The sequence below is a fragment of the Fringilla coelebs genome (assembly GCF_963513975.1).
Source record: "Fringilla coelebs genome assembly, chromosome: Z".
NCBI lineage: Eukaryota > Metazoa > Chordata > Aves > Passeriformes > Fringillidae > Fringilla > Fringilla coelebs.
In genome coordinates this window covers 10574892-10718958 of record NC_140031.1, presented here as the reverse complement: position 1 = coordinate 10718958, position 144067 = coordinate 10574892, and the positions used below count along the sequence as shown (strand labels likewise).

The following is a 144067-nucleotide window of genomic DNA, read 5'->3' as shown; positions in this document are numbered from 1 at the left end:
TGGGCTATGTGCTGCTCCAAAAGGGGATGGGTTTCTCAGAGGTGAAGGCCCACAGCTGCCAGTCCTACATGGATACCTCAGCATGGCTTAGGATGTAGAGAATGTCACTGCTTAGGTAACTACTTCATATTTTCACACATGAGAGAAAAGCCAGGTACATCTAAGAACTGGAGCTAGAGTGATCTAGGATGTGGCCACCATAATCATGTGAAACTGCAGCTTCAGGAAAGTGGGATAATCATGGTGCTATCAGCAGCAGAGGGTGCTTGGCACAAGAAAAGTGACTGTATTAATTTAATGCCATCCCACTTTCTACCAATAACTTCAATAATTTCTTTTATTTCTAAGTGGAAAGGGAACAAAATACAATAGAACAGACTTTTCTGTATTGACAGGAAGGGACCTACAGTCATTGTCCAGTCACTTGCCTGTCCACTCAGGGCTGGCCAAGTTCCAGCACGTTGCTAAGGGCACTGTCAAGGGCCTTTGAACACTGACAGACTGGGGCATCAACCACTTCTCTAGGAAGCTGTTCCAGTGCCTGACCAGCCTCTCTTTATAGAAATGCCTCCTAATGGCCAGGAAAGCGCTCCCGGTGCAGCTGTGAACTGCTCCCTCATGTCCTGTCCCAGGATTACAGGGAGGAGAGCTCAGCAATTCCCCATGCCCTTCCCCTCTTCAGGAAGCTGCAGAGAGCGGTGGGGTTACCCTTCAGCCTCCCTTTCCCCAAACCAGACGAGCCCAAATTCCTCAGCTGCTCCTCAAGGAAGTTCCTTCCAGCCCTCCCACCAGCTTTGTTTTCCTCCTGGGGACACCTTCAAGGACCTTCCCATCCTCCTCCACCTGCAGGGCCCAGCAGGGCCCAGGTGAGGCTGCCCTGAGGCTGAGCCCAGCGGGACCATCCCCTCCCTGGGCCGGCTGGGCTTAGGGATGGGGTTTGTCCTGGGGGCTGCCCTGGCACTGCTGACCCACCCTGAGCCCAGCATCAGCCAGCCCCATACCCTCTCTGCAGGTCCAGCCACTCCTCTCCCACTTCATCCCTGTGCTTGGCATCACCCCATCCCTGGTGCAGAATCCAGCGTTTGAACTTCTTAAATTTCACTCCATTAGAAAAGGTGTGGGGGGAACAAAACCAAAAACCAAACAAGAAAAATGGTAGCAGAAAGAACAGAACTAATTCAATAGGTCCAACTCAAGAAATAAGATGGGTAAGGCCATTAGAGAGCTACAAATCAAAAGTAAAATTAAAAGGAAAAAAAATACATCAATACTCAACAACAATCAGCTCCAAAAATAGTGTAAGAAATCAAAGATAAAGGCTCTGTTTCAGCAGAGGGCATGATTGGCTACTCATGCAGCAACTGCAGCACTCCACAAAAACATAGAAGAAAAAAGAAGCTCCAGGTGATTAAGGAGTTTAAGGCTGAAATGGTTTAGGCCAGTGGAACTGAGATGTTAAATGTGTTACATTCCATGTATGGCAAGTGAGCTGTGGGAAAAGGTGAAGGAAAAGCTGAAGAGTTTTTACTGATTTTTCATGCATCTCTCCTGCTTCACAGACAGAACTACATCTGGACTCCATGCCTTGCTCTCTTGGTTGTGAATGGAGAGTGTTAAAGAGTGTGTGAGGACACTTCCCCACACACTTGGAAAGCTAAGTGAATGCTCCACAGCCAAAAAGAAAAGTGCAGTTTTATGTGCCAAATCCTCAGGGCTGTGTTTAAAGTGTCCCTGTGTGCTCCCAGCAGCAGAGAGCGCTGTGTCCTCAGCAGTAGCTCCCACTGGAAAGCCAGAGCTCGTTCTCACCTTTCTGTGCACAAAGGGAAAACTGTGATGTTTTAGCTATTACAGCATTCCTCTCTGTTGATAAAGTATGCATTTTAAAATAACTTTAAAATTATTCTTTAACGATGCACCAAAGTAATCATGGCAGCGAGACCTCAAATAAAATCTGCTAATGATTTAGAAGACAACAGTGGTTATAAACACAGCCAGGACTGTGTTTCCTATATTCTGAATAAATTAGAAGTAAATACTTTAGGGGCGTAAAGAAATTATACAAGTCAGAGGAGGCATAGCAGAAGGAAGAAGAGATTCGATTTTGAGTCACTGAGGGCTGCAGAGAAGAAATTCTGCAAAGTAAGGATTCCCACTGAGGACGGCAACCTGAGAAAGAGGTTATAAAGGGAGAGTTGATAAAATGTGTGTTAAAAGACTGGATCTGGCAAATCATTGAGAACAGGAGGAGAGGGACATCTCAGATACAACTCTTGTGTGAGGGGGTAGTGTGTGGTTTTCCTTTCTTGTATCCATTTCTTAAGAAATTTCTTGCAGCTGCTCTCAGGGGTGATTTCAGGGCAATAGATTCAGGATAAACATTCCTTACATGACAGTGGTAAATCATAAATCAGAATTCTGGATGCTTTAACTAATGTCCCCAGCAAGTTCTCCAGCATATCCAAAGGCATAAGATACAATTTACAAGCTATGGGACCAGTTCAGAGCTCCTGTTACAGGAGCAGCCAGGGCTGAAGTGTTTTCCAAGAAGCAGTGATGCATTCAGAGAACACAGATCTTAAACCCAACGGTTTGGGACAAAGTCCATGCAATAAAATTCCGCCAGTCCTCTGCTGGTTTATATATTCTCCCTGAGGAAAAGTCCCTCTACAAATTTCACCCAGACACCAGAAAAAAAATAAATTTAAAATAAATTCTTTCCATAGAAAATCTGGAGTTCTGGAAGTGCAGGTGATTTCTGAAATCCTCAAAAAAAAGTTTCCAAATACCCCTCTGACATTCAGGCATGACAGGTTGCCATATGGATATCAGTATGAATATTTTAATTCTAGCATGAATACATTTTAATTCTAGAAAGTTTGACCAAGGAACTTTCCAAGAGCCTGAAGATAAAAAAACGCAGCAATTGCAAAGAAAAATACTCTATTAAATCAGAAGCATTTGCTAACATGGATTTATGAGATTTCTTTTACAAGATTTGGTGCTTCTATGAAGTTTGCTGCTTCAAAGACTCGTTTGTCTTAGCCAAATAGAAGTGTGCCTTGTTTAGACAACGGCCTATTTGAAGTCAGGAACAGTAAAGGGAAGTCTCTAGACTCATGATTGTGTTTTGCCATGAGTCCAAAGAGCATGTAGCCTTCCTGCAGGGCTAGGTTTGTGCCTGTTTCTCAGATTATCTGGGCTGGATTTTTTAGTTGCGGCAATTGTATGGGAGGTGGGGATGACAGCGTGAGTTGGATGGCTTATTTCACTACCTGACATCCATGATTACTGACACACACATGCATTTTGTATTAGGAAATCAAAGCCAAGAATAAGTCAAGGGCCTGGTGGGCAAAGTAAAACCAGCACATTTTTTCACTGCAGTCTTGCACTAGATACCATTTTCACTGATAAAGGAAAGAACAGAAGAGCCAGGACACAGGCAGTAAAAACTTTCAAGTCTGTATGTGTCCTTCCCAAAGAGAAGAGGAAACTGTGTAGGCCTCATAACGAGCATTTCTCCCCATGGATATGCTGGAACTGACCCATCATGTACCCTGTAATTCGGACACTTGATGGTTCTCACTAGCTTTGCTTTGCTTCTCCTCATGCCCAGCAGGAAGAGTCCTGCACAAGTGCATCCATGTAACTAGATGGACCAGATTCCTAGCTAGTGACAGACTGCTGGACATCTTTCCCAAGGACTTTTCATCCGCATTTCATTTGGAGAAGTGACTTGGGAAGAACGAATCAGGGCTGCCTGAGGACACCTTGGCAGATTTTTTCCACCACCTAGCTTAGGGACTGCCATCAAACTGGGAGCTGGATGTTGCTTTTTTTCTTTTCTGGGATTCATTCCAAGACAGAAGGGTCAATTCAAACCTTTGATATCAGGAGGGCCATACTTAAATTTATCAGTCTTGTTATTTATGGGCTCATGATCCTTAGGACCTCCCTTTGCACTGCAGGTTTAGAAGAAACAAGGGTGAGAGAGAGAGAGAGCCCTGATGTAATTTTGCCTTGCATCCAGCCATGGTGTAGGCTTTTTTCCAATGCAGATGGGGTTTGGCTCACCCTTTGTGTACTATTAAGGATAAGAAATACCCAATCTGAAGTAATTTCTGTTCACAGCATTTTGGAGAATAAAATAAAGAAGTTCACCACATGACAAAGAAGTCTGTGTCTGCCCACAAACAAGTAATTGTGTTTGCCTCAAAATAGCTAAAAAAAGGTGGGGAACTTCCCTAGCCCTTGTATTCTTGTTTGTGACACCCATGCTTTCCTGGGTGAGTAGAGTTATTAAAAAGTTACTCACTTCCTCCTCTCCCACTTGCAGCTATTAGGAGAAGCTGATTTTGCTATTCAATGTGAGGTGCTTTGTTCCCTGAGTTTTCACGACTCTCACAGCAATATTTTGTTTTCCATCCTCAAATTTAAGACATGTAATTCCCAGCTGCATCTCTATGGCTAAAGTAAACACTCTGGTCCAGGGTGTGTTCTCAGCAGTTAATGCCTTTGTCCCACTCTCCATGGTGTAGTTGTTAATTTGGTTTTGCACTCTTCTGTGTGCATGTTTTGGAACTGTATGTCCCAAATGGCAGATGAACCTCGCTGGTTAGAATGGTTAGGAAAGTTAGCTCTGGAAGGCCCTGGTAGAACAAAAACATTCAGTAATTAAGGGATGGACACAAAATGGCGCTGGTCTGTAGTGCTACCCCTGAAGGAAGTGCTGTTTGCCATCTGAGTCATGATGTGTGCCATGTGGGACACCCCAGATGGCTTTACTTAAGAAAAAATTGCATCTCTTCAACCACCTTCAGGGGGAACTGGGCACATAGTGTCTCAGGACTGAGACGTGGGATGGAACAGGAATTAGAGCCAGATATTTCAGCTGAGGAAAGCTATAGTAGATCTACTTTCCCTTTACCCAGAGAGATTAGGTTCTCACAATGAGCAGTAGAAAACTGCTTAAGAAATTGAATCACACAACACAATCAGTACAGAAAAGCCACTGCAACAAAGATAAAACATAAAAGGTTTATAAAGGACAGCATTACACAATATCTGACCATATACTTCAAAAATGGGCTAATCTCAAAGGTGACAGGCTGCAATCTGAACCAAGTTCAGAAAGTATTTCCTGAAGGGCACTGAAAGAACTGGAAAATGAAAATGTCACTCTATTAGAAGTCAGTATTAGAAGTAGTATCTTAGAGCAGAGCCCTTTTATGGTTTTTGTTGTTGTTTTCTTTTTTTTAGAATTGTCTCAATTTGCCGAAAGCTAGCATTCATGACTTTTCTCAGAAAATTCTCTTAGCCTGTATAAAGCAGAGGTAACTGCTGGCTGTCTATAGACTGATTTGGTGACCTTTTCCCAGAGGAAACAGAACATTCCTCATTTCTGATTTTATCCCTGAGAGTTCCCAGTAATCTGGCTTCCAGCTTCATCTTAAATCTTCTGTATTTCTTGGATACTTATTTCAGCCACTTTAGTGTGTTTTCTTAAAATACTGAAGTCCTTAACCGAGTTACTTAATTGAACAGTATAAATAGGGAATATCGGACCCAGCATGCATGGCAGATCTCTGTATTTAGGGTAAATCCAACACTTTGGGGACAGCTCCTCCCTTCTCAGCTGCACACGAACATCAGCAAGGCTCTGTGAAATGTCAGAGTAACTGTATGGGTACAACAGAAATACCCAGATTTGCACAACTAAGTGCAGTTCTTCCGGTAAGGCCCCCACAAATGAAAATAAGAAAAATCAAATTGTACACACAGGTAAATTTTCTGAATAGAAAGATCACGAAACCTTGACAAATAGCAATTGTTTGAGATCTTCTTTTGAGATGCTACGTCAAATTCTTTACCTTTGTCACCACTGGAGATTCATGTACTGAAAGTAGTTTCGAGATCTGGATCCAGCCATGATCAGAGTTCAAAGGGGAGCACAGCTGCAGATTCCTGCCTCTGATTTACTACTCTGGAATGGGAGTTATGCACACCTGTGACTTTGCAGGTCTGCAGCACTGCAAAGACTCCCTCTGTTTTCTTCAAAAAGAGGAAATGAGGAGTAGAAATTAGACATAGTCATGCAAGTTTGCTCAACACTCATGAATGGCTTTAAAAAATTACTACATCTGTCCTACCTATACCAAAGCACCCACAACACGCAGTGGCCTGTACCCCTTGAGTATCCAAGCACCCTTTGCACTCTCCAAGGCGTGAGATTTACAATGGTCCAGGCTCAGAAAAGCTGAAATGTGATACAAAGAGCTGTGTTCAGTGATCTTCACCAACTGTGCTCCAGATGCCTTATCCAGGATACTTCCCTTAGCCAAGGAAATGCTGACAAGGAGGACTGCCACAAAGGAAAATATGACATAGCACTTACAGTTGAGAGGATCACTGAAAGAAAACTGCTAGAGAAGCTGCAAACAGCTCCTTGTGTCTCCCTTCCATCAGCTGTTGTACCACTGAGCCTGGGCACAGCTGAGAATTCAGCCCAAAGAATTATTCAAATTAAAAGCACATGAATTTTTTAAACAAAGCATTTTCTCTTTATAGAAAGAGGAGAGCTGGTCTGTGAATTTCCCTCCTGCAGGCAGCATTAAATTCTGTGATTATACTTCTAGAAAGAGAAAAGTATCAGGATGAAATGGCAACAGTTAAATGCCATATATTCTTCACCCACTACAGACAAACTAGAACTTGGCTTTTAAAGTTTTACTGTTCTACATTTGCATGATTGTCATTGATTTACATATAAAATTGAACAAAAGTAAATTACATTATTTGATATGCTCTTTTTCTTTTTAATGGATTGAAAGTCATTGGCAGCATGGAACAACACTTCCCATTTAGAAGAAACATGGGAAGACACATCCTTTTAATACACTATTCCAGGAACTTCAGTTTATTGTAGAAATTTTATTTTAGAAGTCTTTATTAGTGAAGAGAACAATCCCAAATGATTGAACATCATTTAACTGTCTTATTTCCTCATTGGTGTGGAGCAATTTGGAACCACAAAGAGTGACTATGCTGAAGAGAGGGACCGTGTGAAAATGACAAAAAAGTAAGTATGTAAATACCTAAGTGAGAGGCAGTAGGTGACTATGGGGGGAGTGTAAAGACAAGGGGGGAAGGGAGGCACTCTGAAAGGCAAACTTCAGCCTGGCCGAGCTGAATTCCCGAGGTGCTCTGAGCACTGGACTGTCTTTGAGGCTGATTCTTAGCAAGGAATTTATTTACTGCCCCCACTGACTTTAGAAGGAACCTGTTTCCCCCCAGTGTCTGCAGGAAGAATCTACATAGATGAGGTGGCTGGGCTGAAGTTGACTTTTGTGAGTACTCCCCACAGACGCTCCAGATTTTAGAAGAGAAAGTGAGACTACATCGTTCTTCCTGGGGAGAGGGAAGAACATGGAAGCCCTTGGTGCTTGGTAATCTGCTGAGCACAGAGTCAGGGTTGCAGTTGGCCCTTTCAGATGCTAATGTTCTTCTCTGAATAAAGTTAACTTGCTTGCGATAGCTTTATTTCTTCCATTCCAGAAAAGATGAACTAAGGGGGGATCCAAATCCGGCCCCCAAATTCTAGCAAAAAAGGCTTCAAATCCCTTCTGCAATGGCTTCAGTCCCACCCATTTTGCATCCTGGAGAGCAAACCCAAGGACAAAGCACTCCCTGTTCATCACCATGTGGGTATTTTGCTGATGGAGAATAGCAGTTACACTCAGATTTTTCTTTAATGTATGGCTTTTTTTCATGACAAGATGAAGAATGAATTCCCATATGCTGTGTGGGAATTAAGGCTCCTTTTGCACTTCCCATCAGAGTTAAGGCTCTGGCTTGGTGTCAAAACATCCCTTCCTCTTTGAAAAAAGCTATGTCAGTAAGCAGCTGATTTTTGCTTCAGCATGCTGTAAACCTCAAGATGTGCTGAGGTATTCATGCTATTCCCACTCTGAATTTGGGTATTCTAAAAGATTTTTTTAATACGTTATTCTCTTTCTTTAAGTACTAAATACACTGGAGAGCACGGAGTTGGTGTCCCATGTTTCCCCTCACCCTGGATTTGCACCAGTTTAATCCCATGGGGTGTACTTTTGACCTATGCTGCTGAGGTCAGATGCGACATAAGGAATGATGTGGAAGCAGCTGTGGAATGAAATATGAGAGCTCTTCAGTGTGGGATCCCATATGAGGATAGCCTTTGTTGTAAAACTACTAATGAAAGATAATCTCTGAGTTGTTTTGAGCTTTTTTTCCAGAGAGAAGGTGATTAAATCCAAAAGACTTCTCATTCCTTGACTTTGAAAACAGGCAAATTGCTTTATTTAACTTCATTGCTCCATTTAACTTTTATAAATACTGTCTTACAACTCCATGTAATTTTTTTTCTTCCTGCTGTAGTTTTCCTAGGCCTGGGTTTCGAGCAAGGTAAATAAAGTGAAGTATTAAAACAAAAAGAGGGGGGAAATTATGTGAAAAGTGCTTATCACTAATATTTGAAGGAGCTGTTGATATACACGTCCTATGGTCTAATGAAGTTTGTAAAGTATGTTTTATTTTTGTAAGAATGTTTCCATAAAGTCGACTCTGCACGAATTGTCGCCTGGGTTACCATTCGCCATTTGAATTGCTGGGTAGTCTTGCTGCATTGCCACAGGCCGCTTACAGTATTTGCATTGTTCTGTATCCATATAAAAATGAGGCTTTTAAAAGTAACCTACATACCAGTTAAACCTGGTGTATATTTGCAGCTCTGATTATACAGTGTTCAAAGACGACATTCCAGGGAGGCTGTGGCTGTAACACATTAAATAGGCATTGGGAAGAGGACTTCTTGAGATCTATCAGCAGTCACATTTGAGAGGGTTTTGAGGGTTATTTAGTGGAAAGCATGTTTTATGTCATTTTTCTTGCACTTCTCCTGCCATAAGTAAGACTGCATCTCGATGCCTTGTTCAGATTTTCCTTAATGCTGAGTTGCCTTCTGGGTGTGCAACAGATACAACACAGGCATTTGGCAGCTGAGTGAGAAACAGTGCAACAGATGAGTTAAACGAAGTTTAGATGCGATGTTAGGAATAAAGTCTTTACTGTGAGGGGGGTGACACAGTGCCACAGGTTGCCCAGAGAAGCTGTGCATGCCGCATCCCTGGCAGCGCTCAAGGCCGGGCTTGGACCAACCTGGTGGAAGCGTCCCTGCCACAGCAGGGGAGTGGATCCAGATGAGCTTCAAGGTCCTTTACAGCCCAAACCATTCTGCGATTTTATGACTTTATGGAAGTGACGGCTGGATCAAGGAACAGGCCAGGAGCGGGAGGTCCCGGCAGCTACACGAAAAGGTGCGTGGCTGTCCTTAAACTGAAAGGGTGGCGGGGGATCCCTGTTGGCCCCAGCCGCGCCCCGCAGGCCGAAGGCAGCGCAGAGCCGCGCGGGGCCCTCCCCGGGCAGAGCCGTGCCGTGCCGGGCCCTCGCCGGGCAGGACAGAGCCGTGCCGGGCCGGGCCGGGCCCTCCCCGGGCAGAGCCGAGCCGTGCCGGGCCGGGCCCTCCCCGGGCAGCCCGGAGCCCCGGGGCCGCTGAGGGCGCAGGCCGCGCCCCGTGAGGGCGGGCGGGGAGGCGGTGCCGCAGAAATGGCCGGCGCCGAGCGGGCCCGCGGCTGCGGCCGGGGCCGTGGCTGGGGGCGGGCATGGGCGGCGCTGGGTCTGTGATGCGGCTCGGCGTCGTCGCGCTGCCGCGGGATCGCTCCTTCCGCTGCCTCCCCGCTCGGGACGAGCGCCGGGAACCGCCGCCGCCGCCGCGGGCCGGGGCCATGTTGGGCGGCGGGGCCAGGGCGGCCAAGCCGTCCTTCGTGTCCTACATCAGCCCGGAGGTGCGGGGCCGGGCGGGCGGGGCCGGGCAGTCTCGGGCACCCCGGCCGGGAGCTCGGGGCTCGGGGAGCGCTGCGCGGGGCGGGGGGAGCGGGGCCGGGGCCAGGGCTGCTGCCGGGCACTGCGGGGCTCAGCCTGCCTGGGCTGGCCCGAGGGTGAGCGGCGTGGAGAAGAGCTTAAAAAATAGAGCTGGCTGGTCCGCAGAGTTGTTTCTGTAAGCCGTGGCCAGGTGTCGGGCTGCGGCTGTTCGGCCCGTAAGGTGGGACTTTCCGAACCTGTTGTTCTTATTGTCCCTGAACAGCATCACTTCGCGTTCTGTTCGGCGAGCTTCTTGCTCTCGGTTCCGCCAATGGAAAACCCTGGATATCCTTCCTTAACAGCTCGATGTTGAATTCTTGGCAGTGTGTGGATTTCTGTGTATATCTTTGGTATTGTTCTGCCTGTTGTCCTTTCACTTATTTGTCGGAACTTGTGTTGACAGTTTGATCAAAGTGACCTTAGGCTCAGTTTGCTGAGGTCATCTTGTTAGCGCATGGGATTAGGTCAGTATTGTTTTTCTGTATTCCATCCTTCTTATCCCTGGTAAACAGCTGTTTTCTGGGAAAAACATTTGATGAATATGAGCCATAAGTGTTGGGATTTTTCCCTTCCTAGTTGTTTGTAATCTGTGTCAAACTGAGTCTTCTTAATTTTTAATTCTCTTGAGAGCTTCTAAAGGAAGAGATTTTTGTCAATTTTGTTAGTTAGTGCAGAGTCCGCCACTGGTAGGACCTTGGTGAATGTGCTGGTTTTATTTTACCCTTGATCTGAAAGAACAATCAGAGTTGTTTTGGTCAAAATCAGCGGTGGTGTTTAAAACGTGTGTCCTTAGTTGGTGATTGCAAATCCAGTTTATGTTTTTCACTCCTGGTGGCTTGTAGTTTCATCAGTTTACCTTGAAAGTTTTATCTTGTTCTTGTATTTCCAAGTGAAAACAGATGGAAATGATAGGTACAAGTATTTCTGGAGTCAGCAAATACATCTCTGTCTGAGGTCACTTTTTCACCTTTGGGAAGTACCTCATACAAATAAACAAGGAATTGGATTTTGTGAAGTGATTTTCACTTGTTGGACTTACTGGAAGACATTTCACCATTTAAATAAGTGTAGTGTATGACTAAAGCTCGCTAGAAAAAATGGCTGGTTGAAAAGAGCACTAGTAAATATATACATAGTGCAGCAAGATACCAAATAGTAAAGAGTACTTTAATTTGGTTTTAAGTGCAGTGATGTAATGCTTCAAATATGATTCTGCAGGAAGAGTATGATGGCTGCAGGAAGAGTAACTAAGGTATGTAACACTGGAAGACGAGGCTCTTGATGAAATACCCTGATTCAGTCGACATTGCTGTCATTAACTTTTTACATGTTCTTGCTGCTTTTAAGCTTCTCCATATTTCACTCAAATTTAAGAATTTAATTTACTCTTGCAGCAGGAGCTTCGTGTTATAGATGTGACTTCTGCCATAGGACGGATGTCCCTTTTGTGCCTTCAAAGACACAGTGAAACTGAGGTCTGATGTGATTAGCAAGTAAAGCAAGTCTGACTCTGCTGTTGACAGCTGTTGACTGCCTTAATGGTTACACAGGAAACTGAAGACTTTAGCAGCTTTTATGAGGGTTAAAAATAAAATTTTAGGTATATGATGAAACCTGTGAGGCTATTTTGGTGTCTAGTAAAATCATGTTGATTAAATATCCTAAAGTAAGCAGAAGTGAGCATCTCTCACAGAGCTGTGTGAGAGAAAAACAACTTCCTGAACTCAGGTTTCCTGTGCAAGTTAGCTTCCATGTAGTTGAGTTTTAAAAGGAACTAGACTGGAAAAACAGTGGGAATTCTAATTCCTTTTATGTGGAACATGGTTGCGTCAACTGGGAGCTTTCATCAAGGCATTTTAACTTCCAGGTGCTCAGGGAAGAACTACTGGCAACAGGTGTTATGTTTCCTCTGGCAGGCCATGTCAGAAGGTGGAAAACAGCAGTTCCAGGACTTGATGAGCTTGAGATTTCAGCTGTGTAGGATTGGAGTTAGTGGTGGACTTCCCCATGAATTTGCAGTGCCTTGCCTTGAATCTCTCTGTACTTCCAGCCTGAGGCAAGATTTCCAGTCAACCCCTATGCAGTACAGAGCAGTAGAGTCCTGTTAGCTGTAGCTCTCCCTTGCTTGCAGCCTCCAGCTTCTTGTCCTGGTTTGCTTGGGAAGATGTTTTAAGGCCTTAAACTGCTGTTTCCAGGTTAGGGGAGCCCTGCAATAGGGAAATTAACAGGTAGAGCTGAGTTTTGGTTTAGCCCCACCTTGTTTGGTCCCATCTTCAGATACCTGAGGGACACAGTAGGCAATATTCTGAAAAATAAAATGAAGTCAGCTTTAAGCTGCTGTGTGTGCTAATTTGAATATGAAATGAATCAGGAACTCTATTCCTGTTAATATATTACCAGATGGAAGCAAGGAGTGAAAAGAAAATGTTGGTTTTTAAAGAAACAGAAGTAATTTTTGCTGTGAAACCCCCAAATGTCTGGAAAAACATAGTTTTTAACATCTGACTAAATATAACCTAGTTAGGCACTGCTGTATGGAACTGCAAATCAATCAGTGGTCTGTTGAGAGTGAGACCATAGGATGTTGATATTAATGACACACTTCCCCTCAGGACAGACTTGGCTACCCTGCAGGAAGTGGGGTGAATACTAGGGTACAAAGTCAATGTTTTGACATTTCAGATCACAGACTTAGAGTATGTATCTGTGGAGACAGTAAAACAAGGACAAGTGAATTACTTCATGATTTCTAACTCTTTCAGACTTTGAAAACTGAAGTTATTTGCAGGTCAAACAAGCTAGATCGTATTTTCAAAAAAATCTTAATTTGCATAAAAAATTAGATTTCAAATTTGAGTTCAAGCTCAAAGTATTTTTGCATTCATTCTTTAAAACTAAATCTTTCGTATTCATTCTTATGGGATGTTTTTTCCTGTGTTGCCCTTTAAACTATGGAAGAGGTTCTTCTGCTTCATGCTGCTTGTCTCTGAAATCTGGGTTACACCACACACTGCTAAGGGTAACTTTCATGCCTTGTGTGTTGTCTCTCAGATCCTGCACTCTTCTTAGATCATAAACACTGTGAATACTTCTTGCTTGTAAATCCTGGTACTTTTAAGACTGATATTGTGATCAGTCTTAAAAACGTATGTCTCTCCTTCAAAATTGGGATGGTGGAGTTGAAGGGGGAGATAAGGAATAGAGTTGGTGGACAGCTGGGCTGACATGGGGGAAACCAGGTGTTGATGTCAGAGGAGATGGACAGGACAATGTAAGGAAAGAGGAAAGGATAAGAGATGAAACAGTTGGGGAAAACACATGCTATGATCTAACAGACTACTGGATAAGGGAGCTGTGAAAGGAAGGAAAACAAGCAGAGGTTATTCTCAGCAATGTTATTCAAGTGTGGTAAGCATATGCTGTGGGTTGTATGGCATACAACATGGGATTAGGCTTGTTTGACCAACAAAGAGTCCTTCAGAAAGTACCAGTGGTTTGTTTCTGGATGCAAAGTAGATACTCAGCATTTGCACAGGTGTTTCCTCTTTTGCATATAATTCCAGTGGAACTGTTCCACAAAAGTTTCTTTTACTCAGGAGCACTGTATTCACTTGTTGGGGCACCACAACTGATTTGCAGGTTTTTCGGCACACAGTTTGACTTTCACAACTGACAACTTTCTTAAGTATATATTTGTCTTTATCTCACCCCTCTTTTTCGTGAAGTATATACAAAAAAAATAGAAGCTCATAGCAAACCTCACCAGGAGGTAGATCTTCCCTGTGCAGAACTTACTTGTGGAAAACTATATAAAAACATCAAAGTGTTCAGTGTTCTTGCAGCACTCTTTGCTCTCAGCTGTTTCAGACAGTACCCTTGATAGCCTGGAAGTGATCGCTTGTTTCTTCATTTTTTTAATCTTTCAAACATATTTTCACAGCATATTTAGTAAGTCTTGTTTTTCATTGCTGGAATTACTTGTAGCGCAAATGTCCAGCTATGGATCAGTGGAAGCATTAGTCTGGGGTAAGGTAAGTTCAGAGTTTACAGTCTGAAGCAGCAGAACTGTATACATGGCGTCTGTGCTGGGGGTGATGAGCAACATCCACTATCAGTAGGCACATATATGTATATCTGTATGTCAGTAATGATGAAAAAACCCCAAACAGATGCTCTTATCAACATCTGGATTCTGGCATGCAGGGGATGTTTTTCTCTCTTTACTTATTTTCAGTACACAGTTGTTTACCTCCCTGTGGAGAGAGAGGAATTGCTTTCAGTTGTGGTGACACTGTAGGACAAAAAGCAGAAGTCATTATGGAATTTCTTTCCTGCTCCAACCATTAGGACCCTGTTAATATAACATAACTCCTACTTGGCCTTGTTGCCCTTAACTTTGTTGCCTCACTCATGCCTTCAGCACTTGGGGAAGTCTCATCTCCCCAGACAGGCTTGAGGAAAATACTTTAACCTCTTTAAAAACATTTTTTTGGAGGAGAGCTGACTGTAGTCCCTGGGTATTGCAAACTGTGCCGTTGCTCCTTGTATTTGGGTAAAAGACAAGAAGAGAACTTTCCTTAAGGAAAGAAGTTTTTGGTTTTCTGTTAGCAAGAAGAGGGATGTGTTATGAATTAATTAAACATGTCAGCTTGAAGTTTTGGCATGATTTGGTACTCTCTACTGTTAAAATTGATAATTAAAGGGCATTTCCATATTACCACGGTTTGAGAGCCTGGAAGAAGAAATATAGCAGAAGGTAAGTGCACAGGTGAGAAGCATCTCTTAGAAATTTCTAAAGCTGTCAGCAGAGCTGAGGTTCTTGCATCGGAAATTACAGAAACAAAGTTAATTTTCTTCAGTTGCATGGTGTCCTGTGGGTGACTGCTTTTAAGTGTGGCTGGAAGTAGGGCTTCCTATGTTGTATCTTATGTAAGAAGATACAAAAGTATCTTAAGATCAAAAGTATCTTAAGTAAGAAGATACAAAAGTATCTTGAGTAAGAAGATGACAAAATGCTTCTTGGGGCGTTCTGAACGGGGAGCTGCAGATGAAAGGCTCTACCTAGAGGTTTGCATGGCTTTCAGTGGTCCCATATGGAAAGTACTTGCATGTTTAGCCTCAACAAATGGTCAGAGGGTGAAGATTTCTGGGGTTCAGATGTGTTCAGTAGCTTGCAGAAACGGACAGACTTACTTTTGCTACTTCCCTTTCTTTTGTTTAGATGCTCATCTGACCTGTTGATGAGCCAGTTCTGCTAACAATAGGCACTAACAATAAAACCAAATGTAGGACAAGTACATACTTCCCAGCTGATTTTACAAATGAAATTACCTCTCGGTGTTGTCAGACAAACCCAGGGACAAAGGAGTGGGTGGGTTACAGTGAACGTGTGACTGATTAAAGGGGCGTTGAGCATAATGAATTGAAACTGACTCTTCAGTTAGGGGTAAGATCTGTGTTGCTCCAAAACTTATATTCGTTATAAAAATAAAGTTGAAACAGAGTGGAGATGGCAGCTGAATTTACATGTGTGTTCCCACACAACTTGAACTGACTCATGGTGAATTAATTTTTCTTGCAGATCTTTACCTTCTCACTGAAAAGACCAACCACAAAATGTGACAGTAGTAAAATCTAATGTATTTTCATACCCTCCCTAGGAAAATGAGTGCAGCAGCATGGATTCTTCAGCAGCACTCATGGCTTGAGGTCTATCTGTCTCTGTTATATGTATCAAAACTACCTTTAATTTGTTTATTAATTTACTGTGGGAATGTAAATGCTGAATTTCAAATAGAACTCTTCTGGAGGCTTAACTCTTGGCGTCTGTTGAATGTTATAGGAATTTTGCATATCATAAGCACTTCAGTGTCTGTAGGCTTTTTTCGAGAAAGTGAAACTGCAATTTACAAGGTGATCTCAGTGTTTGTGGTCTCTAATCTGCAGTGATGCAATTTGATTAAACTTCTAACTCCATTCAGAAGATAACCAATTTTAACTTGTAGCCAAAAACTTGTAACCATTTGTTCAAGATTATTTGCTGTTGAAACCGTCATAAAAGCTTCACTGCATTTTAACAAGTGGGTGTAAGCTCAAAGAACTTCTTTGGGGTCAGATTTTTTTTCTTCCTTCGGTTCAGTTCTGCCAACACTAGCATAAACTGGTACTCATGGCAATAAGTATGAACAGTGTGTGTGCAGAACGGTAGTTACTACCTTCTTTCTGGCATCTCCTGAAGTCAGAGGTGCTGGAAAAGCACCTGGCTGGTATAACTCTTTTACTGTTCTGTGGGAGTGATTGTTGGCAAGCAGTTTTCTGAGCAGTGTTGCATGTAGTTGGACACAAAGAGTGATTGTATAAGGCAGAACTATTAAGGCACTTGTAAACCCAAAGTTTTGTTTAAAGCTACCATTGGTGAAGAGACAATGCTGGGAGGAAAAAAAGTGTAAATATTTCTCCTCTGAATGCAGAAGTATTCAGCTTAAGTCATAGTGGCATTTTAGCTAACTTTTTAGCTGATAAACCTGAACTTTGAATAATATTGCTTTACAGCATTCACACTTACACAGCAAAGGCAGCAAACTGGGATTTGTTTTCTCTGTGAGCTATCAGCTGTAGTTATGGTTTTCTTTCTTCACACCACTACTACTTTTTCTCTTTTTGGCCTATCTTGAACATCTCTGCTGTTCTCATGACGTAGTTTCCTGGTGGTTTTAGCTTTGCTGTGCAGCCTTCAAACTTAGTTCTAGGTCTTCTGAGTTTGCAGTGCAAGTGTTTATATGAATGGCAGAGGCTGTTTATTTTTGTACTCTCAGGGGCTTTTGTTTCTCTGTATTTTTCCAGCAAAATTATTATTGCTTGTATCTTCTTTTGATTCCTTGCCTTGAATTGCAGTAGCTGACTGGATGCTGGTGACAAACTAAAATTAGCTTGCTTACTGGTGTTCCCCCCAGGGATGGGGGGGGGTTTCCAGTTAACTAATGGTTTTCCAGAAAGACTCCAATGCATGCAAAGTGATTTGGGCTTGGAGGAGGAAGTTCTGAACAGGCTGAGCAGGAAGGGTGTAGCATCTCCTCTAGTTTAATAGTCTTTTGGCTGGAGATTTTTGCCCAACTGTCAGTGTGTAAAGGCTAGAATAAGTGACACAGAGAATTTAATATGTTTGCTTTGTGCAATTTGGGTCCAAACTGATGGATCTCCTGTCACCAGGTTTTACCTCTTAACTCCAAGATCCTGAAATATTTTTCCATATAGTTATGTTAGTGCTGTTTACTTTGGTTGAAATGTGTGTAAAAAAAATCAGAAACAGGGAGTGATGGATGAAGCTTGAAAAACTGAAGGGTACGTTAGAAACAACAGCAAGTCATACATGGAACAGCTTAAGAATGAGCTGGGAGATGGTGCTGTAATACTAAGTCATTTAGGTGTGCTGAGAGAACTTCAAAAGTGTTGGTAATGTTTTATTTCTGTCTGTGGCACAAATAGTGCTTTTTTTGTGTGTTCACAAACGCATGTAACTGACACTGTGGATGTCAAAACAATTACTTAGTAAATAGTCTTCTGACATTAAGTGAAAGGATCAAATTGCAGATGTAGACTCCTTTTGTTTAGGAGGCTTTTTTCCTTAATTTTTATTTGCCAAAATATGAGAAATTAAAGCAGGAAGGAGTACTTCTTTACAGCATGTGTTGAAGGTATGATCTTTGCAAAGTAATAATTACTCTTTCTCTCTTTAGGAAGTACACATAAAGGAACCCATAGAAAAGGAAGTAAATCCTCGCTTATTACCAGGTAACTGTTGTATATTACTAGATTTAAGAAATAAAAATTAATGATTAATGAATAATACTTAACTATTTCCATGTCTGCAGCAAACACTCATGTGACATCAGTGTCACAACTTGTAAAATACAGGGTTTGGTTTAACAACCCATGCAGGTTGAAATATTTTTAACACCTCTATCTGCATGCGATGTTGAAAACTTTATAAAAACAAATATTTTATAGAGTTCAGTATCCTCAGGTAAGCTGCATGTGGAGAACTGTCAATACTTGAGTTTGCCCCATTTCTTAGAATTTAAAGTTGGGTGGGTTTTGTTTGTTTAGAACTGAAGACAAGAACTAGAGGAAATTTACCTTCTAGCGGCTTTGTCTCTGCTGTGAGTTACTTGGGCCTTCCAATGTTTCTTTTACTGTTTACATTTTCTTTTGTAATTTACAATTACGTGTTGTTTAAAAATATTTTCTAAGATAAGTGAAGACCAAATAGATGTAAACATTTACAATGAACTAGTATTTTTCTGTTGGGTTTCCTACACTTTTTAGGAAAGACCAAGAGTCCGTCTGATCACATCTACTAAAACCTTACTTTTTTTAAATTTGAAGTTCAGTTTCTATGAATTCTAACAAGAAAACTTAATTGACTACTATTTATGCAAACTTGTATTTGAAACTTCAAAAATAGCCTTGGGACCTGTAAAATAGTTAAATCTATGGAAAAAATAACTACAATGAACCTGAAATAACAAATTCAAATGTTTCAGCATTCTTGAAGTTTAACAGTAAGGAAGATTGGAATAATTTTCTACTTGTTTATTGATTGTATAAACTGCTCTTGCTGGATTTTGGTTTTTTGTCAGCTACACACTTGAATGATTGCTGTTTTTCTGCTATTTGGAGTAGGCCATGACACAGTTACCTGTGGTTACAGAACTCCCAAACATCTGCAGTTCAGGCTCTCTGGAATAACATTAGTAGCCTGGAAGATTAAGATTACAGCTGCTTCCAGGAGTTGCCTCATGGCTTTGTGTAACAGTGATGAACTATCTTTAGGCATACAGTTCTGAGAAAGTGTCAGGATGTTATTGCTGCGATTGAGATAACAATTGAAATAATTTAATTGTAAATGTCAGTTAATGTTGCAAGTTAGTGTTTCTTCTCCACAGGTGAACTGCTGCTTTGTGAAGCCAGCACAGTGTACAAGTATATGCAAGAAGATGGGTCAAATCGTGGCACTTATGGGAAACTTGTGTGCACAAACTTTAAGATTTCTTTCCTTGATGATGATTCTACTTCAGATGATAATGTAAGAAAACAAGTCTTCTAATTATGACTAAACAGGCTCTGCATAAATAATAATATATTTCCCTTATATAAAGTTGCAGAATGAACATGAATGTATAAAATTTGCTAATGGGTGCAGAATAACTTGAATCAGTCTGCATCTGCTTGATCCTTCCTCAATCTCTAATGACTATTTTAAGCAAAAGCAGTGGAAGCATTTTTGTGGACACTTAGATTAGACATATTTTATAAGTCTTTATATTTTGTGAGTTGGTGAAGCTTAAGTTAAAAGAACTCATTGTTTTGAAAACTAATCAACAGTTTGTTTAAAGCTGATTTCTGACTCTTTGTCTGGTAGCATTTGTGAAATGTGATGTCTCTGATGGTGAATAACATCTGCCTGATTTGACTTTGAGCTACATCTGCAGAATCATTTTAGGCTGTACAAGACTGAGTAAGCTAATACTCAGTGGAAATGCTCTGAAAATGTATGTGGCTCAGTGAAACTCTGAATTATTTCATTCAAAGTCCAGTGTTTACTGAAAAGATTTTAAAACCTAGTGTTGTTGAGCTTGCAAACACTGAAAAAGCTAAAAACTCCCCAAATCTTAAAAATTATTTCAATCTTTTTTCCTTTGGTTTAGGTGCTCAAATTGAGCTGTCAGAGGAGAATGGTAATGCCATGGTGCTTTTGATAAACTTAAGCATTGAAATAGTTTAGTCTATTTAGGTGCTAGAAGTGAAAAGAGAGTCTACTGGCTCCCACATTCAAGGTGATCTTGACAGTTAAGGACAATGAGAATAATATGATTTGACACGTGTTGATTGTAGTCAGAAGTTTCTTGGGGTTACATTTCACAAAGTTGAAACATTAAACTAAGGCTTCTGCAGCCAAGTACAAATTATTAGACCTCCTGGAATTAATTAAGACCAAGCTGCAGAATTTTTTTATGTAAATCTCAAGTGGTCTGTGGAAAGTTGGTAATGACCATGCTAATTTCTGTTCCATTGCTGGCTTTGAACCTTGGGTTTATAACATGCCTAGTCAACAATATTTCTTTTAACAAAAGTTCAGGATTAGCTACCTGCTTCAGAGTACTGCAGACCTGGAAGTAACTCAGATAAAGTTAACTCTGTTCACAGTAAAATATAATTTGCTGATGTAGTATATGTCAGCTGTTTGGTAGTAATGTTGAAAATAATAGTGTTTAATTGTGGCATTGCTAAAAATGCCATTTTTAACTGTACTAATGGAAAGATATAAGTGAAGGGAACTCCAGATCACTTCAAGTTTGGTTACACAGTAGATGAGGTAATTGGGTTGTGTGTGTCTTCACTTTACCTAGTCATAAATCTGATTCTAATGTTAGTGTGTTCTTGGGATACTTGCTCTTTTAAGAGACTTCGTATTTCCTGCCAGGTTCCCATAGCAAGGAAACTTGTCATAAAAGGGCTTGGACTACATGAAGCTACTGTATTTCCTGTTTACTGCAGTGATTCTAGTTTGAAAAGTGACTCTCAGTAGAAATGTATGCTTTGAAGCTATTTGAAAAGCAAAAACTGTGCCTACATTTTAAGCATGGCTGAGACTTAAATAAAGCTATATTGTGTGTGTAATTTGCATCTGTCTGCATTTTAAAAACTGTTCTTCAGTGTCCTGCCTTACACAGCTTCTAAGAATAAGGCATGCTGATAGTAAAACAGTGCATGGAAAGCCTTTACTTGGCAGAAGGGGGTACTGTAGTGTGATATTTCTGTGATGTTTTTCATGTTTCTAGGAACCACAATTTAAGAATAAGATTGTTGGAGAAAATGATATAACTCTGCAATGTGTAGATCAAATATATGGAGGTAAGTCAGCTTTTTATTCCTTGGGGACTTAGAGTGCTGCTGCTCTTTGTACAAATACATCCTTTTTAGAAAACCAATACATTTTTAAAAAGCAGCTGCAGTTATCTTTAATAATGAAATGACAGATAAGAAATTTGTCAGAACCCAGTCTTATCCCTTAAGCTTGTCAAATTAATTTTAATTTATTTGATTAATTGTCCACTGGAACAATGATTCCTTCAAAATACAGTGGTTCGAAGCAGAGAGTGTACTGTGAAAAGTCCCTAAATTTGGTAGACAAGGATCTCCCTGTGTATCAACTATTTCTATAAATGTGAATATATTCACTTCATTTGAGCAATAGCTGTGCAGGTACCAAATTCTCAAACAATTCTTTTTGTTTGTCTAAGGGAACTTTGTTTTATGAGATACATGATATCTTCACCATATTAAAGGAGATAGAAAAGGAGGTTTTTATTGCTAACCAAAATCAAGTGCTTTAAATGGGGGCTTAGAGATGTGCCATTATTGCTAAAAAAGATAAATGAGAATGGGCCAGATCATTTTAAGTAGAGGAAGGCTTTATTGAGAATCCTGTTCTTGGACTAATTATGAGTATTCAGAGTGTTTATAAATGGTGATGTCGATTTGTGAAGGAGTGAACTGGGGCGGACCAGTGATGGTTATGAGACACTTTAGTTTTATGTACAGTGGCCAAGCTGGCAGCACTTGAAGTTGTGAAATGGTACATCCTCAAAGAGAAATAAGCAGAGGTTTGCCTTGGGGACTTCCTGGTGGTTAAAAAAAAAAATAAAATTAAGGAACTTAGAATGATCTCAGATGTGTGGGGACTTCCCCTTGGTCTTTATGTGTCTTGAAACTTTAAACTTGGTGAGCAGTCAGAATGTGAATTAGATACAACCACTGAGCAGCTGGTTTGCTGCAAATTTGCCTTTTACCTTGTACGAAGTAATTCAATGGGTTTTAAAAGAAAAGGTTGTGGCTTGCCAGCCTGTGTTGTAGGATGCTTGTTTTAAGAAAACTTGGGCTTGAATTAGTTTCTTGAGGATTCTGGAAAGTCAGTCAGGGACAACTTTATCAACATTACAAATACCTTTTGGATACTTACTTTTCTTTTTAATTTTGCAGTTTATGATGAGAAAAAGAAACTTCTAACAGGACAGCTAAGAAAATACCCAGAGAAGTTAATTATCTACTGTAAAGACCTTAGAGTATTTAACTTCTGCCTGAGGTACACAAAAGAAGAGGAAGTGAAAAGAGTACGTATAGTAACTTAATTTGCTTTTCTATTTTTAGCTTAGTGTTTGGTGCTGTGAGGATGAGGGAAGGATGAAATTCACCCTGAAACTTGGAAGTGTTTTATGATCATTTCCAGCTAAGACAAAAAGTAAAAGATTGATCTTATTAAACATTTCATTGCGCATAGCAGTTAAAAGACAGGTGCAGTGGCTCTTCAAAGAAAACTGGAACTTGGAAGTGCTACAGAAAATTAGCTCCAGCTCAGACAAGCTGTAAAGCTCTTCTATTTGCGACATGTAATTTCATTTTATTTTAGACTTCAATATAGTGTTACTTTCCTGATGATAACTTTAGTTTTTTTGAGAAGTTAGTCTCTACTCCAAACTAATGGTCAACTAACTTTATTTAAATAAGAGTAATTCTGGAGGCTGAACATGTATAATACTACTTAGACAAAGTAGGTACAGTGTCTTGAAGAAAACAGAGAAACCTTCTTAAAAATCAAGTTTCAGCTGTTGGGGATAGACCCACCAGTTTAGTTTAAAACCTGGATGGAGGTGTTGATTAAAAAAAAAAAAAAACAGTTTTTTACTCTGACAGTCTTGGTGTGTTGTTTGGGTGTTAATTTTTGGTCCTTTTTTAGATCGTCAGTGGTATAGTTCATCATAGCCAGACTCCTAAGCTGCTTAAACGTTTGTTTCTGTTCTCTTATGCATCAGCTGCTCCAAACAACGCAGGTAAATTTTTTTTTTTTTAATCTCTTTGTTGCATAGTTAGTTTGTTAAGCAGTCTGGGAGTTGAGTTTGTACTCAGCTTATGACTCTGTCCTACTGGCAGGTATCTTGAAAAGATTAATTCTTCTTTTGTTACATTGTTAACCATGTTGCTAAAAACTTCTAAATTGTCTCCTGTTGGTTTTGGTGTCCTTTAGGAAGTTGCACAGAAATTTTCCAAGCTGGAGTAGCATCCCTATATTGAAAACTTACTGTGATTAAAATGTGCAAATGCTTTTCACGTGGTTCATCTAGAAAATACTTTGTTTTATCAGTGTGGTTTTTCTGTATTATTGCTGTCAACCAGACTTCCTGCTCTTAATTCTGAAATTACTGCATTTGCAGTGGCATCCTATGAGAAAGTATTTCCCCTTTTCTCTTATTTGCAACCAATATGCTTCTTCCAGGCAATTGCAAAAAAAAAGCATAGGTTTGCAAGGCATCTGACTTCCTCTTATATCTGACTTATTACATAATCTTCCCACTTGATCAAACTTGGCTGAATAATAAATTAGGCTGCGAAATTCAGGACAAAAAATTGTCTGCGTACTTTCTAGCATTCTGTAATTCAGACTTTAGCTGAAATGATAGTGCTGTTTTGAATTAGGAACCTGAACCTCAGTGCACCAGCAACACCAATTGCCTTCACAGAGGGAGGTTTTGATGTATGCAAGATATTAATCAAACACTAACCAAAATACGTGTTTTGATGTATGAAACGTATTAGTCAAACACCAAAATATGTCAAGGAATTTCAGGATTATTGAGGTTAGAAGAAGCCTCTGGAGATTATCTAGTCATGTTCTTGTCCATATGCCCCTCTTCAGAGTAGGGTTAATAGCAGCAAGCTTAGTCATGTCCAGTTGGATTTTGAGTATCTCCAAGTATTGAGACTCCACAGCCTTTCTGGAGAGTCAGTTTCATTGTTTGACCCTTCCTCATTACTGCTATGTGTATGTGGGATTTGCTGTAGTTCAGCTTGTGCATAACTGCCTCTTGTCAAGTCACTGAGTCTGGATCCATCTCCTGTCCTCTCCTCCCCTGTTCCCCCCCGGTGTTTATATACACAGGGAGATCGGCCCCTGCTGAGCCCTCTTTTCTGGGTGATCCCACCTCTGTCTCTCCTCATATCAGGTGTTTTGAGCCCTTTAATGATCACAGAGGGCCTTCACTGGACTTGGTCCCGGAGCCTTCAGAGGGGAGGCCAGCACTGGGCACAGCTCTCCAGCTGAGAGCAGTGGTGGCTTCATTCAGCTGGTACGCAGTGGCTTTGCTAAATGCAGCCCAGGAACATACTGCCTGTTTGCTGCAAGGAAGGGCACATTGCTGGCTCAGGTAGTTCCTGCAGGCTTCACCTGAAACTGGTGTTCTGTTTCAGCTACAAACAATGGAAAAGACTAAAAGTTTTTCCAGGTAGAGGCAGAGCCTGGGAGAAGCTTACTCTTCAAAGCAACATCAAAGTGCTGTCCCACAATTCTTTCCTATTTTTATAGCTGTGTTCAGTAGTAAGTGGCTCAGCATGATTCTTCATGAAATTACTACAGGATAAGACGAATAGACTATAGAAATTGTTTTTTATGCTTCTTACAGTCTGATACCTCTAAAAATCCTGTCTCCTAGAGCTCATCAATAATGTTCTGTTCCAAGCTGTAAATTTTTTATCTACCTTATCATCTTACAGTGAAAAGTTTCAAGTTGCCATTGTATCTTCCATGGAAGTTATATCTCTCTTTGCTATTTCACAGTTAGCTGATATTGTAGAATGTTACTCACTTAGGATGTGTGCTTAAAACAATTGACATTACTCCATAAATTATATGGTTATTATACAAGATTTGAGGTTAAATCAAGCTGCTGTCTTAACTGTTTCTGAGATGGCTAAGTAGAATTACAGGGAAGAGTCCAAGTTGAAAGTATAGAGACTGAATTGCTGAAATTAATTTTCTGCTCTTACTGAGTGCCTTAGATGTTCTATTCAATGCAAAACTACTCATGAGGAAAAAAATGAACCTTAAATGAAATACTATAGCTGAAATTTTTGTAGAAAGGTTTTTGGTATGATTGTTAATTCTGTATTTAAACAACAGGATTAAATACCAGTCAGCTGCATTAGTATAAAATTATATTTGCTGCATTTTAGGCTGGATGTGAGGACAGTCCCAGCAGTATGGAAGTTCTGTAATAAATTATTCATTTCTGCAGGAGAACTGTTCCTGAGGCTATTAGTAACAGCTGTATCTGATAGAATATTGCTGTTGTTGAAGATCAGAGAGAGGCAGTGTGGTGTACAAAGGCTTTTTGTCTTTGACTCGAGATTTTTGGTACACAGGAGGTTCTGCTTGCTTACCTTAATGGTGACTAACATTAATCCTAAGGTTTACTTAGGATTGCTTTTATGTTAGAGTTCCTGACAGTCTGCAAAGTTAATTTTATTGATGTCTGACAGATGGGAGGAACCAAACTGTAATGTTTGAGACCCTCGAGGACTGGCGTGACGAGCTGGAGAGGACCAAAGGGAATGTGAAATACAAAGCAGTGACCACCAACGAAGGCTACAGAGTCTCTGAAAAGTAAGATTGCCCTGGTTAATAGTGAACTTTGGATGTGTGAAAATCAGAGCTACCTTTGATGCTGGGGATTATACAGGTTTTTAGAATACAGGATACAGGAGTTTTTTTAGGATATGGGTTCCATTTTTATTTATGGAATAGTTTGGTTTGTAATCTCAGGAGGTGATCCTACACACCCCCTGATTCAAGCAAGGTTAACTTCAACTACTCAGGACCTTGGTTAAATCAAGCTTTGAGTGTATCTAGGGGTGGAGAATAGAAAATACTTATGTCTGGGACCTACACTTCTGTCATACTCATTAGGATGACCCTTTCTCAGACCTGTACCTTTACTGTGGTAAAATTTCAAGTTACAGGCACTGGAGATTTTCCACTGTTGTTGCTGGGAGGGGGCTGGGTGGAGAAAAAGTAACTGGTTTAAAGTAATTCTGCAAAATGTGCTGGTGGAAGTTGTGTTGCCTTGAGGAGAAGGTTAGCTAAGTTTAACTGAGCTTGGCCACCAGTTTAGCTGAGTAGCATTTAGTGGTGAGCCCTTTAGGATATACACAAGGCATTGTATACTTCTACTGTTGTTTCATAGTCAAATCTTGAAAGATTTCACAAACCTTGGAAACTAGTATTTCAGAGTCTTAACTATTTATTCTAGAACTCTGTCTTGGGAGACCCAAATTGAGTTTAAGTACTTATAAGCCAACTTACATTGCTTCTCTGAACCTTGAACATAAATAGTGTTGGTCGATGCTGGAAATCCTTGATAAATTAAATTACATTCTTGAATTAGGATGTGAATTGCTTTTCAGACATGGAAACAGAAATAGTCATTTAATACTGTAAGGGTATCTTTTGAAAAAGCAAAGCATGAGAGAACCAAGGTAGCTTAGCAATCAGCCTCAGAGGTTACAATTAATTGCACCTTTGCAAAGGCAGGGGAGTGTTGCAATTAAAATAGTTAAGACCTCAAGGTTGGGAAAAAAGCCTTATTCAAGCTAAAAATAAAGGCACAGCTTTGAGGAAAATAGAATTATCTAGTAGGAAAGATTATTGTAGCAAGGTGAATATGTAGTTAGAATTTGAGTTAGAGCACTCACCATCATTAAAAGGAACTTTGAGATTGTTCTTTGTTCAGTTTTTGAGACCAAGAAACTCTTCTTTATTGTCTTAGGCTGCCTTTGTATTTTGTTGTTCCCATATGCATTCCTGAAGAGAGTATCTTGAAGTATGAAGGCAGAGGCATTCCTGTAAGTATATGTGCATGGCTGAGGGTAAGACTCTCACTGAGATGGCAGGATTTAAATTAACATTTCAGATGTTTCTGCATACTGTTTTCAGAACTTTTTATTTAACAGTTTACATGTATACCTGGTCATCTGCAGAAAGGAAACAGATGTTGGAAGGAGAAGTGCTTGATACATTCTGTATTTCACTGAACAGTGTAATATGTAGCAAAACATTTATAACCTATACATAACAACAAAATATGTATTTACTGTTCACAGTTCCCATTTACTAATGTCTTATAGCCTACATATATTACTAGCCTGTCTGTCCATCAGCCTGTTTTTCATGAGACTGTGCTGAGTGGCATCTGGCTGGGGCAAGATGTAGGCCTTGAAATGCTGTTTGGATATTGAGGTGAAGATGTTGCATGTAAGGTGTAGCTGAACACCTCCAGTTACCTGGCTTGGGTTCTGGTAAGTACTATGGCTGTGATGATGCAGCATTTTTACAAAGTCAGGTAACCCAACTGAAAAACTAGTTCTGCAAGTCCAACAGAAAATAAAGTTAAATACACTGGTTTGCAGGCTGTAGTAAGCTGGGTTTGGCTTCCTACCTTTTAGTTCAAGAGCCAGTAAGACAGAGAAGATGGAAACAAGGAGCAAAGTAATCTCACTTGTGATGTCTTACCTTAATGTAAGTGTCTATTAAATTTGCCAAGGAAAACCGTGTTCATTTTGTGCTCTTGAGTTAATTGGTCCATGGAGGAGGTAGTACTGTACTGTCCTGCCTAAAATTCAAAGTAGCGTGGTAGACTTTTTCTCAGAGAGTCAGAGACCTATTACACTGGCTTTTACACAGAAACAGAAGTGCTTGGGATTTGTTATTCCATCTTGCGTTCACAGAACTGTAGAATAGTCTGGACCTTTAAACAGCATCTAGTCTAATCCCTCTCTGGAATGACACAAAGTATCTTCTCCTAGATGAGGTTACACAGAGCCCGGTCCAACCTGGCCTTGAATGTTTCTGGGGCATCTACCACCTTTGTGGGCATCCTGTTCCATCCAGTGTTCTAGCATTCTCCTTGTAAATACTTTCTTCCATGAATGTTGTTCTAAATCTACCCTCTTTCAGTTTCAAACCATTACCCTTTGTCCTACCACAGCAAGACCTATTAAAAAGTCTTTCCCCATCTTTCTTATAAACCCCCTTTAAGTAATGAAATGCCACAAAAAGATCTCCCCAAAGCTTTCTCCAGGCTGAGCAACCCCACCTCTTCAGTGTATCCTCACAGGAGAGGTGTTCCAGCCCTGTGACCATCTTTGTATCTCTGCTCTGGGCTGACTCCAGCAGGTCCCTGTCCCTCCCGTGCTGGCAGCCCAGCTCTGGATGCAGTGCTCCAGGTGGGTCTCAGCAGAGCAGAGCAGAGGGGCAGAATCCCCTCCCTGCCCTGCTGCCCACGGGGCTCTGGATGCAGCCCAGGACACGTTTGGCTCTCTGGGCTGTGAGTGCCATGGCAGGGCATGTGCAGCCTCTCACCCACAGCACCCCCGAGTCCTTCTGGGCAGGGCTGCTCTGGGGCTGCTCATGCCCAGCCTGTGCTGATGCCAGGGGCTGTCCCAGCCCAGCTGCAGCACCAGCACTTGGCTTTCTTAAACCTCATGATGTTCCCGTGGACCTCTCTTCGAGCTTGTCTGGGTCCCTCTGGGTGGCATCCTGTCCTTCAGGTGTGTCAAACCACCTTAACTTGGTGTCATCTAGAAATTTGAGAGTGCACTTAATCTCACTGACTGTCATTGATAAAGGTATTAAATAGTCCTGGTCCTAGTACAGACCCCTGAGGGACACCACTCGTCACTGATCTCCACTGGACATTGGGTAGTTGACTACTCTCTGGATGGGACCTTTCAACTAATTCCTTACCCCTGAACAGTCCATGCATCGAATCTCTATCTCCCCAATTTAGAGAGAAGGATGTTGTGTGTAATCATGTAAAAGGCCTTACAGATGTCCAGATAGATGACATCTGTAGCTGTCCACTGTTCAGAGGCCTTGTAGAACTCTTCTAATTATTTCCAAACTGTATCTGTGAAGGTAGTGTCAAGATAGTTGGGCCATATTGAATTGGTCTTAGAAGGTAATGGAAGGACAGTGTAGTAATTTTTTCCACTCTTGATGATTGTGAGGTTTCTGTATCCTTCTGAGCTGCACCTCTTGGTTACTGTAAATTGGTAGCAGAACTTCTACTTCCTGATTTCATTTGTGTAATATTCCTGATTAAAATTATTCTTGCTCCTTGTTTCAATGCAAGTTTACAGATCATCTTGGGAACTTCGAGGATTAAGAAGTATGAATGAGGAAATTATGGGTAAAGGGACGTTTTGATCAATTTTCTTTTTACATGTGAGGGAAGTTGAGAAAGTAATGTTTTGTCATAATCTGTCATTTTATATTTCCCTGTGCCTGTGTAAAGTCTAACTTAAAACTTGCAAGTGGTAATATAGTGTACTGAGGCTTGTAATTTTGGTGCAGGTGTAGGAGTTTGCTTCTGTTAATGGTGTTATTAAACACATTAAAAATTCAACGGAGCAAAAGCACAGAGAAATTTTGAAATCACTCAATCACTTGAACAAATACCTTGTATAGAAGAATTTACTTATTTTTCTCATCTGATAAATGTCTTTCTGCAGATTTGGTGTTGGTCTTGCCATAATGGTGCTGCTCTTCTCAAAATGTCCGCGTTTCCCAAAGAACAGGATGACAGCACTTCACAAATGCAAAAAGCCTTCTTGGATGGGTCAGTAATAGCTATTCTGTCCACAACACTTTGCTTGGTATGGACCTTGCTTCTCTTTTTCCATATATGCTATGTCTTTTAAGCTTTCACACATCAGAAAACAAGTTCTCTATCTGAAAGTAGTTTGCTGTAGTAGAATGTGTTTAAGCCCTTGACCCAATGGCACTGGTCATTTTTGCAGGGTTGGAACTTCACCAGAGGGTTTTTCTGTGGAGCTGCATACACATATATTTCTGAGGAATCTGTACTAACTGTGGTGTATTTTTTGGGTAAAGCAGCAGCAAAGCCTGTAGGGTTTAATGGCTTAATTGTTTTGCACATAAGAGAAATGTAGACTCTGTCACTAAACGTGCATTTACAAACTGAGTTTTTAAGACTCTGCCACCTTCTGAGAGCTAGGTTCCTGTTCTTAAATAACTTGAGATAAGGTGTCCTAAAATGTCTGAGGCAGCCTGAGTAATTCACTACTGCAACTTTCAGGTGTGAAGGCAGACAGCACTTTTTTAGACGGGCTAGTGAACTGAATTAGTTCAGCAGTTTAAAAAATGACAAGTTTAACTTAAGGGAAGGAGCACAGCTGTCTGACTGTTATGGCAATGACTTTTTGCCCTTTAATTTTGGCGCTTTTTTTTAAACTGTTGTTTGTCCGAGACAGGACTTCTCTCTCAACAGCCACCTGTTAGATCCGACTCATAGGTACAATCTCTACACTGAGAATTGGCTCCTTGCTCCTCATAGATGGAGACCTGTTAATCACACAGAACAAACAGAAAACAGCTTGATTGGGCTCTTGATTGGGCTCTTGTTTATAAAATTAATTATACTTGCATAGGAAAGAGTTGTGGCCCTTCCTGCAGGTTCTCTAATATTTCTACCCTGAAATGGGAAAGATTATATGACTTAGAACTGTCTTTAATGCTATTTTGTGATGTGAAAGTAAATAAAACTAGCAGTAAGCTGTAACAAGGTATCCCCTGATATTTTGATCCCTTCTCTGTGGCTATTTCAATTTGGGGCAGTATTGCTGTTTTTCTTTGCTGTGCAGTACTGGTGTTTAATCACTGGAGTCTAAAATATATCTACAAATTGGCCATCAGGGTGTGTTCAAGTGCCATTACAGTAATAGTCTGAACTCAGGCACAGAGCAGATGTTTACAATTAGCAGTTTCTCTTTTTAAAAAAGCTGTTCAGAGCCTGATCTTGCAGGCCAAGTTCTTTGCTATGTCATTTAGAAGAAGTACTGTATTTGGCCAGCAATTTCTCTCCCTCACTTCTCTGATCTAATGCATCTTCCATTAGGTCTGGTAACCCATGTTTCTGGTGTGGACTCCTGTAGTTCTCACCTAAAGCAGGTTTCTGTGCTACAGCCTGCAGGAAGCAAAGCACTCTGTCCTGCCTGGAAAACTGCCCACAAGACCTCACTTCTGAAGTATGAGCTAGAGCAACTTTTCCCAGGTCTTGATAATAGAGAGGCCAATGTGACAGCAGATGTTACTACAATGATGTTCATCTGAGCTCTGGAACCTGAATGAGAGGGAATGCTCTGGGTCCAAGCCAAAGCATCATCTGGCCTGGTATTGTTTCCTCTCCTTCAAGGCAAAAAATCTGTAGATATATAGGGAAGTGCAAGATACATTGTCTTGTTTGAATCCAAATAATTTCCTTTACTTGTGTGTTTCATTAGAAGACCTAGCAGCTAGGTATCAGAATCTGGTTGGCAAAAGTCAAGAGAAATTGTAAGCTTCTGCTGGGAGTTTTGGGTGTTTCTGTCCATCTCTTCTTTCAGGATACAGCTCAAGCAACCTCCTAGCAAAGTGATTTTGGTGTGTCTAGTGAAGAAAATAGTAAAGAAACTGTAGTAAAAATCAAGTAGTGCTTGTAATATTCATAACTGCACAAATAGGCACAAGTATAATTTTATTGGTTAAAAGCATCAAATAGCATTATAAGCCTGTAGGCAAGTTTCCAGAGAGTACCTAGAAATGCATGGAGGTCACTAGCTTTCCAGAGTGTCTATCTTCTGGTATTACAACTCTGACAAATCATGCCTATTAACTTTGTCTTCAGATAATAGTTGATGCATTATTTGACTTGTGAAGCAGAAAGCTTTAATTTCTTGATGGTTTGATTTAGAATCTATAAGACAATTAGCAAACCTCCCTACGAGCTCCTGAAGATGGATGACTTGTCAAGCAGCCTTCCATCTCTGCAAGATATCCAGACTGCATACACAAGATTTAAACAGCTGTTTTTGATAGGTAAGTCAGACTTTAAAGCAAAGCATAACAATGATGTGCTGTGACTCTTGAGTGCAGTAATTTTCTTGACTGGTGGTTAAAAGCAGATTTTAAAATATGTAACTGAAGACTGTGCCTATGTCTGGGATGTGAATGAAGGCTTGTAGTTCTTTGACTTAACCGCCTCTTGCCAAGCTGTCACAGTATCTCAAAATTACTTTTGAAGTAGTAGTGGAGTCTTAAGTGTTAGTTGGATTACACTAACTGGAATGAAGTTTGTGGGGAAGATTTTCAGTCTTTTGTGGCCAAACTTTTAGCCTTTGGGCTCTGACAAGAGTAGAGACTGCTAATTAATTTTTGCCCCTGGCTTTGTTGCATACTAGCTGCATCTCAAAACATATGAAGCTGCTTAAATTCTGTCCTTTAGAAAGAACTCAGATGGGAGCCATGTGAAAGTATGGTCTAGGCTTTCAGACTTCTTTCTTCTGAGACTTTCCAACTATTTTGCTGTCATGAAACACTTTGACCTCACCTCTTGAGATGAAAAAAGCTCCACTCCACTTCTGAGGTATTTGAGTTTCACACTGAAGATTTTGCCTAGAATACACTGCCAAATCGACAGTGAATCTTAAGAGCTAAAAATAATTACCTTTTTATGTGATTTCTGGTAACTCACCCTCTGTAGGAAAAAAGCCTAAGCTTGAATTTAAGTCATTTAACCAGTGTCATGAAATACTATGTATTTCAATGATGTAATTGTATCATTGTCTTGTATTCATGCAAAAGGCAATGTGTTGAAACTGCCATCTACTAAGTGTTTGTTCTTGCAGTTTTCTAAATAAGGTTTGATAGTAGACTGTACTTCACTGAGTACAGCAATGTGCACTTGCAGTCTGAGAAAAATATTTAGGTAACCTTTTGCAGAAGTACTAAGATCTTACAGAAATTTATGACCTTATTACCATATTTTTAAGTCTGAACACATTAACCAAAACTTTTGTCCTGTACATGCCTAGTTAAATTGGTATAGGCAGCTTGTCCATGGCAGCTTGCCATGGCACTGACAGCACAGAGAGCCAAACGTGTCCTGGGCTGCATCCAGAGCCCCGTGGGCAGCAGGGCAGGGAGGGGATTCTGCCCCTCTGCTCTGCTCTGCTCTGCTGAGACCCACCTGGAGCACTGCATCCAGAGCTGGGCTGCCAGCACAGGAGGGACAGGGACCTGCTGGAGTCAGCCCAGAGGAGGGCACTGAGAGTGATCAGAGGGATGGAGGATCTCTCCTATGAGGAAAGGCTGGCAGAATTAAGATAGTTCAGGCTGGAGAAGAGAAGGCTCCAGGGAGACCTTATGGAACCTTCCAGTTCCTACAGAGGCTACAGGAGAACTGGAGAGGGATTTTAGATGAGAACATGAAATTAAAGGACAAAGGAAAATGGGCAGCTTTAGGTCAGGTATTGGGGAAAAAATTCTTTACTGTAAGGGTAGTGGGATTTGGTGAAAACTGTCTAATGGAACAGAGCTTGGAAAATGCATTCTAATAGTTCTGTGGAGAACTAGTTTCCATAGCCAGAGTGAAAGAAATTGGGAGAGGAGTTTAAATTGCATAATGAGCAGGATGAGGTGCAGAGGCATGGAGGCAGCACAGCTACAGGAATAAAACACTTGTATGCCTGTGCATTTGAGGCATAGTGCAAGATGCAGCAGAGACAGTGTGTGTAAATGTGCTGGAATTGAACATTGGAAGTGTTTGGAGAGACTCTGGGAGGTGGGCAGTTACATAGAAACTTGTGGAACTGAGGCTGTTCTGGACAGGGTGGGGGCGGAGGGAATTTTGTGTATCTGGTTTCTCACTAGTAGAACTTTTGTAGGCCTTGTGCTTCAAGGATTGTCTCGTGCAGCAAATGTAATCTATGTGGGTTTTAATTGACTGTATCAGCTTGTGAAAGCTTTCCAATATTTGTTGACTGGCTTTGGTAGAAATGAAAGCAATGAACACTGAGGTGGCATTTGAAAAAACCTACAAAAGTCCTAGTGAAATTCATAGGCATTTAATGACTTTGTGGTATTGAACTTGGCCTCCCTGTTTATGTATTTTAATGCCTTTTTTTAGTTGCAGCAAAAACTGTTTAAAACATTTTTCAGGTAGCCTTACATTCCATAAATTTTTATAACCTACTTCTAAAACCCATTGAGGTCTCTGACTCTGATGGTAATGATTTTGAAAATCCAGTGTCTTTAGGTTAAGCTTTATGTAGATCATCATATATTTAATCATCTCTGATTAAACTTTTTAATTCCTTTTCCATTTTGTCAGCAGATTTATTTACCTGGTTTGAGTGCCATGAACATTCAACTTACTTTTTCTAAAAGGCTGTGGTGCTATAAAACTCTGGTGTTTTTAGGACTATTTCACTTCCATATTTGGTTATAAGATGTCAACTTTAATAGTGATTAAGATTTGCTGACTCCTTAGTACTGGTTGCTTTATACTCTTCATGACTGAAAGGTTATTCAATGGATGGCTGTTAATTATCATTGCATGTGTGAACAAACCAGTTTTTGTTTTTCTCTTTTTTTTTGCAGATAACAGTACAGACTTCTGGGCAACTGATGTGAAATGGTTTTCATTACTGGAGAGCACAAACTGGCTAGAAATAATCAGGTTTGCTGTATCTTCAGCTTTCTATGTTTCAAATTGTTGGTAATTGCATTTGTAGTGGGTTTTCTAGCTAGTTTCTTGAAACTGAATTCTTTACTGCCAGCAGGAAAAAAAATTAAGACAGGCTTATGGTCCCATTTATATATCTTATTTCTCAAATTGAGACAGTGTTTTTAACAGTGCAGACTTGTGTTACGCCTTTTACTTTAAAGGATATGAGAAATAGCAGATCATTCCAATTACAATTCTTCCAGAAAGCCAGTTAAAAATACAGATCCAGTAATTTCCATCCTGCACCATCACCTTCTTCCCAAACTAAGAATCCCGTTTGTTTCCTGTGTGAAACCTTTCTATGTCTCTGGCTGGCCTTGCCTTTCTTCTCTGTACTCTCTAGTTCTGTATTGTCCTTTAGGATGAGATGAAGTGCAGTGTTCAAGATGTTAGTCCACTGAAGATTTATAAAAGGATATTTCTTCTCAGTTTTGTCCCCCTTCTGTGCTGATTGTTCCTTAAGTTCTCTTTCCTTCTTTCAGCAGTCCACAGTGAGTAAGTGTTGGAATGGTGTTGGCTAACTTAAGGCTTGTTGCGGTGGAATGTTGAGGAGTTTTGTTTTCAGTGTTACTTTGTGCTAACTCTTTTGTCTGTCAGTTTATTCTGTAACCGGCTAATTACCATGGAGTGCTTATGCAGTCAGCTCCAGTCCATAAATATTGATGGTTATTTACTTTAAATGTGTTTATTGAAAGGTTCTAGTGAAGACCATATATTTTGAGAAATTCTTTGACATAACAAAGATCACAGGTAGTTTAAGCAAAAGCCAGGCTGGGTTCCTATCCTTAGGTTGTTTTTGAGGCTGGTCACTTCCATCCTTGGAAGTGGTTCCTGGATCAGCCTGTTCTCAGCTTTTGTAGTTAGTAGGAATGCTTTGTCACATGTTCTAGATGATAGAACAAAGAAGAATCTGACAACTCCACACTTAAGAAATAAACTCTCAGCTTCTATTAGTGATCTAAGATATTTGCAAGAATCCTAATTTGTGTGCAGGCTTTTGCCAAGAATAACTAACTTTATGAAAATTTAGATCTACAAACCAACAGTGTTACATCTACTTTTATGTGATCTCTAATTCCACTCAGTCTTCCTTGTGTAATAATGTTCTCTATATTACTTTTGTCTGTGTGTTTACAAGAGCTGATTGCTCATCCTTCCCTCTCTCTCAAAAGCAGATTTTGGAAGAAATGTAGAGTGTAGTATGTGAGAACATAAATGTGGTGATGTTGGCTCTTTCCAGGAAAAAGATCTGGTTCTTAGCAATTGTAATACTTCAGTGTGTGATGGCTGATGTTGATCCAGAATTAAGTGGTGTATCATAGCAACTAAAAATGCATGGTTAATGGCCAGATAAAATGTTCTTGAAGCTGAGCAGTTCTTAGTTTACACAAACTGAGCATGGGTTTTGTGTTTTAAAGAACTAGTGAAGTTTCAAATATGGCATTCTAGCCCTGTCTAGGGGAAACTAATATAAGAAACTTCACTCAACTTTTCTTGTACCAAAACAGGAGAGTCTTGAAGAAAGCCATAGAAGTTGCTGAGTGTCTCGAAATACAACATACAAATGTTCTCCTCATAGGTAAGAATTTAATAAGATAGTCCTATATATTGATTTGTTTAAATTCATTTTGAAGTGAATTAAGCTGTAAGTTTATAATTATGGTAGAGACTTGCTAAAACTCTTACAGCACTCAAATAAGACACCTTTATCTCCCACATTTCTGGAATACTTCCTGTAGTTAAAGAAAATATGGTTAGCACAGTTCCAGGATATGAATGAAAAAGCTGCTGATAAATTGGCAGGAGAGTCTTGCATAAAGAAGAGGTAACATTCCTGTTTCCCAGTTTATTTTATTTAAAGTCTCCTAGGCCCTTTGCTGTACTTTAGGGGCATGGGAACCATATCCACACAAAGGACCAGTAATATGAAAAGTTCGAAAAATAACCTTTATATTTTCTAGATATATGTTGGATATTCTGCAGACTCTTTATTAAAAATACATGGAATAATATCCTTGCTGCAAACATGTTGAGCAGTTTATTTTCCTAGAGTGAGTAATCACATGTAAAACCAAATCTAAAGTTAACTATTAAGTGACTCCTGGATTGGTAATTTAGTGGAGTTTTTCACACACATTGCCATTTGAAAATGGCAAGACATGTTTTCTGGAGGCACCTTTTGGAAAGGTGAAGACTGTATATTGCATGAGGAGGCAGTCTCGCACCTTGTGAAAATAGGTGTGTAGGGTAGGAAGGGTGAGGACAAATGGCTGGGCTGAGGGGCAGTGTGTGCTTGTGGGAGACTGAAGGGCACAGGCAAGTTACAGTAGTAAGGGTTGGGGCTTGCAGGTTTTATTGTCAAAGTACTTTCCTAGGAAAAGTGTGTAAGTAACCTTAAATTTGGAATTATGGATTAGCTTCTCTCTGACTTGCAAAAATGTCTGTGCTGCTCTGATCCTGGAATACAATTTTGTTTATGTGAACATGCAATGCTTTGCTTTCTTACATAAAGTTTGAGGAATGGCTCAGTGTAGAATGTGGTTTCTGTTCTCCTTTACAGAAGAGAGTGCTACTGATCTGTGCTGTGTAATCTCGAGTCTGGTTCAAGTGATGATGGATTCATACAGCAGAACAAAGTCAGGGTTTCAGAGCCTTATTCAGAAGGAGTGGGTGATTGGAGGACATAGCTTTTTGGATCGCTGTAACCATTTACACAAAAGTGAGAAAGAGGAGGTAAAATTTTTAAATTGCTTTCCTTACTTACTATTTATAAGCTTACTCAGCATGAGGAGGGATTTACCTGTTAATCCAGAAGTTCCAGTTACTCTGAGGAACTTTTGTTTTGTTTTATGGGTTGGTGTTTCTACGGTGCCACTGTTTTTGCTGTTTAGAGGTCAGCAATGGTTTTATTATTAAAGAGAACAAATGAAAAATTTCCCAGTCTTGGAATCTTTCGAACGTCATGTATCCTGTGCCCTTGGAAACTTAAATGGTAGTAGCATCCATAGAAATAACTCAAGTTAATTGCCTATTCCTGTCACATCTGGAGATCAACTTTTTACTGTCTTGCTTTGGGACTAGATTAGATTGCTATTCGAAAGGAAGTAATAGGTGTAAACTGACTAATTTTGATTAAGAATTGATATTAAACTAGTTTTGCTTTGCCACTTTTGAAAGGCTTCATAGTGGCAACTTTTAAATTCAGAGTAGAAAGTGCTCATCTCTTCTGTCAATAATTGGCCAAGGATAACTCAGATAATACTTCTTCAAATTTCAGCCAAATGTACATGCAGCATTTCTGTAGTTAATCAGGTTTCTTGCCTTAAGATTTGTATTTGGAGACATTCGATACTATAAAATAAATAGTTTGCATGGTGGAACAATTTTAACTTTTTCTGAAACTGATGAAATATTTTGTTTACTTAGGCTCCTGTTTTTCTGCTCCTGCTAAATTGTGTTTGGCAGCTGGTACAACAGTATCCTCCAGCATTTGAGTTCACAGAAACTTACTTAACTGTCTTGTCAGACAGCCTCTATGTGCCTATTTTTAGCACTTTCTTCTTCAACTCTCAACATCAAAGAGACAGTAATAAGGTAAGGGTTTGGTATTTTGTGGATGCAGTGTGTTGGAGAATGAGTTTGACCAGCAAACAAGGAACACTCAAAAAAAGCTAATTCCCAACAGCACCTTTTTCCTTACTCATTGTACTGCCTTGAAGGGTGCAGTACAAGTGCAGTTTTGGCTATAGAGAGGCAAGTTCAGAACTTGGGAGTTTATGACGACAGAAGGAATACATTACCTGTAATATGTAGCTGCAGTTTCATGTTTAATAGCCTTCAGAGAAATTGGAGCTCCTTAACCTACAAGGAATATCCAGCTGCCTGGCAGAATAAGTTATCTATGAAATTCTTGTATAGTATATTCTGTTGTATTCCAAAATCAACATCTCCTGAATTTATATTTGGTTCCTGATCTTCTCTAGCCTAAGCGCTAAGAAGCTAGGAGCAATAGGACTATCCTCTGCCAGGCTGCACAAACACTAAAGGAAAAAGTGAAGATTACTGTCTTTCATACAAATAAATTGTTGATCACAAAATCTAGACCAGTAGCACTGCATGACTGGAGTTCCAGCTTTTGGTGTTTGGAATCCTAATGTGCCCCCTGTGTTTAAGGAATACAAATGTCTGTCTCTTGCCCAAGTTACAAAATGTCTTTTTTTCTGAGAATATTTCACCTTATTTTCATCTATGAAAGTCTGATTGCACTATTGTTGTTCAATTATTGAGCACATAGAAAGCAAGAGTGTTGTTGCAACTCTGTGGCCTTTTTTCTGAAAACCCAGTTTCTTTATTTCACCTTGACTTAGTTAGAATTCCCTTCTAGCGGTATTAAATGTGACCTGTTTGTTTTGGCAGAGTGGGGAAAGCCTCAAGACACAAAGTGGTCCTTTCAGATTCCTTACCGTGTGGGACTGGTCTGTGCAGTTTGACCCCAAAGCCCTGGCCTTCCTGAACAACCCTCTTTATGCAGAGAAACCAAAACCAGATAGAAGTCAACGGAAGACTGCACGGTTCAAAGTAAGATATGTGCTGCTAAACTGTTTTTTCAATTCTAGAAATATTTTGCACATCTTATTTCAAATGTTCTCACAGTGAAAGTATTAGCGCAGACTTTTTTTAATTGACAAAATACACATATACCTCAGACCCACCTGGATCTTAAGAACCCAGTTTGTATGCATCATAGTTGTAAATAACTCTTTTATAGTTCAGAGCCATGAAGTTAGGGATTCTTTTTCTTCATACTTCTATTCAAGTCTGTTGGTAAGTCATGGGATTTAATATTCAGGTGAGTTGCAATGATGTGTTTGAAGGGAGTTTATTTAGCTGTTCCATGGATTACCTGTCTGAAATACATAGGTTTGTGATTGCCTCCCTCATTTTGTCTGAGTGTAACTGGAGTGTGTGTGGGCACTTGGAGTGGGAGGGGGACCAATAACAGCAAAAATACTGTCTAGAGTATGGAGGATTATGGATGGACCACTTCATTACTGGCATGTAGCACAAGCTCATGGAAAAATTTTTGGAGTAGCCTCTTTCAATTGCAATTCATTGGTAAATTGTGTCCTGTATAAAGCATTCTCATGTGAGACACTGCTAGTATGATCTATAGCATTTATCTGAGATTCAGTGAGGGACCACTGGATAAAAACCTATAAATAAAGTACTCTCTGATTTCTAACTAGCCTAAACTAAACATGGATGCTGGCAATACTGAAAAGTAAGCAAAGGGTTTGGCTTTTTCAAAGACAATTGCTTTATTGGTGTTACTTTTGGTAAGCAGGGAAGGAAGCTGGCAACACTCAGTATGCTCTGTAAAGTACTTGATGTATTGCAAAATAGCAATTTAAACACAGCCACTGCTTTTCTATATAGGTCAAATGACTATTGCATGCAAGAGGTTCCTGAATACAACTTCATTTTTCTTCCTCTCAAAACTGCTTTCTGAAGTCCCATTCCATTAATATTTATCTGAATATTTTGCCTTTTTTTCCTCTTAAAGCATCAACGGCAACTTTCTTTGCCACTGACACAGGCAAAGCCTTCCACGAAGAGAGGATTTTTCAGGGAGGAAACAGATCATTTAATTAAAAACATTCTGGGTAAAAGAATTGGCAAGTTCATAAATTCTTCAGATGAGCCCCCTAATAGCTTAAGGGAGTTTTATGATAGCTGGCATAGCAAACCTGTCGACTACCATGGTCTTCTGCTGCCGCGTATCGACGGCCCTGAAATCAAAGTCTGGGCACAGCGTTATCTGCGATGGATTCCTGAGGCCCAGCTCCATGGTGGTGGAACAATAGCTACAGCTGCCAAGATTTTGGACTTGATGGAGGAAGTGCAAAGCCTGCAGGTGAAAATGGATGAAGAACACAGTCAGGCTGTTTCTGGAGATGCACATTCTGTTCCCATGCTGAGAAATTCTGCCCGTTTGTCATCCTTGTTTCCATTTGCTTTACTGCAGAGACAGTCTGTCAAACCAGCTTTACCCACTAGCACCTGGAAAGACTTGGAAGATGAAGATGACTTGGTAAAGAGGGATGATGAATTTGTTGATCTAAGTGGGGATATGTTATAACATGTATGTAGATTACAGTATGGATTGTATGTGGCTAAGCACTGAGTTTTAATGTTGTGCTGTATCTTCATATAAGGAACTTGAGTATCTGCAAACTGTTTAATGGGTTTGTGGGGTTAAAAATCCTTGATTGGAAAGAACTACTTGCTGTAATTAACTGAGCATGTTTTGAACTTCCATTTCACGAACAATATTTATTGCAGAACCATATTTTTAGCATAGGTGTAATAAAAATGGGAGTCTTGGCTGTAGTAACAACATGGCCACTCAGTTAAAAAAAAAAAAAGAAAAACAGCAAAAGAATACTTTCTGCTGTAAAGGTAGAATAGGTAGAAGGATAAACGCATATGGCAACAAACATGCTATCTTAACAGAACATCTCTTTCCCCTTACGCTAAGAGTACTGGGAGTGGAGTGCTGTGATTTGCAAATTTCCCCCACATGTAAACAGTGAAAGATGCAACTAACTGTGCACCCACAAGTCAACTTTTGACAGCTGAGGAATACTCTTGTGGTCACCAGGCAGGGGTTTTCTGTCTGCTGTTGGATCAACAGAAGTCATGTGCTTGCCCCTTCCCCTTTGTCAGTGTTGGTCTGTGTGGTGTCATGGTCACAGGTTGGCTGCTCTGAGCCTGTGCATGCATTTAGCTCATGGGTCAGATGCAAGAGCTTAATGACACATTTCAAGTCCTAATGTATGGCTGCTGTGCTACATGCCCTTGCTGCCTTGGAATTTTATGTTTGCTCTTAATTTTAACGAATGAGGTTTCAATTTGCCATGAGTATGTTTTCTGCTTTTAAGTAGAGAGAGACTTTCATTGGAACTTTTCCCCCATTGATGCCAGTTGCCTTTAAGGCTTTCTGTAGCTTGCACTGAGACTCTCCACATAGCAGGGAAGACTCTTTTCCTGTAGTCCTGCCGTGAAGCAGGATTTGCAGTCTGTTGCACCACTTGTCATGAGTTGGTGGTACAGCTTATGAATGTGGTGTTTATAGAACACTCATGTCCTGTTGCTGGATGTTATAACAGTACCTCAGTGAAAGAAGCCATAAAGAAATGCCTGTTGACTTGGATCTACTGTGTGTATGTTTATACAAATTTTTACTGCAAATAATTATCCTTTGTAAAGCTGAATATTCATTTGACTGTCAGATCTGTGTTTAACCCTTAAATTCTGTAATACTCCAAGAATGGATTCACATAGTAAAATCAGTTACACTGAGAGGTTACACATTGAATATTTTCTCTGTTCTCATAACAATTTAGAAATCCATGCTGGAAAACTTAGCTGGTGGATAAACTGTTGCTCAAATTTGATCAGCTCGGTGAAACTTGGGGATATTAAACTTTTGTTAATGACTTATCACTTCATACTGAGTTGTATTAATATATAGCAACAATTCATCAGCAGCCCTCTAAAAATAAATTCTCATAACGGGGAGAGAGCTTGATGCAGCTATGCCAAACTGAAGCTTTCCAGCTCTTAATTGCCTTAAAGTCTTAGTGCGAGGACAATACTTGAGTTTGTAGTGTTTTATTTAAAAATACAGTAGTACTATGCTTTCTTCTGTGATATTTACAGCTAGCACTTGCTAGAATGGGCTGTACAGCACATTTCCTTCAGACTTAGTTGTAATTCATGTGACTCATGTATGCAATAATACTTTGCATGTTGAATGAGCAGTGTACTATTACGGTGAAGAAATACTTTTCCTTCTAAGGTTATTTGGGTTCAAGGGTGGAGTTTTTTAAACGCTGCCATAAAAAAAAAGTTAAAATTATTTTCTATACTTCTGATCAAACTGTTGTAATGTTTCAGTCATGAAGATTGCATATTTGTATTAAAGAACAGATGTTGGACATCTTATTTGTACATAAATTATCAGAAATATATATATAGAAGAGAAGTATATATCTGGAATTGAACATGATAACACTTCTAATGTAGAGTAAATACCATTGTTGCTGGTTTTCTGCACTGAAGGATTTGAAATATACTTCATATTTTTACTCCAGGCTTTTGTTTATACCTCCAAGTTTTTACACTGAATGCAAGCTAGCAATTTTTCAGGTTTCTATCTTCTTTTTCCTTCTTTTGATTAAATACTGTTACTTCTCTCCAGGCTGTTTGAAGAGTGTCAATAAAATATACTTTGAACTATTCATCCTGAGATAAGAATGTATGTTTAAGGTCCACATTTCAAGTGAGGCACTAATCACAGCAGACTTGACAATCTGCAGTGGCGAGGCTTTTCTGGTTATATCCTGATTTTTACAGACTGTTTTGGGGAAGCTGTCCAGTTTTGATCTGGCTGTACTTCTGATGCCACCAATGCAGGAGAGAGGACAGTCCAGTGCAATGAAGTAGGTAGGATGGCTGTGGGAAGTTAAAGGTGATCTAGAAATTGTCTGCTGACTGTCTGTATTGGGGGGTTGTTAAGGAGTGTTTGTTTCTTAGCAACATTATTGCTTAGTGTTGTTTTCTTAGCAATATACTTCCCCCATGTCCATGCGTTGTTACTCTAAGCCACTTGAAATTGCCAGGGGGGCGTTTCTCAAACCATATGTGTGTTTGAGATGGACTGAGGTAGCCACAGTAAGCTGTGGAGCACAGATTTTAAAATTCCACTTTTTTCAAGATGCTGCAAACTGCTAGCCCCTGGTGAAAGGTGGCACTAGTGCAAATCGCACATTAAAAACCCATGAACATTACAAGACTGTGCCAGCTTTGTTCTTGAAGCCCCACACAGCAATAGCTGTGGGTCATGTTGTACCACAAGGTGTGCCTCTGCCTCGCCCACACCTGCTAAAGACCAGCAATTGTACTTTGACCGCTTGGCTTTGATTTAGGGCTGCATTCACTATTGAAAAGGCTCAGCTATTGATGTGCAGCATAAAGGAATGCAAATATGTACTTCATTAAGGTGTTTACAGCCAGCTTGCCCTTCTGATCTTTTCCTCCAGCTGAAGCTTTTTCCATTTGTGCTTGAAGCACGGAAGCATAACTTATTCCAGAGGCAGGTGAATACTTTCTGCTGATGGTTTCTTACAATGGATTAGTTTTGTCACAGCAGAGGTCACCTTCATTCTAAACTACCTGGAGACCTCATGCAGTATTTATGGCTGGGTGCTCCTTCACAAAGAGCTAGGTTTTGCATAAATCTCTAAAAATTGTGTGAAGGGCTTAATTTTCTGGGATAGGAAGGAGATTTGAGTAGTGAGCTTAGCTGAGTCTGAAAAAACATTCTGTGTACAGAACTATACATGCACTTCCAGGAAAAATTGGGGAGGGTGAGGAGTAGAAGGGGCAAAACCCTTCTTAGGGTCTTGCTTAATTTTTCTTGGTTTTTAATAAAGTCAATGTGACAAATGCTTTTTGCCAGCATTTGCAGGATGACAGAACTTGGTGGGATAACAGAGTTAACTTCGAGAGGAGTCTACACAGAAGATAAGAAGAGCTGATACTTGAACTGGAGAGACAGTTATGTGGGGAGGGCACCACCATGTTGAGTACAAAGGGAATGGGGTTATTCAGCCTGTGTTAGAAGGGCATGGCTAGACATTTACACACAGTTCTGAGCCCCAGAGGATTCCCTCTGCTTGGGTGGTAAGTTTGATGGGTCCCAGCTTTAAAAGTGGTGTTGAGGCTGAAAAGATGTAATAGAGGACTGCTATTATTTTGGCAAGTGTCTGGGTGGGCAGTGGATGCTCAGTGCTGCCCTGGTTTGGCTGCTGTGGAGCCCTGTAGAACAGTAAACGCTGGTGTTCAGTCATAGCATTTTACTCTGCTTTCAGCAAGCATTTGTTTTCACATAGCAACCCAGTAAATGAATAGGCACTTACCTGAACGTTATCCCTTGATGCTTAAAGCAGGTGAATAAGACATGCCTAGGAAATGCATTTGTAAATTTTTCTCATGAACAGCAGATCTAGAAAGACTGATTTCCTGTGGCCTTGACTTTCTGGCCAGACCACTCAATTTTGTCCCTTCTGACATTTCCTGCCCTTGCCCATGCCAGAACATCTTGGGTCTCCATCCATCTCCTCCCTGTTCCTAAGTCATGTGCTGTTCCAGCTGTTTATAGGTTTGTCACCGCAGCTGACTTGCTGGACAACTCAAGCACTATGACTCAGGTTCCTGGGGGCAGGTAATGCTCCTGACTTGACATGGCCTGGCCTCGTAGCCTCCAGATTGCCTGTTGGAATTTAGCAACTTCTGAAATAATTTTTTGTCAAATACCATCAAAATTGTTCACTGATTTTCAAAGCAGGTGATGGATGGAACATTGCTTATATGTCTGGTGTTGTTAATAAGGAAATCAGGGCAATGCAACAGAAACCTCTGTACCTGCAGCTCAGGCATGATCCAAATCTGAAGTTCTCAGGCTAAAAGCAATGCTTCTCTCAAATAGGAAAATCTGCTCATTTACAGTCAAGTCAGGTATCACAGTTTTCTCTTAAAGCAACATTTTTAAAATCTTTCATTTTGTCTGTTTCTGGGTCCTGAAATAAAATTTTTATTATAGTGTAGAAGCCAAAATTCAGTCTATGGAACCACTGAATTTCCTGGAAACCAGCTGATATTTCTATGAGTTCTGAAATTTACAAACCTTATTGCTATCTGAAGAAATTTTCCAATTAAGAACAGCTAATGTTACTAGAAATAATGTACAGTTTTGCTAACAGAGTGTAAACCTTCAAGTCTTCTTAAGACTTTTAAAAGTCAGAACTCCATGGGCTCACTTCGCAATCAGTGGGACTAATTTCCTTTTGTTTTTGAGATGTTCATTGAAAGTATATTTATGCATGAATGTGATGACAGAGATGCTAATTTCATGTAGAGGGTGTAAGTGCCCTTGCTTTATGTTTTGGTGATGCAAGAATATATTTTCACTCTCACTCTGACCTCAATTCATAAATCAAAACAGAATGTTCCTCACCACCCTCCTTGAGTTCACTATACACATGAACCCAGTTGGTTTCCTACAAGCCACTTCCTGTATTTTCCAGTTTCCCATCCCAGACTTTCCACTGTGGATTCACCATTAGAAAATATTTCTTCCTTTTCTGATGGTTGTTCAATTAAACTTTGGAAAATACTGGTTTTATACCCGCCAGTTGCACTTAGTTTTTCCATTTGCAGGAGGTGGTGGGAATATTTGAAAGCCAGATGAGAAGTGCTACAGATGACTTAAGCAGAGTACAAGCTCTCTTACTTCCCTGCCAATACAGAGCATGGTTTTTCGGGAAGTTGTATTGTTATATTGTTGTTGTTGTTATTTAGAGTGAGTAAAATCTTCCTGCACAGCACTTTTTCACAAACAAAACTGCATCAAAGAAAAATAAAAGCAGGATGAAAATCCCAAAATGTGTTTTCTAGCGCAGTATATCTTCTGTAGATTCAGGACTTTGTTGTGACGGTGCCTGCACAAGCGACAGCAGAACAATGGTCTGTTCTCCCAGCAGGTCTGGGATTAGATTACACCCGATCTGCAGCAAATGCAAGGAGCTGCCAGAGGGAGTCCTGCTAATCACTGCCCAGCAGTGCCCTCACACTGCTGCTTGCCAGCTGATTTTATGGAAATCAGTGTTTTGCTTTTGGGGATTAGCTTTCCATCAGATCAGCTTGATCCAAATCACCCCGTGGGGATGCAGGGGGAAACAAGAGGAGCAGATTGTTTGAGGATGCCCCTCTCACTTGGCAGCCCCCAGTCGGAGCAGATGAGGTGAAAGATGGAACCACAGGTGCTGGAAAAGTCACTCTCCAGCTGCTGTGCTGCTGAGAGAGATAAATCCTGGGAACCACCTCTAATGTGCAGCGAGCTGAAATGCTGTAAATAGCACACATGGCCAACTCCAACTATTTAACACTTCTGAGGGAAAACAAAAAGACAGGGAAGAAAGAAACACAATCCAAACCAGCTGTGTTTTGAGGTTGCCTGTAGAAGCCTTAAAGGATGATTTAAAGTGCAGCTGCATTGGATCTGACCTGTTTGCCACAGCAGGAAAGTAAGTAAGGTGAGCAAACCCAGTGAACTCAATTTATGGCCATCAGACGTGTTCTGATGCTCTTCAGGCCTGTAGTTCCTTTGGCTGTGCTTTGGTTGGGCTGGCAGAGTCTGAAATACAATTTTGCTACCTGGGCTGTGAGCAAGCAGTGATTGAGGGCAGCTGCTGAAAAGCAAATATCGTGTTCTGACTTGTAATCTAAAAACAGCCATTGCTCAGAAGGTGGTTTTGGATTCCTGGTGCGTTCCTGCTGTTCTCTTCAAAGCTTCAGCCACACATAGGTGAGCTGACTGGTTACTCCCCCACACTCCTTTAGCATATTTTACTTACTTCTCATTTGTATTTAGGTTTAATGCAGGTGATCTGCTCTGTCTATAATCTGCCCATTAGCTCTCTCAGGTGTAGAATCTAGTACTTTCTCTAATTTTCCATGAAAATTTATCTGCCTAATGTTGTTCTGAAAGCAATGGTCCTTTTTATGATTCAAATTGCAGCTGAATAGCTGTCTGGCAGAAATGATGATAAAAAGGGCAAGTTAGTGAAAAGATATACAGTAATAATAAAACCGTTACTCAATGGCTTGGAATTAAGTAGAGGCTGCATGAATATGGCAAAGGTCCGGAGTTCTGTAGGCAATAATGAATGCTAGAAGCAGCTGAAATACAATTACCAGGGATCCAGAATGATTTCGGCAGCAGGAAATGACTGAACATAAACTTTTTTATAATCTTTGGGTCTCATTAAAGTAGTAATAGCCCTTCTTGTGCTGGTTGCTGACATTAATATTCTGTCTAGGTTGATGGACATCCTTCTCCTCCTTGGATGTTTTCCCTCTCAGTTATTGATACACAGCTTGCTGCCTTCCAGTTCCAGCCTTAGAAGGAAGATGTCTCCCCAGCTGCAACACACAGAGGGAAAAGTTGACTGACATCTTTGCATTTGTTAGGGGAGCCTTGCTTAAATGGGTGTTCCCTGCCAAGAAATTTCCTTCGAAAAGTTACGTTTAGTCAGTAAAATAACACCTGAGCGTGCCAAGCTAGAGTTGAAAAAAAGTAAATTCAATCATAGGACTGAAAAGAAATTCTTTAATACACCTGAATTGAAGAAAGGAAAGAAGAATTAACTCTTTCCATGGACAGGTGGGGGAAAAGACACACTGGCTGGCTGTGCCCCTGCAGCCCAGGGAGGTCCAGGGGGGAGCAGAGATCCACCTGCAGCCCCTGGAGGAGCCACCCCAGAGCAGGGGGATGTGCCTGAAGGAGGCTGTGAGCCCGTGGGGAGCCCCTGCTGGAGCAGGCTCCTGGCAGGACCTGTGGCCTGTGGAGAGAGCAGCCCAGCTGGAGCAGGTTCCCTGGCAGGACCTGTGACCCCACAAGGGCCCACAGTGGAGCAGCCTGTTCCTGAAGGACTGCACCCTGGGGAGGGGACCTGTGCTGGAACAGTCCATGAAGAACTGCAGCTCATGGGAAGGACTCACCTTGGAGAAGTCCATGGAGGATTGTCTCACTGGAAGGAACCCCACACTGGAGCAGTGGAAGAGTGTGAGGAGTCCTCCCCATGATGAAGGAGCAGCAGGGAAAACATGTGATGAACTGATTCCACTCTCAATTCCCTGTCCCCTTGTGTCATGGGCGGAGTGGAGGCAGGGAAACCATGAAGGAAGCTGAGCCTGGGAAAAGAGGGAGGCATGCCCTCCTTGAAAAGGAGAAGGCCTTTTTAAGATTCATTCTTACTTCTCGTTAATCAACTCTGATTTAACTGGCAGTAAGTTAAATTAACATCTGCAGGTGTTCACCCAGTTACCATCACCCGTGGTGGTAACTGCTGAGTGACCTCTCCCTGTCCTTATCCCAACCCATGAGCCTTTAATTTTATGTTCTGTCCCTGCCCTGTTGTGGAGAGGAGTGACAGAGTGGCCTTGGCAGGCGCCTGGTGTCCGGCCAAGGCCAACCCACCACAAACACTTAAACACAACTGCACCCCTTAACAGCATCTCTTCAACTGTGTGAGCCTTTTGAAAACCTTTATAGCAGGATTTTCAGTCCCTTTAGGTATGGCTGAGTATGGGGATTTTTGAAGGAATTTTGAATGTGTTAGAGATGGGATTTCTGACTTTTTTAGATTATGTGATTTATTTTTTTATCTTTTATATAGACAGGAAGGGTGAGTTCAGCTTACATCCTTACTGCACTGTTCAGAAGTTCACAAGACCCTTAGTTATAAGACCTTTTAAGGATTTATTGACCAATAAAACACTGCTAAATAAGGATATTTATGTTTTTGACCCAACACTTATATATATTTCATCTTAGGGACTCATACTACAGTGTAAGCTTTCTTAGCCAATCATGTTACACAAACCTACAGTACTGCATTCTAAACTTCTTGTTTACCTTTGTAACTACTTTTATTTTTTTCTATATCCTAAACTCCAAAACTCTAAACCACCTTCTTCTTAATTCAACCTCTCTCTGCTTCAAACCATAAATCCACATTCTTGCTTCTAGTACCTAAGTTTGGAAGCCTTTTCCATGGTCTCAAATAAAATCCTGTGTTTAATTCTAAACTTTAGCTTATGGGCTCAAAGTTCTGAGAATGCCCTGCATTTTGGATTCCAACAGCTGAGTTTAAAAGGTGTTGACAATGTATTTCATGTGTCTCTATTATTTGTTCAATTTGTTTAACTGTTGGTCTGCAGCTAGGGGCAGCCACATTTGCAGGATGAGCTTGTTCAGTGAGAATCACCCACCGATTCAGATCTCCCAAGCCTGCTGAAGGTCTCCCTGGGCCTGCCAGGAGAAGGTACGTGTTGCATTAATAACTGAGTTGTCTCAGTGTGGCCACCACCAAATCCTCACTGATGAGCTATGGCAATCTAAGCAGTCTGTCTCATATGGGGCAGGCAGCAGCTGTGCCACCCCTCAATGGTCACTTTGGTGGGCCAATTCCATCAGATTTTTGAGATGTATTTGATGGCAGTGAGGAGCATGAAGTGAAGGACTGCTCTGTGGAGAACTGGTAGAGGAGAAGCCTTTCAAAATGGTGTCTGGGTCAGGTGCTGGCTCAAAGAGCTGTTTGATTTATCCTGTGCTCAAAGCAGCAGGGCTTCTTACATTGTTGTAAATAAACCAAACTGCATCAAAGAAACTTTATTCCTAACTGAAGTAACCTATTGGACACTGAGCTGGCCCAGTCTTCGTGCAGAAGGGAAACTGGCAGATGAAGGAGAATTAGGAATCTTGATTTTTTTACTTTTGTCAGCTGTGCTAAAGAGCCATAGTAAAAAGTCTACTTTGAAATTGTTTTATCTGTCTATGAATTTTCAAATTTCTGTGCAACATCATCTTTCCAAAACAAACATGCCAAAGGAAAGTGGTAAAAATGTAATCTTCTTCCCTAAACAGTCTTGGTCCTCCATATTCTATGCTGTGTTTCCTCATGTTAATGGCAAAATGGAGTCCCTGCTACAGTCTGCTTCAAGCGCAGCTTTATAAAAATCATTTACTGAAGTTTTACTTCCGATGCAGTACTATAGCTAGGAGCAACATGGCCTTGCAAAGCATCAAAAATAGTCATAAACCAGGATGTCAGAAACACTTAGCACTTTGTATTAGCCTCGTGTTAATAATGATGAGCAAACACACATTCAAACCTGACATTCATATCTGAGGCCAATTTATAACCTTGAGGTCATGTAGGATGTAAGTAATGCTTTGCTTTTGGCTGCAGGATGCTTATGACTGATGGTAAAATGAGCCAAGCTGGTTCTCCAGTTCCAGGCTGAGTTTGCACAGAGGGAAACAGAATACATTTGATTTAAAGAAGAGAGAAAGTCTTAATTTTGGGTTTGGGATTGTTTGGTTTTGGGTTTTTTTTGCAGAGCTGTGTTTCAGAGTGGGACATGCTTCCAGGACAAGGAGTGCTTTCTTTGCTTTGGCACAGTGTCTGGTCCTGCTCTCCTGCTCTGAGCAGTGCAAGATCACCTTGCTGGGCTTCAGCCACAGGTGTGTTTTGACCTTTAAGGCCTGTAAAAGTTTGTGTCTTCTGCTCATGTATTTATTCTGCTTCTGCATTTGTTGCTTGGGTTGCGGTTTTCTAAAATTTTCTTTCTGAAGGGCTTAACTGTGTACTAAACAGGTGTTAATTAAAACCACTGTTTTATCCCTTAGCAAAGAGAATTAAGCTGGTACCTAAGTAAATATTAGGGAAAACAGTGAGAAAAGGCCATACATACCAAAGTAGGACACCTTGATGCAGATGGCTGACTCATTCAGTGTGACATAGACTGTTAAATATGGAAAGCTCAGATGTCATTTGTTGTACCTCAGCAAGAGCAGAAAGAGATATATATATTTATTTTTTTTTTCTTCCAAAGATGCCTTGTAAACCAGGCAGAGATCTTGATTTACTGTCTATGCAGGTGAAAACACTGATACACTGTGCAGCTCTTCTCATTCCTCTGCTGCAGCCAAGGGCCTCCCTCACGGATGCATTCCTGTTGTTTGGAGGTTCCTGCACCACACCAGGGCCACTTTTTTAGGCTGCTGGATGTATTTTTTTACCAGTTATCGGATGAGTTTCTCCACTAAGATTTTGTTACCAACTTCCATCTTAATTTGCAACCAGTGATAATTTAGCTGCAATCCTTTTCCATCTCTCCTCCCTGGGGAAGTCATTTGAGCCCTGAAGCTCTAATCCTGGCTTCATTGATGTAGATTATTGCTGTGAGCATCCCACTGCCCCCAGGAGCTGTGGGAGGCAGATTTTTGGGAGTCTGTGTTGTGTAGCCAGCTCTGCAGCTGCTCAGGAAAGTGATCTGAGGGTCACCTGCCACACGCTGCTGCTGCTCTAAGCCTGAGGCTCTGAGGCAGACAGATACCATTGTTCTGGCTTGCAGTTTTAATGTAAGTGGATTCAAGAGGCAAGGAAAGCTTCTTCTGACCAGATCAAGGTAACATTTGCAAGAGCTTAGTTCCTTTAGAAAAAAATAAATACAATCATCCAGAAGTGAAACACCACTGCACCAAAATGAAAAAGTGATGCAAGAATTTTTTCACCCTTCCTTTCCTTTTCCTCCCAGATACAGGAAAGAGTTTTGGGGAACCACTCTCTTGCCAAGTTTTTCAAGGTTGTTTTTGTTGGGCTCATTGCTGCTGCATGTCTGGGCATGCAAGGAAATGCACCAAGCTGCCAGTTCACTCTGCAGCCAGCAAGGCTTCTGGATAGGGAGTCCTCCTTCCCCATACCAGCATCCCTAGAAAAAGAGTCCTCTAACCTTTCCAGCTTTGCTGTGTATTTCTGGTGTTGTTTTAGCTCTCTTTGCCTTCAACTGTGAAGCTTCCAGTTCTCTATCTTCCTTAATTTAGTCTAAAGGGAGAGAAAAAAATACACTAACAGGCAGAAACATGAGCATTCTATGGAGGTACAGGGCTGATGGTAAAACTGTCTTTTTTTCTGAGTTTTCTGACAGTCCCTGACTATTAGTCAGGTTTCTGCTCTGTTTGAATTCACTGATAGCTACAAATACTAATTTTAAAAAACAGGAGACATTCTAGAATCACCTCCCTCTGTGTCTCATAATTAAATATTGTACTTCTCAATCCTGAGATGAGCTCAGTTGGTTAGAGCATGGTGCTAATAATGCCAAGGTTGTGGGTTTGATTTCCATATGGGCCATTCACTTGATGGTCCTTGTGGGTCCCTTCCAACACAGAATATCCTGTGATAATGTGATCTTTACTTAGTTTTGTAAATGTAGCCTTAGGTTTGGTTCTATATTAGTACATAGCAGGAGTCCTTACACATTTGTAGCTCATTAATGAACTCTTAAATGCAATCAGGAGTTATTCCACTGGACAGCAATAAATTTTTAATAAGTGGCTAACCTTAGAAACAATGCTAAAATGCTCATCAATCTCTATTATGCAGTTAATGTCCTAAACAGCCTTTGTCCCAACCATTCAAATTATCATGCCAATTTTAATTAGGAATGTGGTCTGCACTCTAGATTCACTTTAAAAATTCTTTGCAGATCCCCTATGAAGAGATTTCTGTTTGAATAGCAGCTCTTTTGCAGCAGATTTATATATTTTCATAGATGGTTAAGTGCTTGCCAATGAAATTGCTTTAAATCCATCCCATAAAATGACATAGCAATAATATCATTTTACAGTACAGAAGATAGATATTTTTTCACAGATATGATCCAGCGCAGAATTAAACCCCCAAGATATCAATCCATGTTTGATTTGATCCCCAGTCCTTTGGGGATCAGTTCACAGGATAAAACTCTGAAGCTCTCTACCTTGCAGTCAGCAGAGGCACCTGGATTACAGGTCAACACAGGAAGGTGACAGAGCTATGGAGTGCTCTGATGCTGAGCCTTGCTTCTGAACCTCCCCAGCCAAGGGCAAGTACATCCCCTTCAAAAAGCACCTTCTGGAATTTTCTCCCATTGTCATAGTCAACCATGCAAGGCCATTCACAGCAAAAGGGGGAGACAGAGTGCTCCCGAGGACTTGACTTGGATTTTATTCTCCCACGTTTTCAAAGCTAACTTTAGCAAACTAATTAGACACGCTTCCAGAGCAGCCGGTGCATTTAATCTACAAATGTTTATCAGCGTTTTTTGCTCCCTGGGTAGAAGATACTACGGAAGGTATTGACATCTGTGCCAGACTTAAAAACCTTCTGGCATTCCCTGTGATCACAAACTCCTGTCTGCCATCAGGAGTACAAACCACCCCACACAAGCAGGGTGTGCTACCTCTGCCAGGAGCAGCACAGAGAGTGCGATGCACTTGGCTGATTTCTCAGGAGCAAGGTAACTTGGAAACGCAGCTTTTTCTCCCTTACAGCAATTTTTATAGAGGCTTAGAGGTGGCTGCTACAAAATGCTTCTAGATTTTTCCTCTATTTCCCAGCTGCTCACACACTTTTTCTGAGTTAATGTGACTACTAGTTCCTGGAATCTGTACTTTTCTCCCTCACTGACCCCATGGCTCTCTTTGCCTCATATTTACAGTTCTAAAATTACCACTCATTATTTGATTCTCTCTGCATGGGTCTTTGGTCATAACCAGAGGGTGTAAACCTACCAAGAGCATTCAGCATTTATTCTACACACACTCTGAATGCACACAAGTACTTTCTATTTAGACAACATGAATGCTGCTCTAATCACTATTTATCTTGTAAATTACAACTCCGTGGAAACATTTTCTTTGCGCCATCTGGCTTGATGTATTTTTTAATCAGTTGATGAGTATTTTTCTGTGTTACAAGGAGCAGATAGTAAAGCATTTGTTGCATTAGGATGTGAAGTAAAGATTTTTTGAAGCTGAACTTGTAAAAAATTCACCGCATTAAACATTTTAAATTTCACCAAAATACCAAAGACAGTTTTGGTGAAGGTTTCATAGGGCTCATTTTGCACAATGAACATCTGTCAAGAAAATGGCACATTTTTCCTAGGAATGCTGGTTGAACAGGACCCCTGTGTAGAAATGAAAAGGCATCTCAATTACAAACAGCACTTTGACTAATAATTTTGCCCTTATGATTTCACTACTGTAATTGTAATAGTAAAATAACTAGTACAGATCCTTACTGCCAAAGAATTTCACTCAGATACAAGAAGGAATATGCCATTACAATACAAGGATTTCAGGAACTAGCAATCATTTCTACTCTCCTGGAGATAAGAAAATGAGAGTATCTGGACATACTCAAAATTAAAGAATGCTTTTTAAATGAGCAAATGCACACAGCACTTTCTCATGTCTGCCTTTGGTCTTCCTAAAATGCCAGTCATTCTTTTTCTAAAAATCCACAAGTTATTGTAATTGTAGATAAAAATTCTAAAAGCAGCATGTGCTGGTTTTTAACTCAAAGTCCTTTGAAGATAAATTTTATTACTAAGTGGCTGCATCTGATTCTATATGAGCTCAGTGTTCAATACTGGCATTTATGCTGCTGAATGTAGTAATTAAATACACAAATTTCTGAGAAGCCTAGAACATTGTCCTTGAATCATCCTAAGGGAAAAAAAATAAAAATGGGTATAGGAAAAGGTACATTGGCAAATTTTGACTTTATAAATCGACAATTTAAACAACATCCAAGCAGCTGGGCATTTATTAGAGTTTGTTGTACATCTAGAAAGGGTCATCAGTAAGTGTTTTTTTTTACTTGGAATAATTTGCTATTAGTGTTGGAAAACCCGTTCCTAAACCAAGAAGAAAAGCCCAGGTGGTCCACACTGGCTACCGAAGGATTTATTCAGTGACCAAAACAACAGCAAAAGTAAAACAGGTGCAGCTGAAACTGAAAGAGACAGTATTACATGATCACTGTGTACCAGACACAACTTCTACGGTCAGCTGACCATTGAGTCTGGTTTCTTCCCACATACAGTATCACACACAGGCCCACTCACTTGTCATGTCTCTTATCTCTGATCTCCTTCTTTCATCACTCCGTACGTTTCAGCATCTTGATTCTTCTTGGGGGTGAAAATCCTGTTCTTGGAGATCACACTGATAGTATTGGATAGAACAAATTTCACAACAGTTTGTTTCCAATTATTTGCTGGCATTAATGTCTAGTCTAGCACTCAAGCAGCATGTCTGTAATCAGCATGGTGTTGAAGACTTTTTGGCCTTAAGGAATTCCTGTCACCATTTGGTCCTGGTCCTTGGGTTGCCATACTTTGTACTCCAGTACAGTGCTCCTTCAGCAATGATCCTGTGCCTGCATATGAGTCCTGCCAACAGATCTCTGAAACCATAAAGGGAAACATGGCCTTTTTCTTGGCTGCTGTTTTTAAGTCAGATCCTCACATGGATTCAGGCCATGGCTCCACCTGACACTTGCTTTGACTGGCCCAAGTGGGAGTGTCAAACTTTCACTGGGAGGGAATCGAAGATACAGGCAGGAATGCAAACAGGCTTGACTGGTAACACTGCTGGATGGTGGAGCCATAGCAGACTCAGCAGCCTTCTTCTGGAAAACAACTCCTGTTTTCTTGCTGTCAGCTTCAAAACATGCACATCCTATTAATCTAACTGTTCTTCAGGAGAAAATCTGCCCACCTATGTCTTGTGATAGTACTGTGACGGGAACAGTAGGATTCACCCTTTGTGTCTGAAGCTCCAGAGCCTGGCACAGCTGTTAAGCTGAGGTGTCTGCAATTTCTCACTTCAGCCAGCTCTGTGGCATGCTCCGAGCATTCAAGTTGTGAAACATTTGTAGTTATGAGAATGTGAGCTCCTACCTCAGGTGTTAAATAAAGTTACTCTTTTTGGACTTGCTGTCCCAACACACAATTTGCAATCAATTTGCCACTCACTTTTCCTGCTGACATCACTGAGGTAATCCCTGCTCCCATGGAGAAGAAAATCATGGCAACTGCAACTAGCACAGCAGAAAGTAAGACTCTCAGATTCATGCCTTTGCTCTTCCCCCTTTTATTTCAACCTCCCAGGTGGCTAGCAGCAATTAAAAATATCCTAGCTACTTCAGAAGACTACTGCATTCTGCCAGAGATGGGCTTAAGGATAAACTAGGATGCATTACAAGGTCAATTGACTTCAAGATGAACTAGACTATTTACAGACCATGGCCTATGCTTTTGTATTATTACTTCTTAACAGAGTGTTTTGAAGATTTTGGGCCTCAGCTCTCTGGATAACACTGGCATTGGGATGGCGGAGGAATGGGAGTCTGTAGCCAACAAGGTGCCCAGTGGCAACCCAAACAATCAGCAGTGAACCACAGTGTTGGGGGCTACAGCCTTCTAAACTCCTGATAAAGCCACGCAGGTCTCAGAAATATTTTTCAAATACTGCTTGACACTGTAAAATAAATCTCAGTAATGAAGGTCGTAGGTAAGGATCTCCCAGCTGACTATCTAGAGTGCTCCTCTCTGGCACACCAGCTCTCTGCTGTGTAGAAAGGATCAACAGCAACAAAATAATGTGCTGAAACATGTCTTGTTTGCTATCGTTTTCATTCAGATTTTGGTTTTATATATCAACGTTGCAGTGGTGTAAAAAAAATTAAAAGTAATTGACTCAAAAGTCAAGTATTTGTGTTCTTGATTTGATTCACACTGAACTTAGTGTATGTTCATCAGGTAATGAGTCAGAACTGAAATTAAAAAAGAAATACATTTTGTTTGACAAGACACCATTCGATTTGTACAAGCACCCGAGTTTCTAAGTCAAAAAAGTGACTGTTAAGTATAAGGAACTGCACTGGACACCTCACCATAATAAAAACTAAATTCAACAACAAAAAATTATTAATCCATTAGTGATCCAAATTTGTTCGCCTTTGTAACAAACTACAGAAAAGAGGGCAAATCAACAATATAATTAGCAACTTTTAAAAGACTATTAAAGCAACTATTTTAAAAAACAGATTTTTACAAAACTGAAGTAATGATAAGTACTTTGAGACCTTTCAGGAAAGGATTAAAAAAAGACCCAAAAAAAACCAAAGAAAAAAATTATGAGCTGATAATGGACATTCCATTAGTTAACCTTTAAAATGCAATCAGGACAAAATGAAAATGTACTTAAATGCCGCAGTAATCTAGTGGGAAAGTGAAAATAAGTGTGACAGCCCAAACAGTGCATTCTATTTATAAAAATGGAGATGATAAAGTTGCTTTAAGATAGGAATTACAGAAAATCTAAATCATTCTTGAATGTGAATTGAATGTAGGCACAAGGCAAATTATACCAATGATATTACTAAACTGAAACATAAGAATTGTTAACATTCCTGTCAGAAAATGTATAACAGATAGCTTTACATTCTGGGAGAATAGGTAAATATTATCAGGCTTGACAAAGATTAAATTCTTTCCAGTAACAGTATGTAAAAAAAAAAATTTAACAGCAGCACTACAGCTAAGTAATTTGTATCAGTAAGCCAGGATAGCTTGCATAGAGGTTTTTGAAACATCTTTTTGGAACCGCTTTTTGATTTCTAAATATGGCTCTCAGTAAAACTTGTGAGCTCCAAAGAACAGAAAAAAAGCTAATACAGTGACTATGTTAAAAGAAGGCAAAGGGAATGACCCCGGTTAATTACATGCCTGTCATCTGGACTGTAATCCTAGGAAAATATCCAATTGTTCAGAGAGGACTAAATGAATAAATGTTTGAGTTTAATTATAACTCAGAAATGACATTTCCAGGAAACGCATCTTGTAGTGCTATTGTTATATCTCTTCTTTGAGCAAACATTAATTTGATAAAAATATCAGTGAGGCTATATCCTTCAGCTTTGGTTTGGCATTTGAGCTGGTAAAGTAGGACATTTTAATTAACAAAAAACATAGAAAGATAAAAAAAAGAATGTTGCACAGTAAGTGGACTGTGAATAATCAGCAGGCCTCAAAAACCAGAAGAGGAACAATCAGCAAACACTTGCACGAGCGATCCAGATCCTCTGGGGATCAGGACTTCCATCTGCTATTCTTTCTTATGCTGCACCAAATTGTCACTGAGTCACAATAGGAAGGGATGCAAGAACTGGGGGTGTGGAAAATAATGAAAGCTAAAGTCATTTCCAGAGTGACTCAGAGGGCTTGGTAAACAGGGTCCAGTTAGGAAAAAAAACATCAAAAAACCAACAACAAATTAAAACATCAAACAAACAACTCATTAAAACCAACCTCCTATTTATTGACTTATTTTATTTATATATTAAATACCTATTTTACATATCTTTGTATTTATGTATCTCATAAGTACAATATTGGTTAAATGCAATATTCTAACTGTGAACTAAAAAGTGTAAGCATCCTTGCCTACAGCATGAACACCTTTATTCTGCAATAAATTACAATGCCTGAAAACTTACATGGGATTTATCCTTGATAGGCATTTTTTTGAGTTTTTGGTGTGCCACATACCAAAGGGCTCACAGTCTGAAAAGGTGCCCATCAACAGCAGAACTGAGGGACTCCATCTCCAAAATCTGAAGTGAAAACTGTTGAGAGCTCACCTGAGTTCACCTCACAGGTACATCTATATATACACAGAATCATGGAATCATGGCATTTGGGTTGGAAAAGATCATCTCGTTCCAACCTCTGCCATGGCCAGGGACACAGAATCACAGAATCAACCACAGGCTGGAAAAGACCTCTGAGATCTTTGAGTGCAGCCTGTGACAGAACACCATCGTGTCACCCAGACCATGGCACTGGGTGCCACCTCCAGTCTTTCCTTAGACACCTCCAGGCATGGTGACTCCACCACCTCCCTGGGCAGTCCAGTCCAATGTCTAATCACCCTTTCTGTGAAGAAATGCTTTCTAATGTTCAGCCTGAACCTTCTCTGGCACAGCTTGAGGCTGTATCCTCTTGTCCTGCCAAGACAAGAGGCCAAACCCCACCGGGCTGCACCCTCCTGTCAGGGAGTTTGCAAAGAGTGGTAAGGCTCCCCTTGTGCCTCCTTTCCTCCAAACACCCCCAGCTGCCTCAGCTGCTCCTCATCAGCCTTGTGCTCCAGACCCTTCCCCAGCTCCATTGCCCTTCTCTAAACTCCTCGGTGTCTTGTGAGCGGCCAGGACCACTCACTGGACAGTCCAAGCAGGGCCTCACTGGTACCGAACCCCGGGCTATGGTCACCACCCTGCTCCTGGGCCCACACACCTCCCACCAGCCCAGGCTGCTCGTCGCCACATCCACCCCAGCAGTCGGGCACCGTTTTCTGGCTGAACACGAATGGTCAGCCACTGGAGCAGACTCCCCAGGGGCGTGCGGGAGTCACTGTCCCTGGAGGTCAAGAGCCGTCTGGATCCGGCGCCGGTGATGTGGTTTAGGGGTTACAGGGACAGTTCTAGGAGAACGGTTGTACTGGATTGTCTCGAAGGTCTCTTCCAACTTTAATGACTGTATGAAACTAAGCGGACTTGCGGCTGTGCAAACGAGGCGCTCGTGGAAGCAGCCCCCGTTCCCGAAGGCAGCGCAGTGCCCGCCCCGGGTCACGGCCGCGCTCCCTTACCCGTGGGTCCCTTTCCGGCGCCGCCCCGCCCGGCGCTGCCACATCCTCCGCTGACATCAGCCCGCGCCGCCATATTGAGCCGCTGCCGCCGCTGCCGCCGCCGCCAGCGCGGCCGCCCCGGGACCGGCCCGCTCCCCATGACTGCTCCCGGCCGGGGCGCGTAGGGCGGAGCGGCTCCAGCCCGGCCCGTCCTCTCCCCGAGCCGCCGCCGAGCTCTCTCCCCGCCACCATGACTTCCCTGACCCAGCGCAGTTCCGGGCTGGTGCAGCGCCGGACCGAGGCCTCCCGCAGCGCCGCCGCCGCCGATAAGGAGCGGGGCGCCGGCGGCGGCCCCGAGGATGAAGGGCGCCGGGACGAATCTGGCGACGACGAGAAGGGCGATTCCAAGGAAACGCGGCTGACTCTCATGGAGGAGGTGCTGCTGCTGGGCCTCAAGGACCGTGAGGTGCGGCCGGGGGCGCTGGGCAGGGGTGCCCGAGGGCACACCGGCTTTTGGGGGGTGCCGTGGGGAAGAGGAGCCTGGTGGTGGGATGGGGTCAAGGGCGCTGCAGAGTGAGTGTGGCTGTGGGCTTGGGGCAGAGGGGATGGGGGACGTGCTGTGCCTGGAACAGGCTTGGTGTTCTGGAGGAGATGGGGAAAAGGTGCACGGATTTTGGGGAGGGGGAACCCGGCAGAGTTTGTGGCGCTGCCGTTTGGTTGCGGGGTTCGCAGAGGGGCTGGCATTTGAATACACATGAGAGGGAATATAGAGGACCTGGATATGGGGACCAGGGCTTCAGGCCAGCGCTGGACTTGGGGGCCTGGGTGAACCTGGCACATATATCCTCCTTCAACTTATCCGTGCCTCTAATGTGGGAGATCCCTCTACTCGTGTGGGTTTTGTCAGTCAGAACTCTGGTACTTACGAGGTCCTCAAGTGCTCTAGGATGCTGAGCAGCCTTTTCTATTAAGACTTTACAGAGTAATGGATGTGAAAAATATAATAAAATTGGTGGGAGGGTTATATGACAGAAATGGGCCGTGAGTAATGAGAAGCGTGTAAAAATGAAGAAATGGCATTATTATATAATTCTGTATTTTTACTGATTCCATTACTTAAGAGTTTGCCATGGTACTGTGAGTAAGTCATTGAGGAAGGTGTACTTCCACCACTGTGTTGGACTTTTTTTCATTTGAAAAGGCAGTCAATATAGAAAGCACACGCACTGTGAAATGAGAGTTCTATCAGGGAAGCAGTTTAATTTGATGTGGTGTATAATTAAAGGGTGATACACCCTTATTTTAGATATGCAATACAGTATGGATTTGATTGAGTGAATGAAGAGTGGTTTTCTTGATTAATGTTTGCTTTTTTAGCTCATATCACAGCACCAAACAGCGTTTGGACAGTACTCTTGGGCACAAGAGTACTGTAACTCTTGGGGATGATGCTGTGCAGGGCCAGGAGTTGGACTCAATGATCCTTGTGGGTCCCTGGCAACCCAGTTTATTCTGTAACTCTATGATCTATTTATGTACCTGCTACACTAGCATTGTATTTCTCAGACTGTGTGTTTCAGAGCATATTCTTGAAGTCCCGTCATTTCAGGTGGACCTTGCCATGGCATCCTGATAACCGCAGTAGATACTGTTCTCTACTTCTATGTGTGAAATTGAAGGCTTGTTGAATTGAATGCATAAGAGCATTTTTCTTTCTACATGCCTGACTAGTTGGGGGAAAGTAAGTTAGGAGTGGCAGGAGCAATTGCTGGCAGGATTGGCTTAGGATACCTTACCTTGAGGAAGGTGTATAAACTGGGTGATCTTTCAGCCTGTTTTTTGACCAGGATTGTGTGCTAAATCTGCTGAATTGGTGGGCATTATGCTGTAAAGATATCAAGGTAGGGAGCATTGTGGCTGCCAGGACAAATATGTGACACAAGTCTTCATGGTGTATCAAAGTTACCACTGGGTCTAAGATCCTACCTTTGCAATGGTAGTTATAAATTATCTGACTTTGCTAAGCGCAGCAGTGACATACATTGAAGATGATCTGTTATTCCTTTGTAGAGAAAAAGGAACTTAATGGTTACAGTGGCATGGATATCTCTAAGTCCCTTGAGATTTTCCAGTGGAGACATCAGACACAAAGAATTGTAATTTCAGCTCTAGGGCAGGGGGCTTAAATGCAGGAGCTGTAGCATACCCTCTTTGTGAGCTTTGTTAGATGTGAAGCATTGGGATTTTGACCTTGGTTTTGGGTCTGCTTGTGCCCCTCTGTACAGGGTACACAATTTAAACCATTTGTCCTGTGTTTTCCTTCCAAAACTGGAAATGAAACTACAGGCTCATTTTCCAATATGAATATTTTTTGTTCTGTCTTATTCTAATGATAAGTAAGCAGAACCAGCTTACTTTACACATCTGGAAATGTTTTTTTACCAAGTCTTTACTTCCAGTAGAACTGATTTACTGTAGCCTTTGAGTGAGACTTTCTCAAGAGAGCAAGCAAAACAGATCGATATAGAGTCTGTAAAGTGTAACTGTGAAACTATATGAAGTCTAAGGGACAGGCAAAGGCAAGTTTGTGAGATACAAGCTTGATTGAAAGTCTGTAAATTTAAAGCTGAGAATATCCTTCCTGTTTATTCCAACAGGAGAAAACAATTTAATGTTTACTTTAAAATTAAAAAAAAAATACTTGAAGTTGACTGAATTGGCCAAAGAACACATAAATAAAAAATATAAAAACAAGAACTCTATTTTGGCCAAAAAACATATTTCCCTATAAATAGGTGCTTTCTCAGAACACTCACTGAGACCTGGGTTGATAACATAGCTTCCAGATTTTTAGGTAATTTTAAATACTAGTGCATGTGGCTTAACTTCATATTTTGTATAGCTATATTTTGTATACAAAATAGCTCACATGTATGGAGCTACCTTTATAATTTCTAAGTCTATATGGAAGGGTCTTTGCTACTAGGAGACAGTTTTTAGTGATAGGAAGATATTTAGTGATGCATTGATGAGTTTAGTGTTTCCATGAGATTGTTAGATACTCGTGTGAATCTTGTTTCTGGGGTGGTGTGATGGTTGTAAAAAACCACAGCAAGACTTTTGAGTTGTTGTATGATTGCTGCTGCAGTATGGATTCAGTGATGGGAATTTCTGGCAGCTGTAAAACAAACACACCGCCCCTCAATCCTATTCCTGACATCTAAACACAATTACCTGTGTTTGTACATGCTTCTTGGACATGGCTTTTTTGTTTGTTAATGTTGTGTCCCCCACCAGTTTGGTCTAATTAGGTTGTATGTAATGTATGTGTTCTGATTGCTCTTTTCCACCAACAGTTCTTTTTCAATCTGTATTTTCTGTGTACCCATAACTATTTTTGTATTGCATAGTTAAGATAGGTTATAAGGGATATGAGCTGAAATATGTGCATGCTTGCATTACCTGACAGATGTAGTGTCCTTGGAGGAGCAGGCAATAAACTGGAAGAAAATACATTACTAAAATTTTCAGGGAGCCATTACAATACCTGCATGTATTTGGAAATCCTTCAGAAACGTGTCTGGAAAAGAGAGTCAGGTTCATCCATTTCAAGCAGAGCAATAGCCAGTTGCTATAGGAATGAAAAGCATGCACTGAAATAAACCGGTGCTGTATTAAAAAACAAGTATTGTGATAGGATGGGTCAAAACCACAGCAAAAGGGAGTTGCAGTGTAGAACTACTGAAGCAGAAGAAGGAAGTGATAAATATTGGAAGTTATATTCTAACTTATTTAAAAATGATAGCTAAGAGATGAGTACAGGGTAGCTGTTTCATTACAGGTCCTCCTGCATCTTGTAATTCAGTCCCATAAAATGGAGAGGTTGTGAGGTGGTTCTTCTATGTAACTTGTTCCACTGAATTTCATCCTTGTAGGGTTTCTTCTGGTTGTGTGTTTGGGTTGTTTTTTATTTTTTCCTCCTTTTTGAAATTTTCTTTTGGTAGCTGTTGGGAATCTATTTAAATATAGCAGTACACTCAGCTGCTGTTATCCTCTATACAACTGCCACAACTAAACAAATTGAAGCAGCTAGAGAGACCTAGCACCCACCGGGATAAAATATTTTTTTGATCTGTAACTAATTCCTTACTTGGTGGAAGAATACTCATGTAAAATATGCTGAAAAATACCTGGCTACTGCCAGTCTAATGCAAAATTAAATATTTCTTAGATTTTTTACCCTTTCTTAGCTGAAGACTAAAATGTCATTTGTGGGAGTGAAGTAGTGTTAAATCACTTCATTAGGTACAGAAACTATCTTGGAGCTTTGTTGCTTATGTTTGGCCTTCAAAAATTTCATGTATTGCTGAAAATTTGGTTTTGCAGCATAGCTTTGTGTCCAGATAGGTCACATGAAGGTCTCCAGCTTATGACAGATTTCGTTGTATTGAAATAAGCTTTTAGGGAAGTAGTGTGCCTGCTTCAGATGGACTATTTTGTATTGACTAGATTAGTATGAAAATGTAGTTTCCTTATTATTCTTACAAATATGAGTGTCTCAATTGGTTTCTGAATTTTATATTTTAATTCTAAAGATACTTGTGTGAAAGGTGGCATAGGAATTTTGAAAACATTCAAAATGTGGGTGGTGTTTTTCCAGCTCTTAAGGTTTGACGTAGTGAAATGGATACTGTGAACAGAAGCCTTGAGGGGATTTGCCTTTGTAAGAAATTAACAGGTTTTGAAAAGTCTTCTTTGTATCCTTTTAGTCTTTTTTTGTCTCATGAAAACAGTTTCAGCAAGAGGCTGAATGTCAGTTTAGAAGCGCCCAAGTTTTGCTGGAAAATTTCTGAGACAAACAAGTGTAACTTGAAGAGGCGTCCACTGGGCATTCATTCACATTGCAGTTGAAGAGTGATGTATGAATGTGTTGAAACCTGGACAAAGGCATGCTTTTTCTCAAATGTTCAGGGCCTAATAACAACAAAGTGTGTAATGTCTGTGGTGAAAAATTCTTTCTTTCATAGTTGCCTACCTTTTTGGTCTTTTTTATTTTTCTATTTAATGTCTATAGATAAATGACAGACTAGGAGAAGATAGGATGTGCGGGAGGAGGAGTACCCCAATTCTCTTTGCTACAAGATGAGTGAAGTGCCTCTTTACTGTGCTGCTGAATAAATCCTGCTTTTGGGCTCTTTTGAGGATATGCTGATTTTGAATCATTTGCATGCAGTTGGTGTGGTTATCCCTGTTTTCATAGCATGGTTAATCTGTAATTGATATTATTTTTCTATGGATAACTTGGAGTGTGGAAAGTCCCTTTTTTATGGCAAACTGTCTGGCGTAGGGCAAAGACAAAAACATCGTCAGAGCATTTTTAGTACTGCTTTCTCAAACAGAGCTTTAACTTAAGCACTCTTAAAAACATACCATAACTATTCTTCCTCTCCCTTTAGCAAGCTGCTTTTATTAAACATTTTGAATAAAGTATATATATATAAGAAAGTTTTGCTCTTTACTGCTAGAAGATAAATACACATGAAACTGAAAATAATGTTTATATTAAAGAAGTAGTAGTTTTTTTCAGGTATTCTTTCATCCTAATGTAGATAACATTTAGTCCTATATAAATAGCATTTATTTCAATTAGTTGAGGCCCATGTAATGGACTTCTTTGCAAGGGTAAATTGACCAGACTAAGTATTGCACATAGTATATTTAAGAATTACTTTCTTACAGATTAAATAGTTACTACAGCACATACTCATCTCTGTGTTGCATTACTGGGAAGAGGGGAAGCTAGTCTTGAGTAAACGTGCTTGGTTTCCTCTGAACAACATTTTCAGTCAATTTTTAATGAGTTTTAGTAAAAGAAGAAAAGAATTAGCCAGAAGAGAGAAGAAAGAAGAAAAGAAATTAACTAGCCATGTGCCACTTTTTACTGTTTGGGGTTTTTTCTGGCTTGCAAACAGGTCTTAGATAAATTTCAGTAACTTACTTTCTCTCAGAATTACTGATAAAATGTTACTGCTGAATGATTTCATGTGTGCTTTTCAGACATAAGAATTATGAGATTGCAGATGAAATAGTTCTCAACTGCTCTCTTCCTCCAAGTACACTGGTATGTAAACCTGGATGAGTAGAAGCACATGTGAGTAGCAGCACAAAATCATTGTGTGGTTGGTCTGAGTGTGAACCAGCATTGTGCATGCCAAGTCTTTCCCACCTCCCCCAGTTAAACCTAAACTAAACTACCGCATTTCACCTTTTTTTTTTTTCTTTTTTCTTCCTGTGTTTGTGGTAGTCTGTTGAGATAATAAACCCTACAAGCGAGGTCTTTATAAAGGTATTATTTTCAAAGCTCTCTTTTTATTTGTTGATGTTACTGGATTTACTCATCACACTGGGAAATTAGTTGTCAGGCCTTTTACATATCTTTCTGTTCCTGATACTCTTTTAAGCACTTGTAAGCTGCTTTTTGCTATATACTTTCTAGTCATCTGCCTTTATGGTCTTACTAAATAGCATGATCTAGTTGTGTTATTTAGAGTCCTTAGCTGCCAGACTGTCTTTTGTACATGGTTTTTACTGGGATGTTTGTATTTAGCTTGTCATTCTTGCACAGCACATTGGACTTCCATTTTTTTGGTTCAATAGACACTTGCTTTTACTGTGGCACTTCCACACTGGGCAGTCTCTACCACGAGAGAAGCATTCTGTGTGTATTATGTTGTGATTTCAGTATTCTGTCTTCTGCAGTGCACAGTGACCAGGCAAGTATATGACACTCATTGTGTAGCTTGAGGTAAATGTCAGGTGGATATTCTGTCTGTACTGATCACCCAGGGAGGGCTAACTGCAACTACTCAGCTTGAGCTGGATGTTTAAATGGAACTCCTGCCTTAGCAGCTTCTGCAAACCATGCCTGAGACTCTCAATTTGCAATTAATAAATATGTGTTAAATACTAAAAAGGAGGAACTTGTTCCTTTTGATGTGAGAACAGTGCAGTGGGTGGACTTTTTATTTAATCTCATAACAAAGATGTTGACATGGCTTTATTATGAGTTACTCTGTTTCTTGAAGATTGCTTGCACCTGGACAAGTGAAAGAAGTGAGGAACTAGAAGCTTGTTCTGAAAAGAACTAAAAGGAAGATGGATGATATTTAGACTAAGAATAGAGGAATCTCTCTCCATTATGTACATGCTTTTTTAAAGACCCAAAACACAACTCTAGAATTCCATCCACATTAATGACCTGATGCATATTAATCAAAATGAAACATTGTGCGCCTCCCCAGTTTGAAATAATACAGTGTTTTACACAGTGTTTTTTATTGTGGCTGCTGTAATAGAAAAGGTAGAAGAGAGGGAAGGTGTAGACGTTTTATTTGGGTGCAGATACACTCTATATATAAACCTGGAGGACAGAATTATAATTTTAATAAATGTGGCCTGCTTCGTCAAAATTAGTGAAACCTCCACCTCTTATTTAGTCAGCCTATAAGAGGCCTGCTTTGTCTGTATCAGAAAGACATACTAAATTCAGGTTTTGTTTTTAAGAGAAGTGTACTGGACCTGTCTGCTGTAGAGTTAATTTTTGTCATAGCAGCCAATATGGTGCCATGTTTTTTATTTTTGACCAAAACAATGTTGATAACACAAAACAGTGGTGATAGCACACACCCTGTGCTTTCTGTTGCTTAGCAGTGTTGGCACAGCATCAAGGCCACCTCTGTTTCTCAGTCTTCTCACCCATTCAGTGGAAGAGGCTGGGAGTGGGCACAGCCAGGACAGCAGACCCCAGCTGACCAGAGGGGTACCTTAGGCTGTGTGGTGCCATTGTCAGCAATAAAAAGAGAGTGGAGAGAGTGGGGTGGGTGGTCATAGCCAAGGGACCATCTGAGCATCAGTCTGCTTGTGATAGGTGGTAAGCGTTTTGCATCACTTACTTTTGTTTTTTTCTTAAGACTTAAGGTCTTACTTTTTCTCTCCCCCCATGCCAAAATGACTGGGGGAACGGTTTTATGGGACTTAGCTGCCCCCCAGGCTCAGCCCAGCACTAGGGGACAGCATTTCTTTCATATAAGTGTTATGTTTTATGTTCAGTAACAATAGGAAGTAGAGTAGAAATCAGTTTGTTGAAATCAAAGGTTATTGAACAAACTAATTATGTCTTAATTTTGCACCAATATGAAGAATAGAGATTGGACACTGAAGGAAGGTGGCTTTGCAAGAGTCATGCAAATATTTGAAGTTGTTATCTGCTTGTGTATACAGTTAATCATGAAGAAAGTTAGGCTTCTAAGTTTGTCTTTTCATTTCTAAATGAGCGGTCAGACTCTTAAATGTTGATTTAATCAGAGGTCTCATAAGGGTTCAGCAGTGCATGTGTGCTAGTTGCCTCCTCTTTAGAAAATTTGTGGTTTTTATTATCTCCATTTTAATGAGAGATGTGCCTGTGTAATGTGTGTGTGTACGTGCTTGAAGACATGGGCAGTAACATCTGGCTTTAGTGCTGCAGTGCCTGACAGCTGCTGCTGTGTGTTACTTATTCCTAAATGCAGTGGCAGGGTAATCAAACACCTGACACGTTGTCAAGAGTATGTGCTTTGTAGAATATGTAAGCATGCTTCCCTAAAGTATTTCTGTGTTTGACTGTCAGATTTCCCCCACTAACTTATCTTCTGTTATAACTGGAGTACAATTTATGTTCCAGTAAATGGCTAATGATTTCATTTGCATTAAAAGAGGAAATCAAGAGGAACTGGAGTAAAACATTAAAGTCCTTGCCTTGTAGTATTCCAGTAATAAATTTTAAGATGTACCATTAGATGTTCCTGCAAGTTTCTGGGTTGAGAAGGTGGTGGCTTACTTGAAAGGTCAGATTTGCAGGAAAGAGCTATCTAGTATAGGTTGAAAAAGACCTAAGGTAATGTGAAGAGGAATCCAGTTTATTAAAATTGCATGATTAAAGTTTGAGTATTTTTCCTTTGACACATGGGAAAATCCAGAGTATTCCTATAGCAGTGTCTTACTTGACTATTTTTTTTCGTATTTACACATTTTGGGCATCTTGTTTTTATCTTTTTACTATTATTACTATGTTTCCTGATGGCACTAACTTGAGAGGAGCTGTTGACCCCTGGAAGTCATAGAGGCCCAGTAGAGACCTTGACAAATCAGAGGGTTTGATACCACCAGCTGTGGAAGTTTGACAGATTCTGCAGCTGGGATGGGGCAACCCTGGATGTGGGGAGGAGTGGGATTCTGGAAAGGCCTCAGGCACATGGCAGGATTGTTTGGGGTGTCCTGTGCAGGGCCAGGAGTTGGGCTTGGTGATCTTTGTGATTCCCTTCCACCTAAGATTATGGATACAGGATATGATAGGTTACGATGCTGTGATTTCTGAGGGATGACTGGTAAAAGACATTAATGTCTCCTAAAATTATTTTGTTTTCAGAATATCTTCACAATGTTTTTTCCAGCTATTTCTTTTACTGTATCTGAAATTCCTTTGTTACCATTTTAGAGATATCTGAAAAATGAAACTCCCACTTACAGTAATTAAATCTGTTGTTTGTCTATATCATACCTAGAAAGTAGCCTTCCCTAAATGCACCCATGTCAAGTGAAGCTGGGTCTGTATTTAACCAAATGTTTTGAAACAGGTTGGTCTGCAGAAGCAGTGAAAATCAATATATGACAAACAGTATGTGTGAAAATCATTTAGTAAGGAAAATGGAGGGTTAGTCTTTTAGAATTTGGTGATAATTAAGAATTTTATTGAAACATGTTGTCTGAACCAAAATTCAGTTTTGTATTTCAGGATTGCTTAGCGTCTTGGAATCTAGTCATGGGGAAAAAAATAAATGTGTTCTCAGCTTAACTATCATTCTTGTATTCCAGAATTTTTTTGTGTAGGATGTTTTTTGTCTGTATTGTTTGATAAGTCCATTGGTGGGGGAGAAGATTGAAACTGTTATTGAAGAGTTGTTCAAGCAAGACACCCTAACCCTGACATTTTATTTTGTTTTGGGCTAAGGCCACACAGTTCCTTGCCAAAAGAAGTTGATCTGGGACTTCCCAAAGAATGCAGCCAGAGAAGCTGGACTTGGTTTTCTGTTTAAATCTGTCTGCCATTGTGAAGTACTGTAGTATCGTGGAGTATGAGATTTTCTTAGAGGTAACAAGTTGATAGCTATTAAGAGCTAATATATATGAAATATATATGTTGAGTGTATATTAGAAAGTAAGAATTGCTGGGTCATTAAAAGCATATGCATAATTTGACTGCATCAACTTGGATTGTTTGAGACTTACTGCCTGCTGCAGCTTCTGTGCTGTGATTGCATTTAGGTTGATATAAATTACAGTAACTGCATTGGAAAGAAAAGAACAGATCTTTTTGGTTCCCTGAAGATGAAAATGGATCAGTTCATATAAGATACCTGTGGTGAGAGCAGTCTTCCATTACCTTGAGAATTCAAGTAATTTTGGACATTCCAGCCTGTGTTCAATGAATGTTGCTATAGTTTTTCCTTTTCCTTGTCTTCCGTAATTGTTTCCTGTTATCTGCATTTTTCCCACATTCCTATAAATATGTTTAGTTAGGCTGGCAGAAAGACATTTAATTGTTTCTTGCTGGACTTCGAGGTGCTTTATATGTTTATTCCATCTAAGGCTCCTGGAGCAGAGTCAGAGGTTCACAGAGGTCTGTATAAGGACCTAGCTGAGGTGGAACAAATGGTGGCTGGCTGCAGGAGAGGAGTTCTAGTGTTGATCAGCATTTCTGTTTGTCATTGAAAACTTGTGGACTTTTCTGAATTTTGTGTTCTTGCATACAAGACCAGTTTGCCTGCTATTACGCTGTGAAGCTTGTTGTAACAGTATGCTGGAAGGAAAGACTTCCTTTTTTTTTTTGTTTGCTTTTTTAAGAGGGTTCCTTATTTCTAAGGGATAATCTAAAATTTATGTAATTGAAATTTTTGTCTGAAAAAGTCAGGTGTCAGATTTGTTGGACAAATACTTTATAAAACACGCTTGGTATTAAGTTAAGCATCTATAGCATCAGTCTTGCTGACTATGACCCCATTCGAGAAATGCAAAACTGTATTAGTTGTTCCTTATAGAGCAATGACATTCCTAAATAAATAACTAACTTTTAATAGCTTTTCATATCTAAAGAATCCATAAACTTATTGCTGTTTTATTGCCCAGTAACTCAGTTACTGAGTTTGATTTGCCTGAGATTTCTCCTTGCATTTGTGTTATCGCAAAGAAGAGGTTTGCTTACCTGTAACAGTGTCGTACCATTTTTCTTCCTGCAATCAGCAGTTCCAGTCAGCAGTTTCACCTTCAGCTAGAAAGGATATGAACAGAATCAGGTACAGGTGTTAGAAGACAGTGCTCCATACTGTTCTTTGTTCTCTCCTGGTACTGGTATCTCCATTTAATCCAAGAGGACGTAGTGTTTCTGTTATAGAAGAACGCTGGTGATAGATGCTTTTGGAATGCTTAAAATTAGGCTTTTGGGTCACCAGAATTAATTGAAATTCTATGCTAAAACGTTATTTTATAATAAATCAAGTACTGTTGTTATCCTTTCTCTGTATGTTCTGCTTATATTTTGTACTTGGCCTATTTGGATTTGGGAGCGGCTCTGAGGTGGGTTGTAGAAGTTCTTCAGGACATATAAGTGCTTTTGAAAATTCAAAGTAACATTAGTAGTTGTTGAGACAGTACATAAGGGAAACAGTGTGTTAAGATGGTGGTTGTCTTTTTTGAGAATACGATAGCCCAGTGCCTTTCACTCCACTTGTATTCTTCATTAAAAATCAAAGTACTTCTAGGCAGTGTTTGTTTCATAAGCAATCGTAGCTGTGAAGCAGATTAAAGTTGTAAAGTTGCTTGTGACCAATTCTTACATTGGAGATAGGGTGTAGGGGGAAGGCAGCAGACATCTCTGACCTGAAAACTGTTGCAGACCAAAGTTCCTAAAACTCTTCACCTGCTACAGAGCACCTGGACAGTGTATGCTGTTAATCCTTTCCCTTTTGTTCTCCCCAGCTGTCTCTTTGTCATCACAAAACTACTACTTTAGGGAGGAACTTGTTGACTAAAAAAGTGACAATTCTGTCACAATTGTGATGAAGTCCATTATGAAATACAACTTGCCACAGCCTCTATTTCAAGATAAATTATCTCTGCTTGTCTTTTGCAGTAGGTTTCAAATGGGTGACAGATGATGATTTTATATTATTAAGTTCTCTCTGTGCTTTGTGTTGGCTAATAATAGCCTAGTAGGCGCCTCTGAAAGAACTTGCTGTTGTGTCAGAGAATCAGAGAGGGATGTTATTGCTGCCTTGTCAGATTTAAATAAAATAACTTGAACTTATGATCATTAGGGTAGTCATTGCTGAAGTCCAAAATGGGGAGCTGAAAGTTATGATGAATATTGCATGATACCTTAAGCTTTATGCTTTTTGTCTTTTTTGAGCATATTTTGGTCATGAGTGGCTTCAGCAAAAGTATCCCAATAATATACAACTTTTTTCCTCTGTTCTTTGTCCCAAAGACTAAGTTCCAGCTGAAACTATTCAGGTTATAAAAACTATTCAGGGTTTGAATGCGGTTTATCTGTTGAAGTGGGTTGTCACGGAATGGGATGCGGTTACATTTTGCTGTCTGTCCCAACCACATTCTTTCCCTTCTCCATAGTGTCTCTGAAATTTGTTCACCTGCATGGTGAATCAGGTGAGGAAAATGTCAGTTAGCTCTCAGAAGACCACTTGGTCATCTGGCTGACTACACAAATGCTGCTGTGGGCTCAGGCGAGAGAACAGCAATGTGCTTCCTTGAGTTACGAAATGCTTTGTCTTCAACAGCAGTTCAGGCTTTGGACTGCTTCCTTGGTTTTGTCCTCAAATGGCTAAAAATGAAGATATGGGGAAGGACGTACCTTCTCCAGTTACATGCAAGGTTTTGTGCAAGGCTAAAATGAGATGTGGTGACATTGGTTTGAAAGGTCAGTAAAACTGAAATGAATCTCTCCAACGTAAAAAGTAGTGCTTCACAAGGGTTGCTTGTGCTGAGAAAGTAATTGAACTCTGGGGTATCGTTTTGTCCCATTTCTTTTCCTGCTGTTTTTCCCCTGGTGTTTCTCCCTGCCACTCTTAGTACCTCTAAGAAAAGAAAATTGAATATATATATATCAATATATCTATATCTAAATCAGAATTAACTACACACAGTGAGCATGCAGGAAAAATGCAGCATGCATTTTTCTTCCATGACACTGCTGTATAAATGCTAGATTTAAGTAGACTCTTTTCTAATTGTGCTATTCAAAATGAAAAGCGGCTCATATAAAATTTATACCAGCAGATGACTCGATTTACCTTTTCCAGTCCTACAGGTGCTCTGAACTGACTTTGAAAAGTTTTTTTTTTTCCAAGTTCTACATTCACTTTAGTTAGTCCATCTCAGGCTTAGATTTCTTGACAACTGTTTCCTCTTATGCTCATCTAAATGGTAGAACTGAAGATTGTGGTTTTATCTGTCCCCAAACTATATATTTATTATTCTGGCATGTGTATTTGGCAAGGGCTCTTAATTGTCCTCAGTAACTTCCCCTAATGCCAGCAAGCGTGGCGAACTTTCCAGCATGTTTCTCATCTGTTATTTGTGAGAACATAAAAATGGTCTGCTACACATTGGAAAGAATAGCAAGGAAAAAACACCTGTTTGGGAAAGCTCAGCACTTGTTTGTATATAAACCAACCCAAAGTTTTGTGTCTCAGAGCTTTTATGTTGCTACCCCCAACAGACTGTTTGAGTGCCATCTATGCAGAAGAAAGGAAAGTAACAGCAAACTCCAGCAAGTTTGGGAAGTCTGATTTTTATCTTTTATCATCTAGGTGGAGTTTTTTGCAATTTTTTTTTCTGAAATACTATTCTAATAGAGAACAAGGTACCTGTAAATTCAGAATTTACTGTTTACTAATGCGAAAGCTTTCCTTAACCTGGATTGCGCCTCCTAGCTGAGAATACCAGAAGCTAAGGATTCGATGTCTTCTGACAAGACTGTAAGTGTATTACCTCAGAGCTGGGACTCCCGAACTCCTCAGGAGTGGTAGTTGTTCATTTCTGCTTTCTGTTAGTTGGCCAGCTTCCCTTCTGATTGAGCTGGCATGGCTGGAAAGAGTTTAACTGATATTTTATTTGTTTCGTCTGTACATGAAGTTTCAGAAATTGCATTATTTACCAAATTTCAAAGTCTTTTTGTGTCTTTCGTAATACAAAAATTCGGAGTTTCCTGAGAACAGGAATTCCAGGGATTGGGTAGCTGTAGTGATGTTTCTCCTTTAAAAGGTTCCCTTCGATTGTTTGGTTTATTTTAGTTGTTTATTATAGATGTTTTTGTTCTGTGTTTTGGTAGAGGGTGCTAGGTGAGGGTCTAAGGGGTACTATTAAGTTTGAATTTAAAATGAAAAGGCTCTTAATAAGGGAAGCATAGAATGGGCAGTATTATGTGCATTATCTCAGAGAAACTTCTGTTGTGGTTCCTCATAAATGTAAATTGAGTCTGAGTCAGGGCCAAAACTTCAACCTAACACTGACCTGTAATAATAAATATGAGGGTGTGTGGATCTGAGGATGGGCCTGAGGGACCTGTTATGCTAAAATAAATACTTCATTTTTTTGGAGAGTAGGCGTCAGTAACCCACAAGTTATCTTCATATACTGTTACATGACTTTATGATACTTTTTTAAAAGCTCCTGATTTCCAATTGCAATGGCTCTGTAATCTGCAAAGTAGTCTGTAATATCTTGAGACTCTTTGAATAAGAATGCATTGGCAGCTGCAGTCTGTGTTCTGTAAACAGCTGCCCTTAACCACATGAGTTAAGCACATCATATTTACTTATATTACCATGCATGTATTTTGAAGCCTCAGAGTTGTAATTCTGCAAGCATGTAGCTTTCCTTTCTCTTGAATCTGAGGTATTTTCATGGATCTTTTTCTGTGCCTTGCTCCTTTCTTGTCTGTGCCAGTTATAGTAGAACTGCTGTTCACCTATTCTGAGTTAACTGAAGAAGGGGAGAAAGAATGTATATTTCTGTAGTGGGAAGAGATTTTTAACAACTGATAAATAAAACAAAGTATTCTTGAGTAAAAGGTTACCCAATCTTTCCTGAGACTTTTGTTCTATGTTTTATTAAGAAAGTTTTCTTTTTCTTTTTTTAACTTTGTAATCCATTATGGAGTTCTTCATAAACGTGAGATGACATATACAGCTTAATTGCATTTTTTTCATTTTTTTGCTCTGTTATTGCTGGGTAACTTCAAATTGCACTTGGGAAACAGAAAATAGTGATGTCAATTCAGTGGGGTCTTTCTGTTTGTTTTTTTTTAGTTATTTTTTGTTTGTTTGTTTAAAATAGAGTTAGTTTGACAGTAGCCTGGAAGCTGTGAGAGTCATTGATTGTGAAGGTTGGCTGTTTTGTGCTTAAGTAAAATGATTTTGAAGTTTTGTGCAAGCCTTAAAGCAGCCTTAATTGTGTAGAACTCACTAACATGGCACCAAGTATCTTGAGACACATCTGATCGTTTTTTGTCTTCTCACTCTGATTTTTTTACATGCTTATGAAATTATAGTGGTCATGGCTGCAGTGCCCTGTTGGATCACAGATAAGGTGTTAGCAATCTGGTTTAAAGAAAGGAAAAGTTGCAAACAACCTTATGAATTTTAAAATCTCTTGGGTAATTTAATGTCTCTAAAGAGACGAAGTAGAAGCGGGAACTGGAAAGTAAGGTAGTTTTGGTAATTGGCCTTTGTTATACAATGGACTGTTTAATAGTTGGCACTTTCAAGTGATTAATGAATAACTAAACAGGAATACCTGTGTGAGCTGGAAGTGGGTAGAAGGCAAATGAATAGGAGAAAGTGAATAAATGCCATAGGAGCTGGTGGGAAAGAAATGGCCTAATGAACATGGATTTTAAATAACTTATTCTTAAAGTGGAAAGAGGATCTTAGTCTCAGCTCTGTGCTTTGCGGTACCTGGGTGGAAAGTCTGAGCTTTCAAAGTTAATATGGAAACAAGTATTTGATGTAAACTTTATTCTAATTTCCCTTTTTGCTTGTCTAGCAAAACTAGTTTTTTGCTGTAAGTTTCTAGGTCAAGTCTGATGAAAAATGCTTTTGTGCTGTGTTTGTGTAAATAAACATGACAGTTGTAAACAGTTTTTTGATCTTTGAGTCATTGTAGATTTAAAATTTTGTCTTGCAAGCTATTCATAGCTTAAAGTGCTATTCTAGTGTGATTGCTGTCAGATAACAATAATCTCCTGCTTTGTAAGTCTTACCCCCTGCTGCTTAGCAACTTTAATGAAATAAATATTTCTTAGAGTTAGAGAATTTATAAAGCTTCAAAGAGTTTATAAAGACTTGCAGGAAGGTGGATGAAGTAAAAATACTTGGTATTGTATTTGTGAGAAAACTAGCACTGTTTAAGAGCATTAAATAGTAGAATGAGTTACATTTCTGCATAGCGGTGTTTGATCTTTAGTCAAGTGTTTTGAGACTGCTAGGAATTGGAATAAATGAACAGTTTTAAAAAACGTGTCCCTGTCTTGTTCTGTGTGCTGTAATGAGCAGTGGACAGGTTATATTCAGAGAGATGGGATCAGGATGACAGTTCCCCCAGTGATTGTTGACTTCATCCTGGTCCATGTGTGGTTTACAGATTGGTTACTGTCTGTCAAACTTCATTATTGTTCTTGTTTTTTAAAGACGTTTTAAAATTTTTTAAAATGTCTGTCTTCTTGTTAAAACAATTGAGTGGAAAAACAGAAAAGAAATTGGCTACTTACTCCTAACCTGTGAGCTAGCTTGGTTTATCATCTTTTAGCCCTTGTTTCCTTTACAAATAGTGCATTATTCTATTTTACCACTCCACCTCTCCATAAATTATTAATCTCCACCCCTTTGTTTCTCTTTTTTGCATCTTTTCTAGTTATGCTATATGCCAGTATTAAAGTAGGTGTCAAGAGGGTGTTTGGAATATCAGTGTCTGTCTCCCATTCAGTTCTATTTACTCCAGGAAGACTGAGTTAATTTAAAGGGTGATTTAGTTAGACTGTTGTGTGCTAAACTGATATTCTGTGGAAGTTCCTTTGGTTGTCTGATATCTTCACATTAGGAGTCAAAACGACCCCATTCATCTACAAGAATGATCTGGAAAGATCAGTTTAAGGGATTGAAAAGAATCCCTTTCCCAAGTCTGTTAATAGCTGTACAATTTCTGTGTGTGGAAATATAATGTTCCTTCTGTAGAAGATCACCTGTGAACTCTGAGTCTGGGGGGCAGAAGTAAAATAAGAAGATGGTGGCAACAGAATCCATTCTCATGGCTTCACTATCATCCAACCCACCATTTATGAAGGATGTAATCTTTTTCAACTGGCTTTCAGGATTAGTTGCTTAAAAACTTTTGGATGGTTGTGCAGTCTCCATCCTTGGAAGCTTTTGAGACATGCTTAATAGAACCCTGAGCGACTTGACCTGACTTCATAACTGAACCTGCTTGCAGCAGGAGGTTGGACTAGAGACTCGTGGTCATTTTTGACTTGACTTATCTTACAAGCGAGCCTGCATTTCTCTGCAACCCTCAGCCTATGGCCATCCATGTTAACTACTGGAACAAAGGAGTTTACATCTGGTAATTGATGCTGGGAGTGGTGTACTTAAAGTTACTTCGTTGAAAAATAGTAATTTAAAAAGTAAATTCAGCTTTCATTGTTAAAAAAAGGGAACAAGCATCAGCACTTGTTTGCATAATAATTTGAGACTTTCTATGAATATAAAGAAGTGTAACTATTGTGCCTGTGCGTTTGTGCTGTAGATTTTTGGTTTGTGTATGTATTGTCTGACTTCAAAAATTATTATTAAAGAGACTGACTGGAAATAGAATGTAGGAGTCATATCTCTTCCTGCTCAACCAAATACTGCACTTTATCGTGTGTGTTATTTGGCAAAAAATGTCTGGTGCCAACCAAAATCTTAATTACGAAATGGCAATATAGGAGTAGCTGATACCTACAAAGTATCAGCTCTAGAGTAGAAGGCTGATTAGATAACTTCTCAAATGCCTTTCCAAACTCATATTTATGGTGTTTAAACAAATATATAGGACCTATTTCAGTAATTACCTTAGAGATTCTTTTATAGACTTGTCATAAGTATTGGTCATCTATATAATACAGCTCTTGAAAATCACTGAGTGCAAAATTGAAACAAGTATTCTCACGTTCCTGAAAAGCTGTAATTGATGGCATTAGTTAGAGACTGGTTGGTAGATTTAATTGACTTATAATATGCGCCCCTTGTATCTATAAGTTGGCAGCTTTCATCTGCAAAAATAATTAAATTGACTTGCTTTTGTTTTAAGCTAGTCTTGGTTGTTGGTTAAGACAAATTTATGAAAAGCAGTCTTGGGACTTTAGCTGGTCAGAGTGACTCCGAGATATGTTAGAAAGTCTCTTTTCCCAGCCAGGCGGTCGAAGGAGTCAGAACTCTTCAGTTCTCAGTCTCAAGGTTGTTTATTGTTTCTTGTCTATAAAATTCTTTCTCCTGGCCTGCCAAGGTCCACTCAGCAGGACAGACAGAGGCACTCTGCCTGCCCCTGGGGTGGTTTTATACTAAAAACTATGTGTACAATATTTACAATTGCTTTCCAATACCTATCACCTATGTTAGACAGTGAGCTTCTCTTAATCAATCTAAAAATGCCAGTGTTACTGGAGAAGATGGAGACCAAGAAGAAGGAGAAAGGCTGGACACACCCAGATTCTTCTGTCTTGCTCCCTGAAACCTCCATTCTAAATACCCCAAAAATCTATTCTTCCACCCCGTGACAAACTGATTATTATTCTACTTAGACTTTCATGGCTTGCAGATCTTCATATGAAGTTGGTAACTTGCTCCATGGGTTGTAATCAAAGTCACAGGTGTCTTGGGCTCTGTGCCAGGGTCTCTGAGCCCCCTGGCAGGGGTCCTGGCAATCCAGGACAGCCAGAAAGATGTCTAAATTCTGAAAAGCAGAGTGCTCTTCTGCTCTTCCCCCACCTTGTCCTGTATACAGCATCTTTCTCTAAAGTATTCCAAAGTTGGTGTTTTCAGAGGTGCTTCTCTAGAGGACTTTTGAAAGATCTTTATGAATAATATCAAACAATTCTCAGAACATTTCTCAATGATTTTACTTTTATCTTAGATACTCAAATATTTTAAAATATGCAAGATACTGATGAGTAAATGTATTGCGTCAAGTGATCTGCTCTACCATTTAAGCAGACAGCTGTCAATGCAGAAGTAAAGAGAAATCACAGTAGGTGAGGTGTGCTTAGTGGAATAAATGTGGTTTGCAGTTTTGCAGTTTGTGTAAGAACTATGCTTCAAGCTGTAAAAGCACGTATTTTCAAGGGATTTAAATGACAAAGTAGTAGCTGTTATAAATACTTATTTGAAAGCTTTTTTCAAGCCATGAGAATCTGTTCTGTGATTTGTGTTGATTGCCATGTTTGTGTTTTCCAGTATACTCCATTGTTAACTTAATATCCATTTTTAGTTTATTATTGCTATCTCAGTGCCACATTGTTTATGCATACAAAATAATATTAATATTTCTTGGTCACTCAGAAAGTCATGTGATGTCAGTAATGCCAAATGCTTGATGTCTTAAAAATATCTTAAGTTTATTTTGACTGTGTATAAAACTACACTTTATACCTTACAGTTCTTGGTATTGCCCTCTTTCATTCTGTATCGTTTTCCTGAGGATTCCCAGTTCTTCACAAGGCAGACACTGAGCGTCAAAACTAACTGAGGATGAGGCTGTTTCTCTTCATGTTTTCAGGGCAGGAATGAGAGTGACTAGTGATGATACTTCAAAAGTGTGAAAGCCGGAGAACTGCTTAGAGAACCCTTTTTCTGTTCTCTTGCAGGTGGGGATGGAGATTTCTTACTATCTTTCCTTCTTCACAGGGTTACACATCGTTCTGGAATGATTGCATCTCCTCAGGATTGCGTGGCTGTATGTTAATTGAATTGGCATTGCGAGGACGTCTCCAGCTGGAGGCCTGTGGAATGAGGCGCAAAAGTCTGCTAACAAGAAAGGTAAGTGCAGGAAAATGGTCACATTTACTTGTCAGGCTCCACGCAATACAGGAGCTGTAAATAACAACTGGTTATCAGAAAAAGCCTGAGGTTTTTTTTCTCTATGTAAAGATGATGATTCTGAGTAATCACCTAAGGCAGATGAGCAAAGCTAAAAGGTGTTTCGGTGGTGAGATGAAGTGCTTTGGAACATCTCTGGTGCCTGTTCTGTACCTGTGTTTGTTCTCCAAATGCGTTCCTGGTACTGTTGCCAACCAGCTGTTGGCAGTGGCTCTGGCTGGGCTGGGCAGCAGTTACTGCCAGTGGCACCAGCCACAATCTGCCAAAGGATCTGGCTTTTGCAGTGCTGGTGGGACGTGGGCTGAGGCTGGATGGAATGGATAACTGCCAGACGCCAAATGTGTCCTGCAAGCCACCAATTTACTTCTGGTATACACAATGCTGCAGTTTGTGCTTGCATTGCACGGTAAGGAAACCATCATTGTTCTTGGGACCCCTGAGAACATACAACTATCTAGTTCAAGCATGAGACTGGTGTGTTAAATTGGTTGTGCGCTCTGACCTTTCAAGATGGCCATATCTTGAAGGTCCCTTATAGAATTGGGCTGAAGATTTGAGGCCTTTTTTTTTTTTACCACTGAATTTTCCCTTTGTACAAAATGTGCAAAGTCACACTCTTGGAAGAATTTTTACTTCATCAGCATTAGAGGATACTTGTAAAATAAGCCTATTGAAAACCTGGTCAAATGTTGCCTGTCCACCACAAATAAATTCTCCTATGGCACATTTCTCTGTCAATATTATCTTTTGCTAAATTTTAAGGCAAGCTTGTGAATCCCCTAACCTTCTCCCAGCTCCCTTCACTTCAGAAGAAGCAAACCTCTGTTCCGACAAACAGTCCCTACTTCTTTTAGCCTCGTTTAAGCATATTCAGCATTGATTAGTTCGCACATTTTTTTTTTTCCCTCCAGAGCTTTTGGCTTCTTAGGCATTCAGTAATCTTCTTAGGCATTCAGTCAGGAGTTATTTTCATTCTGTGAAAACCTTGTCAGTTCTATCCACTTGAAATATTAACTGTGAGGTTGCTGGGTTTTTTAAGAAAATGGAAAAATAACCTGTATGTATATTCACTAAAGAATACAAGCAAAAGTATTGGTCTGAGTTGTGATTGGTTTTTGTTTGACTGTGGTTGTGTGTTTTTTGTTACATTTTATCATCATTTTGGCATTGGGTAGATGTGTTTGTTTAAAGTGATCTAAAATCTACGCAATTTAGAGGTTTTCTTATTCTGCTCTTGTAAAGTATTTGAGATACTTTTCAGTTTTCACGCAGGAGGGTTCTATAAAAATAGGCATTAATTTAAAATTTAGATGAAGGTTGTTTTCTGCATAAGTACTTCCCTGCAAATAAAATCCCTAAACACACCACCTCCATCAATTTAGAAATCAGTCTTGTGAATTATTTGTGTTGTTTTGCACCTTACATGAAGTTTTCCATTAACACTAAATTTCAGTTTTGTTTCTGTGTTGGCCAGATTTAAGTCTCTACTCTGTGAAGTGTCCTCCTTGTATTGCTTCTGCAGGCTTTGCTCCTCATGCCCTTAGCTTTGGCTGTGAAATAAATACTGTGCCTAATAAGTGGACAGAGCAGTCTAATAATACATCCAAGGTTGTAATTCAGGGGTGAAATAATTTACTTTTGATCAGTTTTGGTTTTACTCGAACCACTCTCTTGATCTTGTCATCAGGTGGGGCACAAGTGATAAGGTGAGAAGAAGAGGGTAAACTCAAGTTTTTTGGGAAGTAGCACAGATTTATAACCAGCTAACTTTGGCTTTAATAATATAATTAACTTGAAAGAATGATAGCTATAATGCTTTTCACTTAAAGCCTTAAATCAGGTCGATCTCTGCTGATAATATTTTGTACTTCAGAATGGATCAAGATGCATTAAATCTATGATTGAATGCCGTAGAGAGTCAAATGAGACTGAGAAAAGAGTGAACAAGGACTTGATGGACCTTAGTGAGACTTTGTAAGTGTATATGATGTGTTACACATGGCAACATCCTTGTAAATTTGGCTTAAGAGTATGCAATTGTCACACCATTTTGGAGTTCTGTCTACTGAGATCAATATTAGAAACAAATAAGTGAATTTTGAGGTTTGCAAATGGTTATTGAGATTAGAAGATGGTACTCTACATTGCCTTACAGGCTCAGAGAGCAAACCAAATCGATAGAGTTGTTAGAATCAAAATGAATCCTAAAAAATCCTTGGCAGATTTTCTTCAGTATTTTATTGCTAACAATTCTGAGCAATTCATGCAAGAGTGAATTTTTGTATTAAAACTAGAAAATGAAGTTTACTTAAAAATCTGAGTTTAATCTTTTAGCTTTGCTTAATTACAGAGCTGCATTGTGAAAAATGCAAATTAAATATTCTGTATAATTGAAATTTCTTTAGTTGATAAGTACCAGGCAAATCTAGTACTTGATTCGTCACTGAAAAATTGGAGTAAAGATAATAAATAAATTTTTTTACAATTGGGCTAAGGACCAGAATTACTGAAGAAACAGAATTTTCCCTGAACTGTGGAACAGTATGACATTTCCAGAACACCTTTCTGACTCCTTGGAAGTGTTAAGAAAAATAAGAGCTTTCATTTCCTGCTTTTCATATGTGTGTGTGTATATATATGGAATTGTGTTGATGTATTCATTTTTCTGTTAATCATCTGGTACCTTTTCCCTGATGTTTGTTAAGTCCTAGCTTGTAAACTATTTAAATTGCCAGATTTAGTAACAACAACAACAATAAGAACTGTAATTATTATTATTAACTGTAGTAATTCTTCTATAAATAAGGAAAGATTTTATTTAAACATACTGACTTGAGCTAGTTTAATCTGTAAGTTTTCATTTGGTGCTCTTGATTTTGTCTCCTGAAAAAAAATTGTATTGGTTTCTGTAACTACTTATACTGGTAAACAAGCAGTTACTCACATTTTTGAATTTTATTATGTTCCTCTGAATCAATTTTTTTGTTGTGCTGAGTGAAGAACTCAAATAATTTTAGAAGTTATTAAATAAGAGACTTGTATTGCATTTATTGTTGCATATTAAGGGGTTTATTAATACGTGTGTATTTTCCCTAGTACATGTGGTTTAACTGTTATTAAATGAAACTCTATTAGCTGGCAGTGTGTTCGTCACTGCTGCAAAAATTGCAGATGTTGTCATGAACCTATTTTTATCCATTCATGTATTGAAGAAAACTAGTTTTTGTGCTTTTTTTTGGTTGTTATTTTCATGCAACCTTATTGTTTAACTCAGTATTTTGAATAGATTGACTTGAAACAGTAAAATAGACTGTATTCAGAAACTAATTTGATTCCATGTGCTTTGTTTTTGGGAGGTAGCAGGGAACCTGGCTAGATAAGTGAGTTGTTTTCCTTCAAAATACAGCTTTTAAGTTTGTTATTATACTATAATTTTAGTCCATGAAGGTTAATTTAAGTCACATATAACCTCAGACTTAACATATTTTGAATTAAAACACATATAGTTTGGAGCTTTTTTTAATAACAAAAGTTTGGGTTTTTCGAAGTTGCATATTCTTAAGAGAGGGTTTTTTATTAAAAAAAAATTATTCTGGTTTTCCTAACAGGTAGGTTTTTTTATTGATGGGTGTATTTGTCATATATGAATTGTGTCAAAATACTGACTGTGTTTATTCACTCTTAGGTGATTTGCAAGTCAGATGCTCCTACAGGGGATGTTCTGCTTGATGAAGCTCTGAAACACATAAAAGAGACCCAGCCTCCTGAAACAGTACAAAATTGGATTGAACTACTTAGTGGTAAGCCTTGCACATAACGCATTTGCTTTTTTCACCCAAATAAAACTAATTATCTGGCATCACTAGAGATTATATTGCAAGGTTTTTTGAGAGAAAATGTGCAAAAAAGTTAATTAGAATGTCCTCTAGGGTAGTCTCTTGTTGATTGTAGCCTTTAATCAAATATAAGTAACTGTTGCTTTTGACTTAACTTGGTGCAGAAAGGATTTGTATGGAAGTGTCAGAGGACATCTCAGCTCGGTGGAAGAGGTGCCTTCCGCTGACTCTGAAGTAAATCAGGACTGCTCCCTGGAGATGTAACTGCCTTTTTCTGTGTTGGGAAATGATGGTTGGTGGAAGTTTGGAGCCTGAATGTGTGCACTGAGTATTCAGATCTTGCAATAAAGAAAGAAGGTGAAGAGCTCATAGCTCGTGCACAAAACTTGAGGGTGATTTGGCCACTATTCATAAAGAAAAAATAAAGCGTTAGGAGTTTTATTTTTTCATTAATTGAAGAAATGTAATAAATATTTTTAAATATTAGATACTTCTTGTTGATCAAAACAAAGTTTTCAAGATGAGTACTTTGCACACATTTTTCCCTGTAAAGCTAGTAAATAGTTGAGTAAAAATGAAATGTCAGTGATCATAGAATTTTGAATAGCTTTGGTTGGAAGGGACTTTTACAGGCCATCTAGTCCAGCCCCTCTGCAGTCAGCAGGGACACCTTCCACTAGACCATCCAGCTGGACACTGGATATTTCCAGGGACAAGGCATCCACCACCTCTCTAGGTGATCCATTCTGGTGTCTGATTGTGAAAAACTTCTTCCTTCTATCAAATGTCTGACCTCATCTTTCTTGCAGTCCCCCTTTAAGCCCAGAAAGGCTGCAGCAAGATTTCCTTAGAGCCTTCTCCTCTCCAGACTGAACTGCAGACAGAATTGATCGCTAGCTTTCATCTGTTTTCACAAAGCACATAAGTGCAGCTTCCTTGGAGTAGATCAGAGCTGTACTTCATTTGTGCAAACAGCGCAGGAAAAAACCCTGCACTATTGACCCTCATTGTCAACAATGTGACTGTGAGGTTTGGGGTAGTGAGATTTGGAAGTTGCCTGTGTAAAATCTGCTACTTCTTAAAACTGATAAGCTGCAGAAATGAGCAAAATCTCTTTGCCTTTCTCTGCTTTCCTGTTTTCTTTGTTCTTCCCATTCATTCTGCACCACCTTAAATAGCCTTCCTTGCACATCATGCATTCTCAGGTCCTTGCCATCCCCCCTCTCTTGCTCCTTGGCTGTCAGGAGGGGCATGGCTGCTGTAGAGCCATGCTGTTCAGTTCTCACTCAGCTCCCCTTCTCTCTTACAGCTGGCAAAAACAATTAATTTTTCTTGTCCCAAATACATAATTTGTGCTGACGTTTCACCTTCTTTCCCAGTGCAATGCACATCAAGTTAGGACTGGCTCAAAAAAGGTCAGCTAATGAATGAACTAGTGATGTAGGTTTTCTTTGAGTTAAGCTAAGGTGTTCCTGACCCTACTGAGCCTTGGCTCTGGGAAGATAGTTATCATCATTGCTGTGGCTGAGGCTTAAATCAGTAATTTTAACTAACATATGTTTATTAATTACTAATTCTTAGATGGCATTAGTGTTCTTTGGTTCCTATGGTTTAGAGATCTGTCCTTCTGAAGAAAAATATGTCAATGTGTCTGGGCAGGGGTTTTTATTTTTATTGGTTGGTTTTGCTTTATTTTGCTTTATTTAATAAATTCATAAACTCTGTTAGAATTTTGCCTCGGGGACCAGGTTGATCCTGGAAAAACATCTTCTCTATCCATGGTTATCAGTGATGCAGAGTGCTGCTTGGAGTTACAGTACAAGTGAGTTCAGAGCCACCATGTAAATAGATATGTGGACATGTAAGGTGATGTTTGCCAGGCTCATGTTTATAAGGTAGCCTCTAAAGAAAGCAAAGGTAGGGAATATAGATGTTTGGACCAAAATGTCAGGTTTCCTGCAGATGTAGCAAGCATCTCTCTCCATGTCTGCAAAATGTCTGTGTAATTGAAGAGCTTGGTCACAAGGTGTCAGCACAGCACTGACTTTCAGCCACATGGCACTGCACAAAAATCTAGGAAATAGCCTTTGCCCTGTGAGAGGTAGTAAGGAAGCCACTTTTTTGTGTTTGTGTGATAGTTTCATTTATGGTCAAACTGGGGAATTGCATTCGGTGATGTGTAGTTGGGACTTGTGTAGTTCAGGCCTGGTTGGGTTTTCTGCCTTTTACTCTGCAGCTGGAGTCACCTCATTTGTTTGCTTATCTTGGCTGTTACTTGGGATACGGTGTGTGTCACCCTTCATCACAGCGGGAGAAACCTCAAAGCTACCTGTGGCTTACTGTTGTTGTTGTTATTATTTCATGCTAATCAATAAATTTTTTAAAGTTTGGTACAGAAATTCTCATATCGTTTATGGAAAATCTCCATCTACATAAGAAATACTTAAAGCTGTTCCTTTTCTTGCCCCTTAAAATGCATAGTCTTTTACATAAGGAGGGGATTATGATAAATTCTTAAGTAAGCTGGAATTAAAATTTTTAGCCTGTTAAATAAGCTCTTAAGCAAAGGTAGAATTCTTAAAGATAAACAGTTTTAGTTGGAGCTGTTAATGCTGAATTTGTCCTTTGTCAATTTCCTCTATGCATACCGGTCACACACTCTGAAGGGCCCAGTACTTCTGCCTTAACAAAAAGCATTAGAAATAATTTATATAGAAGCATTAAAGACTCTGTCTAATATGTTGTTCATGTCGGCACACCTGTGCCACACACACTCTCACAATGCATGGTCACTGTTTCATATGGTGGAGACAGGAAGGGGGAGAGGAGTGGAACCCTGCAAAAATAAATAAATGCGCTGGGTAGCTGTGCATTAGCTTGTCTTTGGGGCAGAAGAAAAGCAGTAACCCTTCTCCTGGTCTCTGACATGGTAAAAGACTGTAGCAGGTGCCTAATTTTATATTATTTTATTTACACGAAGTAAATTAATTCTGCATAACTGGTTGGTTTTTTATTTTACAATACAAGGTTTTTGTTTATTTTTCATATCTGTAATCAAGACTTGGCTTAGGTATCGTTTTATCCAAACTGTGGGTGTACCCCAGAGCTGCTCCAAGGAGGTTCTCCTGGTCTCTGCCTCCATGCCAGGGATCAGAGAAATGCTGACAGGAGCATAGTTTCTTGTAGTCTGCTATATGATTTTGACAGCTTATTCTGTAGCACAGAGGGGGGAAAAAAATCACTGCAGCAGTGCAGCTTAAACTTTGTCTGACTGTTGTATGGTTTTCTTGCTGTTTTAGGTGAAACATGGAACCCACTGAAGTTGCACTACCAACTACGAAATGTCCGTGAGCGGTTAGCTAAAAATCTAGTGGAAAAAGGTGTACTGACAACAGAGAAACAGAACTTCCTTCTTTTTGACATGACTACGCACCCTCTCACCAACAACAACATCAAACAGCGCCTCATCAAGAAGGTTCAGGAGGCGGTTCTTGACAAATGGGTGAATGACCCCCACCGCATGGACAAGCGCTTGCTGGCACTCGTGTATTTAGCCCACGCCTCAGACGTCCTGGAGAACGCTTTTGCCCCCCTCCTGGATGAGCAGTATGATTTAGCCACAAAGAGAGTGCGGCAGCTCCTGGATTTAGACCCTGAGGTTGAATGTATGAAAACCAACACGAATGAAGTTCTGTGGGCTGTTGTAGCAGCTTTCACAAAGTAACTGCATTCAGACTGAAGTGTTCTCTCTTCTTTCATGTAAACCAGTTTCTTCTCTTTTATTGACTATTCATGTTTTCTGTAATTTGTACCTTCTCACATGATGAATCGGCTTTTGTTTAATGGGAATTATAAGTGATGTATTCCCTACTTCTCTATCTGTATACAGGATTCTGCTGGTACAAGAGACTTTCCTGTTTAAAACAACAGAAGAAGGGTGAACTGCCATATTGGCATTCCATTTCCTATTAGTTTGAGTTACCTTAAATACTTTGTTTAATTTTTCACCTCATTGTTATTGAAGTGGTTTGTCACCAAAGCTCCACGTTGAAGTGTCTGTCAGGACATTTTATACACAGATATTTTCAATTACATATAACAAAATTACTTAAAAAGCAGAAATGCCATTAAGCAGCTTTGTCAATAGTTCCTGTAAAATGCCCCATAAATTTTAATTTTCATGCAGGTCTCTTGTGTACTTATATTTTCATTAGAATGATAGCTGAGTCATAAGGCTAGTATAGAAAGGTCCAATTGTTTCATAAACCAGTTTTGGGAGGGGATACATTCCATTATATTGTGTATATATAGTTCAAATTGTATATTAACAACTGCCCCATCTTAGTATTTTGCAAGATCTACTTACTTGTACACCTGGTGCCCCTTATTTGCTGTCAGCCATTGCCATCTGATGAAGAAGAAAGGCCTCCTTCAGAGGTCCTGTGTGTGAAAGCTGTTTGTTTCCAGAGTCTCTGGAGTTTGCCATCCAGGTATTCTCAGTCTATGCATTGCCTTTGAAAATTAGTGAATGGAAAGAGACTGCTTTCTATCATTGGTACTTTTTTCTTTCCCTCCACTTCTGTATGGAAAAGACTCATGACCAGTACAATTCTTGAGTGCAGTTTTTGGTTTTGTACGCAAATTAATGTTTGTCTCATAAGCCTTGAACTCTTTTACACTTTAAAAACAAAAAGTCAGTCCTAGCAGGTGTTGCATGTAAATGGTTAGCAAGTAATGGCAGCAGTTCAGAGAATTCAGATTTCTGTAATGGGATGCTTTGCTATATTTTAATTTTTATATATACAATTATGCTGATTAGCACACTATTGTAAAAAACCCAAAAACCTATATAAAACCCTGGCTTTTTAAAATTTATTGCCTCTTTGCCGCTGCTTGTTATTTCCCATTGGTTTCACAGTGTAAATATTATGCATTGAAAAAATTAAGCATTGATTTCTATACTTTTTTCATCATACCAATGCAGATTTATAGTGGGGCTTACAGGTGTTTAGAAACCTTTTGGTTAATATTCAGAACAAGAATACTAGATGGTGTATAACTGTAGAGTTGAAATTTAAGAGATCCCTTAATCTGTATACTAGCTTTTTACCTACAGTAAATAAACTATGATCTTGAAAGTGCCTGAAACAGAGTAAGCATGTCACTTATACTTTTTTGTTGCTAATTAGAAAGGTTTTATTGCCTAACTGAAAGCTTTAGTTTATATCCTTCTTATTAGAAAGGGAGAATTTATATTAAGTAGTTCAAACTGACTTAATCAGTGGTGTTGCTCAGATCTGCAGGATTCATTGCTGGGACAGGCTGAATTAATTTGGGGAGTGTGCAACTGTGCCTGCCCTAAGTAGACCTCTTCAGTCTTGAGCACAGCTCTATGGCCTCATCTGTGACTGGACTTCAAATTTTGCACTTCATTTTCAATCACTGAGATGCTTAAGTAGTTGACTTTAAAATACAAGTTAAATTCATTGTACCTCTATAACCTTTTTTAAGAAAGGTTTTGAAAAATATGGTCCTTGACATTTAATGGCACACTGTTCTTTCAGTTCTTAATGCTATTTCTTTAGACAAATAAAATTAAAAGTATATTGTAAAGTATTTCAAACTCTGGTTTACAAATAAAAAGACCAACAGTGTTCTCTCACTTGTAAAATTGCTGTGTTGAAAATTTTGAGTGTCTTGGCCATAAACTTGGGACATCGTCATTTAAACATTTCAAGCTGTGATTGCTTTTAAGTGGAAGGAAAAGGAAAATTGCTGTGTTGCTCTTATATTTGACAGCTTATGGAATACTTTCTGTATACTTGGTAGAAGATGCAGCTCACAGCTTTCATTGTCTCATGTGATCTGTTTTCTCATTTTCTGTTGCTCTTTGAGAGGAGGAAAAAGTAATTAGGTGGAAAGGTCAGAAAAATGGTGGAGTATGCAGGAGCAAGTTATGTGCACAAAACTTTTAAAATGGCTTTGAAAATCTAAGCTACTTGAAGCATGCTTCAGACTGAAGGTATCTTTCACAGCCCTTTTTCTGGCCTCTCTTAATTCTGTGAGTATTTTCCTGTTAGTTTCATGTTTGCTTGTGGGGGATATTGGAGTTTTATCACCCTTATGGTCTACATGGTTTAGAAGAAATCTATGGTTTAGAATCTTTTTTTAATCCCCCCCTTGAAAGATTATTTCGTTTTTTTTGGTTTTTTTTTTCCTGTTCACACAGAGGATAACTGCACACAGTATTTATCAGCTTTATTTTGCTTGGATAGGACCTCTGACCATGATGGGGAGAGTGTGTGCTGGACATGTCAAGGAAATCGGATATAAGGGAGGAAGGGTTTGGGAAGAGCAGCAGTGTCTTTTGCTGGACCACCTGGTGTAAACCTGAATGTGCAGGGGAAATAGATGAGCTTTTGGAGTCCTGAGTCCTAAAACTGTGCTTCAAAAAGCCCAAAAACTCCAGGAAGGTAAGTTTGGTAGGTTAACAGGAACTGATTTGGCTGACAGGAGCTGATCATTGCCTTTGTTGCTATTTCAGGTTTTAAAAAAATGGTTAAACATTGGAGACTGTGTTGATGAGATTCAGGTACCCTTCTACCTGTGGGCTGCTACTGCAGCTCACAGAGACCTACCTGGTTTCCAGACAGTTCTGTCTGCTCTAAACCCTCAGCTCTCAGTGGCTGCTTCAAGTGAAGACTCTTATCCAAAGCCTGAACTTGAACACGTGCCTCAAGGAACAGCATGTATTATTCAGGGACACATTCTTTTAAAACAAGCTTTCAAGTCAAAACCAGGATTTTGAAAGTTAAATCACCAAGCAGTGTATATATATATATACATATGTATATACACACACACACAGACACACACACATTTTCACAGTCCTTGAGACTGACGTCGTCCTCTCCTGTGTTTTTAGAGCTGGCATTACAGTGCTGTTACATGGACTGGTAGTGAAATGTGTGTACCATAAATGATGCTTTTGAGGCAAAATTTGCATAAGTGGCGGTAAAAGGCTCCTGACTGTGTGCTTGTGTGTTCATGCCCATTTCTCCTACAAGGTGAAGATATGTATTAACTGATGTGTTCTCTGTGAACTGGACTGAATCTGTACTGTAACAAAATAAAGCACTCTTTCATGCTATCAGCTGCAGGTGGTTACTGCGTATCACATGCATGCAATACCTAAAGGATATATTTTTTTCATTTGCTCAGTAATTTCCAGTTTTTCCTCAGGCTGCATTATTCACCAGTTTGAGAAACAACTTTTTTTTAAGGTTTTCATCAAAGCCTAAGCTCTTCTTCAGCTGGGCTTCAGGCAGTTCAGGCAGCCAAATTCTGTTATGCCCCAGTAATCCCTATTGTCCCCCTCTCTCTGTGGAGGGAGGGTTTCCAGCTTCAGAGAGGTAGGAATTTTTTAATAAAATAATTTATTTTTGAAAAAGTAAGTTTATTCTGTGGAAATGCTTACTGCATTTAACAATTTAATTACTTAAGAAATGAGATGCTGTCAGGTGCTTTGTAAGTGTTAAATATAAAGTGGGATCTCAGGTGTGTGTATGGGGTGACTGCCTTGGGGCAGTGGTTGGGGAAGAAGCCTGGTCAAAGCTGCTGTCCTTGTTAATCTGTGAAAAAGATCCGGAGTTTCCTCACAGTGGGTCTTGCTTTCTCCTGCCCACAGGCAGCAGCATGAAGTCTGATGGTAAGAAATGTCTTCTGACCCTGAAGAAAGCTGCTGTAGAAACACAAGAAAGCCTAAGTCCCAGGACAGCAGACAAAACTAGGGAAAGAAATGCTGATAAATAGTAGCCTTTGGCTTTCCCTGTAACCTCCACCTTTGTGTACTTCTAGATAATTTGCTGTTTCACCCTTTTTCTCCCCTGACTCTGGGCTCTGGTCTTCTCTGTTTCCTGTCTTATTACTTGGTGAATTCAGCAACAGTGTGGCCAGAAGGACCAGGGCAGTGATTGTCCTCCTGTACTCAGCACTGGTGAGGCCACACCTGGAGTTCTGTATCCAGTTCTGGGCCCCTTAATTCAGTGGGAACATTTGAGGTGCTGGAGTGTGTCCAGAGGAGGGGAACACAGCTGGGGAAGCATCTGGGACATAAATTCTCTGAGGAGCAGCTGAGAGGCTGGGGATGCTTATCCTGGCGAAAAGGAGGCTCAGGAGGGACCTTGTCACTCTGCAGCTCCCTGAAAGGAGGGTGTAGCCAGGTGGGGGTCAGGCTCTTTTCCCAGGGAACAAGTGACAAAACAAGGGGAAATGGCCTCAAGTTGTGCTAGAGGTTCAAGCTGGACATCAGGAAGAATTTTTTATTGAAAGGGTGGTTAAGCATGGAATGGGTTGCCCAGGGAGGTGAACCATTCCTGCAAGTGTTCAGGAAACAACTAGATGTGGCACTTAGTCCTGTGTTTTAAGAGGTAGTTGATTAAAGCCCTTTCCCCTCTAATTTGATTCCCCCATCAAAGCCTCAAGGAGCCTCCTCTTTTTCAGCAAATGGGTTTGTCAAAAGTAGCTGCCTTGATGGCTGAACTGAAGCAGCTGGTGGCCTGCTACAGCTCATAACACCTGGTTTGTTAAGGTGAACACAACCTGGTGCTAATTTAACCTTGAAACTTCTCTTTGCCAGCTTCTAAAGAAAGTTATAGTCCATGCAGCAGGGAGAACTTGCAGCTGAGGGTGATGATTTTACTAGTTCTCTAATATAAGTAGGTTTTCTGAGCCAGTGCTTCAAGGACTTGCTATCTCTCACTCAAGCTTTTCCTACAGTGAGAGTATTCTGTACAACAATAATTTTCTCTTGGGCTCTCTTGCTTGTTAAAAGAGTTGAGTTTGTGTTGCAGGTCAAAGAAGCAGCTCTGTTTGGGTATTTATTTTTCCAAAAGTGTAGACACACATTATTTACAAGGTTTCTTGATGCATATGTTATGTGATTAAATGGGATGAGTGGGAGAAGAAAAAGGTATAATTATGCTAACAGTGCGATGGAATAAGCCATTTTTGTGGCACAATGTACTAAAGTGTTCTGGTCTTTCATTTGTTTTCTTGGTTACCACCAATTCATCATTCAGTTAATTTTCATGTAGTGCATCTGATATCTGCTCAAAAAGGGTTTGCCATTATCTAATGCACTAGTCCTTCAAGATTTGTATTGTGCTGCCCCTTTCTTTTTTACGTTTATTCAAATCTTGGCTTTTTTTGTCCCTTTGACATGGGATTGATTTTGAAGGTAGATGTTAAAGGAGACTTTGGTGGTTGTAAAGTGCAATGACAAGCAGTTTATAAGCTTTCTTTGCTACTGCCAGGGCATCTTTATAGGTCCTTCTTTGTTCCCTGACTGTTCAAATGAAACCAAATCATGTCTCAACCAGCTTTTAGAATCCTGCTTTGACTCCTTAAACTTCTCAGGACTTCAGATACTTCTGAAAAATACAATTTAAGTAATGAATAGGTTTTACAGTGGTAAACAGTTACTACATGCTATTAAAAATCTCAGACCTTGTGTTTTCAAAGAACTTGCAGAAAAATTTATCAAAGACAGATCATTTTTCCAAGCAGGAATCTTATGGTAGCCCACTCAGCAGTGTCAGTAAGCCAAGTCCTTGGCAGAGAAGTCACACTGTTGCTTGAACAAAAACTGGTCCAAGGGAGCTTCCTGTCCTGGAAAGATTTGGGATTCCTCTGGTCATTACTCTTTTGCAGTGTGCCTAAGATCTCGCATGGATACATGCTTCATTTCTCTTCACTCCCAGTGCATTTGATGTTGGCTGTGGGCCAGAGGCTGGGAGCACCTCAGTGCCTCTCAGGTGAGGTGGGAGCCAGTCTCCATCCTGGCAGGCCATGAGTTTCACATCTGTGGCAGACCTGAGTGTCCTCCCCTGGAGCCTGCTCCCACAGCGGTCCCACTCCCGCAGTGTGCCAGGGAGACCTCTGTGGCAGGGGATTTATCCCTGGAGTGCAGCAGAGGAGGTGGGGGAGCTGTGCAGTGAGAGTCTGGCTCGTGCCCACCAGTGAATGCGCTGCAGATGTGTCTGGGGCTGCGCCTGTGCCTGCGTGGGAGGGAGAAGCAGCTGCTCACAAAGGTCCCACTCAGCCCGGAAAGCGCCACGTCACGCGGGTGAGCAGCTCTGATTGAAACAAGGGAGTGCACGTGACCTTCCTCAAGCTGGAATACATACAAATAAAACAGGCCTGAAATAAAATGCAATTATAAACACATAATAACAACTGGGGTCTGTTTGTTGGATATGTTGCAAACAGGAAATGGAGCTAAATTCGCTGCATTGGTAGATGCCTCACTGCAAGGATGTTGCCTGATGTTAGGCTCTAGCTATTGAGAGCTTCCTTCTGAGATCCAGCTGAAGATTTGCACACATTTTAATATACCCAAATCTGGGAGGCTCATCAAAAAACATCAGAACGTACAAGCAGTACTAATATGCAAAGAAATTTGCACACAGCATTTATAGACATTTGAACCAGCTCCTAACATTATCTTTTAAGAGGAGACAAAGTTGTCCTTTGATTGTACTGAAGTATCCTCTTTTTTTAATTTTAAGTTCTTTCTTCTTGGACAGGACTTTCTGCCGAGATCACATATGGCTGACAGTCAGCACAAGGGTTAAGGATTTGTGAGCCACACACAGCAGATACGTCTGGCACATTTTCAATTTCTCTGCACAGGGATAGAGAGAAGCAGCAGCCTTAATTGAAGTATGTCCTCTGAAGGTAATTGCTTCAGAGATAACTAGAGGTACAAGCAGTTTGGTGACTATGCTGCTCTTAGTGTGTCTTGCAGGCTCTGTTCATCAGCAGCAGAGAAAGGAGTTCAGAAACCCTGTGGGGTTGCAGTAATGAATGAGGTTTAGTTCTGCTTGGTCCTCAGCTCTTCGCTTATACAGGCAAATGAGTCCCAGCTCTCCCACGTCAATGTCTCTGAGCTGCCCAGGGCTCTGCAGATTTGCCACTTGCCTGTTTCAGATCTGCAGCCAGCTGTCAAGGCTGCCGTGGGAGCTGCTCTGCTCCCAGGCTCTTCCTCTCTCCAAGGCTAGGAGCCTCATGTCCCTGGGCTTCCCTCTCTCAGCCCTGGGGATCTATCAGGTTCACAAGGCAGCACCACTTGTGGTGTTCCCAGATGAGGCGGCCCATAGTGAGCACTGTGAGTCTGAAAGCAAGGGAGACAACCAAGTGTCATGAGAGATGAGGAAACGCTGATGTGTGCTCTTCTCTGCCTGCCCCAGAGCTGAGGGTGTGCCCCAAGAGCTTGGGATGGAGGCGGGCAGCCAGCATAAGGGAGGTTGGATATACAGATCCATACAGCTGGATTGGATTCACCCCAAGGAGCTGACACTAATGGACAGATTCTGCTGGGAATAACTAAAGTGACTCAGAGATGGCCTTGGGGACCGGGCCAGTGTTGTGCCTCTCTTTGAGGTGGAGAGCAGGGTACAGTCAGCTTTTTCTCAAATCCTGTAGAGGTGCAGGAAGTGCAGCCTCTTGAGGTCACTCCAAACATATAAGAGGGCAGGAAGGCACTAGGGAATGATCATTCATTAAATCCAACTTAGCCTGACTGACAAAATTGCCTTTTGTGATTAAACGCCTCCTGTGGGGACTGGGAGGGGAGTAACAATGGATACTTGGCTTCAGAAAGGCTTTCAACACCATCTCATCCTTTTTGGGAAAGAAGTTGCAGAAGAGCTTATCAACACTAGCAATACCATGTGAAGGAGGGCTTGGGGTCCCCTGGTTCAGAAAGAAAGTTGAGGAAATAAGGTCCAGCAAGGGGCAGTCAGGATTATTCTGGGCCTGGGGGTCATGGTTACAAGAACAGGTAGAAAGAGCTGGGATATTTTAATCCAGGGAAGAGGAGGACCAGGGGTCCACAACTACTTGGTAGGGGAGTTACAAAACTAGCAGGCATCAACTCCTCTCAGTAGCAGCAGATAACACACCAGTGGGTGATAACATCAAACTGCACTGCCGGAGTTTCAGATTGAACTTCAGGAAAATTTCTTCCCTGGGAGGGTGTACAGCCCTGAAATAGACTAACCGGAGGCACTGTGTTAGCTCCGTCCTTGGAGGTCTTGTGCACCGGTCTAGACAAAGCCACAGCTGACCGGATCTAGTGTTGGCAAAAACCCTTCTCCAAGTGGGAGGTTGAGCTGGATCACCTCCAAAGGTCCTTTTCAGCTAATATTTCTGTAATCCTGTGATCAGTTTCATTGCTTGGACTGTGGCTGCTAAGCTGGATACTCCAGCAAGCTTCCTGCTCAAAAGGAATAGTCAAATAGCAGGGAAACAGAGGGTGGTCTGCTCATTTTCTTCAAGCAGCAGAAATTCAGTCCTCACAATATTATTCGGCTTTGTCCTGAATGCCCCTAATTTTCACATGCGCCAGAAGCTTTGCTCAGTTCTTTCATGGAACTGGATTTAGATGCAGATTTTCAATGTCTAATTTGACAGATAAACTGGAGTTATTGCCAACCAAACTGCCACAATCAATACTTCTCTTGCAAGATGGTGACAGCATCAGGCACATAAGGCACCAAGGGGTCTCATCCAGGCAGCAAACCCCAAGGAAGGCACCTGCCTGCAGTCTGGCATAGGTATGTGGGGAGAGGCAGAAATGCTGCACCTCTGCCCACTACTGTCAGAATAGCAGAGCTGAGAAGTTTTTTGAGCTTTTGCAACGTCCTTCAAGTCCATGGGTGTTATAGTTATTTTCACTTCTTCATGAAGAAAACCCTTGTTGTGGATACTTCTGTTAAATAAAAGGAGGTGAGAAACTATTTTTCAAAACATGGATGTATGGGATATTTTCAGCAAATACATACATGTGTTGCTTTCTTCAAAGACAGGACAGCATATCTGCACTGGTGAAATACTTGCCTTTCCTAATTTGTGCACATTCATTTCTATGAATGAATATCAAGGAATTTAGTGGTGTAGTATGAACTTGTATTCCCTGTAGGGATCTCTCCTGTTGTACTGCTCTGCACAGTAAGAGACTCCTTCATTTACAGCATAATGTTCAGCGTAGATTCTTGTGGTGTCCTGTTTTTCAATTCAACATCATTTAAGTCCAATAAGCAAATTGCCACCTCTGTCCAACCTGCCTCAAGAAGAGAAAAAGTCTAATGCCACTTCAGAAATTAGCAGCCAGAGCACCTATCCTAACAAACTTTTATTATTCTACAAGGAGAAGCATCACCCAGGATCACTTACACGCAATCAAAAATAACAACAAAAAAGAAGAGTTGAAAAGCAAACTCAGCTGCAATTCTGGTTTGCTAAAGAGTTGTACTCATATCATAAATTGTGGTAATTGTTTTTTAATTAAATTAAGTGTGCACATAGCTATATAATTAAAAAGCATGTAGGCGTTCCAGATTTCTTTAGAAACTAGCCACCACTTTCAGTCTTGCTGTCTGCTTTAAGCCACAGGGCATGTGAACCAACCTTTCTGAATCTTTGGGAAAAGGAAGGGGAAGTTTTAAAACAGGTGCTCCAAGTTTTCAGAAAGTGTTTTACAGCAGCCACTGGAAACTGGATCCCTGGGTACGCAGCAGGATGTGCCAGAGACAGGATGGAGCAGAAAGGAAGGGGTAGAGCTTTGAACTGAACTCACTGAAAGCCGAGACTGACCCCAGTGCCCAGGGAAATCTGTGGCTCTGAAAGCATTTGTTGCCTTTGGAAGACAGTTTGTTCTGTGTGACTGTAAAAATGTTACATCATGACAATTCTTGTTCTTGTTGCCTCTGTTTATAAATGATTGTAAAAATGTTATATTGGTTTAATTCTTGCCCTTGTTGACTCTGTTTATGTGGATGTGAGGTCTCCAGCTTTTATCACAGGACAGACCATGTGGGTGTTTCACTAAGCACCCAACATTTAAGCTTCTGTGTTTTCTAATGCATGAGCTGAATTTCTCAAGTTTTTACATTAAATGCACTTTACTTGGGTGCCTCTTACTTCTAGGACTGAAGGGACAATTCTTAGTCTCCGCTCTGTGTTTTCTCTAAATGAGACACTTTGCTTTCTTGTTAGCCTTCTTTCATGACCTGCTGTATCACACGGTTCCTAAAAAACCCAACCCAAACCAATGTAAAATGCACAGGTATTCCACACAAGTCAGGTACTCCAAGTTGTAAAGAGTCAGTACATATCTACATCTTCACTTGGCATGCTCTGAGATGGATAAGCTTCTCCTTGAAGCTCCAGGAGCTTGTGCCATGGCTGTTAAGAATGGTACTTTGAAGGTGAGGAGAGACTGTCAGTAATCAAGTCCCATCTCCTGACCAAACCCTCTATCTGTTACCCACTTTGTATCATGGGTTTTGGCTACATCAGATTTTCTGGTAAGGCATCCTGCCATGATGTACGGAGATGGCAGGAGACTGAGAGCCTTACACTTCTTTTTCATGCTTCACTCACTCCATTTGGATGAGATTATTGTGGTGCTGATACTGTGCAAGGGCTCTGCACTTCCAAGGCAAGTATCCTGACTGTAACTCCCAGCCATTATATTGAGATATTTTCCCTCTGAAGATGCATTGACATTGAAATGAAGTAAATTCAGAGCTTCTTCAAAGACAGACTGAACTGCTTAAGAACATGTCTGTGCAGAAGAGCACACACATTCCCCTGGCACAATTATACCAGTAAAATAAAGTGCTAGGCACTTTATTTTACTGGTATAATTGTGCCAGGAGAACACAGCTCCCCACAAGGACACTGTTGTTTTAGGGTAGAAATAGGCTTTCTTTTCCTATTCTTTTAAACTCCTTCCAAAGCGATCTTGGAAGCTCTCCCAGTGCTCTCTTCTGCCTGGAGGAAGATTTGGAGGTAGGTGAGGAGCCCCTGAGCCTTTGCCGTGGCTTCACCCCAAATGCCACATGTAAATCTGGAGATGCCCTGGGTCCGTGATCCTCTTGGATGTGGGACATGAGTTTTCACAAGGGCTAACAAAAGGGTCCATGACAGTCCCTGCCACTAGTTACACTTCTAGAAAAGCCCACCACCCCAAGACCTGCTGGGACACTACTTCACCGTCACATGAGACACACAATTCGAACACTTTTAGAATCACTTATACAGAAGAGCCATTTCTGATTTATACATCAAAGATAGTTGCCTCAGAGGTTGATTTAGGTTGGTTTTTTATTTTGTTGGATTTTGAGGTTTTTTTTAGTTGTTTTTAATTTTTTTTTGGGGGGGTAAGTTAAGAGCAACAGGAATATAAAGGCATGAAAGTTCACTGGAGCCTGTTTCAGCCTGTAAGTGGGTCACAAGACACAAGCACTGAGTGAAATAACACCCACACAAATCAAATAAAAGAGTAGCTAACCTGTATTTAAAAAGAATAATCTTTCTAGATCCCTTAGTCATAGATGTCCTACCCATGAAAAATTCAACACACCAAGCACTTAGTGGAGAACCAGCCACAGAGTATGCCTCCAAACCCAGGTACAAAATTATCAGTTAAATTAGTAGTTAAATCACCTCCTCCCAATGCTCCAGGGACCTGGGATGCACGCAGTTTCCATCAGAAATAATGAAATTCATGAGTGTGAACCTTGGAAGCAGAGCCTAGTGGGAGCTTTATGGGATAAAATCTTACCAAAGTGTCTAATTTGGAAGTCGACCTCAAGAAAAAAAAAAAAAATTCAGCAAACAAACAAAGCACCTGGAGAATGAGAGAGCAGGTAGCTCTGCATGAATCCCTGCGCGGACACCAGCTAACATTGCTGAAAGAGGGGAGCCCCGGGCTAAGCGGGGTTATCATCCAAGCAGCTCCGAGAGCCTGCACAGAGGTTTTATCTCTGCTGCCAGCAATTACAGCACAGGCCCGACCGGCACCACGGTTTGCTGTAATTACCATGGAAGTTTTGCGTTCCGGTGGCTGTGTCTGGCTGCTGCGCTGTGCGGGGCTGGGCAGCGCCGCAGGGACGGGCCTTGTCTCCGGAGCAGCCCTGCAGGAAGGAGCAGGGCTCGAGCGAGCAGGCTGTCTGTTGGAACTCCGGCTCCTGGCATTCCAACAGCTGCCCAGGAAGGGGGACACGGGAGCACCACCCCGAATGCCTGGAGGGGCTGGCTAATAAGCTACCAGACCCTCCAGCCTGCTCCTCGCTGGGCCGGCAGCCGGGGAGCTCCCCCGTGTGTGGCCCAGGCCTTGTGCCCGCCCTGGCGGGGTTGTCCGGCCCGGGGGTGTTTCCATCGGTGTGTTGGCATCCCGGTGTGCTTCCATCGGTGTTTTGACATCCCGGGGATGCTTGCATCGGTGTGTTGGCATCCCGGTGTGCTTCCGTCGGTGTTTTGACATCCCGGGGATGCTTGCATCGATGTGTTGGCATCCCGGTGTGCTTCCATCGGCCTTTGCCCAGCCGCGCTGCCCGGGCAGGCCCGGCCGGCCTCCGGCTGCTCCGCACAGCTGCTGGGCTGGGCCCCCGGCACTACTGCTCCTGGTTTTTACCCACAGAGACCGGAATGAGCCACAGCCTCTGGCTGCCACGCCAGCCTGAGGGGAGCCCCCCTGCCTCATCAGTCTGCGTTTCGCTGGGCAGATCTGCCCAGCTCCTGTTTGCCCGTGCGGCAGCGGCGCGGATGAAGGGCAGCGGCAGCGGGAGGTGAATCAGAGCCATGAGTCACTCGGTTTTAACTTACCTCTGCTTCTCTGCTGGGAATCGGAGATAACTGCAGTTAATGCAGTTACTCTCCAGCTCTGGGCTTGCCCTGTCATCATCCTGTGCTTTCATGGTGAAAGGGAAGAGAGCAGGGCATCTCTCCTCCTGCACAATCACACGGTACCCGGACGTGTCTACGGACTTCTGTCCTCCCATCAGCAATACCTCTGGTTTATTTATTTTTGTTAATTCACACTAAGGACCAGAATGGGATAATTTCGCTATGAAAATGGTAACAGCTCACATAAAAGACAGCAGGAATGTAAGACTGTTTGCACCTGTCGTAATGATCTGTATGTGGTGTCCTGGCAGCAGCTGCGGACCTTCCTCAGACAGGTGGTTTTCCCCCACCTATTCAAGCCTGAATTTCAATGTGCCCTGATGCAGCAGCCCATGAACAAACCGAGGGTGAGGGGCTCTGTCCCTGCAGCATTGAGTCTGGAGCGCCCCGCACTGATGGTATAAATGACCAGGGTACAGACTGGCTAAGGTGAGGATTCTTGGTAGCCAAATTCTGGACTGCCAGAGAGAAATCCAACAGCAAATCACAGAAGTGTTTTCTGTATTTGTTAAGATAGCTTCATGCTTGTCAATCAGTTTACAGTCAATGCTTTCATGGTCCCACAGTTCATGAATGATGGGTGACTCCAGAAGTGCAATTAGTAGGGCTTTTCTTATCAAGCTGTAGTTCAGCTGTTTTTGGACAATGATGAGAACAAAAAATACTTTTATTGCCCATAAATGCAGACCCTGAAATCTCTGGGAAGTTCCCTTTACTGGTTGAAAACCCACTTTAGAAAGAAAACTAAAACACTTGACCTTGAAATAGCTTCTAGATTCTAAAAACAGCACATCTAGCTGCCTGTTACAGACATTAATCATTGCCATATTTTTCACAGCATGTAAAATTTAAGTAATAGAATCACTGTCCCCATTGCCATTCTTGCAACTAAAAGCTGATAAATAGAAGCACTGACCTCAGCTGGTTGATTTAACCTGATGAGTCATGGTCTTGAGGCCACATATGCTTCCTCTCCTCTGCTAATATTCTTGTTCCTATTTATTTTTTAAAGTGTGCTGGCATGCTGCGTACCATAGAATAGCTTCTCTAATGGGCAATTCCAGAAATAGAAATATCCCACTGTTTCCCTCTCCTTTGTCATGGCTTCACAGTCCCCACTTAGTCTACACAGTGCTGCAGCAGCTCAAAGAGATGCCAGCAGAAACAGAGGATGGGCAGAGCTTGGCTGTCAAGAAGTGAATTCCTCTTGAAGTTTTCTCTCCAAGAAGCAACATGGCATATTCTTCCTTTTTGCATTACAAGGATCTCAGCTGTAGAGAAAAGTGAAGCAGATGTGGGCTCTTCCCCTTCAGCTGCTCTGGGAAGCCTTGTACCTGCCACAGCAGGTGGGTTCTGCCCGCAGCAATAGCTCTGGTGTTGTTGCTCTCAATGAGATTTTTCTCTGCAAAAAGTCTCACTTTTTCATCACAGCTGAACAAGAGTTCTGAATCACAGTTGTGTTGGCATTTCAGTCAGGATGGTGGCCCACAGGAGGCTCCTTGCCTTGGACTAGCATCCTCCAGGCCTGGGCACCGTGCAGAAATGCAGAGTGGAAAACCCTTATTAATCTCCTAGACAGATGTGGTTTGCAGCTCAGTGACTTTGGAAGTTTACACTCACAGGTACAATATTTAATGACTGCTTGTGGCACTCGGTGCATGGTTGGCGTGGTGGTGTTTGCCAAAGGCTGGCTTTGATGACATTGGGGGGTCTTTCCAACCCTAGTGATTCTGTGGTGCTGTGCAGGAATGCCAGCTGTCCTCATTGCTGTACCTGTGTTGATCTAAGCTGGTGAACCATGGTCCTGGGGCCATGTGTGCTTTCTCTACCACCATCCAGATGGGTACAGGCAGAAGTGACTGCACAGGGAAAGGATGAGATGAGGCTGGGAGATACATATGCTCAGCACCCCCAGTCACACAGGTGTCCCATAGCAGCCAGGAAGCCAGGCCAGGAGGGGGATGTGAAGGACTCTGGCACTTTACATCTTGGGCTAGGGAGGAATATAAAAGTGACTGATGGAAGTTGTCAGAATTAGGTCTACCAGCATGTAATCTGGCACCATCAGAAATGGCATTTGCTCAGTGACCTTCCACCAGCCCTGTAATTACAACATCAAAAAGACTGCAATCGATATAATTTTCAAAAGTTGTATCTGTACCCAGACATGGCTCATGGTCCAGGGGTCTCCATACAGACAGGAACCTGTCTGGTTTGTAAGACAGAAACTTGGCAGAGCCCAGGCTGTCATACAAGACTCCAGAGGCCAAGGCTTTGACAGCCTGTAGGTGCTCCCAAGCAGGCTTGAAATAAAGACCTGATGGGGACTGTTTGTCTGCTGGTCTCCAACTGGGAGACCCAGTGAGAGGCAGAAGGCTCCTGTGCCTCTGCCCCGTTCCCAGCTTGCAGACTCGGTACATGGGACATAACTTGGGAGTTACCAACCTGTTGCTGTGCTGCCTTTTCCTCCCCTGTGGGCAGGTCTGTGGTGCTGCAGCTCCCTAAAGGAGTGGAGCAGGAGCAGTGCTCGCTGAACTGTGCTGTGCAGGTGGGGAGTGATGGGTTTGCACCTGGGTGTCCCTGGATCCATTTGGCACCAGGTATTTGCCAGATTGACATTTGCAAGGAAGTCTTTAAAAAAAAATATAAAGAAATGAGCTGATGCAAAGGCCTTTGGCTGCCTGCATAACAGCCACTTGGATCCCACAAGTGTCACTTAGACCCCTTTGATACTCATGGTGTTTATGGCACTTACGTTCCTTTACTCCAAGCAAATTAACTCAAAATCAGTCCAAGCCTTCTATTAAACCTGACAGATTCATGATAAGGAGAAGGCTCGTTCATTTCCCACTCTCAAAAAGAAATAGACATACAAACATCTTTTGTGCTGATTCACTTCCATGTGAGAATTCACCAGGCTGGAGAGCCTAACATGCTGCTGATTCTGGCCCACAGCTGGACCCGTTTCTGTTCAGGCATAGCTTCACTCCTCCCTCCTCTGGATGGTAATTCTCTGCCTTCTGACTCTTTAATGTCACTGAAATGGGATTTGTATGGGAGATATTTAGCAATATTGCATTAGTATTTGACATTTCATCTCTTGGAAGTTTTTTGATGATGTTATTTGCAAGGACATTTTTCATCACTGTAAATTGCACTCCTTCAGGAGCAGTGTAGCAGTTTAATTTTCTAGGTCTGTCTTTTTGTCTCTCCTTCTCTATCAGGATTTCTGCAGATTTATTTGATTCACAGGTCCTTTGGATTTCTTATGCTTGTTACAACGCACCTGTGTCCCAATGGCACAGAAAAACGTTTATTTGAAGTAACAGCTTTGGCTTGCAGGGCTTTGGATATGATACAAAAATAGAACTGTGTAGAAAACATTTTTTATTAACTTTTTCAGAATGCTAGACCCCAGGTAGTTCAAGCTGAATAACAACATGTTTGACCCCAAAAAAGAAAACCAAATATTGGTAGCTAGAAATGACCACTGAGGGAAGATCTGGGAGCTCTGAGAGATTTTTGCTGCTTCACAGGCCTCCATATCATATGCTTTGAGGACTACAGAATTCAAGCATGCAGTTTTTTTCATTAGCCAGTTAGTATTTTGCTAGCTTTGGATCTCTCTTTTTCCCCCCCGTGTTAATTTTTAGGGATTTTGTTTGTTTGTTTGTTTGTTTGTTTTAACAATGATGTAGAATAAATACACAAGCAAATGTTACAGTGCAAATGCCTCAATGAAAAGATATTCAGAAAGGTTGCTGTGGCTGTGCAATGGGAGGCTGATAAATACTAACTGCAGCCCACACAGTTTTAGTGATATTCTTGTTCCTCTAGGCTTTTTTTATTATGTTTTTTTCCCAGAAAAGTTTTGTGATGAAGGATTTCTAACTGTAACAAATGAAATTTGGGGACAAACCTGAAGGAACAAAAAATATAAACAAAAAAGGATGCTGCATATACTATACTGTTAAAAACTGACAGATTAAACTAAAAAGTCTCTTGTGAATATTGAACATCTATATGCAGTATTACAGAGACCTTCCTGATCCACTAAGACATTCTGACAGTGCACCTAATTTCTGCCTTGCCCTCATTTAACAAGATGATTTTTCCTTTCTTCAGCACTTTATATCTGAGATTCGAAATGCCTTGGACAGGCATCTGCCATATGGACCCAGGGGATGAAGATGTATTTTTTTTGTCCTTATTTGACATGGTAGAATATGAAGACATACAGTTATGGAGAACTCAAAAAAACCTGTTGAGTGAGAGCTGCCTTTGGAAATGGCACATCCCTTTCAGAGCTGCTTCAATTTCCAGAAAAATCACTGCTGTTATGAGCAAAAGCTTTAAAATATCTCTTCCTTTCTTATTTTTTTTCCAAGTTTAGAAAAATAGTTACTGGCAGATGGCCTGCAGTGCTCAGCACTCATTCAAACAGCACTGAAATATTAGGAATTTCTATCCATGTGTCCAGGCACAGAGAGACCCACATGCACAAGCAGAGACAATTCTAGGCTGGGTTTTAATGTGATTTTTCAAATCAAAGCATACTTGGAGGCAGATGTCAGACCAGATTCAAGCTAAATTTGTAGGCTGAGCTCATCAGAAGAATGGTACTATCTGACTGCAAAGGATTATAATGATGAACATGTGTGACAAGCATTTTATTGAACAACGGGTAGACTGTTTAAGGGATTTGTCTGCAGCAAGTGCTTCCTGCAAGGAGAGGACATCAGACTGGTTGTTTGTGTTATGAAATCAGGATGATCCCTTTGGTTCTGCTGGACTGTAACTCGTGTTGGATAAAGCAGGGGGAAAGCAGGAGCAGGGCCAGTACCCAGGAACAGGGGAGTGCTGGCAGCTGGGTAGCCTTGGGGCAGTGCTTCTCCAGAACTCCTTAATCTCTTAAAACACTTCTCTTTGCACAGCCCCTGATTAATGTGATACCGACTAGGCACTGCCTCTGCTATTTGTGCATTGAGGCTGTGGACATTCCCTGCTGACAGATTGCTTTGGAAATGTTTAAGCAAGGCTTGGTATCTATTGCAGAGTTATTTGATAACTCCTTGGTGCCAGTGCTCTGCAGAAAGCCTTCAATCAGGGCTTTTCTTATCATCCGGTCGAGACAGCACACACTCAACTATTGTAAATAAAACATTCTGGTTTCTCCTATAGGCATGAGCAGATAAAGATTTTTGTGCACGGTTGAAGTTCAAATGAGGAAGGTGCTTTTGAAATGGTTCAATATATGTGACTACATATTTAACAATGAAATCTAATGAATTCTATGACACACAGAGGCATTGCTGTGGGCAAAGGGAGGAACTGATGACCTAATAACAGAAATCAAAGAAAAACAAACACAGTATCAGAGCATACTTGATAAACACTGCACAATATAAAGAGGGGGATGACTAATTTGCTGAAGGAATTAGCAAAAAGTCTTACCTTGATGAGAAGCTCTAAGATCTCTAGTGACTGATTTATTTTAACTTTAGGATTTATCTGTCTATTTCTTTGGTCTCTTGTCTACAGTCAAGATCATCCAGTGGGGTCATTTGTCCTCTGAAACTGAAACCAGTGTTGATCTTGGAATTCCGTGGAAGAGGGTCTTTAGAGAACTGTGTCTTATGTATACCAAAATAATCTAAATTTTACCCTCAGGGACTTGGAAAAATAATATTTCTTTGAAGAGTTGTAGCTGTGTGTTTGAATCTGAGACTCTTTGACTAGTAATATTGACTTTGGTCCCGTAAAGTATTTATATAGAGTACATATCTTAGAGTTTTGCAGAAAATGAAAATTTAATGTATGATATCCACAAACAATATATAGCAAATGTATCTAGTATATATTTTCCCATTTTAAATTTGAAATCTTGTTGATAATTAATGTGATACTGACTAGTAAAGGCCCTTTTGCTTCCTGCCTTTACCTCTCCACCCTGTATGTTCAGGGCAGTTATGCTTTTGTTTCACGCTAATCAAAACTAAATACATCTTAGGGATTGACCTCTTTTGTTCTCTATTGTATCTGTGGAACTTTACATCCTAGTGCACCTGTGGTTTGTCTATGAAAATCCAGGAGAGGCATAAATGGAGAGAAATCCCTGCTGATGGATTCGCAGCTCTTTGCTTGTTTTTCCCCCTTGCTGTAAAGATGTAGGGTTTCAGAAAGGAGTGAAAAAATATTGGATCAGGATCATTTTTTTTTCATTATTGCTGCTCCTGTTTGGGGTTGATGATCTAAATCAAAGCTGGAACAAAGTGGAATGTCACTGCTACAAATGACACAAGGCTGTGCAGAGCCAAATTGTGACTGTGGCTCTGAGCCTGGTGTGACTCTTCATTTTCTGTGCAAGGCTCTATCCACCTTCCAAGATTTCTCTTTTTCAGCCCTTTTAATCTCATATTTACTGCAGCACATTATGGAGGAGACATATGTAATGTGTTCCCTCTCTTGGGCTTTGCTTATGCAAAGAAAATCACTGTCACTGCTGCTGCAGAGGAAGCAGCGCGGACACATTCCTTCAAAGTAAGACAGCGTCCTGGAAAAATTGCTCTGCTTTTGAAGTAATTATTTCCAAATAAAATTGGAACAGTGTGCCCACCTGAGGAACATGATAACTCTGGGTTATTACTGTAATCATGCTGGTTAATTTTTCCATGTAGAATAGTTCGTTTCAGCCTCCTTGTGAATGGAATTTACAATAGCACAGCCAGTGGTGGCTCGTCCTTGGTCTATTTCATACCAGCTATGTCCATGGGGGAGTCTGTGTAAAGGGCAGATATAAGATGAGAGAGAAGATTATTATATCATAATAAAAATGAAGGGTACCAGTTTTGTTCCATAAACACAGCAAAGCACAAATCTTGCCAGTGGAGCTCGCAATGTGTCAGGACTCACGCTGTGGTTTTAAAATCACAGCCTGAAATTTGGAAACTGCTGGAGGACAATCGTAATTCAGGTTAATCAGTCCCAGATATTTATTGCCCCACTTTTTGCTGTCAGTGGTGGCAGCATTATGTACACCCTACCTGGATATGATGATGCTGTGCTTTTTCATTTGCACCTTATTCTGTACCTACTGTTAGACAGTCTGTCCCCAAGCCGCTAAAAAAGACCTATCAAGTCAGCTCTAGGAAAACTTCAGAATAATGTAAACCCCCCACATCTGGGGACTTCAGGGAGAGCTGAGGGCAGGTCACAGCTCAGCCGATCTGCCTGAATTGCTGGATGCTGTCCAGCCATCCCCAGAGCTCAGCAGAAGATGGACGCTGCCAGGGTGGCATGGGTCAGGGCAGAAAATCCTGCTTGCTCTTGGAAAATGTGACAAAATTACAGATTGCTGAAGATGGCATTGGGATAAAATGTTGTTAGGATGACAAAATTCTGCTGTGTAGCCACTCTGAAAGTACTCCATGTTTCTGAAAATACGCTACTGAAGTTTAGTCCTGCTGATACAGCCACACATTATATGATCTCAGGAGCATTTGGATCTCAAAAGCTGAATATTATTCCCTTGGCCTAATCTGATCTTCTTCTCTGCTTTCTGGGTTCTCTCTTTTTCCTTGGGCTCCAGAACCTCTTCAAGGTTCTTTTGGCTTCCAGATATCTGTTTTAGTTTCAGCATTCTTCCCTTACCTAAAGCAATTCAAAATGAGACTTTGGGCACTCTCTGGGAGGTGAAGTATGAAAGACATTGAGGGATATATTAAATCTCACTGGTGTCTGAGGAAAACACAGAATGCTACTGATGCTATCAACATCTGACTAGGCTGCAAAATACAAATACTGCAATTCTTATATATTAGCGTTGGGAGGTACATACTCCTGAAACCCCATTTAATTAGGACTTTGATCCTCATATTACAGAAGAGGTGCATAACCTTCAGGAAGAGCAGCAGGAAAAGCAGTGTTTCTAGGACATATAACAGGAGAATGTAAAATATTGCTGTCAGCCTCCAGAATGACTGATTCTGGTGGTAGATAAAGCTGACCTTTCCATAGAGATCTGCAGAATAAACCCAACACATATAGCACAATATCTTTTTCCACCTTTTGGCCTGAAATCTGGAGATGTAAGCAGTGATTGATTTACATCATAAAGCCAAAGGCCAACAGCTGCCTATGAAAGCTTAGTAAAAGACATTGTTTATGAGCATTAGCTTTGACTCCAGTGTGTAATCCTGCCAGAGGCCAAATGCTCTGTGGCAGAAGCACCCAGCCTTCAGTGCTTTATATTGTTGTCTTGTAATTGATGCAGAAAATGGGAAAACGGACACGACTGACTTTAGAGAGATTTAAATGATACTGTTATATGGGAGGAAAGAAAGATAAAGCAGTCCCTTTACATGCCACTTCTCTGTTGGTGTAACCCCTGAAATGAACAGAATTCCTCTGATTTGAATAAGAAGTGATTCAGGCATAATCTGGTCTTTTGCCTTAGTGAGCTGTACAAATAGGCTGGACTTATGTATCTTAAAAAAATTAAGATAATGTGTCATCAGAAGTTAGTGCCTGTATATATTGGTGATTCTGATCCATACACTGCTGCTAAAGTTAATCATAACATTTGCATGGCTACTGGATATTATTTCCCAGCAGAACTAATCATAAGTAAAACTTGTGCTCTGAAATAAGGGGTCAGCAACCTAGTTGTCTCGGGCCCTCTGGGAATTTTTCATGTCCCACTGGGATATAATCACAGTTTTGAACTGGAGAGTCAAAAGGTATAATTCTCAGAGTTACACTGCTTCACCTCATCATCCATCTTGCTGTTGTGAACCAGCACCATTTCCAGAGAGCTACCTGGCAGCACAGAGGAGTGATTTGCAAGCATGTCTGTTCTCATGGGGATAAATAATGAACTGAGCATCATTCAAAGGCAGGTTCCTAGAAATAGGAGAAACTTGTAAAAGGGGGCTGAATTAGTTTCATGTTGCAGTGCTTTTAGAGAGGCCTTCATACCCTGTGACTTTGCACTGGCAGGGGCACAGGGCAGCATTATCCACATGGTGTCTTGAGCAGTGGTAGAACTTGTTGCACTCCCAAATCTGTTGCCACTGTCATTTCACTGAATTGTGTGCTGGACTAACCTTGGCCCCGCCGGGAACAACCTAATGGGCTCACACTGCAGAGTAGAGATGCACGGGAAAACCAGGGTGGGACGAGGTCCTCCTGAGTGCTTTCGGTTAGTGGGGTCTGGCGAGGTGTCATTCTGTTTGCCGGCATGGCTGGTGGGAAAACCTCCACTCGCTGGGAGCTGCTCTCCCGCCAGTCCCAGCAGTTATGGCTCACTCCTGTGCCTGGGATTCCCTCGCGGAAACAAAGTCACCGACAGGACTCGCACACCTGGTTTTTTGCACCTCATCCTGGAGTTCATCAGTGTGAAAGGGGTTGGGTTTCTTCTCTCGCTGAATGTTATGGCCTCGGCGAAACCTCGCTGCTCTGCACGGAGGGTGGTCGGGGGTGTGCTCTGCAGTACTGTTCTGTTTGCATGGAAGCATTATGCATTCACAGGACAATTCAGCTCAGCTCACAGCGTCCTTCCCGTGCTGAAGAGTCCTAAGGCACTGCCTGGTGTCTTGTGGTGAGCCTGTCACTGCAACAAGTGCCTGTAGACAACCCTCTGCTCTAAACGCTGGTCTTGATTTAGTTATCAGCCCAGACATTGCCATCACGAGCAATCATCTTCAAAGAAGTGATAGGCAGAGCATCTGGGCCAAATTGTAACGTGATTACCTGACAGAGTCTTTAATAAAGACAATACTTTAGAGACCCTTTGGTTGATCTGAATTCTTTTTTTTTTTTTTTCAAATTTAATTTTAGAACAGCAGTGCTGGAAACACACTCCCTGAGACTTGTACAGGGCCATGAGTCAGGAGAGGATTTTCGCTTGAAAGAAAGCAGAGACACTGACCATTCTCTTTTGCAGTGCTTAAGGAATGCAGACCTGAAAAAGCAACTAAACACTTTAGAATGCAGTTTTATTTTGATAATCTTGAGATTTCTACTACAGGGAAAAAAGAAATTTCTTAAAATATTAGAAAGGATCCGCTTAGATTAAAAAAAAAAATTAAAAAGTGTAATTCACTATTCATTTAAATCATCCTTGGAACTAGCACTGCCCGCTGAGCGAGAACCGAAGATAAAAGCGATACAAGGAAAGCGTTTAAAAGACTTGAAAAAATCCCGATGTGCCCTAAAACATTAAAACCCTGGCAGAGAGCAACGCCTGCTCGGCGGGGGCCGCAGATGCCAGGCAGCTCCTGCAGCGCTGGCCGGCCCCCGCAGCGCGATCCGTGCCCGGCCCAGGTGTCCCGCCAAGGGAAGGGAAGGAGGGAGCCCCGCCCGCCCCGTCGGGCCGCCCCTCGCGGCATCCCCGCGCTCCCGCCCCGCCGGGGCCGCCCCCGCCGCTCCGCGGGCCGGGCCGGGCGCTCCAGCCGGCGAGGCAGCGGCGCCGGGCCGGGTGCGCCTGCCCCGGGCACGCTGGGCAGGTGTCGGGCCCCGTCCCGCCGAGGTGAGTGGGGAGCGCGGCGCGGGGGCGGGCGGGGGCGGCGGGGCCGGGGCAGCCCCGCCGGCGGCTTCGCTCCCGCGGGGCTGGGCTGGGCTGGGCGCTGCGCTCCCCCCGCGCTGCCGCAGCGGGACGCGGGGGCTGCATCGCCCGACGGTCGCTGTGGTCATCCCGGCATCGGCATCGGGGGCTGCATGCCCGGCTGACGGCGACGCGCAGCCCCCTCGCCGCTGCCACTGGGGCTGCATCTGCCGGGGGTCGTGGGTGCCTCCCCCTGTTGGCTGGGGGCTCTGTGTCCTGCGGGAGGGCAGGGTGCATCTCCCCGCCCAAGGGCTGAGGTTATTAATTTTACCCAGAGTTGTTTGTGTGGGTTAGCAGCCCCTCCTCCATGTGTCAGTGGGATGCCTCCCCCGTGATCCCTGGGGCTCCATGCCCAGGAGGGCTGAGGGTCGTATCCCCTCGGGAATGCGTACCCCATCATGTTTGGAGCTCAATCCCCAGGAGGCTGGTGAATTGCTGGAGCCCATGCCCAGGGGCCAGGGGTGTCCATCACTCTGTAGGTCAATGGGGCAGGTGTTGATAGGGTCCGTCCTGCCGGGGTTGGTGGGGTTTCATTCTTGTGGGGGTCAGTGGGCCATATGCCCTGATCTGGGGGTGCTTGTTTGGTCTCTGACCAGCCCTCGCTCTGCTATTCCCGGCGTGCCTGCCTGGGGGGGAGAGGGGCAGCGGCTGCTGTGACACTTTGTCCTATCTCCCGGCGTGGATTAGGTCATGTTGTGACAGTGCCTGTTACTGTCTTGCAGTGCACGGGACCCGGGGATGTGAGGAAGAGGGGCTGCTGTTGCAGAAAAAACAGCAACCACCCCCCACTTCCATGTACAGAGCAGTTTAACAAAATCAGACAGCATGAAGCATGTGGCCGATTTTTCCCCCCCAATCATCAGAAGGTAGTTCTCTGTGTCATTAAATACTCCTGTTCGCACAAAGCAGGCTGTGATATATGCAGTATTGTAAGCCGGGGAGCAGTTGTGGATGAGATATGTAAGAGGAAAACATCAAGAGCTGACCTCAAACTCTGAAGTTAACTGTGCTGCTTTTCCTTCGGGTGGCCTGGGGTACTCTCTTAAGCCTGTCTCAGTTTGTCACTATTTGACCATTCTACGTGGCCGTAAAAGGCTCCGATGCCCCTTTGAAGGCACCATAAAGCTGTAAATGGGCTTAATATAGCCCATCCCGTTAACCTCAGTGCTTTCCCTCGGTATCCTTTTAATGAACAGCAATGCTCGTGAATTTCTCTCAATTCAAATTGGGCTGTCAAACCTTCTCTGCCTCTGGCTGGGAAAGAGCGCTGTGAAGCCTTGGGAGAGGAATGGTCCCAGAACTTCCTTCACTCCCTCGTCCCTGGGGGCTGCGGGGGTTTGTGGGGGATTGACACGAGATGCTGGTCTGGCCAGTGCGCTGGCAGCAGGTTCAAGCACTGCCCCTGCACCAGCCTCATGTTTTTAGTGGAGACATCAGGGCTTGGCTTCGTTTTGCTGCTGGCAGAGGGGCAGCTGGAGTGGCTGTGAGCGGGTGTTACCAGAGTGCTCCACCGCCTTGGTGCAGGTTCCTTCTGCCTTCATTTTAAGGCACACTGCAATGCCTGTGCACCCTCTGCAACTCTCACGTTCGTGTGCAGGATGCATGTCCTTGCAAATGCCGTGCTAAGCCCTTGGGATGACTCACAAACTTTTGCTGAGTGCCTGCTCCCTCTCTTGCTTGCGTCTTTGCACTCGATGAATTGTCTGGGTAGCCAAAGCTCATGCCAAGTGGAAGAAGAGCCTGTGATATTACTGATATTACTGAGTTAATAATTTTCTGAAAAACAAAATGCCTGAACACAAATAGAATGGAAAATGTGTCTTTGAAGTCTTTTTTTTTTTCTTTAAAATTATTCAGTGCCTAGCCTGGAGGAAACCTGTTTTTTAAACTTTTATAAAACTCACGAACATTTTATAGAAGTGGGAAGGATTTATTTTTCTTTTATCTCTTTTCTTTTCTTTTCTTTTCTTTTCTTTTCTTTTCTTTTCTTTTCTTTTCTTTTCTTTTCTTTTCTTTTCTTTTCTTTTCGGTTTTCATGACTTGAGGGCTTTTCTATGTTCCCTTTGAAATGTTGACAGGGGAATGCTAGTCTAAAAATCTTGATATGTGAGTAGATGTTTAGTCTGGTGTACCAGCTCCTGAGCTGGCAAATGCAGCTACCAGCAGCTCTGCCAGCAGCCCAGCAGAGCTGGGTCCAGCCAGGGATGCCCAGGCTTCCCAGGGCAGAAATCAAGGCACTGATTGTCTCAAATGAGTTGAAGTAGGGAGAGAAGGTCAGAGTCTAAGTGGTATTGCAAAGGATTTCCTAGGAATGCAGAGATCTGCAGCTCTCTTGTGTGGCAGGTATCTACTGCAGGGGTTATTTGGCAATGCTGGTGACATCAAACCTTAATGTTGTAAGGGTCAAATTTAAAAGCTATTGCATATCTTCATGATATTGCCATGGGTGTTTCACTAGCTTTTCGGTAGCTTTGTGAAATAGGGAACATCTCTAGGCAGGATTTTGGCTGGGTGCAAGAGTGCACGCTTGTGTTGGGAGGTAGGGAAGGTTTTAATATGAGGTCCATCTGCCTTAACTCATCTGCACAAGCATTGGGAAATGCTTCCTGCCTTTAAAATCCAAGTCATTACATCTGTGGAAAAACCCTTTTTTTTTTAATCATAGTTCTTGTACACTGCCCACTTTGTGTCCTGAGAGGACAGCTGAGTTGCCCTAAATTAAAAGGTCTGGGTTTCACCACAGTAATATGTGAAAAGGTTTTATAATGCAGACACATTTCTAAACTGTTCTGAATGTTGTTGCTAAAAGTAGCTTCTTTACTATATTTGTACACATTTCTATACTAGCTAATATTTTGTATATTATTATTGTCTCCAGTATGGAACTTGTTCTGTTGCTGGGTTTCCTGCAGGTGTTTGTGGGTAGCATTCTAATCTGAAATGAGTTCAAAGCCCTCATAAACTCCATTAGACAAGCGTAGAATTTAAAAAACAAAAAAGAAAAAAAGTAGTTTTAACTGGGCCATTTTAAGTCAGGAAATACAGAGGCTGAGGCTCCAGCAGCAATATTAACTTGGCTGCAGTACACATCCTGTAAGCTCTTTCATGACCTACACCTCCTAATGTAAACAGGAATAAGCACGTAGATTAACGTATGCAGAGAAGGAGTAGAAAAGAGTGTTTTCATGGATTTGCCCCCCTTGTCCCTGTGACAGCTGGGTCTTGCACAGAGCCTGGGAAAGCCTGGCACTGCCTCACGCTAGGCTGAGCAGTGTGTCCAGCGCTGACTCAGGCATACCCGACTGCTGATGGGGTGAGAATAGCAGCAGCAAATGAGTAATCTGGGGTCTGTTTCTGTCAAAACAATAGCACGGTAATGAAGTGCATTTTGTTCTTTAAGGTCGGAGTTGTAGCATGTATGATGCTTGAGCGTTCCCTCTTGTGCCTCTCCCCACTGGCATGTCTGGCCCTGCTGAGGCTGCTGTGGTTGTAATGAAGTGCAGTGGCTTCACTTTGGTGAGCCTCAGCTTTCTGCTTCTATTACTCACGTGCTATAGTAACAGCTCTCCCGGCTAATTTTAACTAGATCATGTACAAAAGTGATTAAATGAATATTGTACTTTAATACAGATCTGCAGTAGACCAAGCAGTATTGCTCTTTCTATGATGTTGTCTTAATTAAAAACTGTGTTATTAATATATTTCATTGAATTGATAAATTTAGCCTGAAGGTCACATAGTCTAATATGACCTTCACCATGTCACAAGACATTATATCTTGTGCAGTTACCACTGCTCTGAGCTGGAGATTTGCATGCGATGTGGTGTCATCTAGGGCAGAGTCTGTGGTCCTTCAGCAGCAGCTTCCAGCAATGACAGAGGTGGTCTGGGTGAATAAAATTAATTTATGGGTCCTCTCCAGGAGAAAACAATTATCCTTTTCTGTCTAAAAAGGGCTCCTAATCAGTATCAGCACGCTGATATTGCTGCCTTGCTGTGACATTGTAAAGCTCTGCAAGGGAGGTGGGAGCAGCTGTAATACTGCAGTCTAATACTTCTCCTCTGATACCTGCCTAATGGCACCTCCTCTTCAGTGCAGCCTCCCAAGGATGCTGCTGGAGCATTGTCGTAAGCCATGCTGTTGAGCTTTAATTTCATTATTGTTCGATTTGGCCAGCATTTTATTCACTTTCTCTGCAGTGTAGACAATTTGCAAAGGGAGTTAGTAGCTGGGTGGGTAACAGCACTTACTGTGTGCGCTTAATCTAAATTTCTCTCAAAATGGAATTGCATTAAAGTAATTTGGTAAAACTTTAAAATTACAGTGAGGCTGCTTTTGATAATAATTGAGTTGTTCCCCCCACCCCCCCAACTAACTCTGTTTATTAAAATTATCATGACCTCACACAGAATGGTTCAAATCAAACTGTGTGTCTGGATCCCAGTGGATTTTGGTTCTGGCAATTTTTGCTGTGTGAGAAGTGAAGGTAGGCCCTGCTTTGGGTTCTTACCGTGGTGAATGGCCAGCTGTCCCCTGTCAGCTCTCACAGGGGGAACAGTACCTGCCAGGATTTGTGCTGGGGGACTTGTCAGAAAGAACAGCATTGAAAAATGAGAAAACCATGGAAAATGGTCTCTTAACTACATTAAAGATTTGTGAAACTTCTGTCATTCTGCAAAAAAACCCTGTAATTTTTACACAGTGGAGCTGTCCTCCCTGACTCAGACTGGGAAAAAGACCTATTCAATGTTACATTTTAATCATATACAACACAAAGACTTTTGCTGTGCTGTTTAAAATCCAGCTTTCTTTCAGGCTGTGTTCTGCTGGGATGTTTTCATCCAAAACGGACTGCTGAGGCTGACAGGAACAGTCTGAAAAAGCAGCTCTAACCTTCCTTCCTGACACTTCAATAGTGACACCCACTGTGGGAAACCAGGGCATAAATGCATTAACACTTGTCACTGGGAAGAAAATCCTCTCCATGATAGGGACCAGAAGAGCGTGATTCCTAGATTTATGATACAAATTGGTTCATTATTTATTTCAATCAAAGTCTGTAGGTGCTGCTACAATGAAAAATTAAAATGCACTTTACAGAATACACATGAGCTGACACCCTGCCAAGCCCCAAAGCCTTCCTGACCTACAAAACGAAGGAGAGCTTTGATGCTTCCTCCACTCTTTGCAAATTCTCAGACAAACAGTCTTTGTCCAGAATTTCAACAGAGGTAGGACCTCCTGAAACAGATGCCAAACCCACTGTGTTCACTGTTGCCTTCCAGGGAAAACATCCTGCTTTTGCCTCCTGTCTGCATGAGAGCAGCCCAGCTGCTTGGTCTCCTGTAAACACTTTGGACTTCACTAGGTGTCCTCTCACCCGTGCCACTGTCCTGTTGCATGTTGTGTGTAAGTTCAGCAATGCTCTCATCTTCCCAGATGGGTAAAAGACAGCTTGTTTCCTGCTGGAGCAGGGTTTTTCCGCTCCTCCAGCTGTATGCAAATACAACACTTGTATAAATCAGTAACTGTGATCTGACTGAAGAAACACACTCCTGCTTCTCCCTCTGCTTACAGGGCAAAAGCGTTTGCCTGGTGGTGTGGGGAAAGTCTAGCTTTAATAATGAGCTGTGTATTTTACTGGATGTGCTGGTCTTAGTATCATAGAATGGCCAGGATTGGAAGGAACCTTAAAGGTCATGGAATTCCAACCTGCCTGCTATGGACATGGGCATCTTTCACTAAATCAGGTTGCTCCCAATTCCATCCAACCTGGCCCTGAACACAGCTTCTCTGGGCAAACTGTTCTAATGCCTTGCCAACCTCACAGCAAAGAATATTTCCTAATATGTAATCTAAATCTTCTCTCTTTCAGTTTGATGGAATTCTCCCTTGTCCTGTCACTACAGGACTACAAAGTCTCCATCTGTCTTGCAGGCTCCCTTGAGGCCCTGGAAGGCCACAATTAGGTCCCACCCCAAAGCCTTCTCTCTCCCAGGCTGAACAATTCCACGTCTTTCTGTCTTTCCTTGTAGGAGAGGTGCTCCATCCCTCTGATCACTCTCAGTGCCCTCCTCTGGGCTGACTCCAGCAGGTCCCTGTCCCTCCCGTGCTGGGAGCCCAGCTCTGGATGCAGTGCTCCAGGTGGGTCTCAGCAGAGCAGAGCAGAGGGGCAGAATCCCCTCCCTGCCCTGCTGCCCACGGGGCTCTGGCTGCAGCCCAGGACACGTTTGGCTCTCTGGGCTGTGAGTGCCATGGCAGGGCATGTGCAGCCTCTCACCCACAGCACCCCCGAGTCCTTCTGGGCAGGGCTGCTCTGGGGCTGCTCATGCCCAGCCTGTGCTGGTGCCAGGGGCTGTCCCAGCCCAGCTGCAGCACCAGCACTTGGCCTTCTTAAACCTCATGATGTTCCCGTGGGTCACTCCTCAAGCTTGTCTGGGTCCCTCTGGGTGGCATCCTGTCCTTCAGGTGTGTCAAACCACCCCAGCTTGGTGCCACCTCCAAACTTGCTGAGGGTGCAGTTGATCCCTTAATCTGTGTCATGAATAAAGATAATAAATCACACTGGTCCAAGTATAGACCACTGAGGGACTCCGCTTGTTACTGATGTTCATCAGGACTCTGAGCCACTGACCACTACTCTCTGGATGCAGCCTTCTCACCAGCTTATCCATCTAACAGTCCACCCATCAAATCCATGTCTCTCCAATTTAGAGAGAAGGATGTTGTGGGGGATCATGTCAAACACTTTACAAAAGTCCAGGCAAAGGACATCTGTAGTCCTTCCCTTATCCACTGATGTGGTCATTCCATCACAGAAGGTCACTGGACTGGTCAGACAGGACTTACCCTTGGTGAGGCTGTGTTGGATGTCCCAAATCATCTCCTTGTCCTCCAAGTGCCTCAGCACAGTCTGCAGGAGATTCTGTTCCATGATCTTCCCAGGCACAGTGGTGAGGGTGGCAGGTGATTCCTGGAGTCCCCTTTTCTTCCCCTTTTAAAGATGGGTACAATGTTTCCTCTTTTCTTGTCACCTGGGATTTCACCTGACTGCCATGACTTTTCAAGTATCATGGAGAGTGTCTTGCAAGCCACATCAGCCAATTCCCTCAGGGCTCTGGGATACACCTCACTGGGTCCTCTGAACTTACACACATGGTGGTGCATTATTTATATTATGTATTCAGGTGGTCACAGACCTGATGTCTACTTAGGGTGGGAGGGACTTTGGTTCCCCACAGTCTCTATCCTGCTGTCCGTCCACTCAAGGGATGTGGGAAGACAGGTTGTCAGTGAAAACTGATGACTGAGATCTGTTGGGGTATGCATTTCCCAATAGAAAGATCAAAAAGACACTTAGCACCCATGGGTTTTGAGAAAGTTTCTGTCCAGAGTCTGCAGCAGAACACAAACCCCAAAGGTTCTGCTTACTTAATGCCACCCTAATGCTCTGATGCACATGGTGCAGCTCCTTTGTGTCCCCTGCACTGGGGAGGAGGGTGATTGGGACTCCTAGCAGCCACCTCTGCTCATTGTTGTGCCTGGCTGTCAGCACATCAGCTTTAATCAAGGCTGGCAGGAGCTTCAATGGCACCTGACCTCATGTTAAAGACTAAAGTCCCTGTCTCATCTGAACTCAGTTCCCTTCATGAAGGATTTCAGATGACAAGTGGGACAAGTATTAAAGTTTAACCAGCTGTTCATCTTTAAAATATTAATCCTGTTCCTATGCTGTTACCTGTTTTCGAAGAGTTTCACGAGTGATGACTGCCCACGAGTGATGACTTGTGGTCATCCCAGATCTGCAGTGCCAGTTTCCAATTTTCAAGCCCCCTTCACAGGTGTTTCTGCTAATAACATGTTCACCATGTTTATCTGGAAATGGAAATATGCTGAATTCAGGTCAGCTTTCAGTTTTCTTCCCAGGCTCTCAGCAGCATAGATTATATTCCCCTTCTCTTAATCATCTTCCCTACCCTTTATTCTTCTGTACCACAGAGGAACCTTCCTCCAAATGGGTTGTATTTCAGTCCTCAGCTTCTTGGGGCAAGGAGCTGAGCAGAGAAATGTCTTCATTGCTATGATGGGGTTTGGGCTGCGAGATGACGTGTGACACATCCTATTCCAGCAGGAATCCATTATGGAGTAGAAAACATCCTCCTATTTATCTTCTGAATAAAGCTACGAGCATTTCTGTATGGGAAATCTGTTCTGTAGCTCAGCTGGAAATAAACGAATGCAGCAAACAAATGGGTGGCACCATTCCAGAGTGCACAGTTATTCAGGTTGGTGCACCGTGGCTGCTGAGAGGTGTGGGGCTCTGGGGAGCAGGGTGTGATGGGCTCAGCTTGGCCTGCAGCCTTGTCTTTCAGGCCACGTCCACATGCTCATCAAAGGATTGCAACCTCTTTGCAGTGAGTAGTCTGAGGTGTGCTGAATCACAACTCCTGGAGGTGTAGGGTGGAAAGGACCTGCTGGGTCACCTGTGCTTTACTTTCAGAAGGATCCTTCCTAGTTAAAGCATGACTTGTGATTGCAAGGTGTCTTATTTGGGTGGTTGAATAAATTGCTGTCCCCTCTGTGAGATGTGAAAGTGTATTTACTAATGTGCCTGTAAATGTCTCAGCTGTGAGGTTGTTATTTACTGCACTATTGTAATGCAAATGTTTGTGGTTATGTTTGCATTGATCACACAGAGAGTGCACACAAATTTTATTTCTTGTGGTATTTAGGCTTGCTGTTTTTTTTATTTTCTGCTGTATCTGTTCTGTTAGACACTATATCATAGAAATTGCTTGAAGTGTAATTGCCTGTCACTCAAGTGCCATTTTACAATATAGAGCTGTATCAATTAAAAGATGATTCTTAGGGGTAGATAGCATTGTTTGTCTGCAGAGCATCCCACTAAATCATTTGGTACTTTGTACATTTATTTACATTTAAATGTATTCCATGTGAAAGGTAATGGCCTGCAGTTACAGTTGCAGAAAGAACATTCATTGTCAGAGTCTTCTGGCTGGCTGTGGTGCTCCCAGCATGGTGGCAGCCTGAGTGCTCCAGTCTGATAGATGTGAAATTACTGGTTGTGATCACTGTGAAATCACAGCCAAAGAGGGGGCAGCTGCCCTCTTTTCATGGGCAACTAGGGTTGGGAGGTGTGGAAAGGTTTAGGTGTCACAGTTGCAAGTTTCTTAAATGAACTTCTTTTTCAAGTTTGTCAGTCTGAAGAGCAGTATGTCCTACATGACTCCTTTGTGGGTGTGGGCAAGCATCAAAAATGGTAGCTCAGCTTGAGAAACACAGGGAAACTGTTTAGAATTGGTATCTCTTGTTTGGAGCAGTCCTCTAGTTGGAATCACTTTTCCGTACATACAGACACTGGAAAAATGGAGCCTGTGAGTAGGAAGCCTTGACTAGGGACAGCCTGCTTTGAGATTAATGATTTTATCTGTGGCCTTTTAATACCTCCTGTAGATGGGAGGATAGCTCAGGAGTAATCTCTCTGATGGGAGGCAGGAAGTCCTACTTTGGACTTTACAATAGTTTGGAAGGCATGATATGACATCTTTAGTGTCTCTCTTCAGTGTTCATAGGGGCTAATCCTATCTTGGGGTAAGGGTTGGCCATGAATTTGATGGAGCTTGGATTAGATGCCAACTGATTTAGGTAGCTAATCTATAATGAGTAAAACTATTAGTCTAAGTCATGTAAGTATGCAAGGAAATATATTTTGAACTTCATGTACTAGAGCTACTGGCAATGATACTGCCATGAGCTCATACTCATAGGGATCTCAGGATCCATTGTTTTTTGGTTGTGGGTGGGAGGGAGGTGGCTGTTCCAAGACCTACTGTAAGCTGCTAAAACTGATTACATTATTATTTTTTTTTTATTTTTAACAAACTAGTTAGTCTGTTAAAACTGAACTTGAGGTTTTCTATGGAAGACCTAATACTTGCCTTAAAATCACCTGGTTTCATTTTGGTCTGTAATTGCCTGGAGTTCACCTGGCTGCACTGACTGCTGAAAATGGTTGATATTTCAAGGCCGTTGTGTGGGCTCTGAGTGTCAGCGTGTGTGTAGGTTGTGTCAAGAGTCAACATCCCTTATTTGGGGGGGCGGGGGGGGAGATCCATTGGGGCCCATTTCTTATAAAACCAGAGCAAACCTGGAGCAAAACCTCATGTCTTTTGCAGTCATCTTTTTCTTTCAGCTCCCACTTCCATTTATTTCATGATGCTGTTGGCACTGCAGGGACAGTTTGCTCTTCCTCAGCTGTGCTTGGAAACTTTCTGTTTGCTGGGAGGTGCCCTTGGCAGTTTGCATTGAGGAGCAAACTGCGATTTCAGTTTAAATGAACGCTGCTTCTCTTAAATAAGAACTTGTTTAAATAAAGTTAGGTTAAAAACCAACTAAGAGTCTTTATGGAAGAGCTTCCAGTTTAAACACGGCCTGGCAGGGATGTGCACAAGCCTGCCAGCATTTCAGAGAGGTGACCCTTTACAGCAGTGTCCCCGTCTCCTTGTCGAAGGTGCTCAGGAAAGAGCAGGTTCTCAGTTTCCCTTAAGTATTGCCAAATTTTGAAGGGATAGTGAGAAAAGTGATCTGTCTTGTGTTGTTAAAAAGTGAATGTGGATTTTTTCAGAAACCTGCTTGTTTCAGTGAAGAGTGTATAAGAATAATCATATCTGGTGTGTTGGGAAAGACTTATAAAAGATATTCAGGACAGTAAGCATCTGCTTATTCTGGGTGCTGGCATGCTTTTTTCTGGCTACCTGGTGTGTAAAGTATAAGCTGCTGCTCACTCCAGGCCACTGTCTGAAGTGATGTCCCAGAGGAGTTGTGTGCCCACAGGTGACAAGCCTGGAATAGTAAACCCTTTCTCTGTGCTAGCAGTGCTCTTGTTACTTATTGCTCTGCATTGCAGGAGCCCAAACTGATATCCAAAATATGAGTTCCACCTGCTCCTTAGTTTTCCTGACCGCTTTAGTATTTGTAATCCCTCCTTTACGCTCCCGTTGCTATGAAGAAAGGCAGAACGGGCAGGAGACCCTGATTATGTGCTCAAGAAGCAATTAAATGGTGTTGGAAATGCTGCCAAAACATGAAAAGCAAAGGGAAAGGACAAGTCTGGGTAAAAATTTATTTTTTTGTTTCTTATATTGTGTGTATTATTAATAGATGGAAAATTATTTCAGACAAAGCTGTGAATTTTGTTAGCCCTTCTAAAAACACTCAAATTTTTTTTAAAGCTTCCCTGTGAATATTATGACCAACCTCCTTTCACAGCTAGATATATTCATCTCAGTTAAATGCAATGGACAAAATCTACAAAACCCAACTGCTTAACATTATAAGCAGTTTGCATAAACATGAATTATTAAGGTCACAAAAGCTCCTAGAAACCAGCTGAAATGAGTGCACTGTTGCATTTCTTTTTTTCAAAACATGCATTAATTAATAAGGGGCTTAGTGCCCCAGACTGTTTCTCCCCCCTCCACGCCTCCATCAGATTTTGCTTTCATCGAGTGGAGGGGAAAGTGTCACTTCTCTCTCTTTCTCCTCCCTTTTGTTTGGCTGGAGCACAGGAGGTGCCAGACTTCATCCTTCACAAGCCAATCATTCACAGCTGTGATACCCTAAAATGCTCAGGCGGGTTGTGCTGGGGCTATTACAACAGCAGCACGCCCTCCAGAACAGCCAGGGGTTTCATTTCGTGCCTTCTTGGACTGCCAGAATAGGAGTCTGAAAACAGGCTGCCAGGAGCTAGAGAGCAGTCACATCCACATGTTTGGGCAGGGCAGAGAGGGCAGGGTGCTGACAGGACAAATGTGGAAGAGAAGAAGATAATGAAGGGACAGTGCGGTTTGTGTGGGCATCGTGTCATCTGCTGGTCCCCTCCTCCTGGTGTGGGCATAGGCAGCTCACGGTGGCCATGGAGGCATTGGAGCTGTAGGAAAGTTTGATGGGAGCTCCTCTCCAGCCCCTTCTGCACAGGAAATAATTTCAGTGGCTTGAGTGAGAAAAGGGCTGCTGTGACTGAGGGGGCCAGGCCCTCCTTGAGTGCAGAGTCAAAGCACATGTCAAGTTCAGCACTGGGAGATACTTGCGGGAAGGAGCTGGAGAAGAAAAAAAAAAAGCAGGAATAGAGCGGTGTTAATTTTTAAAATGAATTAATTCATTTGTGGTGCTGGCTGTAGAGGAGGCAAGTCAGATTAACTGTGTGGAGGGAAGAAGCTGCGGTGACCGAGTGGGAATTGAAGAGAAATTCAGTGGTGGGTGCCGGTGGTGTAGGGGGGAAGGCTGAATCTCATGGAACTTCCATAAGGAGAAGCAGCTCAGATGAGAGAGCTTACTCATGGGACTCTGTTTAGGAGAGGGGATGCCTTCAGAGATGGTCCTAAAATGGGAAAAATACTACAAGCGAATATTGCAAGTGAACTTGTGTGTAAGGTGATTGAGCCTTGGTATCCTGGAGATAGCAAATGTCTTTAGAGTTTCTTATGTGGTTTGTACTGCAAATAAACCCCCAAAGGCAGACACCTCTCTGTGCTTGTCACAAGTCTGTGGAGAAGGTGGGGACAAAGGCTGATGGTTGGCATCTCTGCTGTCTGTGGGCCTGGCATCTGCAGAAGAAACTCAGGTGGGCAGGGTTTGGATTACTGAACGCCAGAAAAATGAAATCTTTACTTTTGGCCTTGCTGTGACTCCATTTTGCTTGGTGCCCTAATGAAATACATCACAAATGCCAAGGCATCTCATGCGAGCTTCCAAAAACCTTCCCAGGTACCACACCTGGGCTTTATCTGCGAGGAATCCAGTTCCTGCAGCCACCAGAGAAACAGTTCAAGGAAACACAAATGTTAAAGCTGTTGTTCAAATGCCTCTGCTCTGGGGTGGGTACCTAGTTTTAACTTCTCAAACAGCAAAGAGATTCTTTGGGCTGAGTCTGGGGGGAGGACCTGCCTCCACCAGACTGCGAGGTGGGGCACAAAGCCCACAGTGCAAACATTCACCCCAAAGAATGATGGTTATTGGGCCTGCCTTGTTAAAAACCAAGAAAAATGTTTGTGCCATGCTGTATTCCATCATGGTTTTTGAAAATTAGCCTCATCAGAGGCTGCTTTTGATATATAATAAAAAAACTCTAAGCAACAAAGGAGCTTTAAAAGAAGCAAAGACTTGACATATTTGTTAATACTCAGGGTAGCAATGCATTAATTTTAAGGCATGCTTTTTTTTTTTTTTAATAAAATGAGGACACTAATTAAAATTAATCCATTTATAAATCTTTCCACATCCAGTTTTAAAGTGTAAATAAAACATTTGCCTTGTCTGTCCCTTTTCTCATCCTGAGACAATAAAGACCATGTAACTTTTAACTCTTTATGGTAATGAGCAGATAAAACTATCTTAAATGATTTGCTAAAAGATATAGAAATTGGTGGCACAGTGTAGATAGCTTTTAAAGTGCAGGAAGGATGGCAGTGGAAACGTAGGGAGTGCCTCAAAATGGATTTTAATGCTTGCCTTTGGGATCTGCAAACCTGAGCAGTTTCTTGCCTTGGCTGCCTCCCTGTCCTCCATTCCCACCCCTTTCACAAAAATGAGCTATCTGTTGGCTCCCTTCCTTGAGGTGCATTTTTCAGTATGATAATTTGCATTATAAAATACACAGGGATGAATTTACTCCAGTTTTGCTCCCAAAGTCAGGCAGGATTTTAGCGAGTGAGGTTGGAAAAAGAGAGGTAGTGGACCAATCCACAAATATGCCATATTTGATTAATTTATGTGATTAAAAAAAAAAAAAGAAAAGAAACTGGGGGCTTATGGCAAAGAAACTCTTTGAAGTTTTATTTCTGTGACATGTGAGACTGCAGCGTTGCCAATGCTGAAGGTATTTTTCTGTGCCTTGTTTTGAAAGGAAGCTAAACACGACCTTGGGCCTGTGATTGTTGGTAGCTCCTCAATGTATGTTAATTAGTAGACTGTGAGAAAAGTAGTACAGCTGCTCAGAGAACTATATATTCTAATTTTTTAATGTGTTCCAGATATTATCAGTTGTGCCCACAGATCTTTGGTGCAGTTGTGGCTGTGTGGAGGTTGCACGTGTCTGTGTACCTCAGTAAGGCAATTGCATATAGAGTGCTGGCAAAACTGCTACCCCCTCCCACCCAAAAAAAATCCCAAACAACCAAAACCCCCTGTAGGTGATACTTCAAACTTTAACATGAGCTGTGTGTCTCTGCTTTGTCTCAGGCCATGCCAAAGTGAGGAGATAGCACGGAGCAGGTCTGTTGTGTGTGAGGATGCTCCCTCCTGCTTTCATATGCAGATTTTTAATAAAACAAGTATGCATCTCTGCTTCTTGTCATTCCTGTCCCTGCGAAGTTTCATGTCCCTTGCTATCTTCTATCAGTTTTCTGCTCTTTGGTTTTGATGTCTGTTCTTTATAAATCTTCCAGCCTGAAATCTGCCCAGAACTGCCCCCACTCTTCCTTGGCAGGACTAAAGCTCAGCAGCTGCAGACAAAGTGAAGGTAAGAGGAGAAAAATTTCAAATCCTCAGAGAAAAATATGCAAAGCAAAGTTATGCTGCCTTGGGAAGGGGCAGCTTGCTATGGTTCTCCTACAAACACAAGTGCTTGGTGGATTAGCAGATGGAGAGTTTAGATTGTTTTTTCCAGCAGCGTTTGCACTCTAAATATTTATCCACGGTGCACAGGAGCATTGTTCCACCTTTTCAGAGAAGTTGTGCTCAGGTAGGAGGTTTGAGTCCCCCCCTTCCTCCCAAGGGTAATGGGATTTAGATTTGTGATAGCAAGTTTGTGGGTCTTAAACAAAGTTGCTGAGAAGGACTGTTTTAAGCTGTGCTGCTGGTAATCAGTCTGCTTTTGTGAAAGCATAAAGAGACAGATGTTGCAATGCAGGAGTTAAGGCTCCACTGGGTGTTTGCTCGAGGTGTTCTTTCTCCATGGGTGCTGTCATGGGACATGGGGGAGTTCAGGAGGACACGGCTGGACACTCACCCTCCTCATCTCCAGAAAATGAGAGGATTTCTCCTTGCAGAAAGCAGCTTCTGCATGGTGCCATGGAGGGCTTTTTGTCCTGTATGCTCAATTTTCGGTTTTAAAGTGCTGTGCAAAATGACTTCTTTGCTTCCAGCTACAGATTCCGAACTGCAAACCACCCACCGTACAGCTGCTAATGCACAGATTATCTCCACAGCCAACAGCTTTAAGTAATCAAACAGAGATAATTTTACCTCTGTGACCCAACAAATAAACACCAGAATCAGGAAAAATCCTTTCGCCCACACAATCCTACCCAGGCTTTCAAGGGCAGAGTGAAGAGTTTCATCAGAGCCCGCAGACATGTCAAGGTCACCAGGTTTGTCCCATCCTGGATCGATGGTGAGCTGGCAGTGCTGTGGTGTGGGGTGCTCTCAGGAGGTCATGATGCTCTGTAACCTGATGAGACCATCTCTTGCTGCTGCTTCTGCTGCAAAGACATAAAATGAGTGGAGCATGGACTGGAAGTTGTGTTTGCAGTCCCGCTTTCACAGGAAAAACTGTGGTTTGGATAGGCTTTTGTTGATGACTTCAGCCTTCAACTTTCTGTTCTTTGGAAGAACACACATTTCTCACAGCTATCAGGGGTTTAGCACAATTAAGAAAACACAACTGTTACATATTGTAACATCTCATCTGTGGCTTTTTTCTCACTGACCCGTCGCCACCAGTGTTGAGAAAGAGAAGAATTGTAGCCCAGAAGTCATATCAGAAAACATTTTTTTTCACTTTAAAAGTCTGTTTCTTTTTGCTTTTATTTCCCAGATCAGCTAATTGTGACCATTTTCTTAGAAATGAAGTCTTGGTGTTTTTTAAATTTTAGTAAATTCTAGTTGCTCTGAGCTTTCCTTGCCCTTTCCCCCTTTGTTCTAGTAAACTCATTTCCTTATTCCTGTTATTAAGGATACTTAGCATATTGTCATTGTGAAACAGCACTCATTTCTTCATGGAAAGAAGCTGCTTAATGTTTCATGTGTTGCAGTGAATAATTAAATAAAGAAAAATATATTAGCCCACAAAACTAGTTGGCAGCTGAAAGGAAGAATGCATTTGCAGTCTGCTGGGGAAAAGTGACACTCCTGGCTTGGTGTCTTGAAGCACAAGGGTAAGGTTTAAAAGCGAATAGGTCTGGCCTGACATTAAAAAAATCCGGATTTTTTTACTTCCCATGCACTTATAACATTAATCTTTAATTGTCCAATTCTTGAGCTACTGGCTGTGAGATCAGACCTGGAATTGGTGGGACTAAGGAAAACCAGGCTGGTAAGTGGAATGAAATGTCAGCAGGGACCACGACCTTGTGAACTGTCAGGGATGGAAAGGCTGTCAGCACTCAGGCAGGCAGGGGGCCTGGCAGCCTGACAGTGTATGGCATGAGCAGTCTCCATGTAAATAAGGGGTGTTATTGCCCTTCATAGTCCTTTTCACCCTTTCTGGGCTCTACAGTCATTGCACCTTTCCTTTCGGTTTTATAACGCATTTTGAAACACAACGGTTGGGCACTGCAAAAATGGGGTGAAAGACTGGGCAGATGGGACTTCTGTGCTGGGAGAAGATTGACTGCTCCCAAATGGTCTAAATGAGCCATGGAATTTTTTTCTTTCCAAATGAAACCAGAACTGAGCTGTAATTTCTCAGTGACCTTTGCAGTTTTACAAAATGAGATCAGACACTTGCCATCCTCATGGCCGAGAGAGCCTTGTTCTAACAGTAATTCAGGGCCCAGTTACAAACTGGGATCTGTGCTGAGTGTCTTTTTCTTTACCTCCTCCCATCTAGTTTTTCCCCTCACTGCACATATAATCTCAAATGAATAACATGTTTTAGTAGAATTTGCTGAGACCAGAGAGAGAGAGTTGTGTGGAGCAGGAGCTGCCGGTGCCATTGCACATCCCTTTGGGTCTGGTTAGTGTTTGTCTCATCAGCTCAGGTAGGGGCCTTTGTGCTCTTTTTTAGCCTGTCTGCTGACATTTGGAGTCTGGATCCCATAATTTCTGTCTGTATCATGCAATTGCCTTTTGCATTTTCTTTTCTGTGTGTGACCTGCAGCTCTGGCTGTGGTGGGGACACAGTGAGCAGGACTGCAGGGATGGTGTGGATCTGGTGTGCTTGATACTCACCAGAGTGACTGCTAACAACCAGAGAACATCTCACAGCCCTCCAGCCTTCACATGCTCTGCTGCTCTGCCAGTGTGACTGGCCTGACCTCTGCTCAGAGTGAAAGACTGGGTCCAATTCAACTTCTAGCCATGTGGGAAGAGGCCTAGGGAGCTGTTGCAGCAACCTGAAGAGTCTCCAAAATGAGGAGAAAGGGGACATTTTATTTCCAAAAAGACACTTAGAAATTCTTGTCAAGGGTTGCGCTGAACCAGTGCTATTAACTCTTCTTCTGGCTTATCTAAGTACTGCTAAAGTTGTGACCTTTTAGATCATGTCCACCAATTCTTCTCTTTAAATTGACAGATTGGATCATACTTGGTAAGACAGATACAGAAAAGATGAGAAAAACTTTAAAAGGAAATGTGGTTTTTAATTACAATCTCCTGCACCTCATCTTTGATAGCTCATCAGCTTGTGATGGGCTGTATGGCCGAGAGGATAGAGAGGCAGAGAGGATAGTGCCATTTAAAACGTGCTGCTTATTTCACTGGCTTAGACCTTTCCTGTAGACTTGATTCAGCAAGGTAAATAACCACACATCTACTCTGAATTGCATGAATACTACTACTGAAATTAGCGACACTCTTCCAGCAGTTCATTTAGGATGCATGGTTGCAGCTGACCCAATTCCTGCTGAAATAAGTGGAAGAATTTCCCAGTATTCTATAAACCCAGGTCAGGTCCTAAATCCGCTTAACCCTTTGAGTGCCTGCACTGCTGTCTGCTTACCACAGTGTCGTGGTTTGGGAGTGGTACAAATGCTGGCATGCATTGCATTGACCCAAATTTTTTCTGTAAGGTGCACCAAAAGAGGAGCTCTCCTCAGCCCCAAACACGCTGCAGTTCATCTTCTGATGCTGCTCTGTGTCACTGTGTGATTCCTCCCCTGCCTTCACCACTCTTGATTTCATTCAGCAGAATCTGCATCTTCCCTGTGCGGGAGTAACAAGCAGGAGGGGTCACTGTGCTCAAGAATCAGTAGGAAGGCAATGGCAGCCAGACCTGGAAATCCAGTAACCCTGGTACCACTGACCTCAGGATTAAACCCTGCTCACTGAAACATGAGCCCAGGCTGCCAAATTGCCTGTGATAAGCTTTAAAGAACTAGGAATAAAACCATGCCTGCATCTATTTTCTTTGCAGCAACTTTTTAGCTGGAGGCTCATAACTGGCTGCAGCAATGTGAATAGAGAGCCCCCACAAGAGACCTGGCAGCACTCAGCTGTGCTCCAGGATCCCATTCTTGGGGTTTTGTTTGTTTGTCGTCTGGATTAAGGGGATTAAAGACTTAACCTTTGTACAGCCTTTTAAATAATAACTTGTTTGTGCTCGTACTGCATGTCAGGGAAGGATTCCCCCCCCCGCCTCCTGATTTCATGATACAAGTGAAGATCTGAGAGTGGTCAGGCTCATGTAAAGTTGTGTCTTGTGCTTTAATCCCTCCTAAATTTGGCTCAGCGCCCTGTTCTCCGTTTTGTGGTGTTGCTGGGACCAGGGTAGGGTACCTGCTTCAGACCTCTATGCCAGGAGCTGGGAGCTGTCATCTTAGTGGGGGGTCACAGTCTAAGCTGCCAGATCCTCGTCCAGCTGCTGCGCCTCTGGGCTGTGTTTTTTGTAATCAGAAATAAAATTCATGCTGCCAGATGGGACCCTGCTGCATGTCAGACTGTCGCTGGCTGGCTGTGGCCATTCCTTTCCTCCTGCTCCGGAGTGGCTTTTCTAAACAGGTTTCAGAGGTTTGTAGTTCTCACTGCAGCCCTCTGAGTGAGTGGCAGTGTCTTTTTTGAGATTCTTTTGGGATTTTTTTGGGGATTATTCCAACAGTGACTAAAATTTTCAAAAGCATCTAAGTGATTTAACAAATTTATTGGCATGTGTGAAAACAAGACTAAGGAAGACTTGAGAGCTGTATTTAGCTGGAACATTTTTCTTCTACTCCCTGTGCATATTCCACATGCAATTAAGGGAAGACCCAAGGCCACCTTTGGGACCAGCTGGTCCTACCTGAAGGTATATCATCTGCAGGCATGGCCAGGATTTGCTTTCCTCAATACGGTGCAACACCTGCATGGTCTGAGAGATGCCCGGGGGACAGTCAGGCAGACACAGAGATGTGGGTGGCCTTGGCTTTAAGATTTTGTCCTTGGTGCTGCTTCCTTGCAAATAGCACTGAACCAAGAGACTGTACGTGGAGGTGGGAGTTTTAGGGATTGGATTTTTTTGGGGATGGGAGTCCTTGGATGGAGGTGTGTGAGGAAAAGGCATTCCTCTGGCAGTTTTCCCCCTGGCAGGGAGGCTGACCCGCCTGGTTGCCTCATGGGTAAAAGCAGCTCAGTCTTGTGAGTGCTGTTCCTGGAGATGTGGCAGTGCCATTGGATTCCAGTAGATGCAACTGTCAGCATGGCACTCTGCAGACACTTGGTGGGGGGAAAAGAAATCTGTAATTTTGGCTCTTCCTGTTCTCAGTGGACTGGACCTAACAAGGATGATACAACTTTATCACCTGGATCAGGTAACAGCTTTCCCGTCTGGAGTGTCATCACATTCAGTAACTGTTGCCCCCTCCAGCAAACTACAGCTCTTTTCTAGATACAGCAGCCAGTGTAAAAAGTAATTTAAAAGCTACAATACCTAGAAAAGCCATGAATTTACAAGTTTGTATCCAAGATTCTCTACTGTCCAGCCATGCTCAAGACACGAGTGACCATTGCTTTTCCTCCAAAGACAGCACAATACTGTGTCAGGCTCTAGCAAAGGTTGTTACCATCAAGGACTTTACTCTAGGGAAATAGCTCTTAAAAGAACTGCCTCAATATTGCCTAAAAATGTACTTTAAAGAGAATCCTTAATCAAAGTGATGTAACAACAGGAGTATTTACTTTTCTACTCGACCCTGGAACAGATAAGTCACAGAGACGTAACCGTTTTCTGCATTTTAGAGGTGATTTTATCTTGCAAGAAATTTGCCCTACCCTACTTAAATTTAGAAGATGTGAGTCCCCTTGTGTCTTCTGCACAGCAAAGGGAATACAGGCTGAGCTTGAGCAATACATGTTAAATTTGCCAGCAGTTCTCTACTGCAATAAATACCTCTTGCAACATAACACTGAAATCTGTGGATTGCAAGCCTGTGCTTTCTGGAGTATAATATACTTCATCCACTCCACCAAATGCCCATAAGGAAATTGTAAGTGAAATTAAACCACAATATATGAGTGTGAACTTGCACAGACAGTTGATTTAGGACAAAAGCACCTCATTCTGGCTCCCGACTGTACAATTTTCAGAAGCAATTCACAGCAAGTACGTAATAGTCAAATAAGTTGGGTTGGACATTAAGCTATGTGGTGGGTAACATGAAGAAATAGATGGAAATGTGGTTACAAATTTGAAACATTATCTTTGGAAACTCTGTGTAGCATTTTTGAGAGCTCCACTTGACCTACAACTGCTGGTTAGAGGCAGTAAAAGTGATATAAAGGCAGTGAAAATGAATTAATTTGAAAAGTCTAAGTGAATATTAATAGGACCTGCTATATGCAACAATTTGCAAGCGTGTCTGGCATTTATAGATGAACTGTGCTGTTTGTTACATATTACATTAAAGAAGAATCCTGAACCAACATATCAAAATGTCAAACTAACACTGCATTTTTCTTTGATCTCCTTTTTTGTTAAAATGAATTATTGATAGCCTTTTCTGTGGCTGACAGGAGAGAGTTCTGATTTTTATTTGCGTACTAGATCAAACCTCCTATTCCTTCTGTAGACAAAGGTCTTTACAACAACATCTAGATATGGTATGTGCAATTGCAGAGCTCAGATTCTTTCTAGCAGGGAATGCTCTCCCCACCCATCCCGTGCTGCTGTGATTTCTTAGGCTGATATTTTCATTGGACGTCTTTAAGCAAATACACAGCCCACCCTGGAGCCAGCGGTCAGGACAAGGGTGCAATGGCTTTGTGTGGGCCCACAGACCACAGTGGTGGTGGGTGTGCAGCTCCACAGAGGGATCAGGAGCTGGTTTCCCAGGATCTGTGGAGAAAAACCTGTTTGTCTTTTCAGTGATGAGGCTTGGGGAAGGTGTTTTCCAGAGCGAGGTTAGATTTATGCCAGGTTTCAGGGAGATGGGGTGTATGGTTCTGGGAAGTTTTGGTGGTACCAGAGGATAACAACATCTCTATTATCCACCATCACCTGGTCTGAACATCAGTAAAGCCTTGGTCACTGCCAGAGCTCTCAGCTGCTCTGAGTTCTGTGGTTTGCAAAACTCTGTCCAAATGTCACCTGAATTATAGTTCCAGCAGTCATGTGCTTCTTAAGGATCCACCTCCCTCCTGGAACTTGGCAGCCCCCAAACCTCTGTGCTGCACTTCACCTGCAGATGTATAAGTGGTTTTGGCTTGTTTTCTTTTGAGGACAGAAGATTCTGTCAGAGAAACAAAGCTTCCTCCTCATGGTCTCCTGTTTATCCTGTTTAGCATTTTTAATTGCATCCAAAAGATGCTGCTTGAGTTTGGCAGCTGTTGGGGCTCTTCCTCCAACATCTCTGGGTTTATTCAGGCACAAGAAAGGATTGTGCAAATTGTAGCCATAAGGCTCATGAAAGATTTTAGATTTGCATGGATTTAAATTGTTTCACTTGGTTTAAGTCAGAATAAATTGACTGGAAATGTGGGTGAGGGTGGCCCTAGGCAGAATGCTGCATAGAGGACAGAGGGGACACACTTATCTACTTATACTCCCCCATCCCCAAATGTGTTTCTGTTGCCTGCATCCCATTACAGATTTGAGAAACGCATTTCCCTCCCTGCAGTTGTGGAATGGGGGACCAGCAACCCTTGTCTTTCTGTGCCTCGAAGGAGATGCAGAGCCTGTGAGTGCTTTTCCCTGCCTTCTGCTGTCTCTCAGCCAGCAGGTCTGCTAGCTTTCTTCATGCTTTAATCAGGTTTTTTCTCTCCGTTCTGCTGACCCAGTTTAGGCTCTTTGAAGGCTCGGCAGAGCTCCCCCGCGGCTGCGGCTCTGCCTTCGGGGGACGTGGATGGGCGGCGGAGCTGAGCCGGCGAAACGGCAGCAGCAGCCCTCAGCCCAGGGGAGGAGGGTGCTTTTGGAGGTGTAGGTCTCCTTGGTTTGCTCCCCTGGGCGCATCTGGGGTGCTTGTTTTTCTCTCTTAACTGCTGCATATGGTGTGCTGTTTTCTGTTAGGTTGTTGGTGTTTTCTTGTAGGTTTTTTTTTTTAATTTAATTTTTTTTAGTTTTTGAAAAGGAGGTTTCATTTCAAGGCTGCTGGAGCAGTCTGCAGTGGGGTTTCAGACACGCGTGCTCACACTTCGTGCCTTAATAGCACCTGACATAACCTGGTCACAGACACAAGCCAGGCAGATTATCCATCCCCCACTGCTGCTCTGTCCCCTCTCCCGTCCCCTTTATGTAGGGCATCCTCTATCTCAGGCAGCATCCCCTGCCTGAATCCCTTGAGGAGCCTGACGAGAGCTCTCCCGGCCTCCCCTTTTTATCCTGGGGTCTCAGTTTCGTGTTCAGGTGCTGAATTTGTGGCTCTTTTCTCTGTGTGTGGGTGGGGATGCCGGCTTTGCTCCGACTGCACAGGGATGATTGCAGCTCTGCTGTAATAATTACATGAGCCAGGCTGAGGAGTGATGGTAGGGGAGAGGATCTGCGTGGTGGGATGACTCAGGGGTGGGATGATGCAAGCCTGGGCCCTGACTTTCTCTTTGCAGGCTGCAGAAACTTCTCTCCAAAAAGCTGGCGTCTAGGTGGGGAGTGATTTACCACATGGCTGCCAGTATCCATTCCCTCTGCTTGGCACTGGCCCCACTTGTTACTGCAAAGGCCTACAGGAAAAGCATGAGGCCATTTGTTTTCATGGTTTTTGTTGGTATTTGGTGGTTTCCTGCCTGGCTGAAGGATCTCAGGTGGTGTAGGAGGAAAATAAGGACCTGTCTTCATAAGATGCTGTTCGTGTTGAATTCCCGGACAGTTTACTTTTTGGAACTTTTATTACAAATTGATTTTATTTAATCCCATGTCCCATGAACCTAGAAGAGTAATTTTGGCTTGCATCCAGATTTACTTTAACCTGCGTAGCCATTTAACTTATGTTGACATTCTTTGGGATATCAGAGGGTCTTCAGTATAAATCTGGTCTGGTGCTGTGGCTTTCAGCACAGGAGACACCGCTTTGTGTTTCCTTTGCCATACTTATGGTTTTTTCATGGCTGGTAGGTTAAATCATGCAGGCAGGAGGTCACCCAGATGGGGACTCCTCGTAGCTGCCCTTCTGTAGCACTCCTGGTCTCGCCCTTCTGCACACTGTTTCTTGGTTTGTGGCCACTCTGCAGAGACTGTTCATAGCCCATCCCTCCTTCTCCTAAAGGCTTCTTTAGGTCCAAGCACTCAACCCTGTAGGAAATGGCACAGAAAGATGGACTTTTGGGTCTGCCTGGTGGTTGGCAGGTAGAAACCAGCTTGTTCCAGCCTGGGGCATTTCCCATATGAGTGCTTTGCTGTTCAGGTTCTCTGTATGGACAGTTGTGTGCAGGAGATGCCATCCCTGTATATTAAAGCAGAAAGTGCCTTTGTATCTGTTGTACAGATGACGTATTCTTATTTTGTAACCTCTCTTTTTGCCTGTCCCTTGTCTTCTCCTACATCTTCATGGGGCTAATTTTAAACACTGGACCTCTTTCTTCTAAATTCTGTTGCTGTTTTCCTCGTGCATATTTGTTATTCAGTGAATAAAACAAGGAACTTCTGAAAATTAGTGTGAGTTGTATTTGTTAAAGTGGGTAGGTAGTGGCTCTGGAAGTTTTCCCACCGGGTTATTTTGGTCCTGGCCCTCAGGAGCTGAGCTGCTGGCAGGGCTGGGCTGCGCCAGGGCGCCTGGTGGTTTGTGGTACACACACAGGCTCTGCAGCAGACCCCTGGCTTCATCTTTCACTTGAGATTGTGCCAGAATTTAAGCTCTGCAGTGAAAGAAAGTGCAAAAACCCTTCTCCACACACATGGTAGTAATACTTTAAGTATATTTATAGAAAGGGCTGGTATTTTTTCCTGTTGGTGTTAAATTATGGTAAGAAGGATAGAAGTGTTACTACAATGCAGTTCTTCATCTCCTCAGAGCATTTATTCTCTGCTGTGTAACAACTCTGTGTGATACTGATGTTGTATGGTCATTTTTGGATCATTGCTCTCCTGTGGTCTAGGCACAGGTCTTGGAAACCCCTCTGTGCCACCACATTGCTTACCTGAGGGATTATCAGTTGGGTTTGTGTGTTTGTCACACAGATTTGAGAGTTGTGTGGGGCTAAGGCAGGGGTAAGACATGGCATTGGTTTTGGACTGATCCTGCATGGACTCAAGCAGAACCAAGCCCTGAGATCAGGTGCTTTGCACTGCCACCACAGCAGAAGAGACTAGCAGGAGCAGCTCAGCTCTTCTGCCAGTGTCCTAGTGCTTTAAATTTTAGTAATTTCTCCAAGAATCAGCTGTTCATATTTTTTCCCCCCTGTGCAATGGCTGACTTCTTAAAAGCAGAGGATTGATTTCTTGCAGGCTGTGTTTTCTGTGGTTTTATTAATTTGATCAGTTTACAGGTGTGTGTATATATGTGGCGTCACCTGACCAAAAATAAATGCTGTCAGAACTTTTGCTCCTGCATTCAGGGCATAAAATCCGGCAGTGCTTTGAGCAGCTCAGGTAGCCTTAACACTGGTGAATAGAAAATTCTGGTCAATTGTTCCTTCAAAAAGCCACCTTTCTTTTCGAGCAGCTCAGACATGCACTCAGATATATAATACAGGCAGCAGAACCGAGCTGAAATTAATCCAGTCTGTAGTTCCTACAGTGACAAAATGTCTGGAAAACTTCGTAGCAGGTTGCCCCAAGATGGCACTCTGTGTGCATGTCATGCTAAAATAATCTTATGGTTCTGAAAGACCATCTTTATGAACTGCATATGTCTCTTCCTGGGGAGGTAAGGTGCAAGCCAGAGGTGACAGGCATGCAGCAAATATTGTCACACAGCCCTTGAGTGATGGTCAGTGAGGGCATCAGAGGTGATGCAGGCAGAGATAGGAGGATCACAGCAGAAAGGGAACTAGTGGTTTGTGACCAGAACATGACCTAATTTTACATGCTTTTTTTGTATTGATAAGGTGGTGTAATTTCCAGATATGCATAATATTTAATGCAATTGTTTTGCTATTCCTTAATCTCCTCTGGTGCAGGGTGCAATTCTTTGAATGGGAAGGGAATCCTGCCTTAAGCAAAATCTGACTGCTGAGGAAGCAGCATTTCCAAGGGGTAGGTCCAAAATAATAAAATAACTGCTCTTCTTTTGATAGTGGAAAAACTGCTGAACTATTAAAAAAAAAGTGCCAGGATCGAGGGGAAAATGGGGTCCTTTAACTTTGAGATGATAGTATCATAGTTTGGCTTGAGTTGGAATGGACCTTAAAAATCATATCATTCCAACCCCTCTGCCCTAGGCAGGGATACCTTTCCCATGAGCAGGTTGCTCAAGGCCCCTTCCAGCCTGCCCTTGGACACTTCCAGGGATGGGGCACCCAGAACTTCTGTGGGCAACCTGTGCCAGGTGCCTCACCACTCTCACTCTACTATTTTTTCCTAATACCTAATTTAAACTAAATCTTCTCTTTCAGTTTGAACCATTTCCACTTGTCCTATCATTCCAGGCTGTTGTAAATAGTCCTCCTCCATTTTCTTGGCTCCCTTCAGGTACTGGAAGGCCACAAGAAGGTCACCCTGAAACGTTCTCCTTTCCAGGCTGATAAACCTCAGCTCTCTCAGCCTTTCCTCACAGCCAAGGTGCTCCATCCCTCTGATCACTCTCAGTGCCCTCCTCTGGGCTGACTCCAGCAGGTCCCTGTCCCTCCCGTGCTGGCAGCCCAGCTCTGGATGCAGTGCTCCAGGTGGGTCTCAGCAGAGCAGAGCAGAGGGGCAGAATCCCCTCCCTGCCCTGCTGCCCACGGGGCTCTGGATGCAGCCCAGGATACATTAGGCTAAATTTTGGAAATTTTTCAGCCAAAGGGGATTAGCCAAATTTATATTTTAATGAATGGAAGATTGCCAAATATGTTTAACTTTGTTTGGTGTCTTAGGTAGCATGTGAGGGGCTTTTTTGTTTCACCTTGCAAAATAATATTTTTGATTCTGCTTTAATGTTTTTCCTTGTCTATCCGAAAAACTGGAAAAGAAAATGAAAATAATTAAAGTTTTCTCCTTATTCAGTTCCTCTGTAGCTGTCATTTATAATTCTTTAATGATGTACATGCTTTGAATAAACCATGTATTTCAAAATGGTTTGTGGAAGGAAAAAATCCTTTCACATTTTCGCATTGTATTTTTTATAATAACTTTTATCAACCTATGACTGAAAATTTGTCTCCACTTTGAAACTTTCTGTAATGGACTGAGATAAAATCTAATTCTGCACTTCACATACTCCATGGGCCAAACAGATCCTTCATTTAATTAATTCCATTAAGTGGGTTTTGCAGAGAAAGGAGTAATTTACAGGAAGCTCTTGGCCCCAAACCCCGTTCCAAGCGACTGGCAAATTAGGTATGGCACAGGCATGTGGCAGTGGGTGCAGCCTCCTTCTCAGGGGTGGAAGATGAACCCTTGAGGGTTGGGATGTTTTCTGGAGCACAGGGACGTTACCCAGCAGTGCTGCTGCCCTCTGAGCCCGCTCAGGTGCTCGCCCTCGGTGCGTCACCCCCGGGACGCCGCCTGCGCTGATGCAGACACTGATTGTGCTGCTCCACGGCCTTGGCAGTGCTCACTAACCTGGATTTGATGTGGCATGACAAGACACCAACTTCTGCTCTGGCAGCGAGGCTGTTCACGTGCAGTGCAGCCTGCCAGGGTCTCCCAGGATGCTCACGCCGGATCCGTGCGTAATGGCCTTGTGCAGTTAAGTGGAGCACACTGTCTGAGATGAAAGTCGAATTTCAGAGCAGGCTTGTTTCCCTCCCCTCCCTCTCCCTGCACCAGTGTCCCTTTCACCAGCACAACGGGATGTCTTCCTGCTTCCCCATCGCTCCCCAAAACACACAAGCCCTCCTTCCTGTGTGGTGTAACTAATCTGGTTTGCTGACTGAGATCTGCCGGGGCCTTTAAAGTGATGCCAGCTACTCTGTACTCAGTGTAGCATGGCAGCATTTCAGAGTGAAGCTAAAAATCCAAATCCAATAAGCAAGGAAATAACCATAAAGAAGAAGCCCTGATTTCCATTCTGTCCATCAGCTTGCTGCCTGATGGGGCAGCTTTGCACTAAAAGTTGGCCATGGACCATATGTTAGAAGTATGAAGACCTCTTTTTTTCCTACTTTTTTCCTCTTTAAGCTCAAATCTATGAAGAGATGCATTTTTTAAAATCCTATAGGAAAATCACATTATTTTCAGGGATGAGCTCTCAGGCAGTTTGGATTCCTTTTTCTCTCTGTTGGGATTAGCAAACAGCAGCAAAACTCACACTTCTCTTCCTAAATCCCCCTTCAAAATGGAAGGAAGGTTACCCAAGCTCAGGTTTTGTTCTTTTGAGATTTAACTGAAAGAGAGTTTCAGTGAGGGGGTTGTGATCCTGTAAGGTGCTAGCTTTCATGAAAATTAGCAGAACAATTTTGTGAAAAATATTTGCATTTCAAGCGAATGCAGATTAATAAGACTTTTACAGTGAAAAAGACTTTTATGGTTTTGTTAAAAAACAGGTTAAATGATTTCTTGTTTGTAAGTTTGTGGAGAGAAGAGGACTTTGCAAAAAAGCATTAAAGAATCCCCAAAACTACAGAACCTCATGTGGGGGAAAAGGATATGACAAAAACCCAGAGTAATGGGGGACACCATCCATCGTGCCAGAATGGGTCCTGGAAGCAGGGAAATGCTTGCTTTTGGAAAAGAATGGAACAGGTGCTGGAAACTCTGTGGCTCTCTAAAATGGCAGAGTGATGTTCTCTTCTGCCAGAGCATTCCAAGGGAAAACTGCTCTTATATGGTTTCATCAGGCCAATTTTAACTTTTATTTTATTTTTATTGTACAAAACAAATAAAGAAATTTGCCAGTGTAGGGAGGATTAAGAGTGGATAATCCATTTTTGTGACTCATTCTGATAAGAAAGGAGCTCATCAGCTCCCTGTAGCCTTGCATCTGAAGACAGTTGCTGACAGATTGCACAAAATATGTCCCTGCATTTTTAGGACCCCGAGACAGCATCTTGCAAGGAGATAAAACTAAATAAAACCTGACAAACCATCTTTGTACTGGAGAGATGAGAGGAAAAATGAGATACTTTATGTTAGAGGATTTGAATGTGAAGCTATGAAGAAGGGCATTGAGTTATAACTTAAACTCCTTAAATGTTCTCTTGAACATGAAGGATCCCAGTTAATTAAAAGTTATTGCATAACTGCTGCTGGGGAGTGAAAAGTTTATTTTTAATTATACTGTCTTACATAATGGTTACACGATGACAGAGGCAGAGAAAGCGATTTAAGTATACTTTTTTATTACAGTGAAATTAAAAAGTGAGGTGTTGATGCATTAATTCATCCCTGACTTGTCCCTGGATCTGTTTCATGATCTCTGCTTCAGCACACGGTTTTTGAGGACAGTGTCTGTTTGTTCTGGACGTGTACAGCCCACGGCTGTGATGACGACTTCTTGAGCATGGTATTCATCATGATAATAAATAATCTTGTCCACTTTCAGCTTCTCCTTTGATCTTAGAATGTTTTGGCCAGCAGACTGGTACACATGCATCTGTAACTAATATGCCAACAAATCACATCTATAATTTATTGTAATCGTGGAAAACCTATTTCAGCTGGATGATTTCTTAAGTAATTTATTTAACTCTGGCTATAGGACTGTATTTTCTGCCTTGATACTGTTGGCTTTAAAAGCTGAGCATGCAACAGTACAATTAAGTATTTTTTTTAACGAGAAACAGCATCTACAGAAATGTAGGAAACACAGAAAGGGAAAGTAAGATAGAAGGGAACTGAATATTTGTGTGTAACGTAAGTAAAAGAGAGCCTTGTTTTCTGTCTAGCTTAAAAATATCTCCTATGAAATACTCCCTTCCCTCTTTGAAGGGAGTGTGTGCATGTGCCTTGTCAGTGTTTGCCAGCACTGGAGAGGTACCACTGTGGGGCTTTGGGTCATTAGAACTTTCCTTGCCTCTCCATGCTCAGGGAAGGGGCTGCTGGAGGCAGGAGGGCTCTGCTTCAGCCCCTGCTCCATCTACAGCCCCTCTGTGGGGCCTTGATGGCTGAAATGTTGTGTCCTGAAGTGTAATGTTCAATTTATCTCAACAAAACACCTGTCTGGAGGGGCCACCGCCAGCTGACCAGGCTGAACAAAAAAACAGACCAGAAAACCTCAGCTTGCAGAGTGGTCCTGGGTTCACCCTTGTTGGACTTTAAAAGGCTTGTTTCTGGCCATGAACAAACTACTGTCCATTTACTTCTGCTCTGAGAAGCACCTTTCCTACAAAAGGACTCATGATGATGATTATTGTTGAGCTGGCCTATATTGTGTAGGGTTTTTAAGCTAAATTATGATAGACACCATAAGAGCTCTAAAGAAATCTGGTGTGAGACTCCTCTGCTTTTTGGCTTTGGCCTGCCCTTCCCCCTCTTCAAATTCTGTGATTTCTGGAAGTGCCTAAGAATTTTTTGAGTTACAGAGGACAAGCTGGAATTGATTTACCACCTGACTTAGTGGGGCTTTGAACAGAAACTTATGGCTATTGAGTATTTCTGGCAAAGTCTTGTCAGAGATTTAGAGCTTGCCTTGTAAATGCATTTATTAATTAATGTCTGCTTCTCTTTCATGGCTTTGGCTATTATTTTTTTTTTTAATGGAAGCCATCACAAGGGTTTAATTGGAGTGATTTTTAAATTATTTTGTCTTAGAAGTATTTGTCAGGGAAAAAGCATGTGAAATTGAATGGATGTAAAAATTAATAACATCAGATCCTTTCAATAAAAGGGAATTAATGCAATGAAGATATGCAATATCAGGTTGTATCTGTGGGGTCAGATATGCAGAGATCCCTGTCTGAGGTACATGAAATCATGAATTTAGAAGGAATGACAATATTGTCTGTTGTTGATGTTACAATATGCTTTCATCCTGTTGTTTGGTGGAGTGGTTAACACTCGGGGGTACCATGTGCCTGGGGTTATCATGTATGAACAGCAGGCTTGTGCACTGCCCTTCCCTCTCATGGTTGCCCAGCTATCTTCAATTGTCATCTAAGTACAAAGCCCGAAACTCAGTAATTTGATTGTTCATTTGTAAGCTTTTTATGTAAGTATGTTCTTCTTATGTCCTTTAGAAGGGCTTAATTAAACTCTTTTAGGGTAGCTGGAAAAAGTAGGACAGGAAGGCAGGATGTCAAGTAACTCTTCAAACCAGTCTGATCTCCCATGACCAGAGTAGGTTCTGGAAACCCTGGACTGGGATTAAGATACCTGCATGATTTTGAATGCTAGAATCCTGCATCTTTGTTTTGGCAAATATCAGGCATGTATTACATGTTGTTTATCATAATTTTCCTTAAATATTAGTGGGGAGTGTGTGCCAATTGTGAAACTGAAAGAAGAGGCTTAATGGAGAGGCCAGAGATGGTGTTGGGGGTGGGACTTGATGGGTGGAATGGTTCAGCTCCACATCCTCAAACTCCAGAAATATGCTGCCTGGGGAAGACATACAAAGGAGCTGCAGCAAGCAGCAAATAACCCCTGGAAATACGTGATGGTGTGCAGTTGGGTATATGGTGTTAGATGCAGCATTTGGGCATTACAGGATGGGGATGCAATAAACGACTGCAGAGAGCAAATACTGCTGAGCCCTGACAAACCTCATCTGTTGGCCAGCACACCAGAAGAAGCATTGCCTTCTCAAAGGCACTTTGCTTTTTCTTTCCTCTTTGTTAATTAGATGCAAGAAAAGAGTAAGTCTGTTTTAAACACTGGCTTACCGAGCTCAGCCCTGAAAATTGAAATCTGTCTGCAACTGGGAGTTGCTGGCTTCTGCTCCATGGTTCTCTGGGGAAGAGCTGCTCACTCTCACAGCTGGTTTCCCTGGGCCTTGGCTGAAAATCCTCTGCTGCTGCTGCCTCCTTGTGCCTGTGTTTATCCCAGGGGAAGGCAGTTGGTGTCCTGCTTCCTTTCTGGCATTTTCACATGGGAGGCTTGTAAGTTTTAGATCAACTAGAAACCAAGACTGGGTAGAACTTAGATTCATTTGAGAGGTTTTCTTTTTTTTTTTTTTTTTCCTGTTTTTTGTTAGGTCGGTTTTGTTTTTTGTTTTTTGGTTTTTTGGGGTGGGGGAGGTTTGGCAGGGGAAGGGCAGTGGCCACTGATTTCCTAATTTGTTTTTCTAACTTGTGAATTTCCACCCCCCTAAATGTAACCAGAAAGGAGGCGGCATCACTTGGCAAAGGAACATTTAGGTTAAGTTTCGTTTTGCTGGAAATGTTTTTTCTTAGTTGTTAAAAACAGATTGAGGCTTTTGACACAATGTGGTGTCCAGCCCAAGTGTGGCTGGCAGGGAACACTTCATAGGGGGGTGCCAGATGTTTTTCTCTGCCTCCGGGGAATATCTTTGAAAATACTCACCCTTCTGGTGAGATCTGCTGCTGCACAAACTGCAGAAACTTAGAGGGATCCCAAACGTTTGTGCTGCCTGTGGACACTGAACTGGTGCTCTTGTACACCCAGAGCTCAGTAGGAAGCCAGGGGATCTTCTGTCTTGATCTGAAGCTCCGTGACCAGACGTGTCTCTGACTCATCATCTCCAGTGCACGGCTTCTGCAGATTATGTGAATTTCCTGTGAGTCTGTAACCAAGGTAATGGCACTCGTTGTCAGTGGTGGAGCTGGCTGTCCTGTCTCACTCATGGATTTTCTTTCTGATGGTACTTTGGGAATGGTCGTCTCTGGCTGAATGACACGATCTCTGTTTTGCTTGGTGATTGAAAATGTCTGGTTTGCTCTTGAAATCAGAGCTGAAACTTTTCTTCCACTGATGTTTGCCTTACCCATGCCTAGCTGCTGTTAGACGGGTATTGACTTCAGCTCTGTGAATATCTGTTTTTCTGCACTGTGCTTTGGGGTCAGTATGGAAAAAAAATATGTCTGCGTTCTTAGAGAGAGCACAGCCTTCTGTGGGAGTGCTCTCAGCCTTGTAGGGATTTGTGTCTGTCTTCTGGTGGGTGTCTGTTTTTGCTTTGAGGAGATTTCTGGATCAGAAAGTCAACAAAATGTAGGTCCAGAGGGATAATGGGAGTTGTGGGATCCAGTTGCCCATCTTAAAGCAGAACAATATGCTTATTTAGCCTATTCTTCAAAAAACCTAAGGCAAAATCATCTTCTACTTGCTTGCTCCACTGCCCTGTCCTTGCAGGTTTTTCTAGTGTGTAGCCTAGATATTCCTTGCTGGCAATTAAGCTGATTAATTTTTGGTTTACTCTCAATGGACATATAGTACAATTCACTGCTGTCATTTTTGCAGCCTTACACAGCTTTGAAGACTTAATGTGTTCAGTCCTCTCTTTCTGAGCATACACACACTCCTTTCTTTGAGCCTTTCCACAGAGGGACACCCACTCCTGCAATAAAATATCCAAAATCTGGAATATCTCTCTTGGTCACCTACTAGGTTGTCTGGGAATCTTTCTTACTGTATGCAGTGGAGATGATTCATGGAAAAATGCTGGTTATAATCTGTCATGGCTATCTTTATTTCTAAGGTTTTTTTTTGAACCTCTTTATAAAGATGACTTTACCAGAT

General features: G+C 41.8%; 2 protein-coding genes across 3 annotated transcripts; both read left to right on the top strand.

Annotated features, from left to right (window-relative positions):
• The first annotated feature begins 9668 nt into the window (after positions 1–9668).
• On the top strand, positions 9669–42670 carry MTMR12 (myotubularin related protein 12). The gene is made up of 16 exons (XM_084225901.1): positions 9669–9881; positions 17694–17748; positions 18903–19042; positions 20799–20871; positions 22000–22130; positions 22754–22847; positions 25330–25453; positions 26616–26691; positions 29359–29465; positions 31599–31723; positions 34286–34364; positions 35921–35991; positions 36973–37145; positions 37839–38006; positions 38829–38990; positions 39976–42670. The coding sequence occupies exons 1-16, from the start codon at positions 9699–9701 to the stop codon at positions 40549–40551; spliced, it is 2337 nt and encodes a 778-aa protein (XP_084082027.1). The 5' UTR covers positions 9669–9698; the 3' UTR covers positions 40552–42670.
• A 16978-nt stretch (positions 42671–59648) lies between these two features.
• Positions 59649–142998, top strand: GOLPH3 (golgi phosphoprotein 3). 2 transcript variants are annotated; one of them, XR_014616909.1, is made up of 5 exons: positions 59649–60028; positions 79611–79742; positions 83488–83602; positions 86938–89833; positions 142528–142998. XR_014616909.1 is itself a non-coding variant. In XM_084224954.1 (4 exons), exons 1-4 carry the CDS (start codon positions 59813–59815, stop codon positions 87360–87362), a joined length of 888 nt encoding a protein of 295 aa, XP_084081080.1. In that variant the 5' UTR covers positions 59649–59812; the 3' UTR covers positions 87363–90788. The 2 variants fall into 2 exon arrangements, 1 of the variants encoding a protein (XP_084081080.1); XM_084224954.1 differs by lacking the exon at positions 142528–142998 and having other exon boundaries at positions 86938–90788.
• The last annotated feature ends 1069 nt before the right edge of the window (positions 142999–144067 follow it).

Excerpts from the sequence above, each read along its gene's own strand:
- MTMR12 (XM_084225901.1), top strand. The coding sequence starts at position 9,699 with ATGGGCGGCGCTGGGTCTGTGATGCGGCTCGGCGTCGTCGCGCTGCCG. Across the intron at positions 19,043-20,798 it reads ATTCTACTTCAGATGATAAT|GAACCACAATTTAAGAATAA; the intron begins GTAAGAAAACAA and ends TCATGTTTCTAG. Across the intron at positions 35,992-36,972 it reads TACAAATGTTCTCCTCATAG|AAGAGAGTGCTACTGATCTG; the intron begins GTAAGAATTTAA and ends TCTCCTTTACAG.
- GOLPH3 (XM_084224954.1), top strand. The coding sequence starts at position 59,813 with ATGACTTCCCTGACCCAGCGCAGTTCCGGGCTGGTGCAGCGCCGGACC. Across the intron at positions 79,743-83,487 it reads AAAGTCTGCTAACAAGAAAG|GTGATTTGCAAGTCAGATGC; the intron begins GTAAGTGCAGGA and ends ATTCACTCTTAG. Across the intron at positions 83,603-86,937 it reads TTGGATTGAACTACTTAGTG|GTGAAACATGGAACCCACTG; the intron begins GTAAGCCTTGCA and ends TTGCTGTTTTAG.